Source organism: Pygocentrus nattereri, chromosome 28 (genome assembly GCF_015220715.1).
Source record: "Pygocentrus nattereri isolate fPygNat1 chromosome 28, fPygNat1.pri, whole genome shotgun sequence".
NCBI classification, from domain to species: Eukaryota; Metazoa; Chordata; class Actinopteri; order Characiformes; family Serrasalmidae; genus Pygocentrus; species Pygocentrus nattereri.
The window spans coordinates 23,119,486-23,238,098 of record NC_051238.1 but is presented as its reverse complement, the minus strand read 5'-3'; the positions used below and the strand labels follow the sequence as shown (position 1 = coordinate 23,238,098).

The 118,613-nt window shown below is 38.9% G+C and overlaps 9 protein-coding genes across 13 annotated transcripts; 2 read left to right on the top strand and 7 right to left on the bottom strand.

The window, feature by feature from the left end:
- Positions 1-4,287: 4,287 nt before the first annotated feature.
- LOC108442003 (centrosomal protein of 120 kDa) lies at positions 4,288-19,241 on the bottom strand. Of its 2 annotated transcripts, XM_017721820.2 has the most exons (21): positions 19,048-19,241; positions 18,228-18,260; positions 16,201-16,357; positions 15,984-16,098; positions 15,664-15,799; positions 15,219-15,367; positions 14,893-15,090; positions 14,561-14,785; positions 13,730-13,964; positions 13,412-13,601; positions 13,168-13,317; positions 12,516-12,698; positions 12,132-12,228; positions 11,830-11,976; positions 11,572-11,661; positions 11,379-11,471; positions 10,959-11,120; positions 8,268-8,390; positions 7,744-7,842; positions 5,269-5,414; positions 4,288-4,953 (listed from the first exon to the last, which is right to left on the bottom strand). In XM_017721820.2, exons 1-21 carry the CDS (start codon positions 19,094-19,096, stop codon positions 4,752-4,754), a joined length of 2,979 nt encoding a protein of 992 aa, XP_017577309.1. In that variant the 5' UTR covers positions 19,097-19,241; the 3' UTR covers positions 4,288-4,751. The 2 variants fall into 2 exon arrangements, with proteins under 2 accessions (XP_017577309.1, XP_017577312.1); XM_017721823.2 differs by lacking the exon at positions 18,228-18,260.
- Positions 19,242-21,313: 2,072 nt separating this feature from the next.
- Positions 21,314-32,516, bottom strand: znf608 (zinc finger protein 608). The gene is made up of 7 exons (XM_017721819.2): positions 31,601-32,516; positions 30,048-30,183; positions 28,542-28,629; positions 23,696-25,949; positions 22,972-23,359; positions 22,720-22,859; positions 21,314-22,630 (listed from the first exon to the last, which is right to left on the bottom strand). Exons 1-7 carry the CDS (start codon positions 32,393-32,395, stop codon positions 22,466-22,468), a joined length of 3,966 nt encoding a protein of 1,321 aa, XP_017577308.1. The 5' UTR covers positions 32,396-32,516; the 3' UTR covers positions 21,314-22,465.
- Positions 32,517-34,359: 1,843 nt separating this feature from the next.
- Positions 34,360-55,033, bottom strand: LOC108442001 (solute carrier family 12 member 2-like). Its single transcript, XM_017721818.2, has 26 exons — positions 54,405-55,033; positions 51,966-52,088; positions 50,960-51,035; positions 50,748-50,843; positions 50,467-50,606; positions 49,044-49,154; positions 48,672-48,780; positions 48,343-48,470; positions 47,298-47,382; positions 47,042-47,193; positions 45,795-45,902; positions 44,745-44,868; positions 44,544-44,645; positions 42,583-42,738; positions 42,275-42,374; positions 42,017-42,128; positions 41,761-41,901; positions 41,379-41,485; positions 40,944-41,023; positions 40,659-40,802; positions 40,279-40,401; positions 39,478-39,589; positions 39,095-39,181; positions 38,876-39,011; positions 37,993-38,060; positions 34,360-35,174 (listed from the first exon to the last, which is right to left on the bottom strand). The coding sequence occupies exons 1-26, from the start codon at positions 54,894-54,896 to the stop codon at positions 35,039-35,041; spliced, it is 3,348 nt and encodes a 1,115-aa protein (XP_017577307.2). The 5' UTR covers positions 54,897-55,033; the 3' UTR covers positions 34,360-35,038.
- Positions 55,034-59,625: 4,592 nt separating this feature from the next.
- Positions 59,626-71,662, bottom strand: LOC108441999 (GRAM domain-containing protein 2B). Its single transcript, XM_017721817.1, has 14 exons — positions 71,504-71,662; positions 67,180-67,299; positions 66,632-66,719; positions 66,461-66,530; positions 66,231-66,334; positions 66,023-66,118; positions 65,634-65,705; positions 65,455-65,529; positions 62,888-63,002; positions 61,947-62,024; positions 61,775-61,853; positions 61,574-61,678; positions 61,045-61,132; positions 59,626-60,245 (listed from the first exon to the last, which is right to left on the bottom strand). The coding sequence occupies exons 1-14, from the start codon at positions 71,605-71,607 to the stop codon at positions 60,207-60,209; spliced, it is 1,233 nt and encodes a 410-aa protein (XP_017577306.1). The 5' UTR covers positions 71,608-71,662; the 3' UTR covers positions 59,626-60,206.
- Positions 71,663-74,615: 2,953 nt separating this feature from the next.
- On the top strand, positions 74,616-83,187 carry nudt12 (nudix (nucleoside diphosphate linked moiety X)-type motif 12). Its single transcript, XM_017721816.2, has 7 exons — positions 74,616-74,709; positions 75,815-76,031; positions 76,202-76,776; positions 77,935-78,102; positions 78,203-78,316; positions 81,506-81,705; positions 82,341-83,187. The coding sequence occupies exons 2-7, from the start codon at positions 75,826-75,828 to the stop codon at positions 82,449-82,451; spliced, it is 1,374 nt and encodes a 457-aa protein (XP_017577305.2). The 5' UTR covers positions 74,616-74,709; positions 75,815-75,825; the 3' UTR covers positions 82,452-83,187.
- Positions 82,826-95,083, bottom strand: LOC108441997 (interleukin-6 receptor subunit beta). 3 transcript variants are annotated; one of them, XM_017721814.2, is made up of 17 exons: positions 94,928-95,080; positions 94,590-94,681; positions 94,448-94,501; positions 93,640-93,741; positions 93,424-93,538; positions 92,667-92,800; positions 92,408-92,541; positions 92,018-92,156; positions 91,850-91,935; positions 91,535-91,748; positions 90,674-90,853; positions 85,461-85,562; positions 85,238-85,384; positions 84,982-85,122; positions 84,812-84,896; positions 84,252-84,333; positions 82,826-83,834 (listed from the first exon to the last, which is right to left on the bottom strand). In XM_017721814.2, the coding sequence occupies exons 2-17, from the start codon at positions 94,642-94,644 to the stop codon at positions 83,559-83,561; spliced, it is 2,046 nt and encodes a 681-aa protein (XP_017577303.1). In that variant the 5' UTR covers positions 94,645-94,681; positions 94,928-95,080; the 3' UTR covers positions 82,826-83,558. The 3 variants fall into 3 exon arrangements, with proteins under 3 accessions (XP_017577303.1, XP_037391682.1, XP_017577304.1); XM_037535785.1 differs by lacking the exon at positions 85,238-85,384 and having other exon boundaries at positions 94,928-95,083; XM_017721815.2 differs by having other exon boundaries at positions 94,590-95,081.
- Positions 95,084-98,827: 3,744 nt separating this feature from the next.
- On the bottom strand, positions 98,828-100,060 carry zgc:101664 (uncharacterized protein LOC450064 homolog). Of its 2 annotated transcripts, none has more exons than XM_017721840.2 (2): positions 99,934-100,060; positions 98,828-99,673 (listed from the first exon to the last, which is right to left on the bottom strand). In XM_017721840.2, the coding sequence occupies exon 2, from the start codon at positions 99,630-99,632 to the stop codon at positions 98,919-98,921; it is 714 nt and encodes a 237-aa protein (XP_017577329.2). In that variant the 5' UTR covers positions 99,633-99,673; positions 99,934-100,060; the 3' UTR covers positions 98,828-98,918. The 2 variants fall into 2 exon arrangements, with proteins under 2 accessions (XP_017577329.2, XP_017577330.2); XM_017721841.2 differs by having other exon boundaries at positions 98,828-99,670.
- A 384-nt stretch (positions 100,061-100,444) lies between these two features.
- srp19 (signal recognition particle 19) lies at positions 100,445-111,318 on the top strand. Its single transcript, XM_017721811.2, has 5 exons — positions 100,445-100,602; positions 102,997-103,072; positions 103,711-103,782; positions 107,399-107,510; positions 107,789-111,318. The coding sequence occupies exons 1-5, from the start codon at positions 100,565-100,567 to the stop codon at positions 107,917-107,919; spliced, it is 429 nt and encodes a 142-aa protein (XP_017577300.1). The 5' UTR covers positions 100,445-100,564; the 3' UTR covers positions 107,920-111,318.
- On the bottom strand, positions 109,282-110,733 carry fam240a (family with sequence similarity 240 member A). The gene is made up of 4 exons (XM_017721812.2): positions 110,721-110,733; positions 110,544-110,610; positions 109,925-110,049; positions 109,282-109,407 (listed from the first exon to the last, which is right to left on the bottom strand). Exons 3-4 carry the CDS (start codon positions 110,044-110,046, stop codon positions 109,296-109,298), a joined length of 234 nt encoding a protein of 77 aa, XP_017577301.1. The 5' UTR covers positions 110,047-110,049; positions 110,544-110,610; positions 110,721-110,733; the 3' UTR covers positions 109,282-109,295.
- Positions 111,319-118,613: the final 7,295 nt, after the last annotated feature.

The following is a 118,613-nucleotide window of genomic DNA, read 5'->3' as shown; positions in this document are numbered from 1 at the left end:
CGCCTTGCACACCTTTCAAGCATGCCCCCTCCCCAAAAACTGTGCCCAGATCACACAAAAGAAATAAAAACAGAAATTTCAAAAGCGCCCTTTTTTGGGAAAGGTTGGACGTACATGCCTCTTTCAGTGGCCTCTGCTCAATGTGGATTGCTTGAGCCATTTAATCTGTTAGGGGAAAAGTCAGTACAGAGCTACATGAGATAGGGGAAAGAGTAAAACAATTGCTTCTCAGTTATCGTTGACAATCAGCTAAAACAAGGAAACGACTGGACATTGTTAGATCAACATTATTCCTAAGTTTTTTGGCACAGTTTTGCTTAGTTTGGCTTGCCTGACATTACTCACTTGCAAGTGCAATGGCCATGCATCTTAATATAGTATTAAGCACCCTAGTTTTATTTCACTGTAGCCTTTGGACAGCACTGTTTAATCTGGTGTTTGGATGTATACTCTTTGCCAGATGAAGATAATGATTAGTTTTCATGCTATTTTCATTACACTGAAAAACAAGGATCTTGATGACACAGAACAAGACTGTAATTGTTTGTTTTTAAGACTTGAAGACAAATGGGAATGCCATTTTGCGTTGTTGATTTATGTAATAGTTAGAGGCGTGTTCGTGGGAAACGTTTCATTAAATTGTATTAAGGTAACGTGCAACGCTGTAAATTCATTCTGAACAGCATAAGCCAGACTTACATAATGTACAGATGTACTCAATCTCACATTTGATCAGGGAAAAAGTCCACCTGACTTCTCTTGCTTAACAGTGACTATGATTTAGAGATTTGACCAAATTGGTCCCAAGGGAGTGTTACAAATTTGTAAAGCAAATAGTTAACATTTCAAGCATCAATCACAGCACTCTGCCATGGGAACTCAGACCTGTGAAAAGCCGCGTAGCCCAAGGGCTCAACAAACGATCAGATGAAAATTATTATTTTGAAAACATACATGAAAGTGGCCCTTGGGCTTTCAACTACAGTGCTTTGCTTTCCTTGGAATTTCCTGCTGTTGAATATACTAAACAGACAAAGGTCACACTCTCAGAAGCAATTAGTGATAAAGCTCAAGTTTTTCTAGCTTCGTTTAAAAAAAAAAAAGAATCTAATTGGAACCATGCAATGCCATGTAAAACTCCGAGAAATGCTGGTTCTCATCTGACTATATTTGATTGCACGCAATTTATTCACATGAAAAATGTATCCCAAGGCTGATTCGGTACATGTTTCACATTTACCTCGTCAGCGCACTAATGAAGGACGACTTTCATCTAAAACACACTCAAATTGAAAATATTCTGGAACCAATTGCACGAATGTTCAGTAGACCATGTACAGTAGTGAGCCTGAAGAGTGAAAGCAATGAAAAGTTCATAATCGCCTTGAAATCCTCAATGCTGAATGATTTCACTAGTTTGCTGCTCTGCTCCAAACATCAAGCAAGGTCATGAGTTCACAAAACACTACATGAAAGGCATTAAACCGGGCACGTCAAAAGTCAACCGTCTGACCACATAGGATGATAATGGAGCTGAAAGTATGTGTATTTGTATTTTCAAGTCTAGATAAAGCAGCTGATTGCACTTGCACTATTAGTACTCAGACGTCATTCGTTATTATCAGGAAAAAATGAAAGTCGGGGTAACATTAGTTTGTTCAAATGGCAAATGCCAATGAGATGCCAGTTGTTTTAATAAACGTAATGAGAAATGGCTGTTTGAAAACAACTACTTGAACGCAGAGCCCTTGAGCATTCAGGGAGACAGAAAGCAAACATGCAGACAAATGATTACTTTAATTGCTTTAGTGCCAAGATTGTGTAACCCAAAGGTAACGGCAGACCATCCATGGCATTAGGTGAACAGACACAGCAAGGCTAGGCTCCCTGTGCTTCAAGCCATGAATTTATAACCTGCTTTACTTTTCTGTCATTCTGAAAAGGCAATAAAGAATCAGATGAGCCAAGTCCACGGGATGCCATCAAGACTTGTTAAGAAGGAACAAGGAGTATGTGTGAAACTGAAGGGCTGAGATCAAAGCTCAACAGTCTGGAAACACACTGAAGTTGGTCATCATGGTTCAGACAGGCATTAATCCTATGGCTAGGCCTGGAGCGCAGGGCTCTACACACGTGTAGATAGGGCTGCTTCTCTATCAGCTGTGTAAGCTGTTGCTGATGGACTGTCCTCATAAGTGCCGAGATGGTGGGGGGCTCCGCTGCAAGTGCCTAAAACAAGCTATACGTCACTATCTGCTAAAACAGGCTTCACAGACAGCAGTCTCTGCGAATTGCCCCGGAGCATTGCTCTTCATAGCCAGATAAAGTGCAGCGCGAATTCCACTGTACCACTCAAGGCAGGAGATGGACGAGCAGCCTGAGCGCGTGCACGCACATGCATGCCTGTCTGCACACCATTAGAAACCTAAACTGTGACAAGAGGTGCGATTTATTCACCAGTTATCATGTGACTAGATGCTGCTAGAGGATGTCAAAGCATATTTGACACAAAACCGCATTTGTATACGCTGTTACGCTCTGTATGGCCTCCACGGAGTAGATTTCGCTTAGCTGTTCCTCTGCCTTTATCTAACCACCTCATTTTCAATTAATCTTCAAGGACAGTATCAATCTATACAGAACGAGGTATCTTTCAAAGAATGCTCCTAGTGTAACATCATGTGCTCTTCTCTTAGAGGTTTAAACGAACCATAAATACAGCAGGTTTAAAAACACACATTAGTCCCAATTTATTCAGCTTACTACGTGTGTTGTTAGACTTCATGGAATGCTATGCTCACAAGAAAAAAAAACCCTTATTTTGATTTGAAATGAATCCAGTAATGAATCACTGAGGATGTAGTTAATATCTGCCATCTTTTCTGTCTGTTTATTTTGTGTTATTTTGAATTATAGTTTAAGGGGCACAAAACAATTTAAATGGGCCTTCTAAAAATGACCTCATGTCCTGGGAGATTAGTGTGTGAAATACTCATGAAATGTTTTTTGTATGTAACAGATTGGGAGAGAAATTGCTAAATAAATATGAAATATTCTATATTAAATCTAATTTTAACATGTGACAATATTAGCTGTGAACAATGATTACCTGTGTTCCCACGCCTGAGAGGAAAGATGGAAGAATTCCTGTGGTAAATTGTAATAATAATAATAATAATAAAAAGTATTATTATTATTATTATTATTATTATTATGTATATAGCACTTTTCATGCTGGTGGCAGCTCAAAGTGCTTTACAGACAGGTGAGAAAACGTAGTTATACAAGAAACCAATAGTATTTACTTAGAATCGGAAGAAAATGAAAAATATCAAATTAGAAGATAAATACCACAAGATGTAGAGTTTTAATTAAATGCTAACTTAGAGAGATACTTTTTAGTTGAGTTCCACAGTTCAGAAGCACAATAACTGAGAGGCCTCTCCGTGTTTTCTGTATTTTACAGAGGGTATTTGTAGAAGGCCACTATCTGCAGGTCTTAGATTAGTGCCAGAACATAAACAGACAGACACTCTTTGATGTAAGCAGGTGCTTTAAGGTCATTTTGAGCTTTAAAACTCAAGTCCAGTAAGAAGAGCAATACAGTACTCTGCTTGTAACAAATGCATGAACAAATTTCTCTGCTTCACTCAGAGATAGAAACGGCCGAACTTTAGTGATATTTCTCAAATGACAAAAAGCTACTTTAGCGACTGTGTTTACATGCAGGATAAAGCAGAGCTCAGAGTCTAAGGTTTCATACTTCAGGTTGGGTATATGATGGTAATGGCTGGTAATGGAAAATGAAGTGTGTTAGAGTTATTATATTATATACATTCTATTATTAATCAGTTCTTATGGGACAGTTGAAATACCAGCACATGAAGGTAGTTATCCATTGCTGTCTGCATTCAACCCCCCCCCAAAAAAAAAAACTCTGAAAACCATTTTTTCCCAACAAAATGTTAACATATCTTTAGGATTTCATAAGTTTTAAAAAGTTTTTTTTCTCAGTTCTAAAATGTTTTAAATAATGCTGTTTTTGAAATAAAGGTACTGAATCTGTTATTATTTAACATATTCTATACCACTTGCTGTCACAGAGGGGTTGGTACATAAACTTCATACATTACTGTAATTTAGAATGATCTTACCATTCATTATTTTGAAGTTCTTCAACTGATATAAGTATGGTTTAATTAATTTTACTTCCCATTATAACAAGAAATTTGAATGAAATTACACGTGTTGTAGGGTATTCTAAAAGACTACAGGTTAACTACAAAGGAAAAAAGTGCAATCATCCCAAAATAATTTATTAGACAAAGATACAAAATGTAAAAGTAACGGAATCAACAGAGTCAAAACATACAATAAATACAGACACAGCCTTAACCAAATTCAAAAGTAGCTGAAAAAAAATTCATGTTGCTATTTCTTGAGAGATGGTGCCATCTGGTGAATTCACACGCTCACTGAAACTATGGGAACGGTTTCATAATGAATATATACAGCTACAACCTGTGCAAGTGTTGCACAAACAGACACAGACACACCTACACATCGCTTTCTATGAATGGTACACAATTATTCATTCTGAACTGAGTAAAATGGCTTTAAGAAAATAAAGCTGTGGGCTTTATGTGTTATGTCTGATTTGGAATGCATAGGATTTTCCCCACATTAAGAAGTGCTGTATGTGAGTATTGGGAAATGTGGTAATGCTTATCTCATCGATACTGATGTGGCCATTAGTTTGGAGCTCTGCTGGCCATGGCCTCTTGAATCTGCCTGTTGAGTTCAGCAATGATACGGTCCTCATGCGTGTATACACCTGTGCGCAGCAGTGTGTCTCTCTCCTCCAGCAGGCGACTCAGGTGGTCATCAGCGTTTTCGTTCAGAGAGACGCAGACTGGCTCTTTCCATGTCCTCTTCTCCTCCTGCTGCTTTAGCCTGGACAAGAGTGACAAACGTAATTAGTGTTAACAGTATTAAAAGTTGTACTTTAGTATTTCACTATTACTGTGCAAGCCACATTCAAAAGAAGGACTTGTGGGGAAACTGCTTATTTCAACATAATTTGAAGTGGAGGCATTTCTCAAGCAGCAGATAACTGTAAATAAATGAAAAACATTTTTGAGGACGGAAGAAAAAAAAAAAAAAATCAAAACATAAAAAACTCTTCTATGGTCACTCAAACTACCAGTACATTTCCAGCAGTCGCATCTGGATTTAACAGTGGTAGGTTTTTTGGATGGCGGTTCGTACCTGTTCAGCTCATTGCGGATGTCCTGGAGCTCGTGTTTCTCGTTCTTGACAGCTTCCTTCTCCTCGGCTGCCAGGTAGCGCAGCCTCATATGCTCCAACTCCTGCTGCTGCTTCTTCAGCCGTATCATAGCATTCTCCTGCTCTCTCTGAAAACCAAACAAACCCAGGGGGAGAGAGAGTGTAAGACAGAGAGATTCAACACCACTTAGCGCGCCACATACCACCATAGAGCAGAAAAACAAATGATGTTAGTTAACCATTCTGTATTCCTCTTGGTTTATGAACACCGTAGAGGCACTTTAAAATTTCCCCCTTTAGAACCCATTTTGCATTCTATCATAAAAAGATATCCTTGCAATAATGATAGTTACATTCTTCCTGAGCTAGTCTAATTGCTTTGGAAAAATACAGTGCATTCACAGTTCAATAGCTGTTTAATTGAATGTGACCTTCAGAACTGGCAGTATAATGAGAAACTGCTGAAATCTGAGGTTAAAATAGTCATTACAGTCCTGCAGTACCATTAAGAAACCGCACATCAATATTCTGGACTATTTGCTGACAGAACAAAGCCCGTGTGAAAATTTAAGCATGCTCTCACATAACAGCTCAACTTGGCCTTATTTTATCACTGAACTGATATGTTTACTTATAATCTAATTTAATTTTGCGTTTTCATGCCGCATTAGAGGCCAATACACCATTTGCAGTAACCTAAATTGCAAGAAAAACAAACCCACCAAGTTGTAGCCATAGCCCTCATAGCCAAGTGAATGCTGAAGAAAAACACTGAAACAATTATCTTGCAGATTTTCTTAAGGTCCCTAGGGCTACAGTGTTTCCTTTGCTACCTGTGGTTGATGGCTAAGCTAAATATTTCCAGAGGCCTAAACTGACAAAAAGGTGCATGGCATGAGGTTCACCAAACCAGGCCTTAACTAATGGTTGTAGGACCTTGACAAATTGTGTACACAAGCATATTTTGCATCGCCTTGACCTGGTGGGGCAGAGGAGTGAGAAAGCAGCTGAGTGACCAGTAAATGACCTGTGGCTCTCCTCCAGAAAGGGGGTCAGACAAAGGACTCGCTGGAGAGAAGAAGCCTGCCAGACTACAGCTCAACTGCAGTTTTTTGCAGAGGACTAAGCTGACAAGAACAGGACAAGCACCTGGGGGATTTCACGGCTTAAAATTTCCCAGGTCTTCAAACTGACAAAGAAATACCAAAGTAGTTTGAGAAAGAAGGGAGTAAAAAGGCAAAGTCTGGTGCATTAGTGCATAAGGAGATAAGATATTCTCAGAGTTAGTGCATTGGAATGTACACTGGACTCAGGGTGATCATCATCAATTTTTTCTTCTCCAAGTTCTCCTCAAATACATGTTGTTTTCTTTTTTACTGTCATGGGAATCTGTCAAAAATTCCCAAAATCAGGGCAGGTTACTTAAGTCAGGTTAAATGACACAACATGGATTCGGCTAAATTAGCTACTTTTAAATTGGATGCAAAAACGGGTTTAGTGAAAAATAAGCCTCAAACTTTTATTTACAAATTTTTCATCAAGTGAACTTGGTGTTTAAATGGTTAATGCAGAGGTTAATTATGAGCATAATACAAACCTGATTTATAGCTCTCTTTCATATTAAATTATAGATGCCTTTGTGCACCATAAATCAACTGCTGTTTTCTTAACATATATCTGGCACTTAAAGAGAAGAAAGAAAAAAAGGAAAGGGGGGGTGAGTCGCTCTCAAACTTTCCAGCTGGACTTTGTCTTTAACAGTTATTAGCAAGGCCTGATAAGCTCTTTGCATCTGCTCTGTTTACACTGGTATTAGTTCTTTACAGGGTTCACTTGAGAAGGAGTCCAATATTTCAAAGCAAATACCACAAGCTAGTGACAGGCTTACTGTTTCTCAATGTACGCTGTGGAAGTTTTTTCAGCCCTTGAAAAATACAATTTACATCTGGTTTAAATGCAGGAAGATTTTCTTGTGCCCGTTTTGACTACCATGCATGGCAACTCATGCAAGATACAGGATACCTCAGTCTTGATCCATGACTTTGTTGAGGGACACACAGTAAATCTTACAGTGCAGCCCTGAATGTGTATGTTATGATCTGTCGACCCTGAAAACAGCTCATGTATCGGAGGGAAAAAGAATGTTCTAGACTGTGGAAACCACTGGTCTTTCACGACAAATGCTTCTAAAAAGTACAACCAACTAAATAAAGCAGCCAAAAAAAAAAAAAAAAAAAACACAACTGAAATCACTTAAATGAATAAATCATTGCAACCTTTCTCATATTCTGCTCATTGCAGACCTCCATGTATAGTGGCATTTTAACTGCTCCATTCTGTTTTCAAATCCTAATGAAATACATAACTGCCAATCACAGTCTGTAATATCTTCTTTGAAGATATTACTTTGGAACTAAAGAAAATAACGCACTAAAAGAAAGTGATGCAATAGCTTACCTGCTTAAATCTCGCCAGTTCTTTCAGAGCACGTCCCCACTGCTGCTTGTAATGAAGTTTAGATTTTGTTGTTGATTCCAGTTTCCGTTCCAGTTCCGCCTTGGGAATGATAAAGCAACAACAGATTTCAGCACAAGGCTCCTGGTAATTCACAAATGTGTCTTCACATCACACCTCAGCGGCTACTGTCAACTCATTTCTGTTTGACAGAAGTCAGGCCAACGCTTTATTTGAAGGTCTCTATTTGAGGCTCCAAAGCACATACATAACCCATTCACAGACGGACCATCAAACTATATGAACACTGCCTGCGGCTGCCCACTTAAACATCTGATTTATCCACAATTTATGTAAGTGTTATGAATGTTTCATGAAGGCTTCAAGTATGGATCTTCAGCTAATTAGCCAATAATGATTATTTCATGAGTTCATACTGAATTAACAAATGAATACATTCAAGTGCTTTTACCAAGTCTAAAACAAAATGTTACTGAATACTGGGTTTTATGTCCGTTTTCACTGACCTTCTCCAATCGGAGCATGTTGATCTCAGATTGCAAGCGGATTTCGGGCCGAGTGCTCTGCTGCTCACGATACTGTTGAAAGTCTTTTTCCAGCAGCTTATACTTCGTTTCTGCCTCTGTTAGCTTTTGTGTAGAAAACAAAAATATGACATAATGAAACATGAAAATCAAATAACATCAAATCAACATCAAATAAAAAGGAAAAAGCTAAACCGAAAAGCGGCATTTGCTGTTTTTGTAACATTGTCTGGTTTCACTTGAAAATTCTTCAGTACGGTGCCAATGTAGATTTTACATCACTCCACAGAGCGCAATTGCTTGAGGTGTCTGAATTTGAAAATACAGCACCTTTTCAGACAGTAAGCGTGCAAGATTGCAGAATGGTTTAAATGGAACAGTTCCAGAACAAGTTGCCACCCTCCTATACTTCATATAGCCCAAGAATACAGCAGCGCAAAAAAAGCAGAGAATGATAACGATGGCAGCTTTATAAACGTTCAGCTGTACTGTGCCAAGAATCACCTTATTGAAATATTCTTACAGCATAGCAAAAGCCTTTTACTGGGAACAAGTAAAAAGAGTCTGGGATTCAGAATTTAATCACTGCCTAAAATCCATTTTCCATTGGAGGTTAAAATTTGGGTTGACTCTAACAAACAATATTTTCCTATCTATATCTCCTAATGTTGCTGCAAACAGCAATACAATAATGAACAGATTTAAGCGTAAACTTGGATGGTGATACGTTAAACACATTAATGAAATCAAAAACATTTTTGTTCTGCAAATTGTTGTATCTTTTACTGGTGAAAGAGAAAGCTCTCAAATGAGTCGGCTGAATTGGAATATAGGCTATTTAATGCATCATCATACTGGCAATAGCTAAATCTTGCTTGAATCCTTAGATCGATCCAATATTGATATTGTAATTTTAGATAATTACTGTATCTGCTGACAGCAATATAGCACTGACTGTATTATGTATGTGTGAAAAGGCTAGATCAGATTTTTTTTTTCCCCCTCAGCCTTTTTCAGATTTTTTTTTTAAACACTTATTTCTACATGTGCAGATTGACTCCCTGCACTTTCTCTTTAACACTATTCAGTGCAAACAAATACCCAATTCTCGACTAACGAGAGCTACTGCTTCAGCACACTCAAGAGCCACAAGACTTGAAGGGTGTTAGACAGCGTCCAATGTAACTAAAACCCTGCAAGCGCTCTCCATTCCACAGTCTTCCCTTTCTGACATAAACCAGACCCCGAAAAGAAACCCAACACACACAAAGCACGGTACTCTGAGACAAGGCAAGGAGTGTCCAACAGAAACGGCGGAGGAGGATTCTGGTCTGATAAACTAGTTAGAGTGTGCCGACACAGGACAAATGTATGTTTACACGTTCCTGACACGGGAGGGAAGACAAGATATAGAGCCGTGTGGCAGCCCCGGCCGAGGATCTCTCATCGCAAAGGCCCTTCTCCTTTTCGCATGTCAGAAACCTACTTTGCTTGATTTGTTAGCGCTGGGGTCGGTCCAGATGTTTTCTGGGGGAAAAAAATGAGACGGCGGACTGAGCTATTTCGGTAGGTGGGCTGTCTGTGCAAAGGACGATGGGAGAGACTGGCTAAGACGAGGCTTTTTTTCTATTAAAAAAAAGCTCTGAGAAATATGGTCATAAGGGAAAAATGCAACAAGACAGAAACACAGTCTGACACAAGCTACGTTTTGCACAGCAGTCAAGCATATTTTTTTTCAGCTAGTTGATTAATTAGGCCAGTGATAAAATGTGCTCAAGTAAACAGAGTTCATGTGACAATTCTAGATTATTAAAATAGAGAGCCAAAGTTCGCCTAATGCTCTCTGGAGTCTGCCTGCCAGTAAAGCAATCTCTCAACTATGTTTTAAAAGGAAAGCCTTAACATTAAGAATGCTCAGCAGCACCTTCCCAAACAAATACTAGTCTATAAATACAGAACCGTGGAGATACTAGTGGTGAAAATCTGACATACAAATATGTTACTTTTAGATTTGTGGGTTTAGATTACAGGGATAATCTTTATATCATATATATATATACACACACACACACACACACACACACACACACACACCTATCCATCCAGCCGCTTCTCCCTCAGGGTCACGGGGGGGTGCTGCACTATGATGGACTGGCGAGCTGTCCAGGGTGTATCCTGGCTTCCGCCCGATGACCCCCCCCCACCCCCGCGACACACACACATATTTTATATTATATTATTTATATATATATATATATATATATATATATATATATATATATATATATATATACACATACACACACACATACACACACACACATATATACACACACACACACACAGACACAAGCTGTATGAAGAATGTTTACATACAAAATCAAAGATTTGCTTTCAAACATTCAAGAAATCTTGGTTATCTAAGATTATATGGGCCTTTAAAGGCAATTCCCTTGTTTACCTAGCAATAATTAATTAACAAAAACAACAACTGATGCTACCCAATAGATACAGCCTATTCATAGCCAGAATCTGTCTTCTACTTAAAGCAGCCAGAAGAGAAAGGGGGAGGAGTGATCTTATGCCCCATTGACCTCGAGGTCAACATTTTCTCCAGCGCTGGTCTTTGTAGGGCAGAAATTGAACTTGCTGCACAACGTCTACCACGGTTACCTGCTGTTGCTGCCGGGAGAGGTCCTCCTCAAGCTGCCTGACCTTCAACCTCTCCAGTTCCACCTGGTGGGCACAGTCTTCACGCAAACGTCGGTTGCTGTCTTGCAGCTCACGCATGCTGAACTCGTGCTCAGCACGCGTCTCCCTCTGCAGCCTCTGGGTCTACACACATACACAATCGTTAACACATGCATTTACTGCACCTGTATGTTTGGTGGCACTCACATTTAATGTTTACAGTGATAGTGCCCAGAGTACATTTATCTGTATAAAATTATGCCTTTGGCATAAATTCAAGGCATCAGTTGGTGATAGCTCACTGCAAGTCTAAACAAATTGAGAGAACCAGTGTTTGTTTAAGCTTTGGCCTACCCAAGTATAACTGTGTACTGTGATAATAGCAACGCACTGAAAACTAACCTCCATCTCTGCATGGGCGAGGGTCTTCTCTCTCTTTTCCAGATCAGCAAGAGTCTTCTGCAGCTGTTCTTCCAACAGATTATATTCCATCTCCTGGGAAAATTATTCCAAAATGGGCACGGTTTTGCAAACCTTCATCAAGCTGTTCATGCCATTTTTCAACAAATTAACTACAGCTGCCATGTCAGAGTACCTTCTTCTTAACAAGTGCCTCTCGTTCCCGGTCTCTCTTCCTCCACTCCTCTGCCAGGGCCTGCATGTGGCTCAGCTCTTTCTGCTTCAGCTACAAGAGGCCAAACCCACATTAAGCTCCAGCTTATTCTAAACATCAATGTTTTGTCATGCTTAAGCATGGACTGAAGGTTTTTAAACTATGAAACCTCAAAATAAAAAACACATCAACATGAAAGATGAAGAACATTTAAAATACAGCTGTTAGAAGACAGATAACCTGGTTATCAAACAGATCCTCCTGCATCTCCTTCCACATCTCAAGCTCAAGAGCTGCCTTATATTCCAGAGTCTCCCGAGACTTGGCTGCCACTTCAACCCCACTGTGAGGAGCGCCTGCCATTTTCTGATGAACCTGATTACCACTCTGTCACAATCATATATGAGAACATATTATTATTTTAGGCATATTGTTATTTTTAACATCTACTGACCAAGACATCCATAGGAATAACATACACTGCCACTGCATCTGGAAAAGCACAGCACAAATTTGAATCATACACATTAGGCAAGTTTTACCAGAGAAGATTCAGATATGAGGATATCTTGGGCTTTCACTAGACCCATGTCTTCCAGAACCGCCACATAACTCAGTTCAGCCACCTTCTCATTTGATCTATGTAAAGACAAAATACAATAAAATTTCAAATATCAGGTCTGGATTTTTACATATGAGCTCAACTACTCTTAGTTGTTAATAACAGAGGATTACATGGATTACCAGAACTGAGAAGAGCCTTTGTCCTCGACTGGTCTTAAAGTGCTACATGCCTGCCATCTAAAGGTATGGTTATGGTACAGCACCTAAGATTCTCTGGTGACTAAATAAGAATTGGCCTGTGGTCTAAATTGTAATGTACTGACAAAAACACATGTAACTGTACAGCTAAATTCTATACAAACCCTTGTGCTTTGATAACCGGTAGCCTTTCAGAGTAAGTCTGTCTCCAGTGCTGCTGGTCAGACCGGCCAAGGAAGCGGGTCTTCTCAGAGGTAAGGAGATGGGAAAGCTGGATGCTGCATGTGCCAAGTAAGATGTCTTTGGAACTGGGGTCTCGATGCCACATTTCCACTACCAGAGGAATTCTTGAAGAAACAGATTAAATGTGGTCATTGTGTTTATTGTGGTAACCCTTAAAGTAGTAGGCATCAGTCATAACAAAAGCATACTGTAATCAGAAATTAATTATGTTTCCAGTCATACTTCACTGAAACCAGCAGAGATACTCTACTGGAAGTGCTATCGCTACCACATTTGTAATCGTAAAGTAGAAGGGGAGATGTATTCTGATCTCAATCAGATGAATTGTTGTGCATCTTGTTTTGTGGAAAGAAAAATTATTTTAAAAAATGCACAATGATGCTCGTCAATACAGAATGTAAATCATATGTAAGTGTAATTTACTGCATAACTAACAATGCAAATATGTAATTACATCTGAATAGTACAGTAAAACGTGTGAACGATGCGTTTTGTTGATCAACATCTCACATCAGGAGAGAGAAGATACAACAGCAACCGTTTTGTTTTAAAGCCTGTATGCCGTGCAGTCACCTTAGAAATGTGTCCTGGAGTTGATTAGGCAGTGCAGCAAAATCAAAGGCACAGTAGGACTGAGGTAGGAAAACCTCTGTGTTCTTCTTTATCTCCACTGCAGGATTCGTCATGATGGGGGCTGCACTCCCAAAGAACTGGTAGGCGTACCTAGTTATAAAATTAGACAGGAAATTTACTAAACACTCATTACTGGAAACCCACTGACTAAATGGGCACCCTACTCACATTGGACACATTGTACCTCAGCATGCAGTTCACAGGGAAGCCCACATTTAGGTGTCTGATGCTGCGCAGGTCCATGGAAAAGCAGTAATGATGCGCTGAGGCAGGAATAGCAATCTTTGGTGCAGACACGGTAATAGAGGATGCCTGAATGTCTGCCTCACTCTCCAGTGCCACGTCTGTAGCAGCTAATGCAGGAGCCAACAACTCTGAAACAACAACAGTAGCAGCGCTTGTTGTGGATATTTAAGTCTGACTGAGAAACAAACAGCTTTAACCTGTAACAGGTCATCTTAAAAACTGTGCACACTATTCAAAACCTACAAAAAAACCAAACCTGATTTTTTCGGCTCAACATGCTCTGCATCTTCTGGCAGGCTCTCAGCCTCACTCCCCGAGTGCTGATGGTCAGGTGGCGGCGAGGTCAGCGGCTGGACAGGAGATCTGTGTGTCGGGGATGGGCTACGTGGTCTCGTCTTAGCTGGAGCTGGTTCAGGATGGATGTCCACTGCAGGGCTTTTCTTTACTGGAGACTTAAACCCATCTCTACTTTCGATGGGTGGCTCTGGCAGCTTTTCAGAAAAAGATTAGAGTAAACCGGTAAACCGAATCAAGGCATATCTTCTGTTTATCAAAAGCACTGTAAACTTTAAACTATTAACTGCTATGATTTTAGTGCAATAGTGTTGATGTAATGTCCTCAGTTCTACAGTTATGAATACACATTCACGAACCTCTTGAAACCAAGCATCTTTCTAGATCACAGCACTGCAAAAATAACTGTGTTCTGGCAATAACATGTTTATTATGACTTACATAAAGAACACATTTTAAAAGCCATTAATCCAGAAATCAACAGAATTACAAAAGGTATATCCTCACCACTGCAATTTTGTTTTGGTAAGGGTTTGCTCTGGTTGACCATGACATTTGCACTGGTTTGGTTAAGCTGATGACTGTTTTTTTCAACTTAGACAGGTGAACTCTAGGAACAGCACCCCAGTGATTTTTTTATGATATAGATATTTGATTATGTCTGAAAACATAAACTCTAATTTGTTATATTCACTGATAAAATGGCAACTTGCTTCACATCTTTTAAACACCATATTTCAATAAAACACCACCCCAAACTAATATTTCTCTCTGATCTAGGTCCCTTGTATACCTCAGCACTGACATCCTCTCTTCTCAATATAATTGCCACCCCAACTGTTGGCTGTAAGTCTACTGGGACGGACTGTAGGCTCTGCTTGGTACGATTTGGGGGCTGTAAGACAAAGGCTCCCTCTGTAGTGGCAGCCTCCTTGGCCAGATCCACACTGTTCTTTACGAGGGCAGCAAGAGGGATGTCAGTTCTTCCGAGCGATTGATTTCCGCAGCAAAGGTGGATCTATACATTAAAGCAGACACAGGCATTCATCCATGAGTGAAAGTAGCTGTAACTTAATTTGTTAAACAATCACACACCGGATGAGCGTAAAGGTTTAAGTGTATTACCTGAAGATTCTGCTGCTGACTGAAAAAGGCTCGTAGTAGCTTGTCATTGCTGCGGATACGAACTGAGGCTCTTTCAGGCTCAAAATTTGGACTTATGAGATTTTGGAAAGGTTCACTGGTGACATCATTGTCCAGGAGAGAGTAAAAGAAGAAGAATTCTGAGCCTTCACTGGCCAGCTTTGCTGAACTGGAGATCAACTACAACATAAAAATAAAAGATTTTTCATTTCTCTCTTTGTCTACCAAGACAACTGGAATGACATGAATATCATGAGAGTACAGACACACAAAAGACATGAAAGCATTACATGTCCTAGTGACTTTACCTGCTCCAGATTGGTAGCAAAGGCAACAGTGACTGACAAAATAAACATGTCTTTGCAAAGATCTGCTGGTCCAATTTGATGATATCCTTCATCTTCATTTAAAACAGCCTCTAATTTAACAGACTCTAGATTAGCCAAGACAGGTGAACCTAGAAAAAAATGTGGCATTAGAAAACAGGTACAGTGTAAACACAGCTATATCAGGTACGTACTATCTAGCACCACATTTTAACGAATTAACACTGACCTGAGAAATACTTTGGAAAAAGAAACATGCATGAAGGATAAAGTGCTTTGGAAAGACAGAAGAATTAAATCAACTGAAGAAGATGGCAAAAAAAGTTAGAAAGAAAGGAGCAATGAGAAAACCAAAACCTCAAGTATAATTTATCATAGTACAATGAATGCTGTTCCCCTTACCAAAAAACATGAAACTCAAATTTACCTGGTCTAGGTGGAGCTTTCTTTGCCTTAAATGGATCTGGTAGTTGTTTGGTATCATTCTCTAGGACCATGCTCAACAACAGAGCTGGCTTTAGTTTGGTATACTTGCTACTCAGCAAAGGATACCACTTAGGAGGCTGTAAAAATAACATTATAATCAGATGCAAAATGTGTCAACATCAAGAATTAGACTATGCTGTCTACGTATTTTTTAACTGCATAGTAAGGAACACTGCCCAAATACTTCATATGTCATACAAGCATCATATTCAGAACAAACAAACAAAAGCACGAAGCAACGTATGTTGACTCAGAGCTTACTTGCTTAGCCTCCTGTACTGATCTGAGATCCAGGACTATATAGCCAACATTTTCCTTGGCAGATGTACTTGAATCAACTGCATAGCACTGTAATTTGATGGGCGTTCGCTGGAGTCTGTAGTAAGGAAAATCAGGAACCAAGCAGCTGCCTTAACTTTTAAACAAATAAAGAACACAGCTAAAGAAGCTGAAGAACAAACATATTCAGACTACACACCTATGCTGATGAAGTGTTCTGCGATCAAGCTCCCATGCCAGCTCGGTACAAAACTGCGGTTGCTCCTTATGCTCCACAGGGTCTGTGGCTAGCTGCTCGCCATCAAACTTTGCCTGGACAACTAAAGTATGTCGCTGACTCTTCGGGAACTTACGACCTAAAATTAATAGAGAGAGTGTCTTATGTTTCTCTGTAATGCTCGTCCAGGTACATTTAGTCTCCAGTTCTACATTTTATAAATATTGATGCATCTGTGTCAGCTTCAGCATATACATGACCGGCCCAGTTATTTTCCATTATTATTATTATTATTACTACTACTACCATAAATCATTTTTTAAAAATCTAAATCACTATTTGAAAGAGCGCAATTTTAATTGCTTCCTACTTTATTCACAGCTGTCTTACAAATTTTAAGCGGAGAAATAACCTAATAACGCAGAGCTTTTGAACAAACTGTCTAATACGTTACATTCAGCATTCAATCCTCAGGTTTGGAAAGAATGGGTGTGCTGAATTTCATGAGTTACAAAAAGGGCTTGAGCTTGACTCAAAAAAATGATCAAATGAACTCTACATACTTTCAACTAATCATTCAGCCCTGTTACTGTTATTATTGTTAGTTAATATTATTAGCAGTAGTTGCAAGGCTTAACAGAAATTGGATCCTACTGTACACAAATCTCTTTTTAAAAAGATCCAATTCTGCTATCTATGATGTACCTACTAACTATATTCCTGTGTGATTAATGCTGTGGCTATTTCTTTGGTATGTACCCTCACACTTGCAGGTCACCTTTTAGCTACACTTTGTATCTACATCCTTTGTTCATTTTAACAGCTCCATTTTGTAGTTCTACAATTATAGACTGCATAATTTGTTAGCTTTGTCCTATTCATCACTTTATTATTTTCATCTATAATTAGGACCCTCACAGGACCACCACTAAGCAGGTATTATCTGGGTGATGGACCATCCTCTGCATTGCAGTGACACTGATGTGATACATATACTTACTGCTGCACTGGCTGGATCTGGAGTTCTTAAAAAGTCCAGTATCACTTCTGGACTGAGAATAGTCCACTAACTAATATCCAACCAATAGCATCCTCTGCTTATAAACTGACCTCTGATGAAGGACTAGTGGACAACTAACCCAAACTGTGCAGCAACTCATGAGCTGTGTTCTCTGACTTTACAACTACAAGGTGGACCCAACAAGGTAGGTGTGTCAAGGTAGGTACAGTGGAGAGTAAATGTTGAAAGAATCCAGCACGACTGCTCTATCTGATCCACCAGTACCAGCAATCCACGCTGACATGACACTACCATGTTGAGAATGATCTTCGACAGATAAACAAGAATACTACAAAATGCATGTATGGTAGGTGGAGCTGATAAAATGGACAATGTGAGTGGACACAACGTACCTAATAAAGTGGCCAGTGAATGTAACACATATTATACATGTGGCTACAAATCCACGTTATAGATTAACTGCAGTGTAGGTACTGAAACATTCCAGCAATGACTACCAAGCTTATCCTGACAGTTTACCCTGATCAGGTATAACATTATGACCACCTCCTTGTTTCTGCACTCGTGGTCCATTTTATCAGCTCGACTTACTATATAGGTGCACATCATAGCTCTACAATTACAGACTGTAGTCCATTGGTGGAGTGTTAGCGTGTGTTGCGCTGGTCTGAGTGGATCAGACACGGCAGTGCTGCTGGAGTTTGTAAACACTGCGTTCACTCTATCAGACTCACTTTGTCACTCCACCTTGTAGATGAAAAGATGACAGCTCATCTGCTGCTGCACAGTTTGCATTGGTTATCTTCTAGTCCTTCAACAGTGGTCACAGGATGCTGGACGCTGCTGGCTGGATATTTTTGGTTGGTGGACTGAGGTGTTTAAAAACTCCAGCAGAACTGCTGTGCCTGTTCCACTTAGACCAGTGCAACACACACCACCACATCAGTGTCACTGCAGTGCTGAGAATGATCCACCACCCAAATGGTACCTGCTCTGTGAGGGTCCATGGGGGTCCTGACCACTGAAGAACAGGGAAACAGAGTATCAGAGGAACAGATGGACAACAGTCTGTAACTGTAGAACTACAAAGTGCTCCTATACAGTAAGTAGAGCTGATAAGATGGACAGTGAGCGTAGAAACAATGGTCACAATGTTATGCCTGATCAGTGTATGTATGTGTATGCTCCTTTCTTCTGTTTGTACCTTTTAAATACAGTAAATAGTAATGAAACTAAATGAGTAATTACAAAATAATCCAGCGTGTTATGAAGTATATCTAGTCTCTTTCCTCTTAACTGTAACCGTCACAGGCGTCGACATCCCAACAGCAGGTCAACTAACCGACAACATTACAGCAGAGTCAAACACCACATTACTAAAAGTTACGATATTATTGGTCGTAACGTTATAACGTGATACATATGAAGTATTCCGTCGTCTCTCGTCTTTACCAGGGCAATAACATGCTCATATGTAAACGCACTAAGCGGAGTCGGTTGCTCTCAGGCTAACAACAGCCAAGCTTCCGTGGATACGACATAACAGCTGCTGCTCAACCCGTCACCCGCTGGAAAGACAACTTAGTTCAATTTAACAGACTTTCCCAACCGAGTTATTTATAAGAGCACAACTTAAGTAAGTCGCACGATAAAAACGTGATGGGAAAAGAACTGTGTAGCTAATGAAGCTCTTCAAACTGGTCTCTTTTAACCGAAAACGTCCGTTTATTTTGGTGTTAGCAGCGTAGCTTAGCTTGCAAGCTAACCAAGCTAACGCTAATTAGCTTTACTGGCAATGCCAAACGTACCTTCAAGAATAGAAACAACAATAAGAAGCTGGTCGGATTTGGAAGCCATGGCACTCAAAAAAAAGCTCAGTTTGGGAGAGTCATTCTTTCAAGAGGGCGCTCAGACTCTCAGCTCAGTGGCATCAAGACTCTTACTGCCGCTAGTTTGTTCAAAACCGAGCTTCACCCAAAGCTGAGGACATGGGCTGGAGGGAGAGATGTGGCAGAGCCCCCTCTACAGGCAAGGATGTCTGGATAGGCGTGAGTAAAGTGACAGTGCCTTCTAAAATGACCTATTTTTAATAAATAATATCTGTTTTTGGCTCCTAGAGGTCTGTAAATGAACCATTTTGATGTCTCTGAAAGCTGCCTGTTAGTGTTAGTTATTACATGAAGTGCTTACAGATATATCACTTGACAGCTGAGACACTGGTAGAGGTTTTGTCCATAACATGCATGGAGAATGATGTATTGCAGAAGAGATTCAAAAGAAGTTTCTGATTCACCACTATTTTTCAGTTTTCACAATAACATAAAAACTCAGAACACACATGTAGGTGTACGAGTAAATAAAGTTGCTATATCTATGCATTAGAGACATCAACACTGGCTCCCAACACCACCGCCACTGTAAGGGGAAGGTCGTCCTTCCAGGTTCTTCAAGAAGTTATGAAGGAAAGATCCATTTGAAATTTTAGTAGATATTTTTTTTGCGGACTACGATGATAATTAGTCCTGTTCAGGGAGATTTAGTGAGGAGCAGTTTATAAAATGTTGAATAAAAATTCAAACCTAAAATAAAAATCAGTAAATAAACGTGGCTGTACTGGGGCTTTACTTGTATCATGAAAATATCTTCAAGTATTGTGATAGTGTATTTTTGCTGCGTCGCTTTTCATTGCATTTTCTTTTCTCACAAATTTTAGTGCACAGTTTCTATTCATTAAAAACTTTTGCACGGGTTACATTTTATTTTTCATTTTTCCATTCAAACAATAATTGTACAGAAGTGTGTTAACTTACTGCTAATTGGCATGAAAAACAGCACATTTTGCACGTGACTGTAAATTGTTTTCTATTTGATGAACGTGTTGATTTCTGTTTATTTGTGTGCAACACATAAATCATAAATATTACATTCATATAATGCTCATGTGGGTGAAAACATAATTTCTCCTACATTTTCAGTGCAAAATTAAATACAGTTGCATGACTAGGATTTTAAATGCCCCTGTGCAAAAAAAACAAAAAACATTCATTTCAATGAACAAAAAATGACAATGTAATTTGCTTGTTTACATGCTGTTGTTATGGCTCAACTATGCTTCATATTAAGCATATTAAGCATCATATTAAGGTCACATAGGTTAGAAACTTTGCTTTGTGACATGCATATTTTGGTGTAATACATTTTAACGTCTTTTTTTAATTGATTCATTTTGATCTTTCCAGATTGTAGAGTCATAAATAATGAATATAGGTTGCAATTTGTGATAAATCCATTAAGAGTACATATAACTGAAAAGATGCATTTTGAATAAAAGCGGTCTGTGTAGTGTTCACTGACTCGTGAAGTGTATTGTTAAGTTTGCGAGGACCGTGCCTTCAGCATGTGGTTTTAGTATGAGGGAAAATTGATTGAGGAAAGGTAAGATCTCTGAAAACTTTGGCTGGATTTTGTGGCAGTTTCTGCCTATAGCTAGATGGGTCGACTCCCCCATAATTGTTGTAGGACTGATGAACAAGGAGGAGATGGGCTAGCAGTGGGGGTTGTGAAAGCTTCATTGTAAGAGCAGAAGGTGAGGATGTGAATTTATAGGGTGGTAGATTGGAAGAAGGAGGGGTTTTAGGCATGTTCCTCAACCCAAACTACAGCTATTACATAAGTACATTTAATGGGTCCAACTGTGAGTCATGCCTTTATGTTGAGGTGGGCGATATGGCTGAAATATCACATCATGATTCTTAAAGACATTTTCAGAATGCACCACACGTATCAGACTCTGCCGGCCCGGTTCATTTTATTTACATTTCGTATTCTGTACTGCACTGAAGCCAATTAAATAGAACTAATTATGCTCTGTTTAATGAAACATGCAGATGATGTCCATAATATGCTCAGAAAAGCACTTTCTTTATCATGATAATAATATTAAAAAAAGTTTAAATATTGTCATAGTTCTCTTTCTATGTACAGTTATGAAAGCATCATTGTGGGGGCCCACCATCGCACAGTCTTCAGTGCGATTGCTCATGTCATTGTGGCATCAATAACGAAGAACTTGTGTACAAACAACCTTTACTTTTATTTGGATTGACAAATGTGTTAAGGCAAGAACAGTATAAAAAGCAACTGTAATTTCATGGTACTGTATAGTTGACATCAAGAAAAAACTAATGACAGTAAGGACGAACCAAACTACAACACTGACTTGTTTTTCCAAAGATGTACTTGTAAACATATTTAAGTAATGCAGCACTATTCAAGTAACAAGGGGAGGACTACTTTTGCCATGTAAGTGAGGTGGAATAGACAACCGTACATTGCACTGAAAACAACTGTACATAAGCAAGTAATATCTGCTGTTAAGCTTTGTTAACTATGTACAAAATGTACATCACAATAATACTATATGGCACCGAGATGTGTCGATTAACTCCTTTCACTTGATACGATACAATCGGTTAATGGCTGTGGCTAATAACATTATATTCATGTTAATAGGTTAATGCAGACAGATCCACCTTACAGTCACTTTTAACCTACTGCAAATCATCCTTTACCACACGGAGGTCATGAAATATCAAATACATTCAATATTATGGTACACAACGATACATGTGCATACAACTAGCTAGATGCAGCCATTTACAGGCAAAGTCCTATTACAGAAAGCTTTACATGTTTGTCTTTAATGACAGGCACCCAAAAAGCAAATAGCCTATTTTACAAAGCCTTGTCTCACTATGGCGATACCATTACATACCTATACATCGTTCCATAATATTATTAGCACTGCATTGTTCCTCTAATGTTACATTCATTAATTAAAAAAAGGAAAGTAGTTTCTGCCTCCCATGGAGGCAATGAATAACACCATGGAATTGATGTCTATGAATCCTTGTGTGAGCCCGGAACCTGTTGTTTGGACTCACATCTTCCCATCATTTTCTGCAATCGTAAAATGAATAATCAGTATTCACAAATCCCCTAGTAAACAGACAGGGGCTATTTCCAGTCATGCATAAAGGCCATACATACCACAGGAAGTGGTCTGTGTGGTTGCCACTTACTGGCTGGCAACCAGGGCTGCCATACTCAGACCTTCAAAGATTACACAGTTACACCAAAATAAAAATTAGCTTGAAGGACTTCGTTTTTAAACATGGCAGCCAGCTATTATGCTTCTAGTAAACATTAACTGGTACTGAGGTTCATTTAGTTTTTCTTTTCCCCTTGATATGGGTCATATTGCCCCGACACAAGAGTGTAGCTCATGCCCAGATGAGTGTGATGGTGCGTGTGAAGGTGGTGCGCAAATGGAACGGTTTCTCTCTCTTGCTCTGTCTCCCTGTCTTCGTCTGGAGATCCCCGCTCCCCAGGCTGAAGAAGAGAAAAACTCTGAGTGAAACCTCACATCCCTGAAGCGTAACTTGGGCTTTGTGATTAGGAATGGGCAGAAGAACACTTACCACAGGAGATTTGCCATGGTATGGAAGGTTGTGATGGGGCAGCAGCTCCAAGGCTGTTGGGTCAGTAACTGGCTTGCTGTTCTGCGTCCCTTCTGAGTCCTCTCTACCTGCTGTCTTCCCATACAGAGGGTAATGGAAACCTAACAACCAAGAAACTGACTGAATAATAGTGTTGTGAAGAGCATGAAAGAACCACAAGGCAAAAGAACATTGTGAGAAGCCATCCATGTCTATGCTGTATGACAATATTACCTGGGTAGTTGTGCACCAGCGCTGGTGACATCACCCTAAAAGAAGAGTTGTTTGCCTCACATAAGTGTAGGTACGGGTAGGAGTGCTGGTACTGAATGTACGGTTGTTGAGAAGAGGATACTGCCACTCTCATACTCTGCGAGTCTTCAGAGGTTTCGCTGGGCATCTCTTCTGCCTCTGCTCTGGTGCTCTCATCTAAGTCCTCAGAAGGTGACTCACACTTTACATTTTGAAGCTCAGCCTCCAGTCTGGACTCTGGATCGGGAGGCACGCGCCAGTCTTTCACCTTGTCTTGGCCTATTTCCTGAGAGACCTTGTTTACCTCTTGATTTTGCTGCTTCACATATTTGGACTGAAAAGAGTGGCTCCAGGACTGTGATTCTGAAGCCTAAACCCAGAGGAACATCTACCGTCAAAGAGTTTAGAGTCTAACAACCAACGCAATTAAACATCTGCAAGGGAGGTCCATTGTCATACAACAGTAGTGGCTATGTGTTAGTAGTGATGAAAGGGAAAGTCTGACAACTTGAACCTAACATTAGTCACATCATCAAAAATCCCTTCAGGGTACAATATTACTAAGAAATGTATAAAATAAAGTTACATAAGTTAAAAAACACTTTGGACTGCTATCTTTACATATTACATATTGGATATATATCAAAAGTTGCAATGTTTTTTCAAGCACATTTTTTGAAAATGTGTAGTAAAGTCAAAGACTTACATTTAGATATGTTACGTTTGTGTCCACATTCGTTTTTGTATTTTGACTTTCTGGGTTGAAGTCTTCAGACTCCTTGTTATGCCCCTGATCTTTTGTCATTGACATAAGAGAAGACTTCGCTTGCGACTGCTGATGCTTGTCCAACTCTACGTAGATGAAACCAGGCTTGGAGCAGCTGATTTTAACCGAGTTTGTTCCCTTGTGGCTGGCCACAGATGATGTTATCATCTGTTTTGTATCCTCTTTCGTTCTCTCTTTCTGCTCGGGTCCTCGTCTTGCTTGCACTCTGCTCTGTTTGCTGTATTGCACATCATCACAGCATGTCTCATTCTGCTGTCGGTGAGTGTTTGGAACTACCAAAACCTTCTGGTCCACGGGGACGTTACGAGTGTACTGTCCATAGTATAAGGACTGAGCTAAAGCAGTCTGCGTTTGTGTCATGGCTAATTGAAGCTGTGACTGAGAACTGGCGTCGGCACTTGATTCTGAGTTTTTCAGGTCCTCGTTTAAGTCTCTTGCGTCCTCCTTGGTTCTGCTGTAAGGTGTGGACACCTTTAGGAAAGCAGCAGAGTTGCTTTGGCCAGAGTGCATGTAACCCGGAAGACCATAAGACTCATATCCATGGCTGTGACTTGACGACTGGGCTGCAGTGACAGGGGTAATTGGGCAGGGAATCTTGGGATTGATATTTCCATTCAGACTGGAATCGGGAGCTGAGTTTCTTCTGGATCTTGAATTTAATCCGCCATCCTCAGCTGCATCAGATATGTCTGAGTATGCTGGACTGTTTGTCTTGGTTGTATTACTATCTCCATTTGACAGTGTGCCAGGGTCCATTCTTGCAGAGCTCCCAATGGACGGACTGGGGGCATTGTCAGTGAAAGTGTACACTTTGTCAGCCTCAGCTCTGATACTTGCCATTCGACTCTCTTGACTTTCACTCGGACCATTGACAACGTCTTGCTTGCTCAAATGCTCTTTCAACAGGCTAACCGGAAAATCTTTTCCTATACTTTTTGTGTCATCTGCTTTTATGAAAACAGGATCTGTTTTTGGACTTCTGGGGTCTTTACAGTTTCTGTCCTTTAATCTGTGCTTATCCTTTCTCTTACTTTCTTTGCTTAAAGCTATGGCTGCATTTGCCATGTTAACTTGAGCAACAATGTCCAACTTTGGCTTGAGAGGTTTCAGTGAAAGGTTCTTAGCTTTTGTGAGAGTAACGGTTGGAGAAGGTTGATGAAATGAGCCATCTGTGATTTTGGTAGGAAATGTTGTGGGAATGGCGATAAGCTTTGGGGGTGCAGGGGTATTAGCAATAAGTCTGTTAGCCCTAGCTTTGGCTGAGCACCTTTCAGCAGTTTCATTTTCTTTTTTAATTTCCCTCTTATCAATGACACCTTCAGCTTCAAGCTTAGGCATTTCCACAGATGAGTTGCGATCTGTGATGAGGCAGTTCTCAAGGACCACAGACATGTTTGAAATAAGTGGCAGGTTGCTCAAGTCGTCAATGGGTCCCTCTTTACCTACCATGTTCCTCCGTGGCTTAGGGTTTGCTGTAGGACTGTGTTCACTGTTCAGCAACAATTTTCTGCTCTTTGGAGATCCACCTGAACTGAGCTTATACATGGTTCTTGGCTTCTTGGACATAATATCAAGATTCTCAGCGGAGTCAAAAGCCACATTACTGAGGGATTCTTCATAATCAGAGAGCCTGTCCTCACTCTCGGCCTCAAACTCCTGTTTGCTATCACTGTCCAAGTGTGCGTGCGATTGGTGGTACCGTAGCCCATTGATATGCTTGTATTTCTTGTTGCAGTTAGGGTGTGGGCAATCAATTAGCATCGGAGAGGCGCACACTTGGTCCAGAAACGCTGGGTCTGATTTCCCCTGCGGAGTGGAAGGAGCGCTCCTGGATTTGGCACGTATTCGTTTCCCATTTCCATTCCTTACATCCTCTGCAACTAAGCTTAAATCTAGATCAGCCGGGGCTTTGCCTTTTCTTTTGCCGCATATAAGTGGACTTGACTTTATCTCCTCCACTGAATAGTAAGCAGGAGTCCTACAGGTACTAAGATTTAGACTTCCTCGCCTGCCTTTGTTGCCTATTCCCACACCACGCCTCTTATGTGTTAGCCCTCTTATCTTGGAGAGACCAGGTTCTACGACAGGCTGGTCTGACACTGCCAATCGCATCCGTTTACCACGTCCGCGCCCACATGGCATGTCAGAATCACTCATTGGGGACTCACAAAACCTAGTAAATAATAACAATGCAATGTAAGTATATTTGCATGTAGTATTCATTTAAATCCTATGTAAAACCACATTAAGGGAAAAAAAGCTGAATATCCCTTTTAACACAACAAAGCATGTTTTATTTATTTTAAAACAGTGAAAAACAGGAAAGATGAAAAGTCTGGACTTGGCTTAAAGGAACCAGTTAAGCTCACTTATAAGCTTACTCACATTTTAGAAATGAAATTGGTTCATTTTAATAGTTATTTATTATGACCAACGGAAGTCTCTTTTAAAAAGAACCTATAACAAACATTGAAACTAGGAACCAGTATTAATGCAAATGTTTAACATTTTGGTGGTCTTGCACAGTTATTAAAAGTCTTATTATCTTTATAGATAAGAAATGTATATTTTTTGAACTTCAGTTTTGAAAAACACAAATTTTTTTACTTTGAATTTTGGTCTCCCTTATGCAACTGGATTATTTTAATATATCCTCAGAAACATCTCATTTAGACTCATTAGATGCACATGAGAGAGAAAGGCAGCTAAGTTGTATTTAGGTAGATGCTGGAGCTAGTGTCTCCTTGAAAGGGAATATAATGTCTGTAGCTGGGTTTCCATCCATGTTTTTTTATGCATAGTTTGAAATATTGGATAAAAACAACTTGATAGAAACAGCAAATATTAAATAAAATCTCCTAAATTCACATAGAAACTTGCTTGAGGTAGATGCATTTTTGATGGTGAAAAAATGCAAAGAACTACAATGCTGGACAAATAACATAAATGCTAGTAGAATAAAGTCATTTCGCTGATCAGGCGATTCTCTTAGACCAGGAAACATGACTGAAGGCAGCAAGAAGCAGTGGAATGATGAAAAAATATTATCAAGGAAGAAAACTAATAGTAAAATTATAATATTGATTTTGGTTTTAGATGTTCTCTTGTAGAGCTGAAGGAACTACAGGAGTTGCTTACGGCTGTATGCAAAAGTATGAGCACCCCTGGTCAAATGACATGTTTTGTTAATGTTCTAAGTGATAATAAGTTCACGCATCCTTTACAGAGAACACACTTCTGCACATTTGTTTACAGTTCATTTGCTGAATTTAACATATTTGCAAAAGACAAAACATAAAAATAGTTTGTGCAAAAATTACATTTTATATTTTGCTTTTTTCAATATATTAAACTCTAAATAAATAGAAACTGTGCACTAAAAGTTGCAGAAAAATTATTAAAATTTTAGAGGATGCTCTGTAGTGGATGTGTTAACTTATTTTCACTTAGAAAATCATCAAAACATCATTTGACTGGGAGTCTTCAAACTTTTACATACAACTGTACATTTTTGTACATTCAGTTCTTTTTTCATTTAATTTAACAGATGGAAACCTGACTAGTAACACCTTTTGTTGGGAGGACACAGCTGTAACTGGCTGGTTTTAAGACTGGAAGGATAGAAGAGTTAAAGTGGTGGCACAAAAGTAAAGAGTAAAGAGTTCAACCATGACAGCATAATCGCTAAGATTCACAAAAACACAGAAATAATCATTTGTTTATGATGATTTCATAAATAATAGAACTGGAATGCTTATTTTTAAACCACTACGATGAGTTTTTGAGCATTTCTTTTTAAGTTACGGTCCAGACTGCTATCAGTCATGTGACTGCTGACTTTAGTCTCTAACATTTAAAATGGGTCAAGACAGATCTAAATTTTGAGGAATTATAATTTTTTTTTCAATAACATTTATTTGTCCCACAGAATTCTGAAAAGTGTTTCTTTTTGAAATCACATTTTAAAACAAAGTCTTGTGTTCAGGAAGGAAGACGTATCCATGTTCATATACATATCTCAAACTAAAAGACTCAAAATTCACAATTACATACAGTACTTTGCAAAAGTCTAAGGCACTCAAGACACATTTTCACAATCTGTTTATTTGTGTAGTTTGTGTTTATTTGCTGAGAAAAGGGTTAATATTTCAATAAACAAAATGTGTAGACTATTAATTAATACTGATTTTTATATATATATATAATAGTGAATTTATGGATGTTAGTGTGTTTATTTAACCGTTTCCAAGCCTCTCCTTGAGGAAGCCCAGTATTATATGTAGTTAAAAAGCAGCTCCTGGTTTGACCAATCAGTGCTCAGTAAATTGAGCTCATTATGTAATGGATGATATTAACGAGTCTCTGTGGCGAGTCTCTGAAGGTGTCAAGGAAAAATATGGACCCAAGAAATGCTTATTACTTTTTATTGTTTTGATGTTTATTTGAATTATGAATACGACTTTATTCTAACGTATATTGTGATAAACTCACTGCTGAAGTAAATTGTTTTAAAATTTGCTTAGATGCCCAAAACCTTTGCGCAGTACTGTATATAGAAGATCTGTTTATTGGATGAGACTCACAGAATTTTTTAATTACATAGAATTTTTTACCATTTCTCAATAAAAGTTGGCTTATGAGATATGTGGGCTTATTAGTAGCTTCTCCCCCAGTATTCTTCTTAACATTATTCTACATTTAAATCAATGTATGGCAAAGATGACACAGAAATGTTTGTGCATATGAAGAAAAAGTGAACTGTTACCGAGGAGGGGCCCAGTCATGCTTGGTACAGTCTAAGAGAGTTCCCACATAGGTCCTTTTTCTCCATGTGACATTCACCACAAGAACCCCTGAAGTCAGGCAGTCAGACAGAAATAATAACCATGAGTCAATTTAAAAATAGCACACATAAACAACCAAGGAAATTAGAGAGTTCTGTGTACTAATATTTAATTATGCTGTTCACACTTACGATGCCTCTTCAAGGGTTCTTTAGTAAAGGCAATGCTTCTGTTCAGGAGCATCAGTTCTATCTAGAACCCTTTCATGCTTAAAAGTTTCTTTGCATTGTGAAATAACTCTTCAGACTGATGGAGAATGTGTTGTTATATGGTTCTGTATAGAATCAAAAAGGGCTCTTCTTTTGTTACAAGCTTGACACTGTAAGAACCCTTTTTGGCGCTATGTAGAAGTATTTTCAAAAATGTTCTGTATAGAACCATACACAACACATTCTCTATGAATCTAAAAGAACCTCTGAGGAACCATTTCACCATTTAAAACTCATGCTTCTAAGTAAAGCAGTTGTCTTTTCTAAAGAACCCGTGAAGAACCATCTTTTAAAGTGTGTTCCATAAATGTTATTCTCTGGGATGAGGCCAGGTATCAGATGCCGCCAGTTTGTCACATTAGATTAACAACAGCATTCTGTTAATAATCAGGGGAAGGAAAAAAAACATCCTTTAATTTCAATGTAAGTTAATGTATGTTTTTACTCCAAGCAGTTTTGGGCCATTTCTATTGGTCCATTCATCATGGGATTTTGGTGTAGTGTAAACAGCAGCTGGTATTTTCAAACAATGTATTTTTTTAATGACAACATTGTACATGGTTCTGTTCTGTTAGCTACTTTATGTATACAAAAACACACGCAGAGGAAATGCTGTTAATGCTCGATGCGTTAAATTAACCCTACATTTACTACAACCTTCCACATTTTGTTCATGTTTCATTACGCACTGTTTAAATGGCTTCTAGCGTAGTATTTTTGTATGGATTCATTATGTGCTTGATCTCAGCCAGGGATGTTACGATGGTGTTCTGCAATTTTAATTTGCTTAATCAATATGCAACCAGTGTCTCCACTTCCCTCAAATGCTCAAACGCTTTAGTAGGTGATTCAGTCTCCCAGCTGCTTTGAAAATGGAGCCCCGTGGTATTCAAAGCTTATGGCAAAAGTAGTCCTTCACCTTCTTCACATGCATTTGTGACACACGTCTACATGCCTGCCCATGAATCACATCTTAATTTATTCACTTAAACTGCTAAATAACCTCTGAATGCAGATCATTACAACATTACACAGGCGTATGAAATAATTAGGGCAGCAACCTTTCAAAATTTCGCCATAAAGCAGTTTAAGAGATGCTTTTATCACTTACAACAGATCTGATGGCACAAGTGTAATCCCTCTAATCTGTTACCTTTAAAAGCATAATGTTACCTAATGTCATGATTGCGGTATCACAGCTCAGTAAGTCAGTCTTACCCTCTTCTGTTTCATGCCACACGATCCCCTCCAAATTTACGCTTGTTCCTGGTTGACATGGCTCCATGTAGTTTGACTCAATGGCTCTTTCAGCCTCTTGGGTATTGGTCCCCACTGACCTGGTTTTTATACTCAACTGATAAGACAGAAAAAAACAGGATGTTGGAAGAGCGGGTGCTGAAACATGCTTATGAAACCACTACACCACTATGTGTCTATTAAATCACTGAACGGGGTCTGAAGGAATAAATAGTCCTGTTTTTTTTCCTCAGATTTTAATGCCACACAGGGGCTTAATACGAAACACCAACTGCACCTTTATAGTTAATGCACTAATCTGTTTACTAGAGCAAGCGCGCTGTTCAATCCTATTACAGGTGACGTCTTTATAAGTGACAGAATGCGTACGCTCTCAGAAAAAAGGTACTAAACTGTCACTGGGCTCAGGGGTACATCTTCAGTACCTTTAATTAGGGAACATAATTGTACTGTGTTCAACAGACATATTATTTTTTAAAGATGTACTGACTCCACACACTTTGTCTTGTATTCCAGGCTTTACATTGTTCTGTTTTAAGACATTAGGTAATGAATCTATGTGTCTTGGGAAGAACTTATTTAAGGTACACTGCTGGAGCTTAAAACCATTGTTGTATCTTTGAGGGTTTATTTGCATTGTTTGTAATTGTAAATTGTTTGACGGTGTAGGTAGGAATATGGTGTACATAATAAAGACTCTCTCTCTCTCTCTCTCTCTCTATATATATATATATATATATATATATGTACACGTATATGTATATGAGTAGCTTTTTTTCTTGAACTGAACTGCCTAACATGTCAGCCCTTTGAAAAAGACATATAGTGGATTAACAAAAAGAGATGATGCCCAAATGTCCAATATACTGTCACCACTATGTAGACATAAGGACAATGGATAGGAACAGACAAGGCCAAAGAAAAAGGGGGGGGGCTTCTCTCTCTATTAAAAGAAGAAATACAACATGAAATCACATGCCATCTTCAAAAGGACCCTATGTCTTTGTCAAAAAGAGAAGGGGTGATGCTGCTGAGGTCTCCAATAGCAACAAGCCAGCAAGAAATTCAAAGGGGTGCCCAGCAAAATACAAAGGAAATGGCTGACAACAATGGGAAACCTAGAAGTGATGTATTTACAAGCGGCCAGCACTTGCTCGTTTATCTTGCTGGGCAGAGTGACATGGAGGCTGTCTTGTGTTTTACTTCCAGGAACGTCCCTATCAGGGAAGATGTTCCTCCAGCTCGTGAACATGCCTGATGCAGGACGCGCTCTCTGTGTTTGCTTACGAGAGGTTCTTGGTTGCAGCTGACACACGCACACACATGAAGCCCGGGCGTCCACACAAACGCTTCCATAAAGCCCGCAGCCTGATTCACATTCGCTTTTCCTCACAATGCCTCGGTGTTACACTCGCACCATTTCTAATGACCAACAAGGCGGTCATCGGCAGACGTGACAGACCCTCGCGCTAGCTGCTAGATCAACAACCGATCAACGACGGCCTCTGCCTTACCGTCTTGTGAGCTCGCTCAGGCGAGCAGGCTCCTTCAGCCCTGTCGGCAACAATAGCGCCCGCAGCCCTCATCCCAGCGTCCATCGCTCCCCTGCCGAGGTCTCCCGCTCCGCTGTCCCCACAATAGCACGGCTTCTCCTTCCAGCCGTCGTCCTGCGGGACGGGGCCCAGTCCGAATCCGGCGGCATCGCCGCCGTGCCTGTCCTTCCGCGCTCGCGCCGGCTCCTTGGCTTCCCGCTTGAGCCCCCTGCCCTGATTCCTCCCTCTCTTCCCCTCTTTGCCTTTGGCGCAAGAGCCGCTGACATCACCGGCGTGCTGCTCGGGGTGGCCGCGTTCGACCACCGCAGCCGCAGCCGCCGCCGCAGCCGCCGCCGCCGCCGCATTCATCCCCGAGACCTCTCCGGGGGGGCGTCCTTGAGGCTCGCGCCGTTTGCCCACAGCTGCCGGGAACGCCTCGGAGTCGCCGTCGCCCGCCGAATGCCGACGTTTCTCCTTAAATTTCCTCGCCTCTTTGCAGAGGCTGGTTCGGGCAGCGGCGGGCTGCGCGCCGGGACCCGCGAGGCCGTCCAGCGCGCGCTCGCGCTCCAGCTCCTCCTCGCCAGCCTCCTCGGCGCCTTTCATGGCCAGCGCGCGACTATTCATCTCCGATTTCCGTCGATCCTTCTCCAAATCGGCGTCCAGGTCGATGATCAGATCCCCGAGCCCGATCTCCCACTCATCGCCGCTGTCGTACGCGTCCGCTCCGTTCAGCTTAACACTCCGCTCCACGGAGGAGGTGACTGACATTCTCCACATAGGATTTCTGACAGAAAACGGGGATGAATCCTAAATCAAGAGGATGGGAGGGTATTAATGACTCGATTGTTTTCATTGGGAAAACGCAGCCACCGAAACGCCACATTTTGCTTGACACCCTGAAAGCAGGATGTCAAGCTTACCCAAATAAGCCTGGGGGCTGTTTGTGTATGACCGTTTAAGTGCAAGGGGCCACTGGAGTAGAGAAGATGATAAACCGGTACATTAATGAACATTCGACACTGTGTAATTCACTCTTTAATAACGTGCTTCTTTAATGGTTTGGTAAAGTCAGGGGTTCTGTATAGAGCCATGAACGCTCAAAGAGCTGTTTACATGATGAAAAGGTTCTTTGCTGGGTGAAATTGTTCTTCAGACTGACAGAGAATGTGTTGTGTATGGTTCTATATAGCACCAAGAAGGGTTCTTCTGTTGTTAAAAGCTTGTCATCGTAACAATAGTAGACAAATTTTTGGAGCCATATATGACATTCTCTGTTATTCTTTTACATCATTACAGCACACACACACACACACACACACTGTGTCTTAATCCATAGGATTAAAGATGATGTTGGCCCACCCTTTGCAGCTATAACAGCTTCAACTCTTCTGCGAAGGCTTTCCACAAGGTTTAGGAGTGTGTTTATGGGAATTTTTGACCATTCAAAAAACAACACCACACCATAATCCCCCCTTCACCAAACTTGGCACAGTGCAGTCAGACAAGTACCGTTCTCCTGACAACCTCCAAACCCAGACCTGTCCATCAGATTGCCAGACGGACAAGCGTGATTGGTCATTCCAGAGAACACATCTCCACTGCTCTAGAGTCCAGTGGCGGCGCTTTACACCACTGCATTTGATGCTTTGCTTTGCGCTTGGTGATGTAAGGCTAGGGTGCTGCTGGTCGGCCATAGAAACCCATTCCATGAAGCTCTCTACTCTGTTATTGAGCTGATCTGAAGGCCACATGAAGTTTGGAGGTCTGTAGTGAGTGACTCTGCAGAAAGTTGGTGACCTCTGCGCTCTATGCCCCTCAGCACCCGCTGACCCTGCTCTGTCATTTTACGTGACCGACCGCTGAGTTGCTGTCGTTCCCAATCGCTTCCACTTTGTTATAATTCCACTGACAGTTGACTGTGGAATATTTAGTAGTGAGGAAATTTCACGACTGGACTTGCTGCACAGGTGGCGTCCGATCACGGTACCACGCTGGAATTCACTGAGCTCCTGAGAGCGACCCATTCTTTCACTAATGTCTGTAGAAGCAGTCTGCAGGCCTAGGGGCTCGGCTTTATACACCTGTGGCCATGGAAGTGATTGGAACACCAGAATTCCATGATTTGGATGGGTGAGTGAAAACCTTTGGCAATGTAGTATATATACACACATACATGCGCACACACACACACACACACACACACACACACACACACACACACACACATATATATATATATATATATATATATATAATCATGCATATATTCCAGTGCAAGTATCATATTCCTATGAATTATATACATAATACTGTATTATTCAATAGTTTACTGTACACCATATTAGCCCACATGTGGTCCATTACAACTTTGCTACAGTGTATATTCACAATGCAGTGCTATTACTGCTATGTACCACATTCCTTACTGCCAGTGACCTGGACTGTTCTGGGCCACCTCTTTATTTATAGGTACTTGTTGTCTGGTGAACTTGTCTAATATGTGCCATACCCTTCTTGTATGCGCATTGCCTCCCTCTCCTCTTTGCCTCCTATTTCTATATATTTTCATATGTAGGAGCATACTGCTGTAGTATAAGAATTTCAATGTATTTTTGATTAACCTGTATTCTTATTATATATGACAGTAAACCAATCTTGAAAAAGTATTTTATGTGTTATGAATTGCCAAATATCAATTTTAGACCAAAATCATAACACAGACATTACACAAAAGACAGCAACATTGTTAAAATTCATTTATTTAATCAGCTCAGTGTTGCAGATAAGTAAAACATCCTTTCAGCAGTGCTTTTCTCTGTAATGCCACAGGACCCATCTTGAATATGTATTGTTAGTACTCTGCACTTGATAAATCCATTATAACTGACAGCATACGGAGAGATGGCATTGTAAAAGCTGGTAACTGAAAGCACAGAGATGTTCTGAGCTACAGCTCACTGGAACAGTTTGAGCACTGTTAATGTTGCAACATGTGTAGCAAGAGCAGGTGGTGTGAAGAAGCTCTAACCAGATAAAAATAATAGATTACATGCATGCAAACCCCTTTTCTAATCAGCTTTCAGACAGAGGGAATAGTAACGGAATAGAATAATCTGTTTGAAATGGTATCAGTGTCAATATTACAAGCATTTTGTGATATAATTTTCAGTGTCAGTCCTGATACTAAATATATTTCAGAACAGGCTACTTTCCAGTCTTATTTTAATGGCCTTATATACAAAAAACCCTTATGAGACATAAACACTTAAGTAGATCTGCTAGCATGTTAGACTGGCTTCACATTTTCTATGTGAAGAAATACATGAAGATTTGGCAACACGCAAGATATAATCACCACACAGCCATACTGATTGTTACAGTGTACTGTCTTTGTACTTCCGCGATGCCTTTGCATGGGTTTTATGAGTAGAATGTTAGGACGCTCTGGTGGTTTCCTCTTACAAGCAGAATTGGTGGAAGATCTTTAGATAAAGTTTCCAGCCAGCACATATAGAGGGCGCTGGACACTGTTCCCTTCCTGGCAAGTGGCATGCTCCTTTGAAAAAAAAAAACAAACAATGGGAGGCATACACATGATTTAATCATCTTGTACTCATGGAAACAGCTCCAATTTCCAGGCCATTTTATCAAATGACATCTTGGGCCAGTTAAACGCTCTGGCAGGTATATACAACCGTAGACCAGGGGCGTCCAATCTTATCCACAAAGGCCAGCATGGCTGCAGGTTTTCGCTCAAAACAAGCTGGAGCATACCTGATTCCACTTGTCTAATCAGTTGGTTTCAGTCTTCAAACTGCTGATCAGATGTTTGCCTGCTTTGTTGGAATGAAAACCTGCAACCACACCAGCCCAGCAGTCGTCTTTGTGTATATTTCCTAGAACTGTTCTGATTGTCCCATACATAAATTGTCTTTTATTCATTCCAGGTACAAAAATTGAATTCCAGGTTCATTCAGTTTCAGTCTGAATAATTCAAAAGTTTATTATTACTACATATCAAGACTAGACGTTTCTAAAAGTTGCATTGGTCTTGATCTTAAATGGCTCATATCCTACATTTTTCATGTATTTTTTCCACTTATGGTGAATTGGCTGCCCTGCATTCAAAAAGCAGACTGGGCTAAAACACTCCTTATAAATGGAGCTGTCACAATCATGAAATTTTAGTTGTCGATTAATTCTCATATAAATAACTGCAATTAACAATTTAAAGGGCTTTTGGGGTCCACTGTATGCAATTGCATCTTCCTTCCAAGTTCTGTTAGACTCACAGGGCCAGACGTCATCTAATATAGAGAATATACGTCTGGGGACGTTCATGAGAAATTTGGGTGGGACCCTTTTTTCCCCAAAACCCTGACTGCTGTTAGGTACTGGATGAAATCCTCATAGCCATTCTCAGACCTTACCCTTGTGCAGTGGGCCCTGGGTGTGAAGGCAGCTCTTTCATGACAAAGGCATTAATGCCACTGGCTGGTCCTTACATTCCACAGACCTAAATTCAATTGAGAACCTCTGGGACATTATGTATCAGTGGATCTGATGCTACCAAGTAGCCCCACAGACTGTCCAGGAGCTCAGTCATGCCCTGATCCAGGTCTGGGAGGAGATCACCAGGACACCATCCGCTGTCTCATCAGGAGTACGCTCAGATGTTGTCAGGCATGCAGACAGGCCATCTGGCGGTGTTTACAATTTTTTACTTTGATTTTTGATGTGATTTTGAGTCCAGCCCTCAGTGGGTTGATGAATTTGGTTTCCATTGAGTACTGTTATGTCATTTTGTTCTCAACAAATTACACTAATTATATCAGTAAAGATTTTAAACTTAAATCTTTTGTTCATCCAGATCCGGTGTGTGATGTCTAACAACTGTTTTTGCAGTTAGCTTTTAAGATTCTGATGATCTCAAATAGCTGCACTTATGCCAAGTAACTGCTATTAGGTGATTATGTAATAATAGTGATACTTACTTATAGCTGCATAAATGGGCAGAGCTAAACTGCCATAGACTGAAAAGTTGGCCTTATGTAAATCTGTTTCAGTTTTCGTGACGTCACAGAAGCAGTGAATTCAAAACAGGCTGTTTACAGTGCCCTCCACAATTACACAATTGCCTATGGTACACAGAAGAAAAATGGGCTGTAAAAAACATTTTTATTGCTTATCCTTTTGATTTTTCATTCAAAATACTGACAAATTTATGTGTGCCACAATGTTTGGCAACTCTTCATTTAGTACTCTGTGCAGCCTGCAGATACCAGCTCAGAGTCTTCTTCTATAATGTTTAATGAGACTGGAGAACACGTGGCAAGGGATCTGAGATCTTTCCCCTTGCAGAATCTCTCCAGATCCTTCGGAGTCCACATTTGTGGACTCTCCTCTTCAGTTCATTCCACAGATTTTCTAAAGGGTTTAGGTCAGGGGATGGGGTGGTCATCGCAAAACTTTGATTCTGTGGTCAGTGATCCATTTTTGTGTTGATTTTGAGGTGTACTTTGGATCACTGTCCTGCTGGAAGACCCAACCATGGCCCAGTTTAAGCTTCCTGGCTGAAGTAGTCAGGTTCTTATTTAACATCTGTTGGTACTTGATAGTGTCTGTGATACCATGTATTTGAACAAATTGTCCAGGGAAGAAACAACCCCACATCACAGACCTACCACCATACTTCACAGTGGCGATGAGGTACTTTTTTGCATGGTTATCTTTGTGTTTACGCCAAACACGTCTCTGGTGTTTGTTACCAAAAAGCTCTATTTTGGTCTCATCTGATCGTAGAACACAGTTCCACTGAAAGTATCAGTAATGTTTGGCAAACTGTAGAAGCTTGAGTTTGTTGGTCCTTGACAACAGAGGCTTCCTTCTGGCAACCCCCAAAATAGCTTGTGGTTATGTAGGTGCCATCTGATTGTAGTTTGGGAAACGTCCTGACACCACAACCTGACTAATGTCTGCAATTCCCCAGCCTTGATCCTTGGAGAATCTTTTGCGAATGGAACCATCCTCCTCACTGTGCGTGGGGTAAATATAGACATACGTCCTCTTCACAGCAGATTCTAACTATTTCCAGCTGCTTTAAACTTCTTAATTATTGCTCTGATAGTGGAAATGGGTATTTTCAACTGTTCAGTTATTTTCTTGTAGCCATTTCCTGATTTGTGCAGCTCAACAACCAAAACTTGTGGAGGGCACTGTAGTTTTCATACTAGAGAGTGAACAGTATGTTTTTAAATTGAGAATGTTTACATACCATTAACCTCTTTTATTTAAAAAAGAAAAAAAGAGGAATGTTTAGCTTTATTGCCACTGGAGCAGCTTAGTTACAGAGTGACATAGAAACAGTTACTCACATGACAATGAGGTTTGCTGTGCTTGAGTGTTCCTTCAGCAGTTCATTCAGTCTGATTTGACGGTTTGTCTGATTGAGAAATGGGGGTAAAATGGACAAACCTTGAATCTTCAAGACAGCAACTTTACAGAAGAAGGAAATACCTGTCTAAAATTGTATGTACCCGCTTTAAAAGTGTTACAAAGGGCTCTTTGAGTGATGCTGTAGCTATAAAGAACCTTTACATAATGGAAAGGTTCTTAATCAATATATAGGTTCTTAGAACCTTTACAATATATGAAGAGTCCTTAAACTTTAAAGAGGTTCTTTACACATCTTTATAAATATGGTTCTCTAAAGAAGCATCTGTTGAAATATCTTTAGGGAAATATAAATGGTTCTTCTATGGCATTGAACAAAGAACCTTTTCTGGTGCATTGCATTTTAAGAGTGTACATGATATATGATTATAAAGAGATTTTATTGGAAGTTATCTTGGACAATCCTTATTGGTCCAATCACCATGAAATATTAACACCATGTAAGACAGTGCTTCTCAAACCAGTCCTCAGGTCAGTACAATGCAATATCACATAATGATGGGTACTGGGAACAGGGATAATGCTGAGCTGGGCAAGAGCAAAAGGTGGACTGGTTTGAGGACCACTGATGTAAAGATCGGGCAAAAACAATGCATTACCAGGCCTTCTTACATCAGTGGCAATATACAGCTCATGTTGTAAGCTGTATATGATATTGCCTTATAACTGTGAAATGCTAATGACTTGGCTTTACAAACATTTTATTATACCAGTAGTATACTATATATGTTCTAATGACCCAAGATAAGCAGGATTTGTGAACAAGTGAACAAACTAGAAAGCCACTCTGTCATCCAGCCTCACCTTGGCCTTGTACAATTCTAGTTCGTTATCAGTAATCCTCCAAGGCTCTTCAGCCTTCAGTCTCTCAGCAGCCTCCTGCTCCATATCCTCCTCCCTTAGTCTGTATGGCTCTATCATCTCCTCAAACTTTTCCTTACTGCAAGGAAGGGGTCATTAGATCACTGACTGCTACAAAAAAATGCATTTGCTCCACCTGGATAAATGAATGAATCTGTGTACTTATGTTTCTTTGGCTTTATGTTGATATCTCCTAAAACATTGATGTCGGAGAAGTCGATTCTGAACTTGCTCAGTAATGCAGCCATTCTGTAATCAGAAGTAATATATCATTATGTACCACATGTTGATCAATTCTTTTTAGACTTTCTACTAATTGCATCTCACTTTGTATGCATTTTATGTACAGCCAATAGCACCCATCGCTCTCATTACAGTACCTTCAGTAACACAGTCATTCTGTAATCAGACATAGCATATTGTCATCAGCCACATGCTGAGTAATCATCTACCATTGCGTTATACAGACCCACTTTGTGTACACGTTTGCTATTTCACACTGCTCAGCATAGCTGCTGCTAACAGTAGGCATTTTTCCAACTTACGCTCTGCGATCATGATCAATCCTGTTTATCTTTCCACCAATAAATACACGGATCTTGCAGTCCTTCCATTTTTTCTTGTTGGTTAGCAAATATGGTATCAGCAGCGTCAGTCCTGAAATGAGGTAAATATAACTTATCAGGCATACATTTACTAATGTGCTAATGAAGCTAATGTGATGTTTAGTCATTATTCAACTATGGTAAATTGTACTATACAGTACTGTGCAAAAGTCGGAGACCACCCTTCGTTTATTTCCATTAAAAATGAGTTATTTGTTATTCATTAACAAAAAATTTACAGAACATCACCAACTAAATATGATATACTTTTTCACTATTTAGTGTGTCGCCTCTTTGCCTTCATTACAGCTTCCATTCTTTTCCCTTGACGTAATTTTTTCAAAGAAATCTACAGGACTATTTTTCCCTACCTCCAAAGTTCCGTCTCAGAAGTTGGTTGCCTTTTTCAGGACACTGAAAGAGCGGGGCTTGTTTATAGGCTGTTTATTTAATGGTGACAGTTTTGGTGGTCCACCACATCTTGTGTGGTTGTCACGGTCTCACGTTCTCTATAACTTGCCATCACTTTTGGTCTTCTTTTAAAAAAATCTATTTTTTTTCATATATTTTACGTTGACCTTCCCCTTTCGTCTATCTTATATCTAATCCCCTCAGAAATACCTTCTGAAAAACGAATAAAATGTATTAATTGGCCATTTTGAATGGAAATTAAATAAAGAGTGGTCTTTTACACTGTACTACATAATAGCCTGATGAATGTATTGTTATCCTTAAACATACCTCCATCATCAAACAGCCACCAAACATCAATGGTGCCCTTGCACTGTTTCTTCTTGAATTGCTGACTGGCTGCCAGCAGCTTCTCATCTGCAGTGCTAAGCTGCACAGAAGGACTCTTTGTGTCTGAATATTACAAACGTACAGGAAGGTCAGCTTTCAAAATGGTAACAAAAATTATTTGTTTTAATAGAACAAATCATTTCATTATCATTTTCAATGCCACAAGCAAGTTCTTGGACATCCTCAAAGATCTCCTGACATCTTCTGACATGAACTGTGTGAAAAGGCCGTTTAGATCTGTCCACACAAACAGCCAGTGGTCACCTTTACATCACTCTAGATGACTGGGTTTGTAAAACGTTTCATGTGTTGCGTTTGACCTCTGATAATGAGTGGACTACTCTGACCACTGGTGGTCTTCGAGGATGGTTTTAAAGAATCGTTGTCAGTGTCTTTTCCGATGTTGATAGCCACCAACAGTTCCTTCATCCCTGGAGCCTTCTCATAGGATGACAGAAATTCATCTGAGTAAAAGACAGAGAAATAATGGAAATTATTCACATTATAAGCACAAATTCACAAAACCTAAAATACATACTTCCCAGTGGCGCTGAAAAATAAATAACAAATAATACTGCTGTTGAGAGAGTTTGTTCACAGTATACCTTGGCCTTGAATATGGGAGATGTCTAGACCCTCCTTCAGTCTTATGATAACAACACCATGCTGTAGGTCAAATGCATCACTAGAACAAATAAAGAATATGTAAATATTGTTAAAAAATATGTAAATATGCTTTCACTGTTATAGGCATATTGAATGCCTTTAACCATAACAGAATGTTAATATCTGTCATATTTGTGTCAGTCTGGCTAAGAAAATGTGCATAATCTTCAGAGGTTTACATGCACCAATTAGCATTATCACAAACGACATTCATTATTTAAGTAAAGTCAAACAGACTTGCTTATAAAAACTGTTTGACATACTGTTTTCTATAAGAACAGAACAAAGAGTGGGCATAAGTCAGGTTTCAAGATGGTTGTTACTATTTTTAGCTATGCATCATCCTTTGGAATATTTATATAGATTGTACTTACTGAATTGTGTTGATGTATGTTTCCACATCTCTCATTTCACTGTCTTGCCAGTTGTTTTTAAAGCCAAATACCAAAGTGTTTGGCTTTAGGCGACCCAAACCAGCAGCCTTAGAACAGATTTATATTCAGTCACACTCACAATTAACTAAATGTTACAGTAAGTTGCACACTAAACTGATTGATTAAATACTAAATTGATTACTAAAAGTCAAGCATTGCACACTTTTGCTTAAACAAATATCAACTGAAGGACCATATAATTATTCAGGGGGTTAGCACTGATGTATTTCAGCAGGATGTGTGTGGAGAACCCAGAACAGTGACGATCACAGGGACAAATCACTAAGCAATTACATTTGAATGAATTATTGTAGAATTGTACTTGTAGTAGATACTGGGCTCCTTGTCTGAGGTCCTCAGCAAACACAGGAGTGTAGAAAGCCTTGATCTGTTTCTTAAGAAGCCAGCGTTGGTAGCGGACTTGGTCATTCATCATCTCCTTATGGTTTGGTCTTCGGGAACCCTTAAGACAAGTAAAAACGAAGAAATACCACACTGTATATCACAGTCCCTAATATAATGATATATGAAAAGTAAGTGTGCCGAGCATGTTTAAGTTTTCTGTTCTTGGAACCTACCATGCGAACATGGCCACAGATCATCAGACCCACATTTTTGGTGAAAGCATGCACTAGATGAAGTAGTGCTGGTCTTGCATTGGGGTAGCCAATCATAACGAGGCACTGTGGTCTGTGGGAATTCAAATGTATTTATTTGTTATTTGTGGTTACAGGGAAACATCATTGTTAGTGTGCCTGGTCTTGAAGTTGAATTTTTATCATAAAGAAACAATGCAGGCTTTCATAGTTACAGCAAGACTGGGATATGTGGACTACCTGAAGTTCTTAATGTGGTCTTCAACTCCAGTAAGATGCAAACAGTGTGACAGGGCCTGGTTGTACATCAAAGCTTGCGTGGACGATCCCCAGTTGACATCTGTGGTGCGCAAAACTTTACTAAGTATCCATTTTTATTTAGTTCATTGCATTAATTTAACACTTTCAGTATATTTTCTACACACATTAAGTGATATCTACAGTGAAACATGGCATTGTGTCCATTGTGACTGTTATGACGATAAGCTATTGCTCATTCTTGAAAGTTCCTGATCATACAGCAAGGCCACTTGAGGCATGTGTAATACCTGGTTTCTTGTAGCTGACATATATGTAGAGTGCCAGAACAATCACATTGGTAAGCAGGGCAGCCCACCAGTTGATTACAAACATAACCACACAGCACAGCACAGCCCCAGCCAAAGACACCCACTTATTGTAGTATTTAAAACTCGGACGCCACCCTAGTGGGTTTAGGTGAAAGATAAGAGAAAATACAAATAAGGAAATATTTATTTCATTTTAAAATTAGGCACAATTATTATAGTAAACATGATATACAGCAATAAAAATGTAGGTCATATATAATTGGCCACTCCAAGCAGAAACACATATTTTCTCTTTTTTTGAAGTAAAAAGACGTTAAACAACCTGTGCAGCAAAATATTTAGCTATTTAAAATGAATAAATATAAGAGTAATTATGACATGCAAAGGTTTGGACACTCTACTCTTCAGTAGACGGTAAAACCACCTTTGGCAGATATCAAAGCTCGCAAAGACTTTTTGTAGCTACCTTGGGGCCTTTCTATCCCTGCTGAAGGAATTTTCCACCCACCTTTCTACACAGACTGCTTCTAGTTTTGTGATATGGACATGTTTAATATCTTCCCACAGATTTCCAATGATGCTCATGCCAAGCTTCAGCTTGTGTTTTTTAAGGTAGTTCGTGTGGATTTACAGATGTGTTTTGCATCATTATCCTGTTGTAGAATTCAGCTTCAGTTTCTTGACTGGTTGTGTCATATTTGCTCCCAGAATTTGCTGATATTGTCGCATCCATTCTTTCTTCTTCTCACACAATGTTTCTTGTGCAAACCTCTTATGCAAACTGCCACACAACCCGTAACAGATCCACCCATGCCATGCTTAACTTAAATTAATTTGGTGGGACTCCAGAGTTGCACAACCATCTAAGCGTTTGCTCCATCAACAGGACACTGCGAGTTTGATCACTGGTGATGCTACAGCTGTCCATGACCTCGAGTCCAAGAAAGCACAATTGGCCCCCCCTTCTCCCCTCATCACCCAACCTAGTCAGCACAGGCATCTGTTAGCTGACGTATCATATCTGGCGGCTGGTGCTTTGCTCCAAGTGAGTTTGGCTGTCCAATGACAATGCATGAGCGGCAGTTCGAAAAGTGAGGTAGCTCCTCGCATTGGTAGTATCGTGTGACTGGGGAAGTCCTAACTAGTGGGTAGAATTGGAGACGACCATACTGGGGAGAAAATTAGGGAAAAATCCAATACAAATACATTTTTCAAGTAGCTTAAGTTGTTTTATTGGTCTTCCAGATCCTGCCTTGATTTCAACAGTTCCCTTTACCTGCCACTTCTTAATGACATTTTGGACAGTGGAAATGTCACAATGACAATGTTTGACCATTCCGAATGACTTAATTAAGGTCCAACAAGTTAATAAAATTGAGACTTTGCAAGTGGAAGGGTGTCTAAACTTTCGCACATACCCCAATTACTTTTTTAAAAGAATCAAATCTAAAGTAACTGTGCAGTAGCATTTGCAGAAAAGTATTTAAAAAATAGTTTGCCACAGAGGTTGTTTTTACTTATTTTCACTGCTAAATAAACACAATGTGTAATTTGTATCCAAATGTTTGTATACAACTTTGTTTTTCCTTTTTTTGTGGTCATGTAATTAATAATCTATGAGTCTGTTCAAATTTTAATCATAAATTGGATGAATAATGTCAAAAACAAGAGCAGAAATGCTAAAATCACACATATCAACGCTGTTATAACAAAACTTTGTGTCTCAGAAATGTTAAGTTTATAGAAAAAGCAAGAAAAGTAGAAGAAAAAAGAAGAAAAAAGAAACGTTGGACCATTTCTGTTGGTCCATTCATGAAATCACAGCGACAATATCCAGTTTGTACATTTATCATTCTTTTCACTGGTAAAGTGAAAACCTATTCCACAACATCTATGTAACTGTTTCAGTAACTCCTGATTATTGATTTAACTGCACTCACCAGGGGAGTTGGCCAGTGACGCATGGAATACGGAGAAATTGATCAAGGCATAAGAGGCCAGGAAGAAGTTGGAAATGATGGGAGCAATAATATTTAGCTCAGCTAAGGAAACAGCCACATGCAAGGGTCAGATCCAAAAATCCATCACATCCATATGTCACATACAATCAATTGATTCCACAGTGGAACTGATGAACCTACCGATTAGAATGAAAGCCAGGCCAATGAAAAAGGTTAGGACGTAGCCACGCAGAGGTTCATTGTTCTTCCCGTATCCCTTCGCAAAAATCCGTAAGCCAGGGTAGATGTTATCCTTACACAGCGCCTACCAGGAGATACACAAGTGCACAACATATCATATTGAACATCGAGAACCTCATAGTGAATTGGTGTGATCATTCCTCCTGGTATAATGACATGTAAAGTAATACCCTTTTCTTGACAGGGCAGTATCTAGCAATTGTCAGAAAACCATAATTCTGTAATCCCAGCTTTATTCTTGAAATGTGATGTTTTACAAGGCCGTGATGTTGATTGTGGTCATACACGTGTTTTGAATACATTTTAAGAATACAGAAATTAAGTATCTGCAGTCAGTCCACATTACGTATTGCAAAGACAGTATTCAAAATACAGCTACCTTTTACATTTTTAAGATGCTTTTACATGACTTATTCACTAAATTAAGAAATATGTATAGCATCTTTAAAATAAACACTATCAATGCTTGTTCATTAACTATATTAAAATCAGCACATGGCATGTAAAGACGTAACTGAAAAAAGAACTCAGGACACGGCTCCTTTACAAACACTGAAGGCTCTGCTAAAGCCTGAGTAGACTGATAAATCAATGTAATTAGCATATATTAATTTCAGTGTTACTAAATTCTCTCGAAGGATGATTGAACTGAATAGTCTCTGCAGTAGTGGACATATTGGTGAGTGATAAGCACAGTCACTTCAAATTTGCAAGATTTTGTTATTGTCATTTGGTGAATTCTTTGCTTCGTTCCTGAGATGGCAGTAAGATTGTGGGAGCAGCAGTGGACAGACACGGGTAATGAGAACCAAATTAAAGTTTCCAAAATAAAGTTTCCAACCAGTAACAGTGAGGAAGAATGTGATGTACATAAAAATTAGAACAGAGTTTTTCCCATGTGCCATATCAGTACGTATTCTTAACGTGAACACATTTAAAGTATTAAGTGTTCAGTCATCACTGCTTTTTCAGATTATGAGAGAAACACACCTGAAACACTTTGGGAGCGCTGACCAAAGAAGCAAGAGCTGATGAAAGAGTAGCAGAGAAGATTCCAGCAGTGATAAGTGGTCCAAATGCAGACACCAAGCTCATGACCTGACCAAAACAACACAAAAGAAACATTCATTAAACAAATTAATATATAGTGGTTCTAATTATGATCTGTTGAGCTGTCTGTTTAAAAATGTTGTTTACAGCACCTAATGTGTAGAGAAATCTATTTATTAGCTAGTTCTAATAGTCTATTGTCCAGCAAAAAGGCAAGTCTGAGACTGAATTTTTTAAAAGTCATGAATAGCTTTGTTCAGTTCCCTGTGCCAGTGTGGGATCATGGTGTTGGGGCTTGTGCTAGACAACTTGTTCTATGTATTTGGCATCACCAAACACAGAGAACAACAGACAGGAGGGGCTATCAATGGCTTTATTCAGATCTGCATGGATAGCGTATGACTCTAAATACTCCAGCTATTATCTTAGACCTTTCTGTTTTATGACTTTTCTAGCCTAGCACAGCAACGCCACGGATAATAGACATAAAGCAAAATGAAAATTGCTACATCTACTGTAAACATGCCTACTTGCACCATACAACAGTGATACAATAGTCTCTAGAGAGATTTTCTGTTTTAAAGTACAGAAAAACTCCTTCTGATGATGTGTCTTGAAGGTAGGATGAACTTTTGAAAAACTACAAGCAGTTTGGGACAAAAACATGATTGAAACGTTATTCCAACGAAGCCAAATATCATCTCAATGATCGGAAAATATCTATTTATTATCCTCTACATCAGTGGCTACACTGACAGTCAGGATGTATATACCGCTGTTAGGGTATCCCCACTGTTATATGACCTATATGCATAATGCATGCTGTGTACTGTAGTGAGAGGATATAAAATTGTGAATTATTTCAAAATAATGAGGCCATGAGATACATTACTGAACCACAGAATACTGCATAACATGATAAATAACACAAAATGCTCATTTTAGGCCTCTAAAGTATAAGTATACTTATAACTGCCGTATAAGACAGTGAAGAAACACTATATGAAAGAATGTACTACATATGCATCTTTACATTATGTGGAGTTCTCACACTTTCACACATCTCATTTACAAAAAATGTACTTAAAAAGCCCATCCATCCCAAAAGTTCTTCAGGGAATCAAAGGTGTTTTTTTTATGGCACTGCTCCAAACAACCCTATTTCAACATGATTTATATAACTATACCTGAAAATCATTTTGTAGTCCATACTTGCAGCCGCCCTCCTTGCAAATGGAAAAATCATAGCCAAGAGTACAGGCTGCATCTGTGCAGTTCTCCAGAGAGCCTATGATGGTGTCATTATCATCACCCGTAGCATCTCGCAGAATGCAAGAGCCTGGGAAGAGAGAAATGCTGTTATCAACAACGGGACTGTTTTTTTTTTAAATAAAGGATACAAAACATAAAACACCCTCATAAAAATACCTCCATATTTCCTACCATTAGAGACAGCAACTGCGATATAAACAATTCCAGTAATGAGAATAGCCAGAAGGGTTCCTTTAGGAATGGCAAGCTGTGGATCCTAAAGAAACACAAAAGATTTGCTGTACAGTGGTTCTGATGTCACAAAACATTTTTGTTATGCTCTTATTGAGGTGCATTTGGTTTCGGAACCAAAATTACATGCTCCGATGTACTCATGTCTGTGAAAAGACCTAATGAGTACCACTTTGGCTTTTACTTATTGTTAGCAGCACTATACTTACATCTTTAAGCAGAGGTGGGAACAAGTCACAAAGTTGCAAGTCTTGACACTCAAGTCCAGAGTCAAGTTGTAAGTCAAGATAGTTGAGTCTCAAGTCAAGTCTCAAGTCCATAGTCCTAAACAAGTCAGTACGCATTCTTCAGCTATATTAATTACATTTAAAGATATTTTTTTTATAATTTTTGAGAACATTGGGCACATAGGATTAACATCAAAATTAGCTCAGCACTAAAACTAGCTCAGCCAACAAAAAACAACCACTAGTTTGTTTTGAATTTAGGCAACAGAAACCAAAACAACAGAACAAAGCTGAACAAAAAGGAAAAAAATAGAAAGACAGCAAAGTGATGGTGAATGTACAAAGCTGAAGTTGACTTTCTCCACCCGCAGCTTCTTAGTCACATTTTCCATCCCACCTTAAATGGGGCAGCAGTTACCTTCCAGTGCCAGCTGCATCATTTAAGGAAGCATCTGTGTATAGTCCCGTCTGTGGTGAGACGCCTCCCCGCGCCCTTTATGAGGCATAGGACTGAAGACCGAGTCAAAGTCTCAGTCTTTTGTGTTGAAGTCAAAGTCGAGTCACACGTCTTTCTCGATTTTCTCGAGTCTCAAGTCATCAAATTCATTTGAGTTCAAGGCATATTTGAATTTCATTCCAAATGTGTTCTAAAGTTTTAAAGGTGTTCTTAAATTGTAAGAATTTTCTTACTATTTTTTTTTTTTTTTACTTGACGTTTTTAAAAACAAGACTCAAATGATCAGGAAGCACAGGCTTACTGATAGGTCCCCTGAGATATTGGCTCCTGCTAAAATGCCTGTTGCAGCTGGGAAGAAGATGGCAAAGACGGAGAAAAACGTTTCTTCATCCCTGAAGTCTGGGCCCATGTTCTCCATCATGATTGCAACTGTGAGGCACAAAAACAAAAAGAACCTTAGGTTTTCTCTTTTGTAACAGTATTGATTCTACAATAAAAGATAAATCAATTTCAAGGGCTCAGCGTGCAACACTGTATACGGCAAAATCAGGAGTTTACTCAGTCATAACATTAATTACAAAATTCATTTGGCATGCATAAGATATACACAGCAACAGAAATAGTCCATACCATTATAACCGAAGAAGCCCATAGATTCCTTTGATTTCATGGGGATGAATGATCCGATGAAATAGTTAAAGATTGCTGCCAGAAGAATGACCAACAATACAATCTGAGCCTGTGAAAAAGCCATCAATCAAGCCATGACTAAACATCCAAATGACCGTTAGACTAAGGTCAATCTTGTCAATATTCAGTATTATTGAATTTCATGATAACTGTTTGATGTTGTGATGTTTTAGCCACTGTGGTGTATAATTGAGCCCCTAACTGGTCAAATGGCTGGTGAATTCTATGCCAACATTGCATGAATACAGTTCTGTGGTAGGAATTAAACCAACAGGCAGGCAAAAACATAGAGTATCCATGGCTTGTCAGTACCTTAGCCTCCCACTCCATTCCTGCCACAGATATGCCAAGGAGCAAGATGATGGTGAGGGTGCCAACTATCCGGATGTCATTTATCTCATCGGTCATGAGAGCATCTACACTCTGCCATACAGAAAAGATCGATCTTATAAGAAGTGCAAAACAAAGCATCCAACCCTAGAAACATCAGTGCACTTACAGGAGAATTCCACTGATTTTTAAACATTTCCACAGATTTAAATTGAGATGTAAACTCAGTAATTTCTTGTGGTTAAAGTTAATCAAAGAACTTACTGACTGGGATTTCTTTACAGTGGCCCCGATAGGAACCAGGGGTCTGCCAAGCACATAGCCATTTTATTTCTTATCCACACCAGTAAGTGAACCTACATTGGTCTTTTGAGTTTATTGATGTTGATGATGGTGAAATAGCTGTAAATCTGAAAAAAATATGTTTCTTTTGGGACTAATTTGCCTTACAGTGCCCTGCATGTATCTCTCCACAATGACTGCCTCTTAAAAAGTATATTTTAGGCCAAAATGTTATCTCAAAACTATCGTTAATCAATATCTCTTATGCTAAATCTCTTATGCTGAATCATAGGTCCATTTTATCTATCTGCGCACAAGGACACCTTACTGTATATCTTGCACAACTGAACACCTTATTGCACATCTTGCACATCTGGACACTCCACACCTAGACACTTTATTTCATTACCAATATGTGCACATGTTTATTCAGAATTGTCATTATATGCTGTTGCTTGCATCTCCATGCACACTCATTATTGCACTGCCTTTTGTTTCTCAGGATAGATCTTATTGCTTATTTTTGTATATTTCTAGTTGTATATGTTCCTGTAGATAGGTTTTTTGTATATATTCCTGCCTTTTTGTAATAAGCGAGATATATTTATTCATAGTTGACAGTATTATTTACAGTTGACAATTTTGCTGAGCCTATAAATTCCTTTTTTCATATTGTACCACCTTTATTATTGTAACTGCGCTGTGTTGTATGACTGCTACTGGCTGCTAAATTTCCTTTCATATCAATAAATTCTATCTATCTATCTATCTATGTATCTATCTATCTATCTATCTATCTATCTATCTATCTATCTGTCTGTCTGTCTGTCTGTCTGTCTGTCTGTCTGTCTGTCTGTCTGTCTGTCTGTCTCAGACATCATGCAACATATTTCTAAATATCATATGTTACTGCTTTTAGAGGCGTTCAATGCTATAAACATCTGGTTTCTATTACCAGCACTTTGAACTAGTTCAGACTATGTTTCTCTAGAATGGCAAATTTCACATCAAACTACTCTTGATTTTGTTTACATCTTAAGGATGAGATATTTTTAAAAATCGGTGGAATTCTCCTTTAATTCCCAACCACTGCACACATCCATCCATTCGTGTATAAACTCACATCGAGGAGCTCGACCACAGTTTCAGCAAAACCCACAACATACATGGCGACAGCAACGGCATTAGCAAAGGCAAAAATGAGGCCGATAGAACCACCAAACTCTGGACCCAAACTCCTAGATATCAGGTAGTACGCTCCACCTGAGGAGAAAATAATAATTCACAGCAGTCCATCTCAGACGTATAAATTAAAATAAATTGCAAAAACACTGTGAAAGAATAATAATTTTATCTTGTTATGTTTACAGCACCACCAACAGATGTCTCAAAAGCTATTCTTACCTCCTCTTACAAAGCCGTTGGTGGCTATTGCCGAGGTGGAGAGACCAGTAATAGTGGTCACCAAAACAGCCATTAGAATGATAGCACATGACAGAGCTAGAGAAGAAGAAAGAAACAATGCATTTCCAAGATAGCCATCTGTAGCCTAACAGTTACAATTTTACCACTATTTAGAAAATAAATCTTTGTTTTTTAGTTTTTCCAAAGATTACCAATGCCTGCTTGGCCAACAATCCATGACATACGAATGAAAAGCATCACTCCCCAGATGTTCAGCATACATCGTACCTGTAGAGATGACAGACCAATTAATTTGAATCATTGTGAGTGTGATGGAAACAACAAGCACTGAATCATTTGTTAAACAGTTCATATTCATTCATTCTTCATTGCTTAGTTGGCACTGCTGAAGACAAAAAAGAACGCAGTCGTTGTCAACAGCCTACAATATGTGACTAAAAGTATGTAGACACCTCTTCTAATTATTGGGTTTAGGTGTTTCAGTCCTGCCCATTGCTAACAGAAGTGTAAAATCACATGGACATGCAACCTCCAGTGCAGTAGAATGGGTCATACTGATGAGCTCAGTGACTTTAAACGTGGCACTGTCATAGGATGCAATTAGTAAAATTTCGGTCATGCTAGATCTGCCCTGGTCAACTGTAAGGGCTATTATTGTGAAATGAAAGCATCTAGGACAACTCAGACATGCCTGTTATCTGTTCCATCTGGAAACAACATCAGCACAAGAACTGTGCACCAGGAGCTGGGGAAGTGTGTTTACATGGCCAAGCTGCTGAACACAAGTCCAAGATTACTATATGTAATGCCAAGCACCAGCCGGAGTGGTGTAAAGCATGTCACCGCTGTACTCTGGAGTTGTAGCAATGTGTTCTTGGGAGTGATGAATCACACTTCATTCACTGGCAGTCTGATGGACAAATCTGGGTTTGGCAGGCACCAAGAGAACATTACCGAAATGCATAGTGCTGACAAGATTTCTCTCTGGGGTTGTTTTTCAGGGTTCAACTCCATATTAATGCCAATGTTTTGAAATGGGATGTCCAAAAGGTTTATAGAAGTGTGTTTTCAGGTGTCCACATATTTTTTTTTCATATAGTGAATTTTACTCTGTGGTCCATGTTTCATACATATGCAGATTTTTTTAGTAATTATATGAAGATAAGAAAATCTGCATTCAACACATGGTATACTAACCAGGACACCCTTTATCCAGCCGAACTTCACCGTGCCCCCTTTGGACTCAGGCACAACTTTTGCTGCAGCTTCTTCTGCAGCAGCTGGCTCCTCCCCATTTGCAATACCATCATCAAAGGGTTCCTGTAAGGTAAGACATTATGTAAGTTGTTGTCAGAAAAAACTCTACCTTTCAGCGCAAATACTGTCATTAGGGTTTTACCCTCAAGGGTACATCTTCAGTATCTTTAGTTAGAGGACATAATTCAACCATATTCTTTTGCAGTTATTGCATTGCATTGATTCCATACATCCTGACTCCAGGCCTTTTATTTTTCTACTTGTTTTATTTGAATGTCGTGTACTTGAAAAGTCATTTAGGTTACACACTATACTATACACTATAAAGACCATGTTGTATTTTTGAGGGGACATTTACATTGTTTGTACCTTGAGACACTAAAATTGACCCAGACATTACCATTTTTACAATGTAGAGTAACCCTAGTAATGTATACGTGCATTTTGTGATGGCTCAGTTATGATACATTGTCATACATTTCACATACAGACATATATACACTGTAGTGCCTTTAGAATAGCTACAGGTGACAAGAAGATAGGTCAGTGCTGAACTGCAGGCGAGAAGCCTGAAGCAGCTAATAATTTCCACTGCTTTGCCACTGTTGACTCTCACAGGGTTTACTGAAGCCCACAATCAGTTCTTTAGTTTGGCTGAGGTGCAAATTGTTATACCGTGGCTGCTGCTGTTGGTGGCTTTAAACCCAACAATGAACAAGAAATTCATTCTGAGGACTGTGGTCTCTATATCGATGTGTTCCAGCAATTAGCCTCAGTGTAAAGATGTTGCCGGTTGTCAGTATGTGTCAGGAAGTTGCAGACAAAGTTGCACAGATTCCGGGGGCTTATGACCAGTTAGAGCTGTCTAAAAAGTATAGCATCATCAACTGACCTATTAAGAAAAGAAAAGTGATAAGAAAAGCAAAGTGTTGAAGGGAGGCAATTTATATCTGGCTTTCCAGGCACTTAGTGGTCCCTGTCAGTGAGTGCCATTAAGACAGTTTACATCAGTCTTATTGCTTTACTTGGTCTTCTTGGGTTCGTCTGTGGTTTTCTTTGAAGGATTATGGCAAGACTTGCATAGCACTTTGATAGTACACTAACGCTGAAAAGTTTGCAGTCAACAGGCCTCATTCACCAACCATTTTTAAGAAGAAATTTCTTCTTAAAACCCAAAGATTCACCAATGTTTTCTTATTTGGCATTTGTTCTTAGACAAGAACTGACTGTGCACACACTCAAAACCCCAAAGGTGTCAGCGGTTCTGCGGTTTAAGAACACGTCATGCACCAGACAAACATTTTCTTACCATCTTTCTAAAGAGCGAATTTAAAAAACTTTAAATACTGGCGAATGAGGCCCACTGTTTTAAATAAAGCAAAACCAGTTTTGGCTGTGGATAAATGAATATACTTACTCTAACATGGTAGCTGTGTGCAACTCCACAGGTTTCAATTAGTAGGATATTAGGAATCAGTAAACAGAAAAATAAGAAATGTCCAGAATGATGAAGAAATCTTAAGAAGATTCTGAAACGACTGAAAACGTTGTATAGCATTGAGAATTAAGGTATAATATAACTACAACATGTTATTTATCAGTTTATTCACAAAATGTTGTTCACAGAATTCATGAAATATTAAAAAAAAACATCTAAAAAATAGCGTTTGGTGAATATGTTGTAATATTTAATTCTGCCTCGTATAAATGATCATTGTACATGCATGTGGCAAAGTGAGTATTAAAAGCTATTCCAAACTTTTGACACTAGTGCACAGGATGTAGTGTGTAGTTCAGTGACCGGGTCTTACAGTAGACAGCAGTGCTTGCATGCAGTATGTATTAGCCTGTTCAATCTACATATCTGGTACATCTTGACAGATCACATGTGACTCAGCGGGCCTAATGGCGTGCCCCCACCCTGAACAATTCAGAGTGTCTCCCCAGGAGAGCACTGCGCAGCTCCGTCCACAGCAAAGGGACACTAGGCCATTGACAGAGGCGTGTGGTCAAACATTGGGTTATTGTTATGGGCTCCCGCGCTCCGACCAAGCGTCCATGGTGCCGCAGGGAGTGGGCTTGGTAAGAAAGACCATTGTCTACGGTCAAGAGTGTGGGTAAGGTCTCTGACATCACACAGCCCATTCAAGTGAGAACAAACATGCATGATGATAAATAAATGAAAAGATACCCGTATAAGGAGTAGAACATCTGAATGACCAGATGGCTTAACTGAGGGCTATTTTTAATGTGTGCTGTCTAAAAGCTGCTTATACATTTTTATAGACTGTGCAGCAGTGGACAGTAAGAGTGGTGATGAAAAACGAAGGCATTAAAGGTGCAGAAGAGACTCACACTGAGAATAACTGGGGTACTTACTTTGTCCAGCTCATCATGAAGTTCGGACAGCGACGGCCGGATGAGCTTCTCCCCCAGAGGCGCCTCCGTCTGCCGGTAGAAATCAATGTTGGGGACGGCATCGATGGTGTTGTGGCCAAAGGTGCGCAGGTAGTAGGTGCTGGAGTGGGTGTCGGAGAAGTGGCTGAGCCCCCCTGTGGACGAGTGCAGGCTGGCCTCGCTCCTCACCGTGTCCCCATTGAAAGCTGCGTCAGACCCTCCGTCAGCCGGACCTCCTGAGGGGTCCAGAAAGTTCACCACCCGGAATCGACCTTTGGCCTCCTCGCCACCGGCAGTCCCCTCGGACGTCCTGCCTGCTGATGAGGACCTCGCTCTTGGAGGAGTTCTGGGAGCTCCGCTTGCAGCCGCAGCCGCTGCCGCTGCCTCTGCGACCGGGTCCACCTGAAACCGGCTCTGCGTGGACTTCAGAGCGGGCTTCTGTCCGGGCGGAGGTGATGAGGACGGGTCTGACATGGTGAAATACGAGCAGGCTGATAATTGGGGCCGCCGGCCGCTTAAACGCGCTGCTGGGAGTCTAAATTTGGCGCGGTTTTGCGCGCATCTTCGCCGCTGACAAGTGGAGAAAAACGGGCTCCACTACCACGTCATTTCTAATTACAATGTCTCTGCCTCCCACCCCCCCCCTACACAGACCCCGTCCACCACTGAGGACCGACGTAACTCACAAACTCGTGACTGTCCCGTTAGGAGCTCTGGCAGGGAGTCCAGACCGCGCCAACTCCTCATCCGCGCAAACGGACAGAGACTCGGTAAAAACACCGCTTTTGTTCAAACTGTCTTTTTTATCAAAGAATCGGCGGAACCGAAACAAATCCAGAGAGACATTTTTCAGATCGAGCCTGCAAAACGTTTATTTTGAGATCTCACACTCTCAGAAAAAAAGCTATGACCCCGTCACTGTGGTGGGACCCTCAGGGGTACCTCTCAGTGCCTTTAGTCAGGGAACATAACCATAATCCACTGAAATGAGGTTTTCTAAGGTGTCCTGACTCCACACACCCCGCCTCGCCTCCAGGGCTTTATTTTATTGTTCTGTTTTAAATCATTAGTCTATAAAAAGATACAAATGTCTACTTTTCCACTAGGAAAAACTTACTTAAGGTGCACCACTGGACCTTAAAACCACTGCTGTACCTTTGAGGGTGCACTTACATTGTTTGTGCCTTGATGAACGAATCATGTACCTGGTGCCTTTATTTCTAACACTCCCGTCTGCTGCTCCTTCATGCCTCCACACCTCCACTGTAAAACTCAGTTCAGTCTAGAAAGGCTAGTCTACATGAAGTAGTTTTATTGCACCTATATTAGATCTTTGGACGAAGAATCTTCTTAATCAGTGTGATGTTTGAGTTGAACTAGACTAGTTCAGGTACTTGTTGATGGGAACGAGATCCTAATGCATCCTAACGCATGTTGGTGAGGCATAAGAACAATATAATGACTTTTTAAAGCCTGGGAATGAGATCATGCCTTAAGTCATGGCTACGCATTAGGATCTTGTTCCCACACCTTACCATGTCATGGCCATGCCGTATTTTTGTTTATACAGGATGTCACGAGCAGTGCTCCATAGATCATGCATAAATAAAAATAATGCGACTTAATAAGATGTGGGAAAGAGATGATGAAGTCCTGTGTGGTAACGAGGTCATGCCTTATTAAATTGCGGTCGAGGCCTAATTATCTCACGCCCAACCTTGCTAAGTTGTGGCCACACATTAGCATCTCATTCCCACACCTTACTAAGTCATGGCCATGACTTGATTACCTCATTCCCACGCCTTACATTGTGGCCACGCGTTATTTTTTATTCACACAGGATGCATTTGCATGGTTTTACTCGTTTTTCAGTGACGGCGAGTTCTTTTTATTTGTTTTCTCAAGATAAAACAATATCACCACATACCAAATGTTGCTTTCTCATGATCCTGAGATATTATAGGGTCATAAGAAAGGTATATCAGCATTGTAAACTTGACATTACTTAAAAAAAAACTGCAAACCTATTGTCTCAAGAAAATTCAGTAAAGTTACTTAACTGGTTTGAGCTTAAACAGCTTCATATGTGAGTTATAGCTACTTTGTCATGTTCAGTGATTCACACTTCTGCAGCGAGTTTACCTGCCACTCTGTTCTTTGATTGTTACAAGCTTGAGGTTGTAACAATAGCAGAACCCTTTTTGGTGCTACATAGAACTCTTTTCAACAAAGTTCTACATAAAACCGTATACAGCACATTCTCCATCAGTCTGAAGAGCAGTTTCACCATGTAAGGAACCCTAAAATCACGCGAGGCGCTCTTTGTGTGTTTAATAATTCTATCGGATTTCAGTCGAGCTGACAGTGCTCTGCTTTTTGAGAGAATTGGAACCAAATTCTCCCCCGTAGTTTAATGCATGTTTGCCATTCTGGTTGCATTCACGGCTATACACTGGTAAATGACTTCAAACTGGTAAACATGAAGCACCATCATGGTGACAGTCACAAAAAGGTTTAGCAGTGAGGCTGTGCTGTGACTCTAAAATAACACTTCACTAAGAGAATTCAATTTATAAATTACAGACGGAAGAGTTCAACTAGCCAAATCACTAGGAATGCCGGGAAGCTTTCTTGGCATAATAATCTCCCGTCTGTAGGACCTATCCGCGGTAACTGACCTCAGCTAGATTGACCTCAGTGTCTAAGGATCGTACAAGAAATATGTACGTTGCTATATTTGTATGAGTAGTTTTAATGAACTAGTCAAGCGAACAAAAAACAAATGCCAATGTGATTTTCTTCATTTAGGTGATTATCTGAAGAAATAATTATGTCATATCAATATCAGGAGGGAAGAAAGCACTGAGCCTTTCCCGAGTTCTCTCACATTCGCATTCATTCCCAGTCGGAGGAAAAACAATTGTTTTTCTGTAAAGAGGGGAGATGACATGCGTCCACATTACCATAGAGCACAACACTGCCTTTCACTCTTTGACTTCTTGCAATACAGAACTGAAAGGGATCCTGAACAGATACCAGCCATGCCGTGATTAGGACCTGGAAAAGCACGAGCAACATTCAATACCGTGTGCTGAGCAGTGGGGTTCACGTAGTTGTGTGAGAGGCATATGTTTAAATGTTTAATGCAGCATGGATACCAAAGAAAGCTGTACTCGCTTAAGAAGATGGGTCTTGAGGGGTTCTTTAGTAAAGGTTCTATTTATAACCATGAGTCCATTTTCGGGAAAAAAGTTCTATAAAGAACCATCTACAGCACATTCTCCGTTTACCTGAAGAACCCTTTCACAATGAAAAGAATCATGCAGAGGGTTCTTTGAGTGTTCATTGTTCTATATAAAACCATTTTCTTTACTAAAGACCCCTTGAAGAACCCTTTTAAAGTGCGAAGAATATTAAGAAGAACCTTTTTAAGTGTTTAGTAACAATAGCGGAACGCCTTTTGGTGCTATATACACTCCCTTTTTCAAGAAGGTTCTATATGGAACCATATAGAGCACATAACAAATTCTACATCAAGAACCATTTCACCAGGGAAAGAGCCACTTAAACATGCAAATAGTTCTTTGAGTGTTCATGGTCCTTAAAGAGCCACTGTCTTTACTGAAGAACCCTTGAAGAACCATCTTTTTTAAGTGTGTAGGCTACGTTATCTCACACTGGGGGAAACATAGTTCTTTGGAAATTAGAGATCTTGTGCAGCACATGTGGAGGTGAACAGGGCAACTTTTACAAACTGTGATCCACCAGGATTCTTTGCATGTTCTTCGGTGTCTGCGTGGGTTCCTTCTGGGTATACCGGTTTCCTTCCACAGTTCAAAGACATGCAGTCAGGTTAATTGGACATGCTAAATTACCACTCAGGTGTGAGTGTGTGTGAATGTATATGTCCGTCTGGCTGCCCTGTGATGGACTGACAACCTGTGTTGTTGACACCCCCCCAAAACTGACCCTTCATAATAATACTGGAAGTTTTTTTTGTCCTCAATACGACTTACTCCACTGTACCCTTTGGATCTTCTCATAAAGACAACCTTAGTTTGATTTCCTCAAAGAATGAGCTGAAATATGAACCAGATTCAGCCACCAGAGGGCAGTGTTTGCGCTCCAAATCGAGAGACCTCAAAACTTAGAATATGAAATAAGCACTTTTTAAAAAGAACCACCAGTCACGGCTGGGGTTGTTCACTGTATTCATTATATTAGCTGTATTGGACTATATTTGACATATTTGATGTATGGAAAATGTAATAGGATATAACAGGATGCTAAAATTACAGGCAAAAAATGACTGCGAGTTTTTTGTTTCAGGTTCTGTTGACTTTTAACCTTTTTTACATTAGCCATAAAACGCAATTTGTATTTTGGAGATTCCTCAGTGCAGTCTTGAATGGCAATATTCTTAATTAAATCATAAATGTTTATTTTAAAAATTTGATTATATTAATAAACATACCAGATCCGAATTCAATTCAGGCCACAGAATGGCCTTTATAAGGTCTGCAGAAAGGAGACTTGTAACAGAATGAACATATTGGGCATTTAAAGAAAATCTGAAATCCTAAATTATATTTACATTTTGTATTGAGAGCAACCAACACAACGGCAAAAATCTGCATTAAAACATCAGCAAAGAATCATACAGGCAATAACATATTAATAAATGTTCTTTGCAATTTTGTGTTGACATTTCAAAATCATCTTAACAACAATTTTGTTACATAACTGATGTAAACCTGAAATGCCAGTTTCTGGGTGACAACAATAGAGTCAGGAGTCCTATAACAGAAGAGGAGAGGGGGTGGAACATAATAGCCGAAGCCCTTTTGATGGTATATAAAACTATTTTTTAAGTTCTTTAAAGTACTACATACAAGCGATTTTCCATTATAGGGAAGAATGATTTAACCATGCAAAGAATTATCACACATTCTCACAGCTCTATGCAGCACCATCCTTTTTACTTTCTTAACTGAAGCTCAGCACTTCGGATTTCCATACGAAAGCCGTAGATGACCAAACGCTGCCCTGGAAACAAATATGTACCATGTCATCAGCATCACGAGGAAGAAAGGGCGTCATCATTGGCCGCTCCTGCCTTCACAACCCGCCCACGTAGGGACACATTCCACACATTCTACGCTGTACTGAAGCATTTCAAAAACAACTCATGCAGAAGCATCAATAACATATCACATGTACTGAGATTTATTTTAAGTCAAGGCACATAACATCCAAAACGGGAAGACAATTTAAGAAATGAATTATTCACTGATACGATACTTTCATGACCTTGAAGTCTCTTGAATACAAGTTTATTCGACATCAACTACACACATTCCCAACTTGATATGAAAAAAAGAATTCTGTTTTGTTAGGCTTAAGCACAATTGATGCAGTTGTCAACAACAAATGATACACATTCATGACATTAGCACCAAAAGAAAACACCAGACCAGCTAATCTTTATTTCATGATTACTTCATTACTGAGATCAATAATTCATCAGGCTCTTGATAACCAAGCTCTTGTGTTTGCGTAATGCAGCCACCAGCAGCTACTTGGCTTTGTAAAAAAGACAAGTGATATCTTGAAGAGTTTTCACAGTATTGAAACATGTATAAACACAGTGAAAACAAGCTTTAGGATTCAACTTATACACCCTGTTTTTGTCCTTTGTCCTTTGTTCTGTCGTTGACATCTGAGCTCCCTTTGCTTGAGTCTGTATTCTGCCATTGCAGACAAATGGTTTACATTTTAACGTCATTAGGTTTCCTCCAGTAGTTTCTGAAGGTTTCTCTGAATCTGGAGAACAAAGAAAGACCACTTCTCAACAAAGGCTGCACTGTTTTTTACAATTTGCATATGCAACCTTAACCATCGTCACTCTGGTTCATTTTTCAGCTGCGCTGCTGAAAAGCATCACTGCTTTGGTCATTTTGTTGTCCATCGCATCAAATTTCCCAAAGACACATGGTTTTTAATAAATCAATATATTTTCAGGCACAACCATGGCGGTGACAGTGTTCATGTTTATCATAACCTTGTCTTGAGTTATAGCACCATGTCTGAAAAAAAGGTTTAAAGAACCTTCAAATAATTGAAAAGTTACACACAATTTAAAAGTTTGTCCTAGAACCTTTACATTACTTTAAAAGGGTTCTTTTCAGTTACTATAGAACAATCCACTAAAAGGTTCTTTATGGAAACAAAAGCAATTCTTCTATAGCGTGGTGCAAAGAAAACTTCAAACGGGTTGCCATCAAAGATTCTTGGTTCCCTAAAGAACAATCTCTGAAAAGGGATGTTTGAGCAAGACGAGCCTTTTCGAGGTCTAAAGATGGCATCACCATTTTTGGCACCTTTATTTTAAGACTGCAAACAAAGGTTTTTGTGACGTGCCATGTGACCCGATACTCTGTGGGCAGTTCTTCAAGACGTGAGCTCATTTTACGTCAGTATGTCCAAAGAGCGGCTCAGTTACAATAAATGTTTGATTAAGAAATGCTATCTTTGGATTCGGAGCTAGGCCTGTGAATATGGTTCTAGATCCTAAACCTGGGAAATGATAACAAAATATGCACAAATTATGTACAAAACGTACCTTTTCCAGCTTCACCAGGTTCATTGATAGAACAGAGAAGATCTCAGCAGTATCCTCAGGGTATAGTCTGGGATACTCATCTCTGAAACTGAGATGTCACACAGTGTCCATACTTAACAGTACCGTTTACTTTCCAGTATAAAAATGAAAAGAACACTTAAAAAGGCTCTACAAGGGTTCTTTAGTAAAGGGAAGGTTCTATTTGGAACCATGGGTTCTATATAGAACTAATGGTTCTCTGCATGGTGAAATGGTTCTTCAGACTGATGAAAAATGTGTTGTATATAGTTCTATATTACCAAAAAATGTTCTTCTATTGTTACAAGCTTGAGATCTTAACAACAGAATAACCTTTTTTTGGTAGTATAGAACCATATGCGATGCATTTTTCATCAGTCTGAAGAATTTCACCATGCAAAGAATCATTTAAACATGAAATGGTTCTAAACAGAACCTTTCCCTTACTAAAGAACCCTTGACGAAACATCTTATTTAAGAGTGTAGGCTGAGTGATTTGCATTGACCTCACCCATTGTGAGAAAATTCCGTCATGGAACCCAGAGACGTTAGCTTGTGTTCCAGAGATATTATCTTGAAAGCCATGTAACACGAAGACAAGACTAAAACACAGACTCTGTAGGACCAAAACCAAAGTAAGAAATAAACCAAAATCAATGTTTCCTATAATTAAAAAAAAACAAACAAACAAAATATACGAAGGTTGACTCACAGAAAAAAGTAGACCATCAGCAGAACTTTAAGTGAATTCGGTCTCAGTGATTTTACATCATGCACTTTCTGTTCTTGTTCTTAAGAATGGACAAAAGAGACATCTCAACAAAACACTGCATTTGGTTAATATTCCTGTGGAATATGTCAGTTATCATGAAGATTGGTCTTACTTGCTTGCTGTGGGTGAGAGTCTGAGGCGTTGTCTTGCTTCACCACGTTCAGAAAAACTTGAGAACGTTTTGGGTACTCTACATAAGAATCACAATGTGGAATCATTATTTTATTCATCTAAACCTGTGTTCTGTTTATCATTCCAGTAATATCTGCTCCTAATCAGGAATTCTACTGATTTCTCAAAATTTCTCCATAAGTAAACCACTAAGATGTGAATATCATTCAGAATGCTTTGATGTGAAATGCTCCATGCCAGAGAAGCTTGCTGTGTCAGAACTGTTCTCGATAGCGGTGATGGGACCAGACGTCTGATTTAACGGCTCTAAAAGCAACACCACAGAATGCTACTATAGCTAGAACGTTTGGTGGCCAGATAAGACCCAGAGACTTTATTGTGGTGGCAAAACTAAAAACAAAGTAATTAGGAAAATAAACATAATAAAAGAGTGCTACTATATTAAAATGACATAAAAATTCGGTGTCATTTTTCTTCTGTACGTACCTCAATCATTTTCACATGACTAAAATAATACAACAGTTTTGGAAATTAAGCTGAAAGACAAAACTGTTTTGGTAACATAAGAGAAGCAAATTAAATGCATCACTTTTTCTATGCACAATAATCATTTTTAAAAACATTTCATATAGACAAGTCATAAACGTTGTTCATTTATTCGGTCATTCTTGCTTTCAGATGACCATTTTACCATTATCACCGCATATTAAAACTCAGGAGACATTTATAGGCTCACTAGTGATTTAATATAGCAAATAAAATGTGTTGTGTTCTAGACATTGTGACTTCTGGCTCCTATCACCACCTCTGTAAAGTCTCAGTAAGTTTCAGTATAGTTAAACCACTCTGAATGATTTTGCTCTCATCTCGACCACTGCATTAAAAAAATACTGGAATTCTGAAGCCTGATTGAAAACATACCTGGGATTTTCTCATACTCTGGTGAATCTGGAGAGTCTGAGCTACTGCTGTCCCCCATTTCTTGTCTCCTCTGAACTACTGGGCCATCCAGATCAGACAGATCTGCTGAGAAATCCTGTTAAAAACAACAAAACTACTAATGTGATACTGAATTAAACATTTTAGTTTATAGACATAAATCTCACAGTGTCATCACAGCAAAGCTGGGACTAATTATCTGGACTGCACCCAGAGTTACTGGCCTGTCCATTGCTATCAAATTAAAGCCTGCAGACATACAAACTGGCTACAAAAATGGAAGCAATGCAAGATCACCCAGTGGCTAAAAGTCCCACAAAGACAGTGGAGCGTTTAATTTGACAGCATTGACAATTTTGTATATATATATATATATATATAACCACTGTTCTTTTGAGGACAATGCCTCATTTATTTCTTTTATTTCTATGGGTTTATTTATTTAACTTTTTTTACAGGTTTTTCCTCACTCATGTCCCTATTTGGCCAAACTGTCTTTATATAAAAGTCTCCTGAAATCTCTGTCCTTTCCCCTATACACTGTCTCAAATAAAGGTTCTGTGCAGGTGAAAAGTACATATTTGTACATATTCATAACCTGTTTTAAAACAGAAAAATTCAATCAAAAGCCTGGAGATGGTGTGTGGTGTCAATACAACTTAGAAAATATGATTTCAATGGATTATAGTACAATATAGCCTGACTAAAGGTACTGAGATGTATTCTTGAGGGTACCACTCCAGTGACAAGATGGGTGCTGCCCCGGTGACAGTTTAATAACTCTTTTTCTGAAAGTGTAGATCTACAGCTGTGATAGAAGAACCATTTGTCATTCCCTGAAACAGTTTTTAATTTTGTCAATGTAATGTGTGAGTGTGAAGATACGAGGAACCTGAATTCACATGACCAAATCGTAAGGTAAATTATTCAGTAACTGCATGAAATAAATGCGAATTATTTATTTATTTATTTAAAAATATATATGATCATACACATATTGCTATATGCTTATAATTTCCTTTTTACAATTTAAAATTCACTGACTCTCTCTGTATTACTTCATAAGAATATGACGAAGTGCATTTTGGAACCACTGGTGGTTCCAAGGAGTTAGAACCTACACATAATGGAAAGGTTCTGTGAAGAACATTATGTGAAGTTTCTTTAAACCTTTAAAAGGTTCTTCACACTAACACATCTCTATTTCACACATTGTTCTTATGGCATCACTCAAAAAGAACCCATTGAAAGTTTGAAAAACTTCTTCCACATAATTGAAAGGTTCTGGGAGGTTCAAAGAACCTACACGTAGTCAAGTAAAGAATTCTTTTATTAACCTTTACTTTTAAGAGTATTCAACAGACATTTAGATGAATGTCTACAAAGCATTAACAGTGAATATCAAAATAAGGTCCACCCCTGTTTCCATTAGAGGCACTCTGACAGGTAAGCTGTCAGAGAGATTCTGCAAATGTAGAAAAAAGTTCATGTTCACCAGTGGTGGACAGTAACTAAGTAAATGTAATTCGTTTCTGTACTTAAGTAGTTTTTTCGTGTATCTGTACTTTACTTAAGTTTTTCCATTATGGGCGACTTTTTCCTTTCACTCCACTACATTTCAGAGTCTAATATCCGACTTTTTCCTCCTACATTTTGAGAAATCTGTCGTTCCTTTTGGTTTCTGTGTGTATAAAAACGTAACATGTCAAAACAAAAGAAGCACATAGCCAGAGCACCAATCAGGGCCCAGCGGTCACTTTGTTCTGAGCTGGTTTTGACCTGTTGGTCATACCGACCCAGTGCAGCACACGGTTCAACGTCAGCGCAGCAGCGTAAAACTTTGGGAGCACATGTGTCACCTAAATGATGAACTAACCTAACTTTGTGTAAATAGAGCACAATATAGAAATATGTCCACATATGCAGTCGAGACTGGCGCGTTTCTTTTTTTCTGAATTCATACAAACACTTTCATTTATAGTAAATTAGTTTGGGTTGGTTTATGTTTATGAACAGATGCCTACAGATCAACATAGTAAAGGAGCTCATCTGTGATCCTGAGTTTAAAGCCAGTTTTTATTCAACTTAAACTTGGAACTAAGTTGTAAATAAATCTGAAACTGAAACTTTGCTTGTGTGTAAAAAGTGATTTCAGAGCCACTCGGTTCTCCCTGATGGAAACTGTTTACCTTCATTGTTTTGTGCTTCTGATCATTTTAATAGACGTCAGCATCACTAATTAATGACGTTCTATTAAAAGACTGGTTTACCAAGAGAGACGCTGGAGGACTTTCACCTGAAATGAGTTCATGAAGCCAGTCTGGTTATAAAAATGATAACAGGACCAGATCAGAGCCAGAAATACTCTTTTAGTACTTTTACTTTATACTTAAGTACATTTGAATCCAAATACATTTGTACTTTTACTCAAGTGGAGGTCTAAAGAGAGGAACTTCTACTTTTACTGGAGGAATATTTTACCTTGGGTATCTCTACTTTAACTCAAGTACATGATTTGTGTACTTCGTCCACCTCTGATGTTCACTCACCATAGGAAGCGCAGAAGGAGTCACTCTGTAGCTGCTGTCTGTTGGGGAGGGGATTGGGCTTCCCAGACACTTGTCCTGCAGTCAACACAAGATGTTAGCAACTTCCTTTGTAGAAAGCATTGATGTAAAACTAAAGGATTAAAAGGGAAGTTTCAAGCTGGACTGTGTCAGATACTCACATCCATATGTAAGCAAACTGACATCAAAACCTTGTACGTGGTGTCTCGGGACAGGAATGACACAAAGACATACTGTAAAATTATTAAAATATCTATCAGATGATGCATAAAATGTATTGTTAACTAACTATAACAGTTAAGCCTATTGCTGTTGTCGAAAGAAAACCTTGTATCTCCAAAATAACGACTTCATAGGAGAAGGAAAAAATCAATGTAAGTCAATGGAATCAGACTTTTTTTCCAAGTAATTTTGGGATGTTCCTTTTGGTCCGTTCATCATGAAATTTACACACAATATAAAGGGCAACAGGTATTTTCAAATTATGTCAAAAATGGAAAAACAACAAAAATGGAGATACTGGGCTTCTTACAGCATTATACAATATTACCCTCTCTTGTGCTGTGGCGATAACCAGTGCATTCGGCACTAAGATGGCAGTTTTTGTTTTCTTTATAATTGTTACAGATGAAACTGGGATGGCGATCTGGAAATGAAACAAGGAAATAATGTCTCGGTTCATCACAAATATCAATCACAGGGGACCGTGAATTCCTTTGTTGTTCCAGTATTTTTTTAGCTGTAGAGCGCATGCATACCTTAGTGTCTTTGCCGAAGACTTTAGAATAAAAACAGATCCAGTTATCAGACACAAAAAGCCTTCCTTGGTACAGAATGTCTTTCTGCAAGGCACATGTGTAACCTGTGGGGGAAAACATGCTGAACATTGCATTATTTACTGATTATGTAAGATATAGGGAGCATGTCAAGTAAGACGCAGAGCATGAGAACAGATCAAATCCTGTCAGTTTAATTTTGGTGTGCTTACTTTGTTTCAACTGCTCATTCTCACTGATATCTTTGAAAATTTTGTGATATTGGGAATTCGTCCGAGGAAACTGAAAAATCAGATGAACAGATTTCAGCCTCACCAATCAATGCACATTAAAATCAACTGTACAGGAAATTGGAACATGACTTATAACACAAAGTCACTAACGTGATAAGAGTGGTGCTTCTTCCTTTCAGACTTTGACTCTGTGTCACTTTGGACATGTGTCAGTAGTGAAGGGTCAAATGTTTTGGACCTATAACATGATTTGTACACAGAGGGTGTTATGGGGGGAAAAAAACATAATTTTAACATAATGAGTGAATTTCCACACATTTTTCTAATGTGTTTTTTAGCAGGAATATGTCATATTTATCCATCCTGTGGAGGATGTGTTAACTTCAAAAATCGATAAAACGTCATTTTACCTGGGCTGTTCAAACATTTGCATACAACTGTATAGTGATATTCCGTTTTCTGAACTAGGACAGCTGCATACATACGGCACTAAATACAGTTAAACAAGACCCGTTCCACTCCCTTTCCATTCAAACGTGCAGCTGTTCAGTGTTCTTTAAATCCGAAACCTACGATATGCTCAGCAAAGTTCTGCGACATAAGTCAATACAATGAAGATGAAATATTGTCATATTACCCACTTACTCTTACTCATATTACATATTCATAACATGATAATACAGCCATGGTGCTTTTACCTAATTAGTGTTGGCTTTCTTCTCCTTCCCAACACTTCAGATTCGGCGTCCATTGATAATGCTGCATCCAACTTTATCATTGTTCTTGATCTCTCCTCTGCCCCATTTTCAGCATCATGGCTGAAAATGACAGAAAAATGAACTTTAACTTTCAGTTCAATCTTAAAACACACAGAACAGTAGAACTCAGTAACCAGAGTTTACTCAACGTTCCTCTTTAACTCTTTAGTAAGTGTAGATGGAAGTTTTTCTTCTAAAGTAAAGGCAATTCTACACAGAACTGTTCCATGCACGGTGAAATCGTTCTTCAGATTGATGGAGAATGTGCTGTACATGAATCTATACAGAATCTTCTTGAGCACGGTTCTATATAGCACCAAAAAAGCGTTCGGCTATTCTTAAAGCTTGACATCGTGCCAACAGAAGAAAGCTTTTCGGTGCTATATAGAACCACATACAACACAGTCTCCACCAGTCACCATGCAAATGACTCTACAGAACTCACGGTTTGAAACAGAACCACTGCCTTTACTAAAGAACCCTTTAAGAACCATCTTTTGAAAGAGTATGTTGTATATGGTTCTATAAAAAGGCTTTTTGGAAATGGTTCTACATAGCACCAAAGGGTTCTGCTATTGTGATAAGCTTGACATTGTAAAAAAACAGGCGTACACTTATTTGCACCTTTTTCAAAAATGCTTTATATAGAACTCTATACAGCATCAACCTTCAGAACCGTTTCACCATGCAAAGAACCATTTAGTGTGCACATGGTTCTATATGGAACTCACTGTTCTGAACAGAACCACTGCCTAAACTAAAGAACCCCTGAAGAACCGTGGAGAAGCTCGAACGTGGAGAGAAGAAAGAACAGAGTATTAAGTGTGAGCTCAGGCTGACCACGCTTTCAGCTGTTTTACACACACTGTTACCTTCCATGCCCAGTGAGCTCAGTCCGCTGGCCACTCTCTGCTGTAAGGCATCGCGTTTCACAAGCAGCTGCGACGAAACTGCCACCTGTGAACCGTTTCTAACGCTTTTAGCTGTAATGCCGCCGAGTTTGAGAGGTAATTGCTGTTCGGAGGCTCTTTTGACGCCTCTCACTTCACCTTGTCTGTCAGTCTTGGCTCTGTATCGCCTCTCATTCTCTGTCGAGTCCACCCAGTTTAACGCATTAGCTTAGTTAACTTACGCTGCGTCACGCATTCATTAAAGCGAGTGATTCATTCCTGAGGAGTTAGGTTAGCACTGCAGCCACTGACCAGCCACTGACCACTGAGCCAGGTCTGCAGTCCTCACTGAGCCCTCGCTGACACGCGAGAGACCCTTAATGAAAAGGACACGCACTTAAAACGTTCTTCAGGGGTTCTTTAGCCAAGAAAACAATGTTGGGTCTACGTAGAGCAGTGCTTCACTGTTTTCTGCGTTGTGAAACGGTTCTTCAGCTTCATGGAGTGTGTTATGGTTCTATATAGACCATTTTTGAGAATGGCCCTATACAACACATTCTCCATCAGTCTGAAGAATCATCTCACCATGTAAAGAACCATTTATGCATGAAATGGCTCCATATACAGTGGTATGCAAAAGTTTGGGCACCCCTGATCATTTGCATGATTTGCCTTTAGAAATCATTGGTTGTTCGGATCAGCAATCAGGAATCAGCTGAGGAACACTGGAAGTTTATAGGATTTACACAAAGTGTGCAATAATTATTTAAACAAAATCAGGCTGGTGCATAAGTTTGACATGGGAGCCATGAAAACAACTCTCAAATGACCTGAAAACAGAGATTGTTCAACATCATGGTTTAGGGGAAGGATACAAAAAGCTATCTCAGAGATTTCAGCTGTCAGTTTCTGCTGTGAGGAACGTAGTGAGGAAAGGGAAGAACACAGGCACAGTTCTAGTTAAGGCCCGAAGTGGCAGGCCAAGAAAAATCTCAGATTGGCAGAGGCGAAGGATGGTGAGGACAGCCGTAGTCAACCCACAGACCAGCTCCAAAGACCTACAACATCATCTTGCTTGCAGATGGTGTCACTGTGCATCGTTCAACTATTCAGCGCACTTTGCACAAGGAGAGGCTGCATGGGAGAGTAATGCAGAAGAAGCCTTTTCTGTGCACACGCCACAAACAGAGTCGCTTGAGTTATGCTAAAGCACATTTGGACAAGCCAGCTTCATTTTGGAATAAGGTGCTGTGGACTGATGAAACTAAAATTGAGTTATTTGGACATAACAAGGGGCGGTATGCATGGTGGAAAAAGAACACAGCATTCCATTCCATTACATTACATTACATTACATTCCAAGACAAACACTTGCTACCCACAGTAAAATTTGGTGGCGGTTCCATCATGCTGTGGGGCTGTGGGGCTGTGTGGCCAGTGCAGGTACTGGGAATCTTGTTAAAGTTGAGGGTCGCATGGATTCCAGTCAGTATCAGCAGATTCTTCAGAACAATGTTCAAGAATCAGTGACAAAGTTGAAGTTGCGCCAGGGCTGGATACTTCAACAAGACAATGACCCTAAACACTGCTCAAAATCTACTAAGGCATTCATGCAGAGGAACAAGTACAACGTTCTGGAACGGCCATCAGTCCCCAGACCCGAATATTATTGAAAATCTGTGGTGTGATTTAAAGCGGGCTGTCCATGCTCGGAAACCATCAAACCCGACTGAACTGGAGATGTTTTGTAAAGAAGAATGGTCCAAAATACCTTCAACCAGAATCCAGACTCTCATTGGAAGCTATAGGAAGCGTTTAGAGGCTGTTATTTCTGCAAAAGGAGGATCTACTGAATATTGATGTAATTTTTCTGTTTGGGTGCCCAAACGTGTGCACCTGCCTAATTTTGTTTAAATAATTATTGCACACTTTCTGTAAATCCTATCAACTTAATTTCACTTCTCAAGTATCACTGTGTTGGTCTGCTATATGATATATTTAACTGAAATTGCTGATCCGAACAACCATCCATCCATCCATCCATCCATCCATATTCTAAGCAGCTTCTCCGTCAGGGTCGCAGGGGGGTGCTGGAGCCTATCCCAGCAGTCTTCGGGCGGAAGGCAGAATACACCCTGGACAGGTCGCCAGTCCATCGCAGGGTCCGAACAACCAATGATTTATAAAGGCAAATCATGAAAATGATCAGGGGTGCCCAAACTTTTGCATACCACTGTAGAACTAATGGTTCTAAGTAGGCCTGTTGCCTTTATTAAAGAACCTTTGAAGAACCATCTTTTTGAGGTGTGTAGGCTACTACGGCTACCAATTTCTACAAGATGCCTGAATCTTATAGTACAGTTTAGTTTGATAAAGGAAACTACAGAAGCAACCGGCTTCTTAAAAAGGGAAATAAAGGGAGTCGATGTTTTTTTAGCTAACTGAACTACTTGTATTAACAGAACAAGACAAAACATTTTACACAAAGCGTTTTACATGATTTTAAGTTTAATGCACTCAAAGATGTATTGCAACAGAGTTACTTTACTTAAGACACTAAAATGTTTCACAGTAAAGACTTCTCAATCACTACAGGAAAACAGTATGGAAGCAAAACTGTAATAAATTGTTATAAAAGTAGAAATCTCAGTTTTATGTACTACAATCATATGCAAAATGGGTCAGAGCTTATGGTCAAATATGTTTTTGTTGATTTTCAAAGTGAGAATAAGTTAGTGCGTCTTCTATAGACAACACACTTCTGCACATTTTAATGTAGAATTACTGTGTATTTGCTGAATTTAACATATTGGGAAAAATAAAGTGGAAAAATTATGGCATATTTTATATTATATGTTCTACTGTTTTTCCCCAAAATTGTTAAACTCTTTAAAGCACTGAAGTTGTCCACTAAAGCACTGAAGTTGTCCACTAAAGCACTAAAGTTGTCCAGTAAATAACATGTTAACTGATTTGCACTTAGAAATGCAATGAAACGTCATCAGCTACGTCATACAGTGCAGACAGAAGGAATTTTTTCATGAATTTCTCTATTTTAACCAATATAGTGCTTTAATATCCAATTGCTTGTCTGTCCTACTTGAACTCTCGTTCTTGCTGACAGTCTCAAAGCATAAGCCAAAGTCCCCTCTGTCCTTCATAAAGTAAACATAGTGCTGTAGACCATGTTCTACTGCTGCTCTTTGTAGATACAAGATAAGAATTTTCACAACAACATGTTGGCATTATCTAACCATTTAAACCGTTTCTTCACTAATTTCATCATTTTCTCCTGTAAGGAATTTGTTAACCGTGTTTAATGTCACATGTCAATACATGAATGCAGGAATATAAAAAGGCTTATATAGACTCACCATTGGGAAACATGTGCCGTCTGTTGACTAGGTGAAACAGAACACGTTGGCCTGTCTGCATTGTTCGTGAGGACAGAGTCATCGCAGATAAAAGGTTTCTCCATCAAAAGTCCCAAACGATTCTTCGGTCCTGATTTGAAAAGACCTGTGTGGGTTTTCAGATTTTAGCTGGTGAGGAGGTCGCTGACCCTCTGACCCAGTTAATAAATGATTTGCTGGCTCCTGTAGATTTGTAAATATTAGAAAAGAAAAAAACATTACTGTGGCTAAAGGTTTCAGTTCTACAAAGAGCTGCTGTGTTTTTAAATTCTCAGTTGTGGTACAATCCTAATAAATACATTTATGGTCCGTTTTCACAATTACTACACCTGTCTTGGAGAGACAAATAGAGCCACACTATATTAATTCAATTACTTAATGAATAATTACTTAAATCGTTTAAGGATGGTTAATGAAGCTAAACACAGATCCAGTCGTTTTTCAGCCTCCATATACCAGTTTTATTTATTTATTTTACCATTTGCCAAGTAGTCGGTAGGTAGATGAGCTGGCCAGTAAGAAATGCAAGTGCTTAATGTTCAGAGTGTAATTGGAACCTGTAGCCATTGTACCCCCCAGATTAATGAACCTTATGGTGTATATTAGGTGCTTATTATTATTACCATTATTATTGGTGGTGTTGTTACAAAGGGATGTGTTGAATAACAACACCGAACCCATCTTCCTCATTTTAGCACTTTTTTGTGTTATATTTTTGTCTGATGGGCGGCACGGTGGCATGGTGGCGTGGTGGGTAGCGCTGTCGCCTCACAGCAAGGAGGGCCTGGGTTCGATTCCCCGGCCGGGCGGCCAGGGTCCTCTCTGTGTGGAGTTTGCATGTTCTCCCCGTGTCTGCGTGGGTTTCCTCCGGGTTCTCCGGTTTCCTCCCACAGTCCAATGACATGCAGTCAGGCCAATTGGGTGTGCTAAATTGTCCCTAGGTGTGAGTGTGTGAGTGACTGTCTGTGTCTGTGTGTCTGCCCTGCGATGGACTGGCGACCTGTCCAGGGTGTATCCTGCCTTCCGCCTAAAGACTGCTGGGATAGGCTCCAGCTCCCCCCCGCGACCCTGACGGAGAAGCGGCTTAGAAAATGGATGGATGGATGGATGGATGGATTTTTGTCTGATTTAACACATTCTGTGTTAAAAGTAACAGAAGGTTATATCTGTCAGTATAGGCATAAAAATATTTCAACACATTCTGTGTCAAAGGTGTGTGTTGTGCCCACACTGATGTGTCTAGTTAGAGACAGAATGTGCTGATTTTTAACGCATTTGTTTTTAGAGCATTTCCATCTTTGGATTTTATGAGGTGAAACAGGTTTTAGCTTCAGCTAGTCCAGAACGCTGCAGCCAGAGTCCTCACAAGAACCAGAAAGTTCGACCATATTAGCCCAGTTTTATCAACCCTGCACTGGTTACCAGTTAAATTTCGCATTGATTATAAAATTCTATTATTCACCTATAAAGCTCTAAACGGACACGCCCCTCTGTACCTGAGTGAGCTTCTCTCCTACTATGAACCATCACGCCTACTTAGATCACAAGGCGCTGGCTTACTACTGGTACCTAGAACTAATAAAGCTCCATCAGGGGGGGAGAGCTTACTCATACAGAGCCCCCCAGCTCTGGAATAATCTCCCTGTTAATGTTCTGGAATCAAACACAGCTTCAGTCTTTAAGTCTAGGCTAAAAACTTAGTTGTACAGTGAAGCCTTTGGTGATTAGTCTACCCTGTCAGGTCTAGACCTGCTGGAGTCTCTGCTGTCCTGTTTTACTGTAACCTGTGGTCAGTCACTCTTTACAGAACTGACTCTGTGTTTTTCTTTCCTTTTTGCTGCCCATCCTGTGCGCCTGATGCTGTTGCATCTTCTGCCTTGATTGGTGCCGCTGCTCACCAGCCTTCTGGACCGGTTTGACCACCACTGAGCTTCTTGCTTTACAGCGCTGTGCAGTCCTCACCCTCAGATCTTTCTTTTCACACTTTACTATAAAACTTCATACTAATAATGTTTGCTATCCGGTGTCGACCGTAGGAGGATGGGTTCCCCTTCTGAGTCTTGGTTCCTCTCAAGGTTTCTTCCTCTTTAGGGAGTTTTTCCTTGCCACCGTCGCCACTGGCTTCCTCATGGGGGCTCGGACCCGGATTTTCTTTTGTTTTCTCTTCTCTCTGTAATACTGATTGTTCTGTAAAGCTGCTTTGTGACAACACCTGTTTTAAAAAGCGCTATATAAATAAATTTTGCTTGCTTGCTTGCTTATGTGAGCCAGAGTTGGAGCCCACTGCCCCTCAGTATTCATCACATGTGACCTATTAGTTTGAATTGACTTTTTACATTTGACTATAACCAGCGGTTTATGTTGTTATCATTTGTAAACATTTGCAGCGATCCACCTGAAATACGTGTATGAATTGTTTGATTTATTTGCTCCATTACGGTTGCTTGGTGAAAATTGCTCTTCTACACCGATTATTACCCGACTACTGTATAGTGTATATGTGAGAAAGTATGAAATGTTCGATACAACTAAAATGAAGTGCTGACCGAGCATCAGAACGGGGAAGAAAGGGGATTTAAGGGACTTTGAACGTGGCGTGGTTGTTGGTGCCAGACGGGCTGGTCTGAGTATTTCAGAAACTGCTGATCTACTGGGATTTTCACGCACAACCATCTCTAGGGTTTACAGAGAACGGTCCGAAAAAGGTCAGTTGTGTGGACGAAAATGTCTTGTTGATGTGAGAGGTCAGAGGAGAATGGGCAGACTGGTTCCAGATGATAGAAAGGCAACATTAACTCAAATAACCAACCAGAATCTCTGAGGAACGTTTCCAACACCTTGTTGAAAGTCTGCCATGAAGAATTAAGACAGTTCTGAAGGAAAAAGGGGGTCCAGCCTTTTACTAGCAAGGGGTACCTAATGAAGCGGCCGGTGAGTGTAATGTTTATTAGACATATCTGAGTGTGATCCGTTCAGGCTGCACATGTTTGCACATTGAGCGCTGCGTTTGGCCGCCAGAGGCCGCGCTTGTACCGAACATGTGCGTGCCTACGTCACACGATTACGTCGGCAGCGCCTGTAGCGAATGGCGCAAATCCTGCACTTTCACCTTTCTTCCGCTCTCACTGTTTACGCAGAGTAGTGGGTTCTCTCGTCTTTGGAATCAGGTTTGAGCGTTTAATCACTATTTAACAAACTATCCGCTATTATTTCACTAATTTATCCCATCATACAGAGAAAGAGACCTGAGTATCTAAATTAAGGCGTGAGAAAAGCGGGGTAAGACCCCAGGACCCCGACCTCCGCAGGTGAAGCGTGTGGGGGCGAGCGGTTAGAGGCAGGAGCGGGTTCAGCGGGTCTGTAACAGGAATGGAGACACGGTTGCGCATATTTAAATGAGTTAAGGCTCTGGGCTTCCAAGTGATGCAGCGGCCTATACTGCAAAATGTTGGCAAGGGAAATTGTTTTATTCTAAATCTTAACGTTCCAAATGCTGAGATTGTTATAAGAATATAAATAAAGTTAGTGTAGCCTCTGTCCTATAGAGGTGACAGAGCAGCAGTAGTAACATACACACACCAGACACTTTATTAGGTACAGTAAAAGGTTGGACCCCCTTTTGCCTTCAGAACTGCCTTAATTCTTCGTGGCAGACTTCCAGCAAGGTGTTGGAAACGTTCCTCAGAGATTTTGGTTGGTTATTTGAGTTCCTGTTGTCTTTCTATCATCTGGAACCAGTCTGCCCATTCTCCTCTGACCTCTCACATCAACAAGGCATTTTCGTCCACACAACTGACCGCAATACAATTTCATAGTAGTAACTGCAGCTAACAATAACATTCACTGCAGCTGTGCAATCATCCTCCCCAAGGGGAAAAGGGGAAGCATATCAAGTACAATTCCCCTGTATAGTTGTGCCAAATCCAGACATCAGTGTGGAATATGACAGCTGGGACTTTGTGACTAGATATTCAGTATGATTATGTTACACTAGCTGTGTCAGATGATCTCAAATGCTAATGGAAAAAATGTTGCAGCCCCATTTTGGAGATCATATGAGATGAAAGAAAATATTAAATAGCATACACTCCTTCTAAATCCCACAGTCCTAAAACAGCATATTTTGTGTGCTGTATCACAATGGCACTGAAAATGTTACAGTGGGGGGGGGAGCACTTTAATTTATAATGGAAGTTAATGTAAAGTGTTAATCAAGATGTTGGGTATTAAGTTGTTCTTTCTTTCTTTCTTTCTTTCTTTCTTTCTTTTTAGCTAAGTTGAACATGACAAGTGCTCAGATGACAGCTAATGATGAGATGGTTCAGCAGTTCTTGGATAATGCATCCAGAGGTGACATAGTGAGAGTTTCTGCTATGATTTCTCACTCCAGTCATCTACTCAATGAAAGTGGGAAACAAGGCTGGACAGCCTTAATGTTAGCTGCAAGAAATGGACACTTTGATGTAGTAAAATTATTACTTTCAAAGGGGTAAGTTTTAAAATGTTAGATGCATAGTTACTTGCTTAAATAGTTAAAGCTGCGATTGCATTCATAAAATGTACACAGCTACATATACAGGCCAAAATAAGTATGCAAGTACTTATACAGGCCAAGATACAACAATCTTTGTCCGTCATCATTATTTTTGTTCTTAACAGGAGTGATAAAGATCTGATGAACAAGTCAGGCCAAACTGCTCATGATATAGCAAAATTTTGGGGTCACAAACACATTGCCAGTTTGTTGGTTAGTGGTGGGGACAGCAGCCTTAATGAACTTCTACCTCACAAAGGAGCTGTGGATCATGAGAATTACTTCAATAGAGAGTATCTTGACAGAAGGAGTGATAAAAGGACAGACTCAGGGTGGCTTGCAGCTAAACAGATCTCCCCAAAGACTGTGTTCCTTCTGTTTCATCATTTGGAGCCTCTTGTTACATCAGGGCCAGAAGAAGTGAACAATAGTAAGCCTAAGTTAAAATTGTGCAGGCTCAGAAGAGACTCTGTGGATGAACTAATCGAAAAGAGTGACACAGTACTTATTTTTCTGGGAGTTGAGAAGCAAGAACGTTCACCTTCTACACCGCTATCAGAAGAGGAGGATGGACTTATTGCATGGTTTGCTCTGAATACCCAGGACAATCCCACAGAAAGCCTCAAGTCCACAGATTCAAACAGATTCTTCCTTAAGGGGCCAATGCCAGGACTTTTATTACTAAATGAAGATGAAGCAGGTGGGACATCTCTTAAATTAATCTTTGATTAAATTTCTCAGTAAACTGTTTATAATTGTAAAGAGGATGCCTGGGGGCAGGTGGTATAGTAATGGGTAATTGGGAAATGGGCATTTAAATTTTTTTTTATTTTTTTTATTTTTACATGCTAGTGCATTTGTGTAAAGTAATACACTTTTGCAAATACCAAGCTGTATGGTAAAATTGAAGCGTCATTTGTGCCTAATTTTTTAAAAATTCTATAAGATATAAACAGTCATTCAAAGTAGTTTGATGTGAAATGTTTCATTCTAGAGAAACTTGCAGAGTATATAGCAGCAGTGACATGAACCAGATGTCTCAAGTGCCTCTAAAAGCTACTTCACAAAAAGGTATTACACAAAATAATAATGACAGTGTTGTGTGATGCCTGAGACATGGTTCTATAGTAGTTTAAGATAAGGGTTTGGTCTGAACTTTTTTTTTTCCCATACATTCTTGATGGGAGTGGCACATGCAGGTACATCTAAGGCAAAAGAGCAACTGAGGAAAGGTTTTTTCAGGTTTACTTTACCGTTATTAACATGACATTTACAGTATTTAGCAGATGCTCTTATCCAGAGCGACTTACAAGAAGTGCTTTGTCAATCTAGAGAAAGTATCTTTGCTAGTTACCAATAGCTTAGAGAAAAAGACAGTCCTGAGCTCAGATACTGCTAGAAACAAATGTCACTGCAGACACCAAGAGAAAAAGAAAGAGTTGAACGCAGAACTCTGAGCCATTCAATGCAATACAATAACAATAAGATACAATACAATAAACTACAATACAGAGTGCAGTACAATAAAATAAGTGCAGCTTATAGTTCAGTGCTCATTTAAGTGCTGAGATATACATGAGATATAATACTCAGAAGACGTGTTGGTTAACTGGTCATGTTGGGTAGTTAATCAAATATTTTGCATTAATTGCATTTTGGCTATATTTACATTGTAAATTTTGCAACTTGTGGTTCCTGTCACCTCTTCTGTACAGAAATCTGAATATGTCATTTTATTTACAGCACAAAAGAGTCACTTCAAACCACTCTGGGAGATTTTCTTGACATCTTTTTTTGCCACTATGCAGAAATTTTACATTTTAAAATCCTACTTTATATTAATTTTGATTGTACATAGGTGTAATTGCACAGGCCAGATCTGTTCTTGCATGGCACAGCCGGTACAGTTTTTGTCCAACATGTGGAGGCCAGACCAAAGTGGATGAAGGAGGTTACAAGAGAACCTGCTTGTCAGAGGGCTGCAGGAGTCTTCAGGGAATCCACAGTACATGTTATCCTAGAGTTGGCAAGTAACCTCCCATTTTGCTTTTGTTATCTATTAGAAGTCATGTTTGGCAGATGCACCAGTACATAATTTGTGCTGTTGTTTCGATTTTACTTGGCAGATCCTGTTGTGATCATGCTCGTCATTCACCCAGATGGGAATCAGTGCTTACTAGGGAGAAAGAAGACTTTTCCTCCAGGGATGTTCTCCTGCCTTGCTGGATTCATTGAACCAGGTAGATCAAATTCCTTGCACAGGAATGTCTTATTCATGCAAATGTAGGAACTGTTCACACTGAGTTGTCCTAGTACCTGTCCTGTTACACCTACACGCTAAAAATTCAACCTAGAACTTAAAATGACATCCCAGTTTTACCATTCGTTTTGGGTTAATTGGACATTGTTTTACAACTCATTACATCACATCTATGAAGAAAGAAAAACTGGCATTACACATTAAGACTTATTACTTATCCACTTGTATATTGTCCTTTAGAAACATTCTACAATTATGACCGTACATTTTTAGATGTCAATGAAGTTCTTGTTATTTTAGTGGTCTACAAGTTAAAATAAAATGCAGACTTTCCGTTTTAATTTGAAATTGTTTACATCAAATCAGGTGAACCATAAGAATTACAACTTATACATACACTCCAATTTTAGGGACTCAAACTGAATTGGACAATTGCCTGATCACCTGTTCCATTTCTGTGTTATTCCCTCATTGCTTTATTTACAAGTAAGCAGATAAAGGGTCTTGAGTTGATTTCAAGTTCAGAATTTTCGGAAGTATTCAGAAACTGTTGCTGTTAACTCTCAATATGAATTACAAGGAGCTGGCACTTCAAGCAATGTGCACCATCAGTAACTGATCTATCAGAGATATAGCAAAAACCTTTAAGTGTGAAACCACATTTTTAAAATTTTAGAAAGAACACACTGGTCAGTTCAGAAACACCAAAAAGTCCAGAAGACCACAGAAAAACTATGAACCCCTACACAACATTTCAACAGACCAAGAACATCCTGCAGGAAGTAGGCGTATCTGTGTTAAAGTCAAAAGAAGACTTCACCAGAGTAAGTACTGAGGATGTACCACAAGATGTAAACCTTTGGTGAAAAACAGGAAACAGTAAGATGACATTGTGGAAACAATAAGATTAGAGTTTGTCAAAAAAAAAACATTTACAAAAGCTTGCACAGTTCTGGAACAAATCTTATAGATAAAAGATTCAAAGGTCATCTTGTACCAGAATGATAGGGAGAAAAGTGTAGAAGTGCTGCCGTCTTCTTTGGGCCCAAGCTAATTTACAAATGGACTGAGGTGAAGTGGAAAAGTGTCCTGTAGTCTGATGATTTTAAATTTTTAATTCCTTTTGGACATCAGGAATGCTGCATCCTCCAGGCTATAGAGGAATGGGTCCATCCGATTTGCTATCAGCACACAGTTTAAAAGCCAAAATCCGTGATGATGTGGGGGGCATTAGTACACAAAACATGGGTGACATGCAAATCTATGAAGGCACCATTAATGCTGAATGATATATATAGGTTTTGGCGCAACATATGCTGCCATCCAGACAATGTCATTTTCTGGGAAGGCCTTGGTTATCTCAGCAAGACAATGGCAAGCCACATTCTGCACGTATTACAACAGCATGGTTCTGTAGTAAAAGAGTCTGGGTGCTAAACTGGCCTGCCTGCATTCCGGGCCTGTCAACCATAGAAAACATTTTGGTGGTTTATGAAACTAAAAATACATCAAAGGAGACCCCGAATCGTTGGGCATCTGAAATCTTATATCAAGCAAGAATGGGAAAACTTTTTAAAACTACAGCAGTTGGTCTCCGCCGTTCCCAAGAGTTTACAGAGTGTTTTTAAAAGAAGGGATGTTGCAACACAGTGGTAAACGTGCTCCTGTCCCAGCTTTTTTTAAATGTGTTGCTGTGATAAAATTCAAAATGGGCAAATTTTTAAAAAAACAACAAAAATTCTTAATTTCAACATTTTATGTTGTCTTTGTGCTATTTTCATTTATGTGTAGAACTTGATGTGCATATAATTACATTCTGATTTTAATTACATTTTGGACAGTTTCACAAACTTGTGGAAACAGAATTATAATTTCTACTTTAACCTCATTATCATAATATGCTCCACAAAAAAAGAAAATTGTCATTTTGCATGTTTAAGGTCATAGTAACTTCAGTCTCCTGCAGAGGGTCATTGCACAAGGATGATTGGGCTATAAATACCTGTGGGGTGTGCGACAGGACTGAGGACAGATTGAGAAGAGGTGGGACAGTGCAGTGAATGTCTTGTTTGATGTATGGAAAATGGGTTTGCAAAGCAGATGTTAATGATTGTCAAAAAGTAGTGATTGCATTTGGGCATGTCAGAGGTTGTAATGTCAAAGAAGTAGCTGAATTTTCAGGTGTATCGAGGCGTACTGTCATGTGAGTCTACTGATCATTCTAATCAGAATTGTGGCCGAAAGACACTGAGGGAAATGAACCACCAGCATGTTTCACGACTTGAAAAAACGCTTAGAAGTCTAGAAGTCAGTGCAGGTCCTTCACAATTTTTGAAAAATCACTCCAAAGGGAATTGCATACCATGAACATATGGAGCGGAGTGGCACACTAGAAGCCATAGCTTACTTCTGCTCACAAAGTTACCCAGTTACAGTGGGTGAAGAGACACAAAAATTTGACTATTTGTGACCGGATACGTGTTAACTGGTCAGATGAATCTTGTTTCTGCCTGTATGTGAGTGAGGCTAGGTGTCATGTTCATTGTAGACAGCTGCGTGCAAGGTGTGAGTCAAGCTGGAAGAGGCTCTGTCATGTTTTGGGGGTGTTGATTATGGAGAAATGGGTTCGTTGGTTGAGATGACAATAAATTTGAACCACAGTGCCACTGAGATGCTGGAAAATCCTTTTGTTCATTATCTTACTGAGGAACATAACACTCCTATCCCCTTATTCCAAGATGACAGTTCACAGGGCTGAAAATGGGACTGATTGGCACAATGAACTTTCAGGAGCATTCGCACATCTGGACCGACCCGCAAAATCTCCAGATTTAAAAAATTGGTGGGACTACCTGGAACGACGAGTTAGACCATCCACGAAATCTTGACGAACTGCACAATTCTTTGATGCAAATTGGCTGAACACTGATTTCACCTACATCCAGAAACTTGACCATTCCATGCCAAATTGAATCGCAGGTTTTATTCATACTTGTGGAGGTATTACCTGCTATTACGTATTGGTCACCAATGACCAATTGACCAATTTTTTGTCCAGTGAACTTGTATTCATTTAACTCCAATGTGCTGTGATGGACAGCTAAAATAACAATAACGTTGCTGATGTAAAATGTATAGACCTGACTGTATGGTATGTCTGTTGAAACAGGTGAGACCATTGAGAATGCAGTTAGAAGAGAGGTTCTGGAAGAGAGTGGTGTTACTGTCGGCCCTGTTCAGTATGTATCCTGTCAGCCTTGGCCGATGCCCTCCTCACTAATGATTGGCTGCTTGTCAGTAGCAGTGTCTACAGACATCAAGGTTGATAAAAATGAAATTGAAGAGGCTCGCTGGTTCACAAGGCAACAGGTAAGACTGCCCAGCTCTGCAAAGTAAGCCTATTGTTCTTCAAGTTCAGATTTGCCCATTTTGCAATGAAGGCAAGCACCTTTTGCACAGTGATTGACCATCTTTTCTTCTCTGTCAAGTTCCAGCTAAAGTATATATGCACGAATATGGTTAGCCATGCACAAAAAGTCTTATCAATATGATGTACAATCTCAAATCAGAAAAGGCTGGGATGGTATGGAAAATGCAAATAAATAAAGCAGTGATGTTTGAAGTTTACTTTGACGTGCATTTGCTTGCAGACAGTATGAACACAAATATACATCCATTCACAGGATCAATGCTAGACAAAGGATAAATGCTATACTGTTGCAACTTTTTTGAAATATGTTACAAGACTCAAAACTAAAGTAAAAGTGTATCTTTTTGAAAAAACAATAACATTGATGAGGTAAAACATGAATGTACTCTTGTATTGTTTTCAGTGTAATACAGGTCAAAAATAATTGACATTAATTTAATTTACAGATCCGTTTTTAGTTTTAATTTAACATAGCATCTCCACCGTTTCTGACTTGATTTGTCTTTTTTTTGTTTTTTGGTCAAACCTGATCAGATGTAATATATTCATTTTCATAATTTGGTCCACTCTACAGGTCGTAGATGCTATTGCAAAGAGCGACCAAGCGGTTTTCACCATGCCTCCGAGACAAGCTATTGCGCATTACCTAGTAAAACACTGGGTTGGCATTAACTCAAACCTTTGAGCTGAATGTTAAATTGTCATTATCATTTGTCAAAATTGTAAAAATGCTTTGAAAATAGAAACAGATACAGCTGTGGATTATAACACTTCTGTATGTGTAGCTGACCTACCACTACATGTTAGAGAATGTACTTGTTTTGACTAATCCAGTGAGGATGTGGGTGTAACACTGAGTCAAAAGTTGAAGATGTGTTCGAGATGCAACTGAAATAAGATGAAATGCAGATTCAGATGATCAGAAAAAATGATACATGTTGGATTGACCAACCCAGTAAATTTAATTTTCAGTTAGTTTCAGTTACAGTTGAGTGTGGACTGCACTGCACTCTGCTTTGAAATATATTTGGTTTTGATTTCACTTGATAACTGTAAAGATTTATAAAATGGGATTTTATTGTGAAAAACTTGAATTCTTTTATTGCCACATGGTGTGACTGTGGTAGTTGTTTCTGTTGCATTGACAACACTATAGTAGCACAATGCACATAAACATACAATGTAACATGTACATACAGTAAACATTATGCAATACAATACACACTATACAACATATAATATATGAGAATTACACCATGATTTCATCAATATATTCTTATAAAAGCTGGAAATCTTACAGACAATAATGTACACTACTCAGAAGAGTTTAGTAAGCTTATTGCAAATGGAAAAAGGTTGTTCTTGCACCATCACAGCTTCACAAAAACTAGTCATTTCTCTTAATAAAATGTACCACAATGTCACAGTCTCCCTTTTGATATGTGGCAGAGAATTTGTGTATTATTAACATGGAACTTCACATAAAGTATTATACTGTTAAGTATTAAAATACATTAATTAAATTACAGACTATAAGTTTACATAAAGTAAGAGCTTCTTAAATTGGCATTAATCGTCCTGGCGAAAAGTCCATGTTCCTCTGATGTCTAAATGATATTGTTACATATGTTAGACAATGGGAAGCACAGTTAAAGATATATTAAGCAGTGTAGATAATTTCTTAAAGATGCAGTTGTCAACACCTGTTGTAATAATCAGGTTGCTGTCTAGGCTGTTAAAGAATGCACAGTTAAGGAACGGTCTCTTTTGTCATTCTCGGCATTCAGCAATCTTAGCTAGTACTCTCAGGTATGTAACAATTTTCAACATAACCAAAGTTATCTGGAAACAAAGGCAAATCAACATACTCAGTAAGACTTGGGGAAGTCTCAGAATTTTCCGCACCATCATTTTCCACTGCACTGTTATCAGGAAGGTACATCATGTCTTCATCAGCCACCTCTTTTTCTGAGAACTTTTGGTGCTCCATTTGCATGAGAGCCTTTTCAATGAGTTGATTGGTCATTGAGAAATCTTCCAACTGTAGCACCCTCATAACAGCATCTTTCTGTCAAAGAAGTTTGTATTTATGCAATGATTTCACAGATTCTGTACTGTTTATATGAAAGATGTTGGAGCGTATTTGAAAATGGCCCACATATTTTCTCTGATATTTCTTTCGTTTCTCAACTTTTTCAGCTTTTCTGTCATTTAGCTCCAAAGCAAACTTCAAAACAGCAAAAACTCGAGTTGTGGGTGAGCTTTTTCCACACCAAGCACGTAATCAAATGGAATTCCACCCACTTTAGGGACAGTTTATTATCAGTTTATTTGGTTTTGTACATGAATATCACTACACTGCAGCCTGTATTTTTCTTGATATGTATGTTTCATGTGATGTAAACATATTATATTAACTCCTACTCTTTGACTCATATTGTACTTGATCTGAGAAGAACAGATGTGTTTTAATCAAAAGACTTACCTCATGGAAAGGATTTAGCAGCCAGCGACCAATAAGACTATGGCTGGGGTTGGCAATGCTGGGGAAGAAGTAGTCCTTATAACTGTAAAAGAAGAATTGTAAGATAGAATGTGAGATGATGGATGTGTGTTCAGGAATAGGAACAACATGAACATGTTTTGTAAGTATTGTAACAAAGAAAAGGGACTTGAAAATATTAGCAACATTTTATGGATTACGTAAAGCAATTGCTCTGCTTTAAGTGATACTTTTTTGATCCCACAACTGGGGAAATTCCACCTCCGCATTTAACCCATCCGTGAAGTGAAACACCACATGCACACTAGTGAACACACACACACACTAGGGGGCAGTGAGCACACACTTGCCCGGAGCGGTGGGCAGCCCAATCCACGGCGCCCGGGGAGCAGTTGGGGGTTAGGTGTCTTGCTCAAGGACACCTCAGTCATGGACTGTCGGCCCTGGGGATCGAACCGGCAACGTTCCGGTCACAGGGCCAGATCCCTAACCTCCAGCCCACGACTGCCCCCAAATAAACTCTCAAAAGAAAAAGTACGTACATTGTTCTTGAGAGAACGGAGAAAATACCAAGTCCAAATATCAGAAGTACTATTGGAACTGCAACTTTTATGATTTCATCGTTTTCTGAAAAATGGATAAAATTGCAATCATTGAAATGAACAATTAGATTAGTTATCAGGCTCTATTCAAAAGGAAAAGGTTTACTTACCATAAAGAGGTGTAGTAAATTCAATATTTGCCTTTTCAAAGTTACCCGACTTGGTGTCCCCGTAAATAGACACAGAGTACTTGGCATTTGTCCGTAGTTTGTAGAATGAGTGTTGACACTGATGTGGAAAAACTGTAAATGCTGAAGAAAAAGGAAAGAATCATATTGTCCAAAAGCAATTAAAAAGTGTAAAGCGATGTTTAAAATGAACATTTAAGAAAAAAAAAATACATTTAAAATAAATTTGTAAGCTTACATTTTGTTTCACTTTCATCTAGTGCACTTAATGCGAGTCTGTACTGAAGTACATTCGTGCCATTGGCTTTTCTTTGCCACACCCATCGGACTGTCACAGATGTTTTTGTCACATTCGCACACTCGAGGTGGACAATGTCCAACAGAGCTGTAGAAACCCACGGCACACTTAGACAACTCGGAGGATTTGAAAACGGTTTATAAAGAGTTACAGCTTTACTTACTGCCATTCTCTAAGCTGGCCTGGATTGACTCTGAAGGTCCACAGAGACTTTCATAAAGGGGATACACATTGATAGTGTAGGTCTCCAGTTGTTTGATACTGTCTGAAATAAAGTTGGGGGACAGTTGTTAAACTAGCATATAATGGAAAAGTGAAGCACAAACTATTTTTTGTTTTGTTTTTTGCTAAATAATTGTAAAGTTTTTGAGAAAGATGATCATTTTAATACAAATGTTTCCAGCACGTACTGTTTATGAACAGTTCAGCCTAGAGTGAGTGCAAACATTACAACTAACCCAATAGGTGGGGTTAATTGTAACAGATGGACAGGCTAGCTATAACGGTTACAGAACGTTTTATCGACACAAAACATAATTAATACAGTTCTATTATGCTTGAAGCAGACAGCCTTTCCAATGTAAAACTACACCATGTAATATTTGGGGATTTGGAGACCTTACTGATGGAAATGTGAGCATTTCGTAAAGTCGATTATGCTTTAGACCCCTTCCCTTAGGAGATGAATTGGATGATTGCAAGTGCATGTATAGAGTATTCAAAGACGACTCTGTCAAAACTTGGTGAACAACAGGTAAGTAAATGAACAACTATAGTCACCCTGTCTTCAGTATAACGTTAATTTTGCCTTTGAAAGCTAATTATCAAGCCCAGCCTTCTTTTTGAGCCTCACTATGTTATATTATTATGTGAAGACTACTATGGTGTGGTCCAAAAACTCTTGACTTTTAAATGATTATTTCAGTTTTAACAGGGCGAAGAACATTTTTGCATGTTTATTTTCTCCCGACTTAGTAATGCAACTTCTTTCATTTAACCAAAAAAAGTGTCTTACATACTGCAGCTTCAAATATTTAAAAAATATATTCACTGAAAAAAGGCTGGGTCAAATGCGGCAAATTTATCTTTGACCACAAAGTAGAAATGCAAATATCAGCATGATAAAATTTGCAAATATTTTATTTAAACACATTTATTCATCATGTAAAAACACATATATAGCGTGTTTTGTTGAATCTGCGTTCACAAACTACGTTGAATTTATATGGGAAGATATAAACTTTTCTTATTGTTTATTTTAGGAGGCTTCATTGTAACTCTGTGTTACAACTAACCCTGCCTGTGGAGGGTGAAAACAACTCCATTTGTTAAATTGACTGTTTTGTACAGTAACGAATTAATGGCTTGGGTAAGCCTAGAATCACCTATTTCTGAGGACTCCAATAGCTTAATACATATATGCCATTGTGCTAGCATTCATGGCTCCAGGCTGAACTGATAAACCTGAACATAAAACACCATCACGGTTAGAACAACACCATGTCAAATGCATCCAAACGTCACATTAAACATCATTTTGTAAAGAGTTTTTTTTTTTAATTATATTTATTCATTAGAAAAAGAAGGGTTAATATTTTATTAGTAATTCTGAGTGATAAAGTTACTTTTATGGTACAAAAATGCTTTTAAAAGTGAATCTTGAGAAACCTGCGTCCACTTTCAAAATCTACAGATGCCATTGCTGTGATAAGATCAGAAGCATGTTGTACTTGAACCTGTTTAACTACAAATTTGACCTAATGTTAGTTTGTGCTCTGCTCTGCACTACTTATTTTTGTAAGTTTAACTTTTATTATTTTTATTATTTATTTTTTAACAGAATTACAGGGGGGGTACAAGCTGTATTCCAAACATTCTTCATGAATAAGCAACAAAGGGGATCCACTCTAAAATAAAAGTAGCCAATAACATATAAAAAAAATCAATAAAAATGATGTATGACATCATTAAATAATAAAAAAAACTGCATTAGAAAATCTCTAACTGGGCCCCATCTCTTAGTAAATACATCTTTTTGAATTCTTAATAAGTATGTTATTTGTTCCATTTGGTAGACATCTCATACCTTTTGGATGCATAAATTATATGTGGGAGGGTCTGGATTCATCCATTTAATTGCAATACATTTCAGAGCTACTGTTAGTAATATTCCTAGAAGGTATTTCTTAGATCTTCCCTCTAGGTTATCCGGTATTACTCCCGGTATTGTTACTCTAGGATCTTGTGGAATATTCTGCTGAAACACTTCCTTAAGAGCATCGAATGCTTTGTTCCAGAACACCTGTAACTTAGGGCACAGCCAAAATATGCGAGTATGGTTTCCAATTTGTGCTCCACAATTTCTCCAACATGAACTATTATGCGTTAGACCCATCTTCAGCACTATTTCTGGCGTTCGGAAATATCTGGTGATGACTTTCCATTTGAATTCTCTCCAGATGTATGAACTGGTCACTAGACATGCTTCAGTGCATATTTTGTGCCAAGTACTCTGTTATTTCCACATTTAAATCTGATTTCCATCTCTGCTTTATATTTAAGGAGTTATTTAGATTCATAGACAGGAATATTTAATACAGTTTACAAATGATTTTTTCCCCATTATTTTTTGTTTGTAATTCCATTAAATAATTTTCTATATGTTTAGGTTTTAAAAGTTTTTCCCATTCTTTGTGTGTACTAAGAAAATGTCTCAGCTGCACTGTTTTGTGGAGGGCAAATTCATTTTCCAGCTGTTCAGATGTCTTGAGGTGACCCCTGTCCAACATCTGATACAGTTTGGTTAAACCGTACTCTGACCATCTTTTAAACCCTGTATCCAGACTGTTGGGCATAAAGGTTTTCATATGTCCGATACTTATTAATACTGAGATTGTCTTGGGCAGCCCAAATACTGATTGTATTTTTTTCCATATCTTAAGGGTAACTGCAGTCCATTGTCCCAATTCTTTTATAGGGGCATCCGAGAATGGTAAGACATGAAGGGGCTCTGGACACATGCTTTTTTTGATATTAAGCCAGCGTGTACATATATTATTCTGGAACCATGTTAATAAGGACTTCATCTGTGCAGCCCAGAAATAATATTTTAAGTTAGGCAATTTAAGCCCTCCATCTGATTTGGTTAGCTACAATGTCTTCTCGGACGGTTTCTTTGCGATATAAACCGAGAAATCAATTTATCCAAATTATTAAAAGTAAACTTTGTAACTTCAATGGGTAACATCTGATAAAAAATAAAGCAACATGGGCAAGACATTCATACATATACTTTTAATATGACCTAGCAGAGAAAGGAGGAGTGTGGACCATCGGTCCAAATCTTTACTAATACACCCAAGTTATTTTTTATAATTAGCATCATTAAAGATTTTGTACAGATTTAGGGATGTGTATGCCAAGATATTTAATACCATCTTTTGGCCATTTGAATCCACTCTGGAGTTGTACACTTTGTAGTATTTTGCCATTAATATCCATAGCTTCTGTTTTTCTTCCACATTGATTTTATATCCTGAATAGTATCCATACTGAGAAAAGTGTGGTATCGTTTTTATTGGTTCTGTTAAGGACAGTAGTACACCATCTGCATAATGGGATAATTTATGTTCTTCTTTATTTATTTCGATTCCTATTATATTATTATCTTCTCTGATGAGCTGTGCTAGTGGTTCAATACTGATTGCAAACAGAAGGGGCGAGAGCGAACAGCCCTGTCTAGAACCGCATTTTAATGTAAATTTCTCTGACCTACACCCATTAACTCTGACGGCAGCCTGTGGGTCTGAATAGAGCGTCTGCATGCAATTAATGAAATTAGGGCCGAATTTACACCGTTTTAATGTTTGAAACAGATATTGCCATGATACACGATCAAAGGCCTTTTCGGCATCCAATGATATAATTATTGCTTCTTTTTCTTTATCTTTTTGATAGGACATTATATTAAGTAATCCTCTGATGTTATCTCCATAGCAAGGTGATATGTGATAAAACCAGTCTGATCAGGATGGATCATTTGGATAATTGCCCTCTTTATGTATTACTACTATGGTTGCTTCTTTCCAGGAGGGGGCTAAAACTTTAAACTCAAACACATGATGATATGCTTTTAATAACAGAGGAGATAAAATAAAGGTTCTGTAAAATTCACAAATCCATCTGGTCCTGGGCTTTTATTATTTTTCAGATTTGAGATCACCTGCTTAATTTCCCATTCCTCAGTTGGTTCATTTAATTCCTTGGCCATTGATTCTGTTAGTGTTGTCAAATTTGGATAGCTGGATAGTGTAGTGGGTAACACCTCTGCCTTCTACGCTGTAGACTGGGGTTCAATCCCCCACCTGGGTAAACACCCTACACTATACCAATAAGAGTCCTTGGGCAAGACTCCTAACACCACCTTCGCCTACCTGTGTAAAAAAATGATCAAACTGTAAGTCGCTCTGGTTAAGAGCATCAGCCAAAATGCCGTAAATGTAAATTTATGTCTTTCAAGAATGTTTTGAGTTGTATGTCCTCAGAAACATATAAACATTTGTAAAATTCTGCAACAGATTCTGCTGTCTCATCTGGTTTGGTACAAAATTTTATATTCTTAGACTTTATTTTCTGCACTATGTTAGAGGATTGTTGCATTTTCAATTTAAATGCTAATAACCTACTTGCTCTGTTACCATATTCATAATATTGCTGGTTGGCAAACCTTAAGCTTCTCTCAACCTTCTCTGATACCAAACAGGTAGGTTCTCTACGGGTTGCGTTAAGAGCTTATTAAGTCTAGTTGAAGTGGTTTGTTTATGTTGCTTTTCTAAATCCTTTATTTTGTCCTCTAATTTCTGATGTTTGACATTTTTTATTCTTTTTGTAATGCATGTGTATGAGATAATACGACCCCGGATATACGCTTTGGCACAGTTCCACAGTATAAGAGGTGATGTTTCTGATGAGACATTAGTATCCAAATAGTTTTTAAATTCTGTTACGATAAAACTGGTAAATTCTTTATCGTTAAGGAGGGACGCATTAAGTCTCCATTGTTTAGAGGTTGGTCTACAGCCTATATGCCACTTTAGTGCAACGGGTGAGTGGTCAGAGATAGTAATAGTAATAAGCAGTATTTCAATATCCATTACTCTAGGCAGCTCTGACTTGGGTGTGAAAGAGTAATCAATTGTAAGTTTAACCTTTAAAAGTAAAATGTCACATGGTGTATAATAATTATATAATATTTGGGAATTTACAGTTTTACAAATTTCCATAAACCCCTCCGATATGGTTTGTATCCAATAGGGCAGTAGTGTTGCATCCTAATAAAAAAAAAATAACAATAAGTAAATCTTTTGCTGGATTTACCTGTTAGAACAGTTGAAAATGTGGCACCATTAACTCTTTTCCACTGACTAGAGGCAAGTCCAGGCGAAAACCACTCAATGGCAAACTCGCTAACATTCACAGCTGCCTTCTCTGTCTCCCATCGAATCCTCAGTGAATCTACTTCAGTGCTGGCCCAGAGTCCTCTGACTCCCGGCAAACCTGTTTGTGAACCATTAAAAGAATGTCCTTTACATAAACACGGGATATATTTTGATAAGTATACTTTAAAATGTAATATCTGTTAATTAACTGATTTTTCACTCCACTTTTTCTAATTTCCTCAAAATAAGCTGACGGGAGGCCAGAAAAATGACTGCATGAAATAAAAAAACAGAGCCCAGTTTCCCAAAAGCTTCCTAGTTTCAAGATGTTAGAGAGCATGTTAACTGTGATGCTCTTGCCACTGTTTAAGAGTCATTTTTGTGCCAAGATGCTTTTGGGAAACTCAGTTCCCAGTTAAACTTAAACACGTTATGACAATAGCGTAGTTTAGCGTTTTTCATAAGGCAAGTATATGAACAAAACTTTTAAATTCAGAAACAAATAACTTTGTATTAGCATGAGACCATTACAGCAGGCGGGAGGGTGGTTGGGGGGGGGCGTAACATGGCAACATAAACACAGCAAAATATCTAGTTTCCTCAGAGGCAGATAAAACTGACATGCACCCGAGTATTGCACAATCAGGAAAAGACTGTGAACGATGTGATGCTTCAGTGACAGTTGAAAGATGTTATCCAGATTTTATCTCTTGCCAAGACGAACATGCAGCCTAAAAACTCTACAAATGTTTATATGAAAAGAACAAGTATAAAAATAGGAAGAGAAATAGCAGCTTACTTTCATGAGAAGCAGTGTTGATTCTAACATGACGAACAGGAGATTGGCCAGCACTGTTGTAGGCCATCAATGTTATGTTGTAGTCTCCTGGAGCCACCTCTAACTCCGCTTTAAGGTTACTGGTAGTTATTTTGTTCAGAGCTGCTTGCTTGGTTGATGTGTAGGCCACCTCATATCCAAGAATGACCCCTCGAGCCACGTTTATCTCTAAAGCCTAATGCGCATTGGATAGTTAAATGCATAAGGACAATTATTTAATAAATGAATAGGCTGCCGTGTTTAAACTAAGCAGTGCACATTATAACTTGAACTTACTTTCCATACTAGTAGGAGCTTCTGAGTTCTGAAGGTGTTGTCTAGTGATGCAACATGGTAACTGACATTAGGTGGTGCAGTTGGGACTAAAAATAGAAAAGATGTTAGGTAGATATGACTATCCAGAACAGTCTTATTAGTCTTACAGTCCACACTTTCCCTGCTTACCACCCTCTAATGTCTTTGCTTGAAATTGTGTGCTCCATTCACTCAGCATTCCATATTCCCCAATGCAGGCAACAGTAAGACTGTACTGGCTACAAGGTTGCAGGCCCTCAATAACATGAAACATTTCAGAATCTTCTTCCTTGAGGATAATGGAGTGAGATATACATGTAAGTACATTTTAAACAAGAATCGTATGATTCCTGCACTGCTCTTAAACTGTGGACCCACTAGATAGATTTCTTGATGGCTGATTTCCAAGAAGCTTCAGTCTAGGTTAGAATCTACATGTCAAGTATATAATCAACACATCAGCCAAGATTTCGTTGATAGATTCTACCCAAAATATCTACCCAAAAAGTTAAATTATCACTTTATTTCATTTAATCGTACCTCCGTCCATTCATTCATGGTTGACTGTTTGTACCGTACAAGACATTTTTTGCTTTTCCATCCTTTGATCCATGTTACATTCAGTGACGTCTCTGTAGCATCCACTAATATGCCATCAGGACGTGGAAACTGGACTAAAACACAGATCCGTGTGATTTTCAAATATTTTTTCATATTTTAACTCACAATACAAATTCTAAGGCAAAACCAAAACCTTCACTCTTGTAAAAGCGACTATGATGAGTAATTGTTAGCATACCTATGTCTTCTATAGTTATGGAGTAGACTTCTGAAAATCTTTCAATTTTGTTATGGGGATCCTTTGACTTTATGATTAAGTTAAAAGCAGAAAGTTCGTTTAAAATTTCAGGGCAGTAGGTGAAGCCTTTGTCTCTGAAATAGAGAAGAAATAACATCACAGTGAGCATGCAACAGAAACAGGATTACAATAAATGGAGTTGATTCTATGGAAGCTCCTGTAATGTGTTAGGACTCAAAAGAAGTACTCTGACTTAAATCAGCCAATTTTAGCCAGCTTAGTCATTTTATAAGCTTGATTGTAACATTCAAACAAGTCTTAGTAAAGTAAAAGCCCTTCTGAGCTGTACTCAAAACACAGAAGTGGCTAAATAAAAATTTGGGAGAAGTGTGTGTAGTGCTAGTACAAGTCCTGTGGGCAATGTCCTGTGACCACTGACAAAGGACTAGAGGATGACCAACACACACTGCAGCAACAGAGGTGGACCAAAAAAGTAGTGGTGTCTATTTGTCCCACTTTGGCTGAGTTGCCGTAAACCTAAGCCTCTGTAAATCAGATCCACCTGAGAGTCGTCTGAACAGGTGCTTCAATAGAAGGAATAAGAATAAAAAGCATCTTTTGGAACAAAGGCCTTAACATGGTCAGCATCACAAATTTGCTTACATTCGAATAATGACATAGAAATAGTGTGGAATCTTAAAACTTTCTGTTCTGTACTTACAGGTTTTTATGAATTTTCAGACAATAAAAGACTTACCGAGTGAAAATAAATGAGTGTATCATCTTGGTTTTGACATCATTTAAATAAGTCCATTTGCACCCAAAGGACTCCTTGTTCTTAAGAAAACGACACGATGTGTTCAAAAACGTGTCTAGCATGGAGTGAAAACATACAAATAAGAACAGTAACTGGAAATACAGTGAAACAATATGACATTAAATATCTCAGAAAATGACTGAATCCAAGCTTTACCGCTCCCCTGTTCTGAAACAGAACCACAGTCGTCAGTATCCAAAACGCAAATGCCTTTTTGGTCCTTACATGCTTTCACGTCTTTACCAGTCACAGTAAGTTCTGTTAAGAACAATAGAACATGAATAATGTGCAAGTGCTGCATAATGTCCATCAATTGCTCAAACAAAGAATATTTCCACTACAGAATAGTCAGCGATGACACACTTGAAATAGGTGTTGTATGCAAAAGCTTGGTGTGCCCCGGTCAAATGACATTTTTTGTTGAATTCTGAAAATGAGTTAACACATAAAACACAAAATGTGGCCTGTGCAAAGTCACAACATATTCTATATTTACTGTTTTACTTTTTCCAGTGTATTAAATTCAGCAAAAAATCCAAATTGTGCACTGAAATTTGCTAGAAAAATGCCATAATTACGTTTCCTGAAGATCATGTGTTAACTTCTTTTTTTTTTTTTTCTTCCAACAACAACAACAAAAAAAATCCATTGCAGGTGTTTAAACTTGCGTTTAACTTTAAATGTGTGGACGACACTGACTTACACTCAAAAACATGGTTATTTATTTTCTTTAGTAAAGAAAATGGTTCTGTAAAGAATCCTTTGCATGATCAACCGTTGCTTTGAAACTTGAAAGCGCCCTTCAGACTGATGGAGCATGAAAAAGGTATATAAAAAAGGTGTTATGATCAAGCCTGAAGTGAGATTTGGTGGCTCTCTTCCTTCTGTCGAAAAAGGTAAATGAAAGAATGGCTCATAAACATAATCTGATAGTCTAAATGTAGGTGTATAAGAATGCATTTACCTGTGTAAGTGTAAATTTTCGATTGCTTCCCTTGCCATTGTAAGGTAAGTGTATCTGTTTATTACAAATGATTAAAAATGAGTTTAGTTCAATTTGTTCATTGGCTCAAATTAAAACAAGATTTCAATTTTGTACTACTCACAATGACATAAGCAGACCAAATAGGAAAAGAGGCAGAAAGTGCAGCTGCTGCTCATATTCTCCTTTAGAAATTAACCTTGAAGAAGAACCCCTCTGTAATATTCATTCAAGTTATAACATGAAATAATTATTGACACATTCACAAACACATCTGACATGCACATTTTCACTATGAAATGAAGAGAGAGTAACAGCTATGCCTTTTTAAGAATGTATGCAGCAAAATTCACATCATATGGCCTATATTTACCATATTATAAGGGTGGCCTATGCATGTAGACATGCAGTGGCCTAGAACAATTCAGTATAGAAGTAATGCAGAATCAAAAATTGACTTGCCTTTGCTTGTCATCACCGTGCATGCTGTTCGGTACTGTCAGGAAGAGAACAACATTTGTAATAAGCCAGTTGTTGCAGCAACTTGCATCATCTTTCTGTGGTTACATAGTTAGAGAGTTATGCAATCTTGATTCCAAGGAAGGTCGGCAACATGACACTATAAAATAGGTGTTTCTGATAAAGTGATTAATAATAATAACTAATAATAAGTATAAAGTGCTGTAAAAAAAAAAAAAGTACTAACCAATTTCTTCTGGTTTTGCATTTTGGCCATGCTTAATTGTTTCAGATAAAGGCAACCTGAGTGCACACAAAACACAGCTTTTAAATGATCCTTTCATTTATTAAAGGAAAACGTTTATCCAACACCACCTGGTGCCATGTGGAAAACGAATTGCCCTCGTAGTAATTCAGCCATTAAAGCGAATTTAGTTGATCACTGGGGTCAATTAAACTAGACACTGCCAGGCTTGATTCCTGCCAGCTCCAAGTCTAAAATTCCAGTAGAACATAGTAGAATTTTGAAAAGTTCAAAACAAAAACGTTGTGACCAGTCATATGAAGAAATAGTCAAGATTATGCACTATTTCTTGGTCACTATTCAAATGTAAGGAAAGGTGTGACACTGACCATGTTAAGTGATACTTTTTTAATCCCACAACCGGGGAAGTTCCACCTCTGCATTTAACCCATCCGTGAAGTGAAACACCACATGCACACTAGGGGGCAGTAAGCACACTTGCCCAGAGCGGTGGGCAGCCCAATCCGCAGCATCCAGGGAGCAGTTGGGGGTTAGGTGTCTTGCTCAAGGACACCTCAGTCATGGACTGTCGGCTCTGGGGATCGAACCGGTGACTTTCCGGTCACAGGGCCAGTTCCCTATCCTTCAGCCCACAACTGCCCCAATAGGCAGGCCCTATCAGGAGGGTGTAGCATGTTTTGAAGTCAACAGTCATGAATAGGGCTTAATAGTCAGGAGTCATACCACAAAGAAACGCTTGACCCTGACGTGATTTGAACACACAACCTTCTGATCTAGTTAATGCCTTCATGATTTTTTTGTCTTCTTTCTTCCATTGAAGAAAGCTCTCAGTTGGATTTGATCTACTCATCAGAGAATTTTGTACAAATTTGTGGATGTCATCTTAAGTGCACGCTGACAAAGTAAAAAGAGGGACATACAAAATACTTAAATTCTCAAATTCTTTAAAAAAAAATCCAAAGATTCTACTTTTGACAAATTGTTATGTTGATAATATCATTTGCAATAAAAAAACAGCAAATAGAAGCATGTTCACTAGTGGTCTCAGACTACTGGACCCCACTTCACACCTGTTTGAGAATCAGACAATTACCTCACAGCCAATGGTATATTAACAGTACTAAATTTAGATAGTCTGTAACATTTATATTGGTAGAGTGTTCCCATAATTAAAATATTCATAATAATCACTCCACATAAGCCCTTAATTTAAATATAGTTTAGACAGAAAATACATTTTGATTAGAAAATAAGATTATATTAAGTACTTAAGAGTACACTCTCCATGGAATGTCTTGCCCATAGAACGCTCTGGAGTAGCTGCACTTCAGCTAAAGGGCACTGTGCTTAAAGCTGAGCACCAGCTATTGGGGGTAATAAGCCCCCCAGATTTGGGCTTTGGAGCAGTGGAACTGTATTCTCTGGAGTGATGGAGCTCCATTGTAGTACCTGATCTTACTAATGTCACTGAATACAATAAAATACTTCCAGCAATACCCTGTGATGGACTGGCGACCTGTCCAGGGTGTATCCTGCCTTCCGCCCGAAGACTGCTGGGATAGGCTCCAGCATCACCCCGACCTCCGACCCAGACGGAGAAGCGGCTTAGAAAATGGATGGATGGATGGATGGACTTCCAGCAATATTTCGACACCTACACTGTCAGAGCAAGGATACTGTACCAGCCTTACTTTTGCATTATTTGCCTGTATATTTTTGTCCCCAGAGGGGAATGGTCATATAAAAAAGAAAAACAAAATAAAAAGCTTGCAGTCAATTTGGGGTGTAAGGAGTCAATGCAACTTAAAAAAATAAAACGTACTGAAACAGAAGAGTACAATTACATCCGCTACCCAAATGTATTACAGTTGTGCCTTTGAGGATACCCACTCAGGGAAAGTCCCGAAGGGCATCATTTAATTTTTTTTTTTTTTTTAGAGTGTAGTGTAAAGCCACCCTAAAAGAGTAGAGGCTGTTACTGGAGCAAGAGGGGGGCACTACCTATTGATATATTTAGTGTGGTCAAATGAGAACCACACGTAAAGGGTTACAGGTGACTACATCGTCTTTAATTAATGTTATGGAACTCCTAGTGGTTGGCCTGTTCAGCAGCGATGTTTCAATTACATGTAGTCAAAAACACTAATATCAATCTCTTACTAGTCTAGAGTGGAGTACTTTCAAGAGGCTTCTCTCTTCCTCTCTCTTTCTGTATATTTGCATACACACACCAACAGAAATGCTCCAAAATCACTTTTTGCATGTTTTTCTTTGGACAGTGATGATATGCACCTTTACACAGAAAACTTTTAATATACAGTGGGTGGCTGCCTGCACAAATCATGGGAAGAATACCTCAGACTTAAAGTACAAATGAGTAAATTCAGCACTAGTTTTAAAAGAAGACTTCCTGAATTGTTCTATATGCACTAGAATGTCACTGAAGTACTCTTCCCTATCAGCCACTTATAATTCCTAGTCCTAGTGTATCTTCTGGTAGGACATGTATGCAAATGGACGTGAACAGAAAGTTTGGCTCAGGCCTCAATATTGTCAAACACAAATAATAAGTCACTCATTTTCTATTCTAAGCATGGCCTTTCAGAATCATTGTGCATTGAGGACTTGTGTCAGGTTTATTTCCATGCAGCCATTTTAATGTTGTGAGTAATGTAATCTTTTTCACCTTTCTAATTGCAGACTAGTTTAAATCCCTGGTACTTAATGAGGATTATGTTATTTCTAGATATTTACTACAACCCTGCAGAGGGTAATTTGATTTCACTTTACTTAAAATAAAATAAATAAAAATTGATCCCCCTATGTAAATTCATGTGCTTTGGGATTTGGTGGGAAAAACACCTAAACCAGGCATGTCGGGGGAGTATACATAATGCATACTATAATGCAGACTTACGCACTTTCCCTGCCTTAACACTTCTGACAAAACAAGTCAGCTATATGCCTCAAAGTTAAGTGATACTTTTTTAATCCCACAAATTGGGAAATTCCATCTCCGCATTTAAGCCATCCGTGAAGTAAAACACCACATACACACTAGTGAATACACACACACAAGATGGGACTCCCCTCATCTACATCTGTGTTTCAGTATATTCAGCTAAGTATCCATGTAAATAGATATAAGTGCTAGTGAAACTATTGCAGTTTTTAATTGTATGTGTACTATAGCTTGCTTATGTATTCACTTTCATTATTGGGATATACAGGAATACACTTCTGATAATTTGACCCATAATTGGAATATGTGCCCCCCCATCAACCTATGGACACAAAAAAAGCTTCTCACTCATTCATAACATGCTGGTATTTCACACTGACAAATGCTTCAGATAAGTAAATAGGTACAATTGAATATATTTAGTATATATCTAGTTTATGAATTTCCCCACTGTGGGACTAATAAAGGATTATCTTATCTTATTTCTGTTTGCATGAAAAAGAGACGGCCTTCAGAGAAGGTTACTCAGATTACTAAACAGTAAGTAAATGCAGATATGAAATGCAAGACTAATTCCAAAGCTGTTCTTCGCATTACATGCACAGCATCACTAACTCTGGATATGCTTTATGTTGTGGGACTTATTTTTTTGGTAAGTGGTCCTGAACTCCAATAATCTTGTTTGAAATTTTTATCAATTACAAATAGACAGCCGAGCATAACTTACAAAAACCAGTAACTGAGGTTAGAACAAGATCTGTACATGTTTACAATTTAAATATGTTCCCTAGTTTATGGACTGCTAAAGTAATCTCTCCTGAAAGCTGTAATTTTTGCCTTAAGAAATTTCCAATGAATTCACAGTAAAGTATGTCACAGTACACCCATATCTGGGACAGGTTCCTCTGAAAATTGGCGTTGCACGTTGGAAGCCTGGAGTGCTTAATGGCATGATTGAGCTTGGTCCAAACCTCTTCAACACTCTGCGGTGCACAATTCAGCTCGCCAATAATCCATTTGGCTCTCTGGTGGAAGTGAAGTCTATATGTCTCAATAGTCTTGTGGAACTGTCTAGAGAAAGTTTGTGCGCTCTCATGTGTTTTCATTTTATGTGAAAAAACACTCCAAGATCTTTTAAATTTCTCAGACACATTCTCAACTTGTGCGGTCCCCTTTCCACCAACTGCTTCTGGGCTTTTTAACAATGTCCTCTTACAGACGTCTTCATCACCTGGACATTGACTTCTACACAACTCGAACTCCGATCTCTGCTGACACCTGGAACTTTTCAACAGCTTCGATGAAATTACTGGAGGAGCATGTTTAGGTTTGATTGGCAAAGATCTGTCAGCGGTAGAAGGAAACCAAGGTGTGAATGCTGGTAAAGCACGGCAGGGAAAGTCCTCCAGAGCCCTCTGTGTCATGAACACTGCATCGTTCAGGTTGTCTTGGTCCTTCTTGTAATGCAAACATACATCCATCCAATAAAATGTGCAGCTCTCTGTTAATCCTGCAGTTTCTGCTTTAAGAGAACAGAAAAACAAACTTAAGAGTCAGCCAGCGTCATGAAGTTGTATTTACTTATCCAATCACTGAAGTAAAACTCAGCTATAAGGTATGGCAGCACAGGTTCAATGGGGTTATGTTTACTAGTTAGCGGCATAGCTAGGTTAGCTCTATTAACTATATAGCTAGATATTGTTGACTTTAGCTTTAGGCTTACCATATTAATATATGAATATATAGTTAAATGGTGGACACATGGCAAAATATACGTCTTACCTCAATCTCCACACTTCTCAGAAGGGATATATATGTTAAATACTTTGATTAAATCAGGTCCAGCGTCTGTGTTGCTAAGAAAGCTGTGTAGTCGGTTTGTTTTTCTGCGCATGCCCAGTACGGAGTTCGCCCACTGAACGTGCACACTGCCACCTACTGTATTGCATTTATCAATACAAGCTAAACAATACATAATATCTATTACCCTACTGGAAAAAATGTAGAAACCCATATACATCATTAGTTCCTCATTTGTATGTGTTTTGACTTTTTTAATTGGGTTATAGCACAATGTCAAGGATTCTAACAGGTTTCAATGTGTTTTACAGGAAATATAATACATTTAATGCATGATGTTCAATGTTCTTCTTTCGTTCCAACCTTTTTCACATGTTACTTACTTCAGTACATTTAATATGTACGAATATTATGTGTGATATTGACACACTATTTGCAGACTCTAAACAAGAGGTTTGAACCTCCTCACCGGCAGAGGGTGATGTGGGGGAGACAAGCTAAGACTGCACGAAGAACGGCGTCCGCTGATTTTTTCATTCTGCTGCGTTCAGCGTCAACACACTGTCTAATATTCAAGCAGTCGTCTAATTTCAGGAAAGAAATAGGGTAGAAGATGGCTTATTTAACGACGAACCCTGCTGCGAAAGAGAGGTAAGTGAGCTTATCAAGTCTGCGTTCCCTTAGCAAGATCATTCCCGACGGTAACAGCTTGGCCCCGATGAAGTTGGTGGCTAAGGAAACGTGTACAGTCGCTGCACCGGTCAGTCAGCCATCAAACTGTATGCTGATCAAAATGTAGCGGATTCATCAATATTCTGATTAAATACAGTGTAGATTAATTTAGAAAGACCAACTGTAGTTATACTTTCCGACTTTTTGATGTTTGGGCGATCCAGTATGCCCACCACACTGATCTTCACTGTGGCCTGTTGAGAGAGAGAGAGAGAGAGAGAGAAAGCAAGCAAGCAAGTAAACAAGACAAAGAAAGAAAGAAAGAAAGCAAGCAAGTAAACAAGACAAAGAAAGCAAGCAAGTAAACAAGACAAAGAAAGCAAGCAAGTAAACAAGACAAAGAAAGAAAGCAAGCAAACAAGACAAAGAAAGAAAGAAAGCAAGCAAGCAAACAAGAGAAAGAAGGAAAACAAGACAAAGAAAGAAAGAAGGAAAACAAGACAAAGAAAGAAAGAAGGAAAACAAGACAAAGAAAGAGAAAGAAGGAAAACAAGACAAAGAAAGAGAAAGAAGGAAAACAAGACAAAGAAAGAGAAAGAAGGAAAACAAGACAAAGAAAGAGAAAGAAGGAAAACAAGACAAAGAAAGAAGTAAAAGAAAGAGAAAGAAAGAAAACAAGACAAAGAAAGAAGTAAAAGAAAGAGAAAGAAGGAAAACAAGGCAAAGAAAGAAAGCAAACAAGACAAAGAAAGAAAGAGAAAGAAGGAAAACAAGAAAGAAAAAGAAAGCGAGCAAGCAAGAAAGAATTTTATTGATCCCGTAGGGAAATTGCTGTGTTTCAATAGCCAGACATATAATTACACATAAACTTACAAACTATGCAGAAAGCTACAAAATAGAACTAAATCTAGACTTGAGGTAAAGTACAAGACCAATAAAATAAAGTATAAAGGTATATCTATTTATGTATTTATATGGCATAGGAGACAGATTTGCTGTATTTACAGACAGCAGGCATGGAGTGCTATGAGAGTCTAACAGCACTTATTATAGACATGACCAACTCGAGTCGCCTCAGTATTGTACAATGCACAGTGAAAAGTGTCATTACAGTGATAGTTGGGATATACTGCACAGTGTGTATTAATCTGAGAGGAGATACAGTGATGTGGTTCAGCACAGTTCAGACAGCAGGAGATCAGTACCGTCTCGGCAGTAAGGAGAGTCGCTGTAGAGCCGTAAAGCAGCGGGTAAGAAAGATCTCACACGGCCTCTTTAATACATCGCAGCTGTAACAGACGCCAATGAATGTGCTTCTCTGTTCATCCAGTGTAGCATGCAGAGGGTGTGAGGTGTATTGTGAAATCTGGGTGGATTTGCTCTTCATATAGTGCCAATTTAGCAAAGTTCAAGAGTTTCGTCAGTGTTATTCATGGCAAGAAACATAGCATGCACACTAAATTGAGCTTATGCATCTAGCCAAATGTTCCTAAATGTATGCAGTTGTATTAAGTCTTATTGGTGTAGTGAGACATTTCCTGAGACATTTTCACGAAGCGGTCCAAACCCCTAATGAGCAAACTGAAGTGAAGACATCAACAAAGTCCCTAAGATGTGAAAAATTAAACCTGGACTCAAGAGTGGAACCCTTCATTTTCTGTTTGATGGCACTATTAAGATAAAGAAAATGAGAAGCAAGATGAACAGAAACATCTGGATCAAACAGTAGAAATAATTGTACGATAAGTTGTTTGCTAGCGTTAAAATTATATTAGAAAGCCGTCAGGAAAAAGATCTGGTGTATGGTTTGTGTTAGATGTATACAGGATGTGATATTAGAACATAGGAGGTTAAGATAGGGGTTACATCTTTCAGAAACACGTTTCTTCTTACATGAATCTGAGTTTTTATTTTACTTGTATAGTTTCCTGTTACATGCTAGTGGAGAGCAATATGTCAACTATATCATGACAATTCAAGACATTTTCATGATGCGCGTTATGCATCAAAGTGTTTAGAGTATTCTGAGATTTAAGTTGGAATAGGTCAAATAGAACCTGCAGTGCCACATATAAATTATTATTATTGTTGTTGTTGTTGTTGTTAATAATTAATAAAAATCAATGATCACTCTAATGCTAGTCAATGTTTTACATACTGCATTGCATAAAATCCAATTAACACCCAATTATGCTGTCTTTATAGTGAAACATGTAGTCAGTGCTTCTTAAGGACTGACAATATCCAGGATATTTTCAGAAAAGCATATTGTGACAAATTATCGCGATAAGGATAGAATATCGTTATATTGCCCACACCTATTACATATTGTTAATTTTTCGTCTGGTTAAAGTGTTCCTCATTTTCTTACAGGTTTTTGTGTATATATCCAGCTTACATAAACAGTAAAAAGACATTAGCGGAAGGCAGAAGAATACCAAGTGAAAAGGTGAGTAGGCTGCTGCCACACTAAGGTTTTTCATTTCTAATCAATAGAGTTGAGTCATGGGAACATGTACAGTACTGTGCAGAAGTCTTAGGCACCCAAGACACATTTTCAGAATCTATTTGTGTAGTATTTGCTGAGAAAAGTGTTAATATTTGAATAAACAATTTATACAATATAAATGATTTTTCTGGATGTGATTGTGTTTGTTTACCCATCTCCAAGCCTCTCCTCGAGGAAGCCCAGTATTGTATGTAGTTAAAAAGCAGCTCCTGGTTTGACCAATCAGTGCTCAGTAAATTGAGCTCATGATGTAATTGATGATATTAACGAGTCTCTGTGGCGGCTGTGAAGGTGTCCAGGAAAAATATGGACCTAAGAAATTCTTGTTACTGTTTACTGTTTTTCTGTTTATTTGAATTATGAATATGACTTTATTCTAATGTATATTGTGATAAACTCACTGATGAGGTCAACTGTTTAAAACTTTGCTTAGATGCCCAAAACTTTCGCACAGTGCTGTATATAGCTATTACTGTTTTTTTCTGTGCATGTCATTGTCTTTTTCTGCCTTTTCAGATTCTGGCATTTCTTTGTGAAAGCACCATTCTTTAATCAACTTATTTATCTTCTTTGCTTAGGCGGTGGAAAATCCTTCATGTGCTGAAATTAGGGATGTTCTAGCTGCTGCAGAAATGAATGTCTATGTTGAGGTACTGTTGTTGCAGTCGGTCTGGACTTTAGACTTGGTCCTGCTTTGGATCCCATAATCTCTGTAACACCTGTGCTCAGTGGCCACGGTATGAGGTATACCTACTTTGGCTATTAGCTACACTCACTGTCCATCTGATCCATACCATATAGGTGCATTTTGTAGTTCTGCAGTTACAGATTGCTGTTTCTCTTCTTAATTTGTAACCCCTGTTTACCCTGTTGTTAAATGGTCAGAACCACCACTGGGCAGGAATTATTTGGGTGGTAAACCTTTCCCAGATTGTATCAGTGTAATCACTTTTATAATTCATAATCACTTTTACAACCAAATATTTAAACAGCTTTGGAAGTTTTAAACACAGCAAAATGCCAAAGCTACATTAGTTGTTTTTTTCTTTTTTCTTTTTTTAAAATTTTGATATGTCTTTGAAGATCATGTTATGATTAACCAACTGAAATTGTTTTAAACTATCTGGCCTGTAAGTAAATATTTTACTTTCAGAAAAAAATCTCTTCATCTGTATTCATATTTATTGAGTAACAGTCTAACAAGAAAAAGCTTTAAAAAGTTTTGAATAGTCCAAAAATAAACACCAGACAATTAACTGACTTCAGGAGCTTTCCTTTGCTCTGAAAAACTAAATGCAAGGAGTCAACCTGTTTTTTTTTCTTCTTTTTTTTTTATGTTATTTTTTTAGCCAGCTACACAGAATTCTTAATAGTGAGGAGAGTTTCTTTCTGTCATTAAAGACCTGTCTCAACTCAGTGAATGACTGTTAGTTGCTGGCTTATATCAGTAAGGAGTCATAGCAAGAGAGAGTGAGATTTCATTGTCGTGTAGGTCTCACAGGGTTGTGGTTGTCTTTAAATCAGCGCTTATTCAGTGTCATCATAGGCAAAGTTAGTTTTTCTAGATAGTTTAATGTTGATCCAACACAGTGTTGGCATTGAGATTTCATCTTTGACCAAAATTATATTTTTGATGTCAGAAGTATCAACACCCCTTTTTATCAGAGCTCTGAGAAAAGCAGTGGTATGGGTGCTGCACGGAGTGGATCATGCACAGCCGTGTTTTTAAACAACTTCATGTCAGTGCTAGGCTGAGAATATACCACCAACCAGCCAGGTGTCCTTTGGCCAGAAACTGACCATCTATGATCGACTAGAGGCTGAGTGTCTAACCCAGCCAGGTATGTGTGTTCAAGACCCGAGACATTACTGGGATACTTATACGTACCCACAACGTTTGGGCTTTGTGTCATTCATACAACCCCAATCCCAATGAAGTTGGGACGTTGTGTAAAACATAAATGAAAACCGAATACGATGATTTGCAAATCCTTTTCAACCTATATTCAATTGAACACACTACAAAGACAAGATATTTAATGTTCAAACGGATAAAAATTATTGTTTTTTGCAAATATTCACTCATTTTGAATTTGATGCCTGCAACATGTTCCAAAGAAGTTGGGACAGGGGCGTGTTTACCACTGTGTTACATCACCTTTCCTTTTATCAACACTCAATAAGCGTTTGGGAACTGAGGACACTGATTGTTGAAGCTTTGTAGGTGGAATTCTTTCCCATTCTTGCTTGGTGTACAACTTCAGTTGCTCAACAGTCCGGGGTCTCCGCTGTCGTATTTTGTGCTTCATAATAAAACCTGCATGTACCTTTCAGCATTAATGGTGCCTTCACAGATGTGCAAGTTACCCCTGCCATGGGCACTAACACACCCCCACACCATCAGAGATGCTGGCTTTTGAACTTTGCGCTGAAAACAATCCGGACAGTCCTTTTCCTCTTTGGCCCGGAGGACACGACATCCATGATTTCCAAAAACAATTTGAAATGTGGACTCGTCAGACCACAGGACACTTTTCCACTTTGCGTCAGTCCATCTCAGATGAGCTCGGGCCCAGAGAAGCCGGCGGCGTTTCTGGGTGGTGTTGATATGTGGCTTTCTCTTTGCATGGCAGAGTTTTAACTTGCACTTGTAGATGGAGCGACGAACTGTGACACTGACCGTGGTTTTCTGAAGTGTTCCTGAGCCCATGTGGGAATATCCGTTACAGAATGATGTCGGTTTTTAATGCAGAGCCTGAGGGATCGAAGGTCACGGGCATTCAATGTTGGCCTTGCTGCTTACTTGCAGAGATTTCTCCAGATTGTCTGAATCTTTTGATGATATTATGGACTGTAGATGATGAAATCCCTAAATTCCTTGCAGTTGCACGTTGAGAAACGTTGTTCTTAAACTGTTGGACTATTTGCTCACACAGTTGTTCACAAAGTGGTGACCCTCGCACCGTCCTTGCTTGTGAACAACTGAGCCTTTCAGGGATGCTCCCTTTATACCCAATCATGACACTCACCTGTTTCCAATTAACCTTTTTTTGAGCATTCCTCAACTTTACCAGTCTTTTGTTGCCCCTGTCCCAACTTCTTTGCAACGTGTTGCAGGCATCAAATTCAAAATGAGTGAATATTTGCAAAAAACTATCAAGTTTATCCATTTGAACATTAAATATCTTGTCTTTGTATTGTATTAAACAGAATATAGGTTGAAAAGATTAACAAATTATTCTATTCTGTTTTTATTTGTTTTACACAACGTCCCAACTTCATTGGAATTGGGGTGCACCCCAAAAATGGTGTTTTACCAGAATGTTCATACTTGCCATGAAATTCCTGGTAAACAGGAAATTACATTTTTAGCATGAATGGCCAACAGCTCTTTCTTCTCTGAATGATGTACGAAATACACTCCTATGGCATTTTTATCCTTGAAAACGGAACAGACTACAGTAAAAACCAACATGCAACACAGACATTTTGCTTTATGGGCCATGCTGCATCGCCTTTGGCTCAGTAGCTGTGCGCACAAGCAGGCTGTTTTTGCTGCTTCTTTGTAGAATCACGTACAGTAAAATGAGTTTTTACTTGCGAAAAAGATGCTAGAAAACTGCTAAACTAAATCATACCAGAAATGTGCTTTGTCTGCTGGAATCTGGACACAGTTGTATTTACAAAACAAATGTATCGGCTTTTGTTTATATATTAACCCTACTGTTAATTACCCAGGCGTACTAGTGCCATTTGATTGCCAGGATTTCAACTCCAGCTTGTGTTCACACTTAACCCCTTCTTGTTTAATTCCTTTCAAATTCCAGAGCAAGAAGTGCAGGTGTGAAAAGGGCTATAGTGGACAGGGAGTGTATCCTGTAATAATAACTCCAGCAGCACTGCTGTGTTTGAGCCACTGTACCATAGAAACACTCAATATCATGTCACTACCGTGCGAGTGTCACCGCAGCGCTCAGAATGATCCATCACCCAAATAATACCTGCTCATTTGTGGTCCTGCGCATGTTCTGTCTACTGATGAGTAGTGTAAAGAAAAGCTAGCAAATTATACAGATAAACCGATGGACTACATTCTGTAATTATAGAACTACAAATGCACCTCTATAAGCGGACTTAAAATGGACAAGGAGTGTAGGTACAAGGTAGGTGGTCTTGTGAGTTTTTGTCTGCTTTCGTCTGTTTGCATGCCATCCGCTGAGTTAATGTGAAATAGCACCTTAACTTTGATTTCCATTGCATCAACAGCAGCCCCGTATGTATCCAAGGGAATGGAATAGAGATGCACAGTTCAGAGGAAGAGTGAGAGTTCAAATCAAACAAGAGGATGGAAGCTTGTGTCAAGATAAGTTTACCTCAAGTAAGCATATTATAATGCAGTAATAATAGACCAGTGTTTCTTCCTGAGGTGTCACCTCAGGACTCCTATTTTAATGTGTCCTTGCTCCACCAAATCCAAATTAAGCATATTTAATCTTAACTAATAATTGTTCTGCCTAGAAGATCCCCATAATATTTTTGTTGATATAATCATGTGCCATATCTCATTTTCCCTCTTTATTAGTTACATTTAAAAAAAACTTTTTTGGCTCAGATTTGTTGTTGTCTTCTTCTCCTTCTTCTTGTCTTCCCTGCTAGAAAAAGATGTTATGTTCTACGTGGCTGAGATGATACCGAAGTTGAAGACTAGGACACAGAAAAGTGGGGGCAGTGACTCAGGAGCACAACAAGGAGAAGGAGGAAAGAAGGGAAAGAAAAAGAAGAAGTAACTGCATTTCTAAAAATTGATTCATCTTGGCAATTTTTTTTGCCAGCTGACCAGTACAGGAATGGGTGATGATGGAGGTTTAGACAACTAGTGTTTTTTTTTTTTTTTTTTTTTTTTTTGAAACTTGTTTTAATCAGCTTTGTGGATACATGTCAGTAGACAAGCTCTGCATTTTTGAAGTATCTGTTTTGTTTACGACAGTAATTCTAAACAGTCTTTTCACAGCCTCTTTAGGCTTTAGTTGTGTTAACAGCTGGAAACATACAGAACATGTATCAGTGATTTATCAGCTTGGAATATACATGAAAATATTATCAGTGATTTATTTACAAGAATGACTGTTTAATCACTTACTTTTTCAGCAAAGAATAAAACAAAGAATTCAAAATGCAGTTGATCACTTCTAGCTGATTTTTTTTCTTTGTTTTTGTTATTTTAAATCCAGTAGAGTTGTCAAAGCATATCTTTACAGCTATGCGTTTCAGTTCATAATAAGTAATTGCTTTGATTTATTATGGTTATGATTTTCCATTTAACTGTTGAATTGCGCATATGGTTTCTATAACTGTCCATATTTGTCAAATGACTTTTAAAATGTGTTGTACCTTACACTGATGTAATTATTTGTTCTTCATTCATTGTCTATTGAGCACCTAAAAGGCTGAGATACTGTGAAAATGCTAAAATCACTGTTAGTAAACAAAGGACATTCGTTATTGTTTCACCAAAGCACAAAGTAGCGTAGTGTTTTTGAAGAGAGGAATTTTTGAAGATTGAATTTGAGGTTAAATAGTTTTAATTAAAGTGAAACTTTGTTAGGTTAGTGTTACTATTTATTTAATGCAATTCTATACAGTTGAGTGGGTTTCTTTAAGCTGACAGTCAAAAAAAACTGAAGCACTACTAAGTGGTGTTAAAATAAAGTTTGCCTATTATTATTTAGTACCATCATCTCATACACAGAGATTAAGAACAAATTTCACAGGCTTGTCATATCTAATCTTTGATTTGTATTTTTATTGCATTTGATCATTGCCAAGTACGTTGATTTGTTGAAATTTTGTGGAAGGTTAACATCTATAGCCACAGGGATTATGTATTTCAACAGGGGTGTAAACACATTGATATGCCTGATATGTCTTTGGCAATCAGACAGTTTATACTTGCCCATGCCCTTCACACCACCTGTTTGTTGTAGAGGACTGTAGTGACAAGTGAAATGAGACTAGTTTTGTTTAGATTACTTGCTCTTGTTGATCATATTAGCTTTCATTGTACTGATGAAAAGCTACTGTACACATCCAAACAGACATCAAAGAGTGAGCGGAGAGAAAACTTTATTGACTATGCAATATTTGTGCATTGAAATGTCAAAGGTCATTCTTGATCAATCTGCTTGACTACAGTTGTCTTTAAGGCATGTCCATCACCGAAATTCTTGAGATGTTTTGTTCGACTCTCAAGTCGCATGAGCCATTCATCACGGAGCCTACATAAACACATTAAACACAAGTTAAAATTGGCAGTTGTGCAAGAGGCACAATTGAGCTTAACAGGATAAGCAATAATTCATGCAAGCTTGTTCCTAAATAACTGATGAGTGCAAAATCTCTGAGCAACTGTAGCTTTATCCTCCACCAGTTTTTAGTTATGGTTCTATTTCTGTAACTCTTCTACGGTCACAGTTTTTAGATGACCATTTGGGAATTCTTAAATTACAATGTCTGATTAGAAGCTTCATCACCATTAGGAACAGGCTGATGTAAAAAACTAAGCAAAACATACTAAAATCTTCTAACCAGACGTTTTTTCTAGGTAGTCTACTCAATTATCTGAATTCTTTTATTGTAAACCTGGTTAATACATCTTAGCAATTTTTGTTATGACAAAAGTTGACAGGCCAACTTGTCTGATTTATTTTGGATTTTTGTACAATATTACAGTATTTATGAGTGAGAGACCGCGCTGCAAATAAAACGCACAAACACAAGAGAGCAACTTCTTACTTTGACAGAGCGCTGTTCTTCGTCCTTTGTTCCTCATTTTCTGTGAGCTGGTTATGCTTCACAATTTTTTGCTCCCAGAATGTTTTGATGAACAGCTTGTCATGAATTAGTGCCGCATTCATTTCCTATGTATCGGGAAAAAATTTGACTCACCATGACTAACAAAACTTTTTTTTTCCACTCAGTAATTAAAATATTAGCCACACAGTGAGTATAAGCAGAAAATGGGCAAACGGTGAAATACAGACATATCATCGCTGTCGGAACAAAACCTTGTAGCTCCAAAGTGGTAATGTTATAATAAGAAAAAAAAGACATCTAACCCTTAGCATACTCACTGTGTTAATGTAAGAAGATTTTATTCCAAATTATTCTGGACCATTTTAATTGGTCTGTTCATCATGACATATACAGACAGTGTAAAGAGCAGCTGATGTTTTCAAATTTTGTAAAAAATAAATTAATAAATAAAAATGACAAAAATAGAAATACAAGGTTGTGTTCTGACAACTATATGTTAAAGTAAGCAAAAGCATTCCAACATGCATCTATCCATATCTATGTTCATTTTGCTAGATATAACAAGGCATGCCAAAGCATCGCATCATGGTAATCTTACGTTTCATTGGAGCTCTGGACCTTAGTTGTACAAAATGATGTTGCTGGTTTAATAGCTTAAGGTTTGCCTGTGAAAAGAGTAATATATACTGAGACTAACCTAATGGAGAGTGGTAGCCTTTCAGTGTTACTCGGAGTGAAAGCTGCCTCTAATAGAAGCACTAAAAAGGAAGATTACCTTCCCAGTTCCCTCCCCAGAGAAGTATACGAAAGAACCAACTGTGCAGGGGAACTAAGTAATATTTGAGATGTTGGAAGCTGCAGTGGAATTGTGCCACAATTCCCACTGTGCACCATGTTGCATCAGATGACATTCGGATTAGTGGAAACCCATAACAATGTTGTAGTACTCAACAGGTGCCACAGAGTCATAATAAGCACAAGCTTCTCAGATCGCTCCCCATCACCGACGATGTACTCGGGGTGATGTATTTACATGTTCTGGTGTCACTGCAGATCGTCAGCATCAGCATTTAAAGTAATTTAAATTGGTACGCATCATGGCCAAAGTAGCTGGCAGGACAAATGGGAATATGCAAGCAGCAAAGTACTGCTGGTTGCCTTGGATCTTATTACGGGGGGCAAACAACTGATGTCCATATCAAGTTTACATCTGTAGCCCATGATCTGCGTTTTAGACAGCTTTGGACTAATAATTGTTAAGTCAGGTGTATCAAGCATCCTCACTTTTGGCATTCTAAAAAAAACGCATATTTGAGGTGGAAACAGTTGTAACAGTTATAATATGCCTTAAAAATAAACATTATAATCATTGAGTGTGAAACATTTGATTATGAATTCTTACTAACCTTGTTAATAAATGCCATGTTTTCACTAACAAGTTGAAATGCACAACAGAGATGACAGGCAACAATGGTGCTTGCATGAAAACTCGAGGAAAACGAGGTGGGAAAGGGAAAAGCCAAGAAGACTGATGCTATTTTGGTATGAGGAGGTCAGCTGAGGCATTGTCTGTAAGTGAGCAGTCTGTTGTAGTTGTCATTGGTCTAAATCACATTATCACCAGCTCAACTCCATGTTCTGCTGCAGAAGGCCAACACTATTCTGGAAAATATGAAGTGCAATACAAATCTGATAGCACATACTTGGCATTTCATTTCTTTAGAGCATGATATATTCTAAGCCCAGGGTCTTAACCATAGGTCAAGTAAGACTAACATGATCTATTTCTGTTCTTGGAGCAGTGCTCTGAAAAGCATGTAATTATGTTATCAGTTACTAACACTAATTAAGACACAAGACACTGCTGAGAAGGGGGTCTGTGAGTCATCTTTTAAAAATAAACTTGAATACGTAATGTGCTGCAATTAATTGTGTTACCTATATTGAAAATATCCTGATGCACAAAGCGTATTAAGATTGTTAACTTCAGACCAGAGGTTAAATTGAGCTGGGGTGCACTGGAGCAGAGCATTTGGCTTATGTGAATGGCAGAAGAGCCGTGTCCTGGTGCAATTATTTAATGCAAATAATTTCTAACACAGTCTTTGGGAAATTCATTCAACTGTTGCCAAACTCCGTTGACAGGCCCTTTACAGCTACATGCTGCAACTGTGGTGAAGTTTCACCTATAAGTAATAGCTACTAGGCACTGGTGCATTTTCTTAGTCCTAATTTTTGAAAGTACATGACTGCCAACATTACATTTCAGGACTTTTTGTACCATCAAAACTATCCTTAGGAATACCAGAGGAATGAAGCAGATTGAAAATGATAGGTTACTTTTGTATTTTGTTTATCAGTGGTTCATAAGGTATGTATCCAGAAATAGAAAATAAATCCGTAAAATGTACCTACATACCAAATACCAAACAGGTAATCGAAAGCTATCTCTACCTCTAGCCCTCATCCTCCACCTCCATTCCCATGATCTTTTCATAATAGTGCAAATACATTTTCAATTCTTCCTGCTGTTCTTCATGGTGATTCCAATTACCACATAAGCAGAGACAGCTTTCAGGGGTGGGGCCATAGGAACATCGGCCCCATTAAAAATCTAATTGTAAAATCTAATGCAGAATATGCCATTCATGTAGTGAGGGTAGTGGGGAGGTCTGTGGTGCAGGGGTGCTACAGCAACTAGTCACCCAGATTTTTTTTATTGTCCCCCTTCAAGCTTGGATTGCTTGAGCACTAAGCCCTAACTGAGCACTACATTTTTCTGGGTGGTACAGTCCAACCTGTCTGTTGAACTGTCCAGGCCAGTTGCATTAAAGATGAACTAAAATAGAGCACAGCACAGCTACATCCATTAATATGTGAGCAAACCCCTCTCCCCTGCACCATCTGTCCCCTAATCTGGTTGGTTGGTCTTCTTAATGCACATACAGAGTAAGCATACGCACAATAAACAGTATTAAATCAAATGTAGACCATTGAGCTAGTGTAGTTAGTCGGCTAGCCTACAGCATCAGAGTCTGTGTTCAAAACTTTGCAAAAACGGATAAGACAAGGAAGGAAGGGTGCTAAGAATAACTAAATCAGCAAGAGAGCATCAGCTCAGTCTTGAGCCTCCCTTACTCAAGGATGGTCTGTGCACTAGGTAAAGGTAGGCAGCAGCCTAGGCCTCCCATGACCAGAGGTGGCAGAACTACACAAGCCCCTTACTTAAGTAAAAGTACTAGTAATCCAGTATAAAAAAAAAAACTCAAATTGAAGTACAACTTAGAATTTTTTACTCAAATGTAACTATAAAAGTACTTATAAATGTACTTAAAAACGTTCTTTAAAAATCATCTCTAATTTTTTTAACAGGATATTTTTCTACTGACAGTTAGAGATACAAATCCATCGAACCGGGCATACATAAGGGCTTATACTAGATCTACAGGCACAGTATGACTTTATACAAATCATAGACAAAAATCCCCACATCTAGAGCACCCAAACACCACATTTACATGTTTGATTTCCTTTACAAGAAATTGAGATGGTTTTTGTCGGAAGCTTTACTGAGAAAAACACTGCCAATGTTTATTTCGGAAGTCAATACTAAACACTAGATCAAATAAATCCTTTAAGTAAGGTCAGGCCCAGAGTGGGACTTGTTTTCAGAGCAGGAGTTACACACACACACACACACACACAATGTGCTAATGTCCTGCAATGCCATTACATCAGGCTACAGGCTATTCATAACAGCTTTGCACTCATCACCCTGCACTTCCACCTGGACACAAAACAATAGCAACCAATCTAAACGCTATATTCACACAAATCCCTGTTCTTTTAGAATGCCTCAACCAATATGACCACCTCCAGATAAACATCTCCAAATCATTAGCAAGGCCGCTAAACATAAATATAGTGGATTCATTTAATTCTATTTGCCCTTTTACATTAGTGCGAAATGGTTTTAAATATTTGGGCATATTTGTGTGTCCAACTCTAAAAGATCTTCATAGCAAAAACTATACCCCTCTTATAAGTTCACTTAAGACAGAACTTAATAACTGGTGCTCTCTTCCCATCTCATTTTTTGGCAGGATAAACATCTTGATTGCTCAAATCTTTGCTTCAAATGTAAACAGGAAAGAGGTACATATATGCACTGTTTTTGGTCATGTGACAAGATACAATTTTATTTGAAGGGGATCCACCATGAACTTGAAAAAATACTAAATATTCCCCTGGTCTTCTCTCCTGCTTTGTTCCTTTTAAACTTCGATATGGAATCTGTACTTGATTATAAAACAAAGCACTTGTTTTTTATATTAGAATCTTTGGCCAAGAAATGGATTTTACTTTTGTGGTCAACTCCTCAGGTTCCATCTGTTGATCTCTGGTTGTCCCAAGTCACAACAGTGCTTCCATTAGAGCAACTGACCTACAACCTAAATTAGAAAATGTATAAGTTCTGGTAAATTTGGCCATTATCAATGTCCTACCTTGAGACACTAATTAGTCCCCCCCCCACACACACACACACTTTTTTTTATTAATTAATTAATCTATTTATTTTCCCCTCCCTCCTTTATCATGTCCACTGTTAACCATGAGTACACCCATCCCAAAGTAACTGTATCAGCAAACCTGATAAAATGTTAATAATAATCATAATAAAAAAAGATTTGTGTTGACCAAGCCAGCGGAGGCTTCTACTTGTGTGCCCCTGAGGAAGCATCGTCAAGACCCAAGTTTTTGTGTACAACTATTTTTCTCTTGTACCCAATGTATAGTCACTATTATTTTAGAGTTTTAAAACTACAAGTTGTGTTCTGGTATACTTAGTGGTTGGCCTAAAACAAAGGAATCTCAGACACAGATTTAATATGGGCCATCATTATGGACTACCTTTACACCCTGCTGGGTTCCATGTGCAACTGGAAGCCACTGAAAATGATCACGGCTCACCTGATCAAAGACTTCTTAAGGTATCCAGACATACAGGTAGTCATAGACTGCACAGAGATTCGCTGCCAGACATCATCATCTTTACTGCTGCAGAGTGAAGTGTTTTCAATGTATAAGTACATTCAGGATTTTGAACAGGCTTTGCCTGTGACTGTTCTTGGGCTTTGTTATTATTTGGTTTTTTTTATTATTGATAATGCAGAAATAAATCAATCAATCAATCAACCTTTATTTTGACTCGGAAGTACATTGAGGGCAACCCTCATTTTCAATGTAGCCGAGCATTTACAAAAACAGGGATTGACATGACAAAGAAAATAGTAACTACATTTAATCATTTTAAATTAAAAGAAAATTTTAAATAACAGTGAATAAAAGATAAAAGTAGATAAAAATAGAACTTGAGATTTTAAATGGTAAGAAATTAAGATCAAAATAGATAAGAAATTAGTAAAGTAATAATACAATATCACAAATAAAAAAAGTAATCATAAAAACTTAAAATAAAATGAGAGGAAATAAATAAATAAATAAAAAGAGATTTAAAAAAACTAAGGAGAACTAATACAAAAATAAAAGTTACGAATAAATATAATTAAGTAAAACAGGTACAGGCTGTCTGTAGGTGGTTTGATATTAAAAGTTTAAAATGACTGAGTGACACCAGTGACCTGAGTTTTAGTGTTTCCTGTAGTGAATTCCAGCTCACTGGTGCACTGTAACTAAAAGCAGATTTTCCCAGTTCTGTAAAAACTCTTGGTACCTGGCAGCTGATCCAGTCACTAGAGCGAGTCTGATAATTACTGTTATTTGTATTCATCAGTGAAGTGATGTATTCTGGCAAATGACCGGAAAGTGTCTTATAAATAAAAATATACTGGAATATAAGATAATATAAGAAATATACTGGAAGCCACAGGTTCCTAGCCTTAGATAGTGAATTTCTCTTCACTCGTGTTTTCCTAATCAATGTAATCAGCTAATTAAGGCTTTCATGAGTTGACATAGGTGTTCTAAAAAAGAGAAATTTATAGGGCAGGGATATTCCAGGACCAAGGTTGGGAACCTGTGGTAAAGCAAATACATCCAACACATCAATTATAATGGCAGTCTGAGCAATGTCAGTTACAAAAATATGCTTTCTGCAGCTATTCCTTGGGCTTGCAAAATCATTAAATGAAATCTGACTAAACTTAAATGTAAAAGGAGAAAAATTTTGAGCTCTTTGAATTTGAAGGTATTTATTTGCCTCTTGAACAGATTGTTGTAGAATCACCACTGCTGCAAAAGCTGCCCTGCTCAACAGGAAGTGCTGTTATTAGATGTGGAAATGTCTATGAACAACAACAGCTCCGCCAAGAAATCAGTGGGCCACACAAGCTCACAGACCATCACTTGTGAGTTGTGCTATTATGCTAACACCACTAATAGATAGTAACAGAATGATGCCTTATGCTGCTGGGGCAAAAATATTTAAAGTTTTAGTTATCATTTTTAAACATACTGGTGTTTAAACCTTTGGTTTATAGTTGTTCTTTATTTTAAAATAGTGAGCTGTCCATTCACCTACAAACCCAGTCTAAAGAACAGTTTTTGGATACAGAGCTTTATACTCTATATCTCCCAACCCCTTGGAGAAAGAAGGAATGTGGATGAATATCTTACTGTTAGCCACCAACATTATTTGCCAAGTGCTTAATGGGTTGATGAAGGTTCAGGTCTGTGGATAAGCATGAGCTTAAATATTATAGCTCCTGTGCAACATTTGTGTGCCCTATCCTGAGAAGCCAGGTGTGGTACTATGTTAGTCCTTCTGAAGGGAAGCTAAGGTGTTAACGCTTTTGGTGTTAACTAGCAATGCTTGTTTTTCAACTATGCAACTATCAAAGATAAGTAAGCCAAAAAGTACAAGTAGTGTAGCCTAGTTAGTCTGCCACCAACTTTAGGTCTAAGTGCTGAATGAACTGATGAACATTCAGGTCTGTCAACAAGCGTGAGTGTACATGAAATACTTCCTGTGCAACATTTATGTGCACTATCCCAACAAGCCAGATATGGTACTAGCTGACACACTAGTGCCAGGAAAGCAACCTCTCTCAACATCATCAAGACCTCTCGCAACATCATCAAGACCAAGGAGCTCATAGTTGAAAGCAAGAGAAAGTGCACACCCCCATCACCATCAATGGAGACGCTGTAGAGGGGGTCAGCAGCTTCAAGTTCCTCAGTGTTCACATCTCAGAGGATCTGACATGGACCGAACACACCACACGGGTGGTAAAGAAGGCACAACAGTGCCTCTTCTGCCTCAGGCAGCTAAGGCTTAGCATTAATCCCGTATCTTCAGAACATTTTACACATGTATTGTGGAGAGCATTTTAACAGGCTCCAACACTTCCTAGTATAGGAAAGTTCTGCAGAGGGTGGTGGAGACAGCCCAAGACGGGTCCAGGGTCCAGCTCCCGAACCTCACCACCAGAAGACCAGGAGTATTCTAAAGAACTCCACCCACCCAAGCCACTGCCTGTTCTCACAGCTGCCAAGCAGGAGGAGGTACAGAAGCATAAAGTCCAGAACCAGCTGGTTCTTAGACAGTTACTTCACCCAGGCCATCAGGCTGCTGAACAGCAAGTATTGCTGGTGTATTGGTCTATGAGTCTGCCTCTACACCTTTGAATCAGCATTGTGATGATCTCTATGGACAACCTACATCTCATCCACATCTCAACAGACTTACTCTGATCTTACTGCATCTTCAATCTAGCAAATCTATGCTTACACATATAGATTGGGATCTTGTACATCTTTTATCCATACCTTGTGTAATCTGGAAGATTTCACTCTGTACCCAGCATCTCATTTATTTATCTACCTCAGACTCACTAACTGCACATACGGAAATGTGTACAACAGTATATATCATTTTATTTAATTTCAGTAAGTTAATTTTATAACATATTACTGTACAAATGTACAATGGAAATAGTGCAATAGTAATGTATATTGTTTATATGTGTACATATGTAGAGTCAGTGTATATACACTATATTGCCAAATGTATTCACTCACCCATCCAACTGATTGAATTTAGGTGTTCCAATAACTTCAATGGCCACAGGTCTATAAAACCAAGCACCTAGGCCTGCAGACTGCTTCTACAAACATTTGTGAAAGAATGGGTGACTCTCAGGAGCTCAGTGAATTCCAGCATGGTATTGTGGTAGGATGCCACCCGTGCAAGTCCAGTCAAGAAATTTCCTACTATTAAATATTGCATGGTCAACTGTTAGTTGTATTATAACAAAGTGGAAGCGATTGGGAACGACAGCAACTCAGGCACAAAGTGGTAGGCCACGTAAAATGACAGAGCGGGGTCAGCGGATGCTGAGGCACATAGTGTGCAGAGGTCACCAACTTTCTGCAGAGTCAATCGCTACGGACCTCCAAACTTCATGATTAGCTCAAGAACAGTGCATAGAGAGCATTATGTGATGGGTTTCCATGGCTGAGCAGCTGCATCCAAGCCATACATCACTAAGCGCAATGCAAAGCGTCAAATGCAGTGGTATAAAGCGCCACCACTGGACTCTAGAGCAGTGGAGACGTGATGAATCACGCTTCCAATGGATGAGTCTGGGTTTGGTGGTTGCCAGAATGGTACTTGCATTGTGCCAAGTGTAAAGTTTGGCGGATGGGG

What these genes read in the sequence shown, in the direction of transcription:
- LOC108442003 (XM_017721820.2), bottom strand. Translation starts at nt 19,096, where the DNA reads ATGGCTTCCAAATCCGACCAGCTTCTTATTGTTGTTTCTATTCTTGAA. An exon ending in CAGTACAGGAGGCTAAGCAA is followed by an intron (nt 15,800 to 15,983) that starts GTAAGCTCTGAG and finishes TTATTTTTACAG; the next exon opens with CCTCCTAAGTGGTATCCTTT. An exon ending in ACATGCTCCGATTGGAGAAG is followed by an intron (nt 7,843 to 8,267) that starts GTCAGTGAAAAC and finishes ATCATTCCCAAG; the next exon opens with GCGGAACTGGAACGGAAACT.
- znf608 (XM_017721819.2), bottom strand. Translation starts at nt 32,395, where the DNA reads ATGTGGAGAATGTCAGTCACCTCCTCCGTGGAGCGGAGTGTTAAGCTG. An exon ending in GCTGGTGCACAACTACCCAG is followed by an intron (nt 22,860 to 22,971) that starts GTAATATTGTCA and finishes CTTGGTTGTTAG; the next exon opens with GTTTCCATTACCCTCTGTAT. An exon ending in ACCATGGCAAATCTCCTGTG is followed by an intron (nt 22,631 to 22,719) that starts GTAAGTGTTCTT and finishes TCTCTTCTTCAG; the next exon opens with CCTGGGGAGCGGGGATCTCC.
- LOC108442001 (XM_017721818.2), bottom strand. Translation starts at nt 54,896, where the DNA reads ATGTCAGACCCGTCCTCATCACCTCCGCCCGGACAGAAGCCCGCTCTG. An exon ending in TGTTGGCCAAGCAGGCATTG is followed by an intron (nt 50,844 to 50,959) that starts GTAATCTTTGGA and finishes CTTCTTCTCTAG; the next exon opens with CTCTGTCATGTGCTATCATT. An exon ending in GTCACTGGCCAACTCCCCTG is followed by an intron (nt 42,739 to 44,543) that starts GTGAGTGCAGTT and finishes TAAACCCACTAG; the next exon opens with GGTGGCGTCCGAGTTTTAAA.
- LOC108441999 (XM_017721817.1), bottom strand. Translation starts at nt 71,607, where the DNA reads ATGGAGAAACCTTTTATCTGCGATGACTCTGTCCTCACGAACAATGCA. An exon ending in AGAAGCACCACTCTTATCAC is followed by an intron (nt 66,531 to 66,631) that starts GTTAGTGACTTT and finishes CTGATTTTTCAG; the next exon opens with TTTCCTCGGACGAATTCCCA. An exon ending in GAATGAGCAGTTGAAACAAA is followed by an intron (nt 66,335 to 66,460) that starts GTAAGCACACCA and finishes TTTCCCCCACAG; the next exon opens with GTTACACATGTGCCTTGCAG.
- nudt12 (XM_017721816.2), top strand. Translation starts at nt 75,826, where the DNA reads ATGACAAGTGCTCAGATGACAGCTAATGATGAGATGGTTCAGCAGTTC. An exon ending in TACATGTTATCCTAGAGTTG is followed by an intron (nt 78,103 to 78,202) that starts GCAAGTAACCTC and finishes TTTACTTGGCAG; the next exon opens with ATCCTGTTGTGATCATGCTC. An exon ending in TGCTGGATTCATTGAACCAG is followed by an intron (nt 78,317 to 81,505) that starts GTAGATCAAATT and finishes CTGTTGAAACAG; the next exon opens with GTGAGACCATTGAGAATGCA.
- LOC108441997 (XM_017721815.2), bottom strand. Translation starts at nt 94,644, where the DNA reads ATGAGCAGCAGCTGCACTTTCTGCCTCTTTTCCTATTTGGTCTGCTTA. An exon ending in TTTGGTCTGCTTATGTCATT is followed by an intron (nt 94,502 to 94,589) that starts GTGAGTAGTACA and finishes TGTAATAAACAG; the next exon opens with ATACACTTACCTTACAATGG. An exon ending in TGTTTCAGAACAGGGGAGCG is followed by an intron (nt 93,539 to 93,639) that starts GTAAAGCTTGGA and finishes ACTCCATGCTAG; the next exon opens with ACACGTTTTTGAACACATCG.
- zgc:101664 (XM_017721840.2), bottom strand. Translation starts at nt 99,632, where the DNA reads ATGGATGTATGTTTGCATTACAAGAAGGACCAAGACAACCTGAACGAT.
- srp19 (XM_017721811.2), top strand. Translation starts at nt 100,565, where the DNA reads ATGGCTTATTTAACGACGAACCCTGCTGCGAAAGAGAG. An exon ending in AACCCTGCTGCGAAAGAGAG is followed by an intron (nt 100,603 to 102,996) that starts GTAAGTGAGCTT and finishes ATTTTCTTACAG; the next exon opens with GTTTTTGTGTATATATCCAG. An exon ending in GAAGAATACCAAGTGAAAAG is followed by an intron (nt 103,073 to 103,710) that starts GTGAGTAGGCTG and finishes TTCTTTGCTTAG; the next exon opens with GCGGTGGAAAATCCTTCATG.
- fam240a (XM_017721812.2), bottom strand. Translation starts at nt 110,046, where the DNA reads ATGAATGCGGCACTAATTCATGACAAGCTGTTCATCAAAACATTCTGG. An exon ending in AAGAACAGCGCTCTGTCAAA is followed by an intron (nt 109,408 to 109,924) that starts GTAAGAAGTTGC and finishes GTGTTTATGTAG; the next exon opens with GCTCCGTGATGAATGGCTCA.